The sequence below is a fragment of the Peromyscus californicus genome, unplaced genomic scaffold (genome assembly GCF_007827085.1).
Source record: "Peromyscus californicus insignis strain IS unplaced genomic scaffold, ASM782708v3 Scaffold_4__1_contigs__length_199733344, whole genome shotgun sequence".
Taxonomy (NCBI): domain Eukaryota; kingdom Metazoa; phylum Chordata; class Mammalia; order Rodentia; family Cricetidae; genus Peromyscus; species Peromyscus californicus.
The window spans coordinates 32,012,057-32,133,608 of NW_026294562.1; the positions used below are offsets into that span (position 1 = coordinate 32,012,057).

The 121,552-nt window shown below is 44.1% G+C and overlaps 1 protein-coding gene and 2 non-coding genes across 3 annotated transcripts; all 3 read left to right on the forward strand.

Moving 5' to 3' along the window:
* The first annotated feature begins 23,228 nt into the window (after nt 1-23,228).
* Gldc (glycine decarboxylase) lies at nt 23,229-114,230 on the forward strand. Its single transcript, XM_052763352.1, has 25 exons — nt 23,229-23,716; nt 24,227-24,305; nt 43,266-43,401; nt 51,364-51,528; nt 56,472-56,549; nt 58,036-58,183; nt 58,507-58,703; nt 60,370-60,466; nt 65,334-65,439; nt 68,258-68,397; nt 70,330-70,410; nt 73,993-74,090; nt 74,551-74,635; nt 74,810-74,851; nt 76,472-76,614; nt 86,250-86,325; nt 92,011-92,136; nt 94,269-94,418; nt 96,788-96,900; nt 98,218-98,359; nt 101,165-101,276; nt 107,547-107,642; nt 111,496-111,668; nt 112,805-112,885; nt 113,575-114,230. Exons 1-25 carry the CDS (start codon nt 23,450-23,452, stop codon nt 113,716-113,718), a joined length of 3,075 nt encoding a protein of 1,024 aa, XP_052619312.1. The 5' UTR covers nt 23,229-23,449; the 3' UTR covers nt 113,719-114,230.
* Nucleotides 48,172-48,275, forward strand: LOC128095777 (U6 spliceosomal RNA). The gene has a single exon (XR_008213381.1). It is a non-coding gene; the product is annotated as a U6 spliceosomal RNA (small nuclear RNA).
* On the forward strand, nt 85,057-85,129 carry Trnak-cuu (transfer RNA lysine (anticodon CUU)). Its single transcript has one exon. It is a non-coding gene; the product is annotated as a tRNA-Lys (tRNA).
* Nucleotides 114,231-121,552: the final 7,322 nt, after the last annotated feature.

Below are 121,552 nucleotides of genomic sequence, written 5' to 3' on the forward strand. Positions count from 1 at the left end.
CACAAACTCTCCGTTCATCTGGATTGCTTCATTTGAAACCTCGATTGAGGGAAAGTGTTTGTCAAGGCAATTACTAAATTACGTGAGAGATAAGGGTAAAAATGAAACTTTCTGACATTTGTTTGTGTCCAACTCTTACTGTTTTATGCACTTCTTTTTCAAAGAGCAAATAAGGGCTTTGGAGACCCAACAGGACCCAGATGGACATGTCTAAAAGTATCCTTATATAAATACTTACTTGTAAGAATATATTCTACTGATAAAAAATAAACATGAGGTGATTTTATCTTCACTGTAGTGAAAGGTCATGGAGTTTTAATCTCATTTCTGTTAATCTCATTCATGCTTTCAACAACTATTTCTTCTTTAATTTTCTCTTAGATTTATTTATATTATCTTATATTTATGAGTGTTTTGCCTGAATGTGTGTCTGTGAACTACCCATATGCCTGGTGCCCGCAAAGGCCAGCAGAGGATGTTGGATCCCTTGGAACTGGAGTTATAGATGGTTGTTAGCAAGCGTGTGGGGGCTGCAGATCAAACTCTGGTTCTTTGCAAGAGTAGCCAGTGTTCTAAACTGCCAAGCCACCTCCCTCGCTCCTCCACAACTATTTCTTAAGTACACTGTGGTCAAGGTATTAAGTGTGAGCCACCCTGTGTCAAAATCAAAACCCAGTTCCAGCCAGAATGACTAATCTCCCACATATTCTAAAAGCCCTTGCTGTAAAATCATTTGCAGCAAGGGCTGGTGAGGAAAGGGGCTTATCTCTGAGCCTGGGGACCTGAGTTTGATCCCCAGAATCCACATGATGAGAGGAGAGAACCAATTCCCACAAGCTGTCTTCAGACCTCCACATGCACACCCAAATATGTGCAGGTGGATCTCTCCACATTACAAGCATAGTGAGTCCCAGGCCAGCCAGCACTACATAGTGATCCCCTGTCTCAAACAAACAAAAAAAAAAGAAAGGAAGAAGAAAGGGAGGGAGAAGGAAAGAAGGAATGAAGGAAGGAAGAAAGGAAGGAAGGGAGGAAGGAAGGGAGGGTGGGAGGGAGGGAGGGAGGGAGGGAGGAAGGAAGGAAAAGAAAAGACAATACAGCTAGGCACTATGATGTGATAAGTGCCTGGAATTAATTCCAGATACTCTGAAGGTAAAGACAGGAAGACCATGAATTCAACACCAACCTGGGCAATGTAGGGAGACCTCATCTTTTCTCCCCCAATAAAACAGATTTATTCTCCAGACAGACAATATTATATGCACTTTACAGGATGGCAAAGTTTTGATAGCCAGGTGATGCAGAAAAGCATCTAGACATAGTATAACAAAGCACATAGAGTCCAGAGAGTGTGGGGCTGGATAACAAGTATTCAGTCTGGTGGGAATATGCATAAATAGAGCCCCATCCCCTTTTTAGACAGTGTATTGCTATATAGCCCAGGTCAAACTTGAACTCATGATTCTCCTGTCTTAGTGCCACAGCCTTCCAAATGCTGGGTTACAGTTATAGATCATATTAGGCTAACAGCCATTTTTAAAGTTTTTTGTATTTTGAGATTATAATATTATTATATAATTTCCCACCTTCTCTTTCCTCCCTCCAACCCCTCCAACTACTGTCTTTCAAATTCATGATTTTTTTCTTTAACTGTTGTTACATACATACATATATACATACACACAGAGAATTTCTAAATATATAAATACAACCTGCTTGTATAATGTTACTTGCATGTGTGGTATGGGCTGACCAATTAGTATTGAATAACCATCTTCCTTGGGAAAGCCTACTTCTCCTACTCTCAGGAATTCCTTAGTTGCCTGTAGTTCTTTGTCTAGGGTTGAGGTCTCATGAGTTCCCCCCCACCCCTTCCACTTTGGCATGCCTGTTGGTGTCCTCCTAGTTCAAGTCACGTTTAGGCAGCCATGTTGGTGAGACTTTGTAGGCATAGCATCTCTGGTATTTCTAGAAGACACAATCTCGCAGCAAATTCCCCATTTCTTTTTCTTTTCTTTTCTTTTCTTTTTTTGGGGGGGGCAAAGTTTCTCTGTGTAGTTTTGGTGCCTGTCCTGGATCTCGCTCTGTAGACCAGGCTGGCCTCGAACTCACAGACATCTGCCTGGCTCTGCCTCCTGAGTGCTGGGATTAAAGGTGTGTGTCACCATCACCAGGCTGAATTGCCCATTTCTTACGATCTTAAAATTGCTCTTACAGTCTTTCCACCTCCACGTCCAAAATGATCCGTGAGCCTTAGGTGCAGGAATTGTGTTGTAGATGTCTCATTAGGGACTGGGCTCCACAACTCTGCATTTTGATTGGCTGTGGTTCTCTGTAATGGTCTCCATCTGTTGCAGAGAGACGTTTCCTTTATGAGGGGTAAGAAGTACACTTACCTGTGGATACAGGAGGAATATTTAGAATATAGTTATGGATTATGCTGGTTTAGTTAAGTGACTGTCGTGGGTTCTCTCCCAAGATCCATGACTTAACAAGCCCTGGGTAGTTGGCGAGGTTTCCAGTACCAGGCATGACTTCCCTCATTTTGAGCAGGTCTGAAGTCCAATTAGAGAGCTGTTGGTTACCACCAAGGTATACATGCTACTACTGTAGCCTTAGGTTATCATGCCATGGCTGTGGTTCATATGCATCATAGCTGGGTAGGACTATTGGTTGCTTCCCTCTTTTGGAAGCTTGCATGACTAATAGCCATTTTTTTTTAAGCAGATGAAAATTTTTTTTTAAATATCCCCTGAGCCGGATGTGAAAGTACATGCCTGCAACTCCTGTGCTCTAGAGTTAATACAGAAATTGGCAGTTCAAGGCTAGCCTGGGCTATGTTAGAGAGACTATCTCTCACAAGCAAACAAATAACAAAGCGAAACTCCCCAGAGACAGGTGATGCCTACAAAGTACACCAAGCCTGGCTTTATATACACTCCTCTTAGTGTGTGTGTGTGTGTGTGTGTGTGTGTGTGTGTGTGTGTGTGTGTGTGTGTGTCTGTGTGTGTCTGTGTCTGTGTCTGTGTCTGTGTGTCTGTGTATGTTTTCCTTTAAATAGGCTAAGGTGGGAACCTGGGTGATTTGACTCATTAGAAGAGCATTATTTGACTCTGGTGCCCCATTATCTTGAGTGAAAGACTGTCAGCCAAGCCACCAGCAAGACTGTCCTCACACCTAGACTGGCTACTTTGAGCACTCCATAGACACCTCAAGGAAGCTACACAAAAATTACAGCTGCTTACGCTTGAAGAACAGCTTCAGTTCCAGTAGATACTGTGACTGTCTCAAAACAGCTTGCCTCACATTTTTTTTTTCCATCACAAGGCTCAGTGAACTAGATAACCTGCTAGTCACTTTCACTCAGACTAGAAGGAAAGTATTTGGTCTGATGAGCCAACAAAAGACCTGTGGTTGGCACAAGAATAACTTCTCTTACATGAAGAACTCTGCCAGGATTGATGCCAACAGTCCTTCTAAGGACTGCCGTGATGGGTGTATATGCCTAGCCACATCCCATCTGTCTATATCAATAAGCTGTTTGGCTCATTAGCCAGCTGGAAGCTGAGTGAGTTGGCACACATCTATAATACTAGGTCTTGAGTGATGGAGACCCCTAGCACCCAAGGCTTGAAGCTATATGCTGTTTTCTTAACTTCAAGTGTCTAGTCCTTTCTGTGAAGCTCCTGCTTGCTAGCCTGCTGTAACATAAAAAATAAAATTAAAAGACTGCCCTAGGGCAAGTGCCCAGTGCTGGCAGGGAAGAAAAATCTTTCCTGCCACACAGTAGATTCCACTAGCAACATCTCAGATTCCAACCCTCTGAAGGACCAACTCCACCCTTAAGTCACCCCTTGAGTTACAAACTGGCCCCATGGACCTCCCTACATGCCCCCCAACAGGCTATCCACAACTTTCTTCATCAGGAAGCCTCACTTTTCACCAGGAGCCAGGCTGGCCCTAACAAAGGCAGATGTTTGCATCTGTGCTGGAAATGCGCCAGAATATAATATGTCCCTTTGGCGTGCAGATTATTTTAAACTAAAGGTCACTGAGAGCAAGCCATCCTGAAACAGTGAGTCAGGCAAGCACAGGAAAAAGCTTATTAACCTAGGACTTACTTTGGTTTGGGTTATACACACACACCCCTCAATAATACACTTGACAGCCTACCTCCTTTACCTAAACACACCAATACCCACATACATCCCTCTCCAAAAAAAATGCACTAACCATACATGCCTCTCTGAATAATGGCACAAGTTTCTCCTCTAAGGGTGATCAAGCTAGATAGCTTCTATTCAAATATATTCCCATTGTATCTAATTATGAGGAATAGAAAGGCAGATCTGGCCTGAACCAATTTTGGATACATATGCAGTAAAGCAAATAGACCTCCAAGCAAACGTTCAGGCAGAATTCCCTGTTCATCATCTGCTACCTGTGTGCAATCAGGCATGCATATGATTAAAATCAGATGCATTATAGGAAGGGACATGTGCCACAGAAAAAAATGGTTATATGGCTAAATCTGTCCATCAAAACAGAGACCCACCCTCATGATGCCCCTTAGTAACCAAACTCCTCCTCCTCCTCCTCCTCCTCCTCCTCCTCCTCTCGAATCCCATAAAAGGAAACCCCAAATAATAATAGAGCCCTTGCATATCCTCCTTATGTGGCCAGTTGTCAATCTGGAAAGCAAGTCCTCTAATTGGTACTGTTGTTTCTTTTCCAATCTGTGTGAGCCTTTGTTTTCAATCCTTTGGATAAGAGGACAAGAATCTGAAAACACTCCCCTGAGCACTGGTGACAATAGGCTGAGGGTTTCCTTTTGTTATAAAATTTATCTTTATAAATGAGATGAGCGTTTATAGAGAGTATCTCAGGGTCCCTTTTTTTGTTCTTTTGGTTTTTCAAGACAGGGTTTAGTTTTTTTGGTGCCTGTCCTGGATCTTGCTCTGTAGACCAGGCTGGCCTCGAACTCACAGAGATCTGTCTGGCTCTGCCTCCCGAGTGCTGGGATTAAAGGTGTGTGCCACCACTGCCCGGCCCTCAGGGTCCCTCTTAAGGCCCATCAATAGGGAGGGCTGCAACTTAAATCTGCACCACAAACTTTTCTGAACAATCTTGCTCACGATACTTTCCCTTGTCAACTTCCCAGTTGCTTGCTTCCCCGGACCCCTGAGTGTAGCACGGGATACGTTAGAAACCCAGATTTCTAACCACATTTTTGCATTACATCTGGGTATGCCCATGTGTCCCGGGGAGATGCTGATGCTAATAAACCGGTTTGGTATTGCTGTCTTACGTGGCTCCAGCTGGAGAACCTGAAACTGAGGGAGGGAAGGTTGATTTTCCTACAGTTGTCCTCAGTCTTGGCTGTACCTAGCTCCCCCTCACTAACTTGAAGGCTATCTGGGCTCCGTGCCCACATGTGCCTGAACTGTTCATCATCTTACAAAGAATTTAAATCCACACCAGTGAGATGGCTCAGCAGGTAAAGGCACTGGCCACCAAGGCTGCATTCCGAGCCCCAGGATCCATGTGGGGAAAGGAAAGAACTGACTTACACATTGTCCCCTGACTTCTCAAATCAAACTATAGTGCGCAAGCACACAGACACAGACACACACACACACACACACACACACACACACACACACACACACACACCAAGGCAACATCATTTTATTTGTATTCTTTATAAAAACTAAGATAAAGTTTCTAAATCCAATGTGCCTGGATTCTAAAACATGCAGAGGAGACCTGTGTGCTCTTCCAGAGGTCATTTATGTAGAGATCATGGGCCACCCATTCACCCATGTTTTATTTGCTTTTTTCACAAGCTGGCCACAGAGTGACCTTTGAAGTTGACTCCCTGGGACCTGTTGGTGTAAAGCTCTGACCATCGAGTACTGAATTACACCACAGGCCAGCAGCAGCTGGGACACCTTATGTGGAGCTGAGATGGGACAGAGAGAAGTTAGGGGACATGGGAAGGAGACCCTAACTCCAGAGCTCTGTTGAAGCCTCTCCAGCTGAGAATCAAGAATTCCGGCACAATTAACAAAACTTGCTGTGAAGAGACAGTATCTCTTTTACATAAAGATTTATTTATTTATTTTTTATTTCTAATAGCTCTTTTTTTAAAAAAAGATTTATTTATTATGTATACAATGTTCTGCCTGCATGTATGCCTGCAAGCCGGAAGAGGGCACCAGATCTCATTACAGATGGTTGTGAGCCACCATGTGGTTGCTGGGAATTAAACTCAGGACCTCTGGAAGAACAGCCAATGCTCTTAACCACTGAGCCATCCCTCCAGCCCCTAAAGAGTTTTTTAAATAGGAAAAGGAAAATAGGAACGAATCCTTTCCCACATTTAAACTAGCAATTTTCTGGGAGTTCCACAAATAAACCTATAAAAATGTCTTAATTGCCTTTAGCATCTATTGTGGCCTCAGTTTTAGCTTATCAGCTGTAATCTTACCCAACACAACTAAGGGACCACTCTATGATCTTTTTATAGGACTCAGGGTCACAGGTTATGACCCAATAAGCCAGGTTCAACCATCTGTCCTGGATAAGCCAACTAAAAGAGCCAAATTAAGCTGGGCCGTGGTGGCACACGCCTTTAATTCCAGCACTCGGGAGGCAGAGGCAGGCAGATCTCTGTGAGTTCGAGGCCAGCCTGGTCTGCAGAGCGAGCTTCAGGACGGGCTCCAAAGCTACACAGAGAAACCCTGTCTCGAAAAAAAAAAAACAAAATAAACAAATGGCCATATTGGAAAGGAAGACAAAGACCCAATGACCCCCACAAGTCCATCTTCAGGGTCCTAACCTGAGAGTAAGGTTTAAATAGAAGCTGAGAGATATGCAGACTAAGCAGTCCAGCCAAGGGGTGGTCCCACCCATCACTGTCTCAGCTCCAACTCTTTCCCGCATGGTCATCTGACAAGTTGTAAATCTCCAAGAGGCAAATTACTCCTCGGGCTGCCCTCCAATGCTTTCTTCTTCCAGTTAGTGGGTCTGTTGTTTGAATAGTCTGACAGCCAAAGAAAGGGGCACACCTGTTTAAAAATCAATGTGCAGAGAGTGAGAGACCATGGAGCACTCTGTCCTAAATGGTATGTCTTCATCAAACTCCTCTTCTCAGGGCTCGGGGAACTGTGTGGAAGAAGAGGTAGAAAGATTGTAGAAAGACCCAGAGGGGACGGGGGATATCAAGGAAAGAGTGTCTTCCAGACACAACAGGACTTACAGAGACTGTGGCAGCGTGCACAAGGCCAGATGGGGTCCCAGCACTGAGAAGGGAATCAGACACAAGCTCCCATCCTTAACCAAGAAGCTCTCTCCAATGGATAACACAGGAAAAATTCGTTTCTTCAAGGGAGTCTCACTGGGTGTGCAAACCACACTTAAGGTAACCATGCTAACCATGCCCGGCAGCAGATGGCCAACATAAGATGAACTCAAAGGTATTTTTGGAGATTTTTTTCATCTCATTTTATTTTGCTTAGGTATTTTTTATTTTACTGGTCTTTTGCTTATACATTATGGTTTCCAATTTGTGTTTTTATGGGTGTGTGTGTGTATATGTGTGTGATGTGTATGTGTCTGCGTGTGTGTGTGTTTCTCAGGCTCCTTCTTTGTTTTGTTTTACTCTTGTTTACTTGTGTGTTAGTTTTCTTAAGAGTGTTATAGTTGGAAGGGTGGAGAGGTGGGGGCGATCTGGGAGGAGATAAGGGAGGGGACACCATGGTCAGAATGTAATATATAAAAAGTTTTAATAAAAATGTTTTAATTTATTTTTGTGTATGTATGTGTCTGAGTATATGCATGGATGTTTACCACCTGAGTGCAGGAGCTCACAGAGGTCTGAAGAGATGCCAGATCCCCTGGAGCTGGAGTTACAGAGGGTTGTGAGCTACCATGTAAGTGCTAGGAACTGAACCCAGATCCTCTCCAAGAGCAGTAAGTGCTCTTAACCCCTGAGCTATCCTCCAACCTAAAGAGACAATATGTGTTTCTTTAGAATATCTTAGTTTCTTCCAGGAAGACTGGTTATTTTACCAAAAAAGAAAGGGAAAAAGTTCCCTAGCAAGTGTTTGTTGTTTTACATTTTTTCTTTAGTTACATTTATTTATGTGTTTGTGTGTGAAGCTCCAATTCTTTTTTTTTTAATGTGACTTATGTGTATGAATGTTTTGCCTGTGTGTATATATGTCTGTTCTCCATGTCCATGACCGGTGTCTGGATCCTGTGGAACTAAAGTTACAGACAGTTGAACATCACCACACGGATGCTTCAAGTCGAATCTGTGTTCTCTGAAAGAGCAGCAAGTGTTCTTTACTGCCGAACCATCTCTCCAACCATTGAAGCTGGGATTCTTGACTCTGCTACAGAAAAGAATTTCAGGAAGAGCCAGGAGGGAACAGAATTGAAGTTCGTTAAGAAGGGATTGTAAAATAGCTCAAGCATGGAGGTTGAAAGAAAAAGAGGCAATTAGGGGAAGGTTAGCACACCCCCAAGTGTGGGCAGGGCTTCTCAAAAGAAAACCTAGCTAAAAAGTCTTTGCAATATCCATGTATATGATTTTGGTGGCTTCTAGAGTTATACCTGAAAAGATTGGTTAAGACAGGAAATGATGTCTCACACCTGTAATCTAAGCACTGGGAAAGCTGAGACAGGAGGATTACTATGGATTCAAAGCCAATACTGGGGCCATGTAAAGAGTTCCAGAACAGCCTGGGCCACAGACTATAACCCCTAATCCTGGAAATTTTTCTGACTCAATGGAGACAGTTAGGTACATAAGAGAAAACAACACTTGGAACATTAACCATGTCTCACAGTTCTGGAAAGGAGAGCAGGGCATGCTTACACAGACTAGGGAAAAAAAAAACCTCAGGGATACACATGGTGCTGACTGTTGAGAGAAAGTTCCCTGGACACCAAGCATAGAATCGTTGATAGGATCTGGCACGCTGCACGAGGAAAAAATACAATACAAAATGTGGGATGGATAGATCCATCTTTACCATACACAGGAGCTTGTATAGGTGGAAGAAACATGGATGGGAAAAGAGTGCTTTGTCAAGGTCTGCCTTTTACAGAGAGAGTGAGACATGGGACCCTCTTGTAGAAAAAGGGAACTGTATAAAAGTATATCTTGCAGAAATGAAAGAATTGCCTAAGTTTGAATATTGTTGTCCTTAAAGCACTGTGCCCATGTCTATTACATTTTAACTTTGTAACCACTGGTAGCTTCCAGCTGACATAAGTGTTGCAGAGCAGGATGAGTCTGGCTCGATATTTAGTTAAGCCTGAAAAATGCTGGACTCTACGTGTAGAGTAAGGTTATGCAGGGGGTGGGGAGGTGTATTTGGGAAAGCATAAAGAGGAACAATGGGGGCTTTCAAAATGATCGTGATGTATTCCTTAAATTAGGATGTATTTCTTGAAGGAAAAAAAAAGAAGCCAATAATAAAGTTGTTCATGTAACCCTGGTTAAAACAACAACAACAAAAACCCCTCTGTTTAGGTATAAGTAAAGACAGCCTGAGCTATTTGGGACCACTTGAGTGCAAGCCACTTGGTGGTCAAAAGTTTTCCTTGAGCCAATGCTCCTTCCCAACCTCAGGACCTGAACCCCAGCCAAGGCTGGACCCCAGCATCCATAGAAGATATAAAATATCCGAGGGAAGGAGGTAGTCTTGATGGAAACGAAAGCTCACATGTATGTATCTTTTTAGTCATTAAAATAGGATTCCCAGATAATGTTCTGGTTTATGTAGTTCTGAAAAGGAATATCAGAAAGCCACTCAGGTAAATGACTTCAGGGACCACTTGTGTTTATTTACGCCATCAGGCACTGTTGACACCCTTGAATCATTGTAAAGGTTCTGAACTATTCCTCAGCCTCTAAGGTCAGGATCACTTCCTTTCAACAAAAAACTTTTTTGTTTGTTTGTTTGTTTATCAGGGTTTCTTTGTGTAGCCCTGGCTGTCCTGGAACTCACTCTGTAGACCAGGCTGGCCTCGAACTCAGAGATCCACCTGCCTTTGCCTCCTGAGTGCTGGGACTAAAAGTGTGTGCTAACACACCTTGTTGAAAAGACCATTTTTCAACAAGTCTCTCCATGCCAAAAGGGAGGTCCAGACTGAGCTGGAATATGTCTTTTCTACCCACAGCTGGCCCAGCCTGGAACCTTAATCTCTGTGACCTGACATTTCCAGAGCTCAGACATGCAGCAGAGCCTGCTGGAGACACAGAATCCACGTAAGTTAACACACTGGACTTGTTCTCATCTTTGCCTGTTTTTTGTTCGATTCTTAAGTGGGGTTAGCACTCTGGCTGGTTCTTTTGCGCTCCTATGGAGAGAGTAAAGCAAATTGAGTTCAGGCTAATGTTTAAGTGCCTATTTATTTAGTGAAATAGGGGGAAGGGGGCTTTGCTGCTGGATCATCCTGACGGCTCAAGTCCTAGGATTGTTCTCAGGGCAGAATGACAGTAATCCACTCCCCATTTGGATATTACAAGATGAGTTTGGGGAGATTTTTACATCTTGTTTAATACTGAAACGACTAGCCATCAGATCCTCACTACATACAGCTCCCTTTCATGTTAGCTAATAATGAAGATATGCATTGGGGTTTAGAGGTAAGAAAAATATCCGAGGGTCCTGCCCTGTCTCCCTGGCATCCATTATCCTATACCTGACATTACTCAGGTTTCCCATAGGCCCAGATCTTTGGAATGATACAGCTTCTGCCAATCTGCATCCTGTGGTACTTATGACAAGATTTGAGCCCAGCAAATGACCCAAAAGGTCTTGTTCTCATTGCATCATGTTGAGTCACCCAAGTTAGGAAAGCGTGCTGAAAGCAAATAGGAAGAGTGGCCTGTTCAAATATTTGGCAGCGTGAAGCCTAACACATTGGGAATATAAGAAAAAGAAGAGTAATGAAAATGTATTTGTACCTCAATGCTATTATTCTCTTAGCATATATTAATTATACACAGTAATAGGTTCATTTGGACATTTTAATAAGTGGATATAATGCATTTTCATAATACTCACCCTCATTACTTCTTGTCCCGCTCCTACTCAATTATCCAACAAGTCTGTCTTCCACTTTCATGTGTCTTCTTTTTATTATTTATTTTGTGTTCGTATTTATTAGTAGTATTTGTGTGTGTGTGTGTGTGTGTGTGTGTGTGTGTGTGTGTGTGTGTGTGTGTGTGTCCAGGGGTGGCACACATGTCACAGCTGCACATGGAGGTCAGAGGACTTTGTGGGGTCAGTTCTTTCCATTCACCTTTGTGTGAGATCCAGGGATTGAACTCATCCCTGAGGCTTTTGTGGCAAGGGTTGTTACCCACTGAGTCAGCCTGCTGGCCCTTCACTTCCCTTTTTAAAGATCCACCGGGTTTTTAAAATGAGCATGGGTGAGGGAACATGGGTTAGCTACACCACTGAAGAAATTTTCTCCCTCTCCTCTCAGTAGGCATTACCTGCTAACGGGGCTGCAGGGAGGAGCGGGGCCTCAGAAGCCCTTCTCTCATCTGTGATATGATGTGATTGTCTCGACCTTGTAGAAGTAATCACAGCCCCTGCGAGTTTCTGGGTGCAATGGAAGAAAGTGTTCCACACCATTCCACCGCTTCCTCTGGCTCTTACGCTTATTTATTCTGTCCCCTCCTCAACAATGTTCTCGTGGTGTAGAGTATACTCCATAGAAGACAATTAGGATAGTGGTTTAAGCCAATAGAAAGTCTTTGTTAGCCGGGCAGTGGTGGTGCATGCCTTTAATCCTAGCACTCAGGAGGCAGAGGCAAATCTCTGTGAGTTCGAGGACAGCCTGGACTACAGAGAGAGTTCCAGGACAGTCAGGACTGTTATATAGCAAAATCTTGTCTCAGAAAACCAAAGAAAGAAGGAAAGAAAGAAAGAAAGAAAGAAAGAAAGAAAGAAAGAAAGAAAGAAAGAAAGAAAAGAAAATCTTTATTAGTGGGCCAGAGACTACACTGGGTGTTTAGGATCCCAGTGTAGCCCCAAGTTTTTCTCAGGGTGAGCTTTTAAGAACAAAAACCATGTTCTGGGTTTACACACTTCAGTTAACAAGAACAGTTAACCAGAAGCAGAACTACAAAAGCCAAAAAAACCAGATGAGTGCGTTTAGAGACTTTCCCAGAACTCTGGACTTTGCTGGATTAGGTCCTTGTTTTGCTTTGGCAGGTGGTGCTGTCTACATGCTGAATTGTATAGCCCGAATGGCACTTCTGTCATGGCATCAGCTGTGCTAAGGTCTGGGGGCCTGTTACACTCTGAGGCTTGGAGGGAGTGGCCTAGATGTCCCATTTAAAGCTGAATATTCAGCATTCATGTTTTCTTATCATTTTGACCAGCTATGAAGTCTCTGCAGTAACCACTGTCCACTGCAAAGAGAGCGAACATATGCAGTGATAAGATACCTGGATGTGCACAAACATTTCCCCTTAACACAGCAACAGTAATAGCTCAAAATTATTGTATTTTACAAATGAGGGTCAGAGATATAGCAAGGTTAAACAATTTGCTGCAATGTATGCTTTCAGAAAGCAGAAGAGATGGGCAAGACTCAGCCACGGAGACTGAGAGCTGAGCTGCAGAGATCGTTGCTTAGAGCAGCGCCCTCACTCGGGCAAGAGGAGGAACATCATCTGTGTGATACCATTTCCATTACAAAAAAACCCACTGCATTTTATTAAAAAAAAGCTTCTTTTTTCCACACATAAAACTTTGGTCAACTGTGGTAGCATACACTTATAATTTCAGTGCATGGGGAATGAAGACAGAAAAATCAGGAGTTCAGAGTCATCATCAAACACAGAGTGAGTTTGAGGCCAACCTGAGCTACATAAAACCCTGCCTCAAAAATCTAAAATAACAGCCGGGCGGTGGTGGCGCACGCCTTTAATCCCAGCACTCGGGAGGCAGAGCCAGGCGGATCTCTGTGAGTTCGAGGCCAGCCTGGACTACCAAGTGAGTTCCAGGAAAGGCGCAAAGCTACACAGAGAAACCCCGTCTCGAAAAAAAAAAAAAAATCTAAAATAACAACAATAAAAATAGAAACAATGTTTTGAGGCTAACCTGGTCTACATAGAGAGTTCCAGGACAACCAGGGCTCTATACAGAGGCCCTGCCTCAAATTTAATTAATTGATTAATTAAAATAAAACCAATGCAAATTCAACAATAACAACAACATAATACAAAAGAAAAAAAGGAATAATACAAGAAAAAAATCAAATTTTTTTCCTTTTGTGTGCACGTGTGGGATTTGGTGTACATGTGCGGGTTTTGGTGTACATGTGTGGGTTTTGGTGTACATGTGTGGGTTTGGGTGTGCATGTGTGGGTTTTGGTGTGCATGTGTGGGATTTGGTGTGCATGTGTGGGTTTTGGTGTGCATGTGTGGGTTTGGGTGTGCATGTGTGGGATTTGGTGTGCATGTGTGGGTTTTGGTGTGCATGTGTGGGTTTGGGTGTGCATGTGTGGGTTTGGATGTGCATGTGTGGGTTTTGGTGTACATGTGTGGGTTTTGGCGTGCATGTGTGGGTTTGGGCGTGCATGTGTGGGTTTGGTATGCATGTGTGGGTTTGGGTGTGCATGTGTGGGTTTGGGTGTGCATGTGTGGGGGTTGTGTGCATGTGTGGGTTTTGGTGTGCATGTGCGGGTTTGGGTGTGCATGTGTGGGATTTGGTGTGCATGTGTGGGATTTGGTGTGCATGTGTGGGTTTGGGTGTGCATGTGTGGGTTTTGGTGTGCATGTGTGGATTTTGGTGTACATGTGTGGGTTTTGGTGTGCATGTGTGGGTTTTGGTGTGCATGTGTGGGTTTGAGTGTACATATGTGGGATTTGGTATCCATGTGTGAGTTTTGGTGTGCATGTGTGGGATTTGGTGTGCATGTGTGGGTTTGGGTGTGCATGTGTGGGTGTGTGTACACATGTACCACAGCACACTTGTGGAAATCAGAGAACAGTTTGCAGGAGTCACTTCTCTTCTGCTACCATGTGGGTCCATGGGATCACACTCAGGTTGGCAGATTGGCAGTAGACCCCTAATCCCTGGGCCATGTCACAGGCCGCAGGTAGAATCAGTTTCCCACTGGCTCTACAGATGGAGCACTGTTTTTGTGGACTGGATGAGAATGTACCACATATGTCCACATGTTTGAATAGCTGGTCTGCAGTTGGTGGCTGTCTGTACTTGTAGGAGGAACCTCAGTGGAGGAAGTGGGTGACTAGCGGTAAGATTTGAAGTTCTCTACTCTAGCCCATTTCCTGACTGTTCTGTGCTTGCCAAATGCAGACACATCACCAGCCACCTCACCCTTCTGCTAACATGCTTTCTCCACTACGATGGACTGCATCCTCTCCAACCATAAGCCAAAATAAGCACTTCCTCCCTTAGATGTTTTTCATCAGGTGTTTGGTCACAAGAAAAGTAATTGATACAGATTGGGGCTGAAAGTGGGACCATCGCAATGGTAAAACTGAACATGTGGTTCTTAGGCCTTTGGAACTGTTTGTGAGAGGAATGTGTGTTATAATGTATTTAAAAATGGTGGTAGGCGACCATGGCAGGTTGGAGTCAAGGGGCCCCAGAAAGTCACACCACGTAACAGAACTCACGTGGAGGGTTTATTGGGGAGACAAGAGCTGAGGAAAGAAGAGGAAAAAGAGAAAGGGCAGAGAAGGGAGCAGAGAAGTGGGCAGAGACCAGTCTTTGGCGATAAAGGCAGTGGAAGAAAAAGAGACAGGAAGTGGGCAAAGCATGCCTTTTATAAGGAAACATAGCTAATGAACACAGGAGGTATGAAGGCAATACAAACCCCATGTAAGGGTAGGGCCACCATCTTATATCTCCTGCTGTGCTCACTTCCAGAAGGGACCTCAGGAATGTGCCATGACAACTGGAACAGATACAGGGCAGTATGCTCCTGCAGACATTCTGTCTACAGTTTATGGCCCTTGAAGATATCCAGATAATCCCGTTGAGCAGTCCAGATAATCTTGCTGAGCAAGTCGTGATTCCCCACCAAAAGTACAACCCAAGTTTCTTTTTCTTTCTTTCTCTCTTTCTTTCTTTTTTTTTTTTTTTGTTTTTTTTTTTGTTTGTTTGTTTGTTTCCCAACAGGGTTTCTCCGTGTAGCTTTGGCGCCTTTCCTGGAACTCACTCTGTAGCCCAGGCTGGCCTCGAACTCACAGAGTCCACCTGGCTCTGCCTCCCGAGTGCTGGGATTAAAAGCGTGTGCCACCACCTCCCAGCCTAAAAATATATATATATATATATATATATATATTTTTTTTTTTTTTTTTGGTTTTTCGAGACAGGGTTTCTCTGTGTAGCTTTGCGCCTTTTCCTGGAACTCACTTGGTAGCCCAGGCTGGCCTCGAACTCACAGAGATCCGCCTGGCTCTGCCTCCCGAGTGCTGGGATTAAAGGCATGCGCCACCACCGCCCGGCAAAAATATATTTTTTAAAAAAAGTACCTATTTATAATATATATGTATATAATTAATATATTATGTATCATATATACACATATGCTATATATGTGTTATTGCTTCCTGAGTCCTGGGACCAAATGATGACACAAGAGATAGAAATTAGCTACTTAGTTCAGGGTAAAAAGACTACAAAGAAGAGTAACCAGTTTATTTCTAAACTAAAGCCAGGTATATCTTTGGACCTCTTATTCCCTTGTATGCTTAATATATACACAATGCCATATGCATATGCATGTGTGTGTGTGTGTATGCACACGTCATGTATATGATATTATGCAAAATCAGGTTAAGGATTCATTTTAATGTTGCTGGGAAGTTAGGCTGTGTTTAGTTTTCTATGGCCGGGCGGCGGCGGTGGCGCACGCCTTTAATCCCAGCACTCGGGAGGCAGAGCCAGGTGGATCTCTGTGAGTTCGAGGCCAGCCTGGACTACCAAGTGAGTTCCAGGAAAGGCGCAAAGCTACACAGAGAAACCCTGTCTCGAAAAACCAAAAAAAATAAAATTAAATAAATAAATAAATAAATAAATAAAGTTTTCTACGGGTAAAGATGACAAGTGCTTCCATTTCTTCTAGTGACCTTGTTTGTGTATCTCCTTTGATATTCTGAAAGGTTTTCTGCATCAGCTGCCATTATGGGAGCCTCACTGAACTTGAGGTAATTTGCGGGGACAGTGAGAGTTCTGTGGTGTTCTGATCACATTAGTGCCTTCACAGGCCTTGGTCTTGGGCTGTGACGTTTCTCCGCGTTTCTGTGTGATACAACATTTCTACTCTCCGCCTCCTCTTTCCCTAGCTGTAGAGTTCCAGTTGATTTTTCCTCAAGTACTTAGCCCTGTGGATCACATCCTTTTATTCTGCTATGCCTGGGGAAGGTTAGAAAGGGGAATTCCATTCCCCCATTTGAATAAAATTCTGGCGATGTCCTTTCTTTGGGAGAGCAGGCTTTTGTTATGAAGGAAGTTCTCAGCACACTGGGTGTGGTGATGCAGGACTGTGATTCCAGTGTTGGGCTGGTGGAGGCAGGAAGATCAGGAGTTCAAGGCCGGTCTTGGGTACACCCAGAACTGGGAAGCCAACTGGGAATATGACACCCTATTCAAAAAGGAAAAAAAAAAAGAGGAGGAGGAGGGAAGAGAGAGGAAGGAAGAGGAGAGAAGGAAGAATAGGAGGAAATAAAAAGAAGAGGGAAAAGACGAGGAAGAAGATAAGAAAAAGAGGGGAGGAGAAGAGAGAAGGGAAGAGAGGAGAGAAAAGGAGAGGAAGGGGAGAGGGAGGGGAGGAGAGGAGAAAAGGAAGAAAAGAGAGGGAAATGGAGCAGACGTTCCATGCATGCTTCACCTTGGGTCTCTTAATTTGTTCCTGTTAACAGAGAGATATTTCTCCAATCTTCAACCTGAAACCTGGTGTGGCCCCTGGAAGTTAAGCCCTTGTAAGTGTGGGAGTCTCCTCACCCTCACCCCAAGACCACACTCCCTTCAAATCAGACCAGCAACTCACCAAAAGTATCTTTTATACATTCGTACACGTTTGTAGCTCCAAAAGTTTCTATTTTGTTTAAGTGGATCTTGCTGAATTTCTTTGGATTGGCCTAGTCTTTGTAAAAAATTGAAGTGTATTTTTCTCTGGGATCTCAGTTTTCGGAGATCTATCTATCTCTATCTATCTATCTATCTATCTATCTATCTATCTATCTATCTATCTATCTATCTAATCTATCTATCTAATAGTAATTGGTTTTTCTGGCCACCAAGATGGCTCATCCAGTAAGGACACTTGCTATACAAGCCTGACAACTCATGTTCCATCCCTGGAAGATGGAAGGAGACAATTGTCTCCATAAGGTCGCCCTCTGATCTCCCCACATGTGCTGTGACATATGAGCACACAAATAATAAATTGTCTTTTGAGGCAGGGCATCATCACTATGTAGCCCTGGTTGGCTTGAAATTCACCATGGAGACTAGGGTGGCCTGGAACTCACAGAGGTCCCCCTGCCTCCGCCTCCCGAGTGCTGGGACTAAACGATGACAGCAGGAGATAGAAATTGGCTACTAGCCAGGCGGTGGTGGCACACGCCTTTAATCCCAGCACTCGGGAGGCAGAGCCAGGCGGAACTCTGTGAGTTTGAAGCCAGCCTGGTCTACAGAGCGAGATCCAAGACAGGAACCAAAACTACTCAGAGAAACCCTGTCTCGAAAAACAACAACAAAAAACAAAAACAAAAAAGAAAGAAATTGGCTACTCAGAGTAAAAAGACTCCAAAGAAAAGTAACCGTTTTTTTTCTAAGCTAATGTCAGAAATATCTTTGAACCTCTAGGCAGACTTATCTTTTCCAGAAGCCAACAACACCAAAAATATTTGGGGGTCCTGACCTCTTACCTGATTCCTAAATGATTTTAGGGGGGAAGCTTAGAGTAGAAAAACTGGTCAGAAGAATGGAATGTCTGGCCTGGGTGGAGACCTGCCATTCCAGCTGGTTCACTTTGGCTAAGGACCCCCTCAGGGAAGGTGTACTCACCCTAAGCCGTGCTGAAGAGATAGGCAGAACAATTGGTCCTTGAATGAGATACTGGACTTTGCTTCCCCAGAATCCCTACGGGCTCTTTGTAGTAGCTTGTGGGCCGCAGCCATGTAAAGTTGTAACTTTGCCTTTTCTTCTTTCCCTGCTGTAAGCAAGCTTTCTCTGACATCTTGAGCTTCCTTACTCTCTAAAGCTTCCTCCCTGCCAAGTGGATGCTTGTCAGTCCTCTATCTGAGCTCCACACCACCTTAGGCTGGGTGGCTTTTTCCCTCCTCCTCTCCATCCTCCCCCAAAGCAGCTGCTGAGGTTTTACAGCTTGCCTGACTTAAGGTTTCAAACTCTAATAATACTGCCTGCGCTTCCACTTGACTCCATTCTTAAATTCTTTTACTAAGTGTTGCTATTGTTTCTGGGATTGCTATTTTATAATTGGTTACTACAGCTAGCACAATGGAGACCCTGGCAGCAAAAGTAGCTACCACAGTTAGTTAATCTTTTATTTTATTGGGCATGATAAATTTAATTTAACAGTTATATATATTTGAATTAGCTTTGTAAGCTGTAAAATTTAAAACTCAAGTTCCATTTGTTTTTGGGATACCATCTTACGAGGACTCCAATTTGCATAAGGCTTGAAGGGAGGGAATGGCTCAATTGCCTTTAGCCTCCTGGCTATGGGTAGGACTTCTGTTGGTCTTTTCTGTGTCACACAGATTGCAAGCCCAGCACCACTTTGAGATCTTTGGCAACAGTTTACTCTACAGCTCTCGTGGTTGAGCCTGTATGATAATGAGTATTCAGAGACAGGTAATGCTTGTGGGGCGCTCACCAACCTAAGACAGAGCACTTGTGTGGCCTGGGCAGGTGTCTCTATGACGGGTAAGGTGACCTGCTGACGTCCCACGCAACCTAAGTCAGAAGCTCATTTTTTAGTAAAAAGGGGGGACCTGTAGGGCCCTGGTCTCCTCCCATATTGAGTAAAGCCGTTGCCTGCTTGCCAACCTTGACCAGAAGTCCTCCCTATGCTAATTCCCTGCCGGTATCCACCCTCCTGAACACTTAAGAGAAGTTCCTTGTTTGTGTATCCTGCGTATTGGGCGTTAAGAGCTTAGATGCAAGAATGTAAACATCAATAGCGAACTTCTGCCCTCTGGGGTTCTCCCATTGTGCTGTAAGCCTGTATTTAAGGTTTCCTCCCTCTTTCAATAAATGGCATTCGGCATTCTGCTGGGGAAAATGACCCGCTGTCTTTGTCTCTATTTTTTAATCCACAGCCCCTCGCTCGGACATGGTGAACGGGTGGTGGTAACGCGGGCGTTATCACTACAACTAAGGACACTAAGAACCCCAAGCGGGGGCACGAATTTCCCTCATATTGTAAAGATATGTGCCACCACACCAGGCAATTTTTTTTTAATTTATTTTTAGCCTGGCGGTGGTGGCGCACGCCTTTAATCCCAGCACTCGGGAGGCAGAGCCAGGCGGATCTCTGTGAGTTCAAGGCCAGCCTGGGCTACCAAGTGAGTTCCAGGAAAGGCGCAAAGCTACACAGAGAAACCCTGTCTCAAAAAAACCAAGAAAAAAAGAAAAAAAAATTATTTTTATTTTATGTGTATGGATATTTGCCTGCATGTATGTCTGTGTACCATGTGCATGCCTGGTGCTGTGTGAGGCCAGAAAAGAGCACCAGATCCCCTGTAACTGGAGTTATAGAGGTTTTCATAGCCTATGTGCAAGGATGACATGTAAATTCACGAAGCATTCCATATTTTGGGACCCATAAGTACTCTGACATCACAGGGTCTATGATGCTGTCCTATACTGTCACCTTGGGGTCAGCAGTTACATCTGCTGCTGTCATTTCACAAAAATTAATTAATTAACTGATTAAAAAAAACATTCCTGGCCTTTTCTTATGGCAAGGATGGATGTAATAACCTCATGCCCCGTATAAACTGGAATTACAACTAAGCACCGGTCTCCATTGGTAAGCTGTCTTTCAAAGCTCATTGTGGACTATGGTCTGTTTCTGTAGATCTGTAGGGCTTAGCGTTCTCATAGAACCAGGTAATAATAATCCACCCAGAGTCTGGATACTTTCTGTTTCTTTGGTAAGTGGCTACAGGTCTGCTGGTGGAGAACAGAAGCAAAGTGTATAGTATATATGTAGCAGGATCCTTTTACAAGATCTCTTCACCTAAGAGGCACCTAAGTACTGAGTCATAGTTTAAGTGAGGGCTCTGTTTTAGTGACTTTTCCAGTTTTAGTTTATCAGATCAAGTAAGCTGTTAGTAGGCTGGACAACTCTATAGATCATCGGGGTCACTGCCTGTTAGGCTGAAATTCCCACCTTTCTGTTGGCTAGTGTTGTCACTGGCTTCTGCCACTCTGGGATTCCACTGTTCTACTGTATAATACAGGAACCTACTTCCTCAGTGCCGTCTCACACTATGAGCACCCCTGCAGGGGACAGCAAGTACCTTCCAACACCACTGGCGTTCCTCTTACCAAAGGACTTCCCGAAGCTTTGGTGACAGGACTGTCTTCTGAAAGATTGAGTTGTACATGAAATTTCTACTCCTATGTTCCTTTCCATCAATGTTTAGGATCCTCCCTTCTCAACTACACCAAGGATCAGGGTATGTTAGCCCAGTTTATAGGAGAAATCATTGTGTTGGATATCACCAACCAACCTTGCAGACGGAGGGCCGTTCCTGCTTGAGCTTTTGTACTGCCTTATCCCCCCCTTTTCCTCCCCCCCCCCCCTTTTCTTGTTGCTGTGAAGAAGTACTCTGATAGAAGAAACATAAAGGAGAAAGGGTTTCTTTGGCTCACAGTTCCAGGTTACAACACATCGTGATGGGAAAGTTATCAAGAGCTTGAAGCAGCTGGTCACACTATGTCTACAGTCAGAAGAGCAATGAGACACACGCATGCTTGTGCTCCGCTTTTACATCACTTGCTCCATTTTATACAGTCCAGGATACCAGCCCTGGGAATAGGAGCCACTCACAGTATAAGGATCTTTACATCTCAAGATACCCTATCCACAACAGGCATGCCCAGAGGCTCTTTTTCCAAGTGATTCTAGATTCGGTTAAGTTGAAAATTAATAGTAATTATCACATAACAGTACATAAACTCTGGTGCTGCAAACTATATCAGCAATTTCCATATTTCCTCGATTTTCACTTCCTCTAGAATTCAATGTCAGATTTCAAGCAGAAATCCTGTCATGATAATGCAGATGAGCAACACCTTGTGATTTGCTCCCTGTAGAAGCTTCTCGTCTGGCATTAGGTGTCTTGCTCACCTTCCTGGAGTATGCTAAGACCTGACTTAGGTTATGGGTCTGGAAGCTAAGAGATGTAGACAGGTCCTTGCAGCGTTAATGTCTTTATGATGAACGAAATATTGACCTTCAAGGAAGGTATGGCTGGCCAATTTGCCAACAAAAGAGGAACTGGTTCAGCAAGCAAGGGAGACTCGGGGAAGAAAAAAAATTAGGTTGTGGGTGAAGCAAGGCCTCATACAGGCTAGGATGTACACACATTCCCTATGTATTTAAGGATGACCTTGAAGTCCTGAGCTCTTGTCTCCACCTCTCAAGTACTATAGAATTTCCTGTTCAGAATAATCGCTTACATCCCAAACTACTAAAATGTCCTCATTCCAATGTTCAGATAAAAGACCAAATAAAGTTACGAAGTCAGCTTGTGTGGAAATTTGGCAATCCACAGGGTCAAATGTTGGGTCTAAATGATTTATTAAACATTTTCCATAGCAACAGGAATGAAGAGATTCCTTCAGAGCATTGAAGTCTCCAGTTTTCTGACTATCATTTTAATCTACAAAGTCTTCTTAACCCTCCCTAACCTCTCCTTCCCAATGGAAAGACCTAACTTAGCAACTATCTGGTCTACCAAAGACCTGGCCATAACAGGCACTTTAGTCACCCCTGAGAGTTTAGACTCTTTCTTGTCTCTTTCCCAAGACCCACCATTTTCTCTTTGCCCTGTGACTATAAAGTCATTGTCAAGTTTATGTATAAAGGTCAGGTAGCCAGTACCGGGTTTCCGTCTTTGGGAGTCAGTTTCCTGAAGATGTTTTCACTGGAGTTACAATATCTGTTTAGTTTTATTCAGGGAAACAAAAATATATTCAATATACCAACAGCATACTCAAGTACTTCAAGTAAGGGAAGATTTAATTCAAGAATAGGTGCATATCAAGCCATTGCAGAGAGGAGGGGGAATGGAGGGAGAGAGGTCCATTTACCTAATAAAGACGGCTGCTGGGGTGTAGTTCAGGGCTAGAACCCTTGCCAGTACATTGGAGGCCCAGGGTTTGATCCCCATCCTATCGTATCTGAAAGGGGGGTGGGCAGGAGAGATGGCTCAGTCGTTGAGCGCACTCGCTCCTCTTACAGAAGCTCTGAGTTGAGTTATCGGCACCCGCATGATAACTCACAATAGCCTGCAACTCTACTTGGAGGGGATCCGATGCCCACTTGTAACTTCTGAAAGCACAAGCATATGATGCGCATACATACAAACATATGTGGGGTTGAGAACGCGCGTGTGTGCGCGCACACACAAGCACACACACAAATAAGTAAAAGTAAGATAAATCTTTAAGAAAAAGATTAAAACGAGTCAGTAAGAGGTTTAGAGGCTGTGCTCTTTGCCCAGAATTTCATAACTATTAAAGAACCTTCATTTGCCTATAATGCTTCTCAGGAGATGTGACCCTAAAATCAACCCGTGGAGACCAACTAACTATTGGAGTCTTCCTTCTGTCTCAGTGGATTGGTCCAGGAACTTCACGGATTTTAGGGTTGCCCACACGGACGGTGCCACAACGGGCCCTACACCTTGCCAGCGAGCGAGCCCATGGAGCATCCTGAATCCCACATCAGCATCCGGAACCCCCTGTAAGAAGCCGAGACTGGGGACCTCGGACCCCCTGCTATCAGACAGGGGACTCCACCCAGCTGCTGAAGAGCGGACAGAAGCGGGAGGAGGTGGAGTAGAGGAGAGAGAAAGGGAGGGGCCTGCCTCGCCCCCGCCCCGCAATCCACTCTCATTGGCTAAAGGCTTCCTGGCCCCATCCTACCGCCCGCCTTCGGGCGACGCTTAAAGTGTGCGGAGCAGGTGCCTCCAGGGGAGGACGAACTTTGCCAGAGTTAGTGCCGTTCGCTGCACTCATTCATTGCCTGCAAGCCTCCATCCTCCCGTCCTGCCCGCAGTCGTCGGGAAGGGGACCCGAGGACTTCAGCAGCCACTTGCGGGGGGCACTGGGGCCAGAGGAGGGCCGGAGAGCGCTGCTGACCCTCGTGGGCTGGGGAGGTGACGGCGGCGGCGTCCATGCAGCTGTGTGCCAGGGCATGGGGGCTGCGCCTGGGCCGCGGAGTCGGGGGCGGCCACCGCCTGGCCCGGGGCGCGGGCTTGAGTTGGGCGCCGCAGGGCCGGGACAGCAGCGGCGGCGGCGGCGGCGGTGGCGGGGACCGCGGCGCGGCTGGGGCCTCGCGCCTCCTGGAGCGCCTCCTGCCCAGACACGATGACTTCGCTCGGAGACACATCGGCCCGGGAGACAAAGACCAGAGGGAGATGCTGCAGGCGCTGGGGCTGGCGGTAAGGCCCTCCACCCTCCACCCCGCGGAGCTCAGCCCGCGGGGCCTCCGGACTCCCACCTTGCCTTCCTATGGCGTCCCGGGCCCCAGCTCGGTGCGAGCTCGCTCTTAATCTTGGTGCCTCCTCCTCCCACCTTAACTTTTCGGCTGTTCCCGCTCTTCAAAAGTGCATTTTAAAAATGTCCCCAACTCCAGACGAACCCTAATTTTGCAGGAGGAAGACCCCCTGCTTAGAGCGCATTAATCCGGGCCAGCTTTCAGTTGCAGACTAAAATCGAACCCGGAGTGGCGGATTTACCACCCGGCTCCATCATTTTTTTTCTTTGCCTCCAAAAGATTTCTGTTGCCTGAAGTTTTACTTTAAAAGAAATCCTAATTAGACGATTTAGATGAGGTTCCTACCAGCCTCTGAAGATGAAAAACAGAGGTGGCTCTCTTAATTCAGGCATTATACCTCTGCCTGTCCTGCTCACCAGCTGGCTTTTTTTTTTTTTTTTTTTTTAAATTTTAGAGCATTGATGAACTCATCGAGAAGACGGTCCCCGCCAGCATCCGCTTGAAAAGACCACTGAAAATGGAAGACTCTGTTTGTAAGTGGCCGGAGGACTCCCTGGGGCTCCACTTGCTCTGGCTTATTTGCCTTCTAGAATCCCTGAGGGTCCAGTTTTGGGGTAGGATTGCTCCAGACTGAAAATATGCAGTACTTTACAGGCCCTAAAACGGTGGGATTTTTCTTCCCGGGAAGAATCTATGCAGCCCCTTTCCTGGTCTTCATCCCTGGGCTGCGGGGGAAGGTACCTACCTATAAGCTTCTCAAGGAAGGCCATGCAAAACTCATGTAGAGGACTCTCCATTCACCCCCACCGGAAGGGCTTTGAGGTCTTTTGAGCTGGGAGCGTTCTTATCTCTATAGATCAGGTGAGACTCAGAAAGGAAAAAAAGGAATCACCTGAGGCCTGAGGTCGTGCATTCAGAAGGAGGCTTAGACTTCTCAAAGTTCTTAGCACCAGAGTTTCAAACTGTTGTCTCACATTCCCTCACCCTGCCCCCCCCACCCCCCCACCTCCCGTCCCAGACACACACACACACACACACACACACACACACACACACACACACACCCCTACTGAAAGGCAGCAGTGCTTTGCAAAGTTCAAATGATTTTTCTAGAAAAGCACACAAATAAGGTTTATAGCTTGATTAAGAGATCTCGGGCTATTTATAGACCTTAATTATTTAAAGATTTGCCTGCATTTATCCATGTGCACCACGTGGGGTGTTGGAGTTCCAGACAGTTGTGGGGCCCGATGTAGGTGCTGGGGGCCAAACCTGGGTCCTCTGCAAGAGCAGCACATGCTTTTAACTGCTGAGCCATCTCTCCAGCCCATCTCAGTAGAAATGTTTTTAATGGTCTAAGTATTGTTTTGGGGGGTATTTTTTATATGGTATTGACTTCTACTAGTGAGGGAAGAATCTAGACGTCAAGAGTAGGGTCAGGCAAAAAAAAAAAAAGAGTAGGGTCAGAGTTGAAGAACTCTTTAAGATTAAAAAGCCCATTAAGCTCTCTCACCCTGTTACTCATATAGAGATATTTCTCTTTTACTAGGGCAATTTGTTTTGTTTGTTTGTTTGCTGTTGCTTGTTTGGTTTGGTTTCTGTATGAGGGAACTTTAGATCAAACCTGATTTTGTTTAAAAGATGATGTGAGCCTGTTTTGGCTGCCGCTGGGGAATGCTGCCCAGAACTGCTGTCCTTGTTGCTGTCAGGTTCTGATGGCGGGGAGCTTGCTCACAAAGAAAACCACCTGCCTGAGACCTAGAAATAGCCACAAGCTGCATCTATCTCAATTTCAGGAAACCAGAATTCTGAGACATCAAATGTGGCAAAAGCAGAGAGGTCGGCTTATTTTTTTTGGAACAAGGACTTTCTTGCAGCTCAGGCTAGCTTCAAACTTGTGGTTCCCTGGTCTTTACTCATATGTACACCACAGTGTGGAACATTTGTATATATTTGTTTATTTTTGAGCAAGCTGTTTTGTGGGCATGATTCTTTTCTGTCTTTCTTTTTTAAAGCTAGGGTCTCGGCCGGGCGGTGGTGGCGCACGCCTTTAATCCCAGCACTCGGGAGGCAGAGGCAGGCGGATCTCTGCGAGTTCGAGGCCAGCCTGGGCTACAGAGTGAGTTCCAGGAAAGGCGCAAAGCTACACAGAGAAACTCTGTCTCGAAAAACCTAAAAAAAAAAAAAAGATAGGGTCTCACTATGTTGCCCTGGCTGGCCCAGCTGTGTAGACCAGCTGGGATGAAAGGAGTGTACCACCACATCTGGCCCTAGTTGTGTATTTTTAAAGGAAGCCATTGGTGGATATTTGTGCAAATAAATGCCCTCTGAGGCTTTGAAAGTCTGAATGTCTAGATAGTACAATATGCTCCAAAGTTAAGACATTCTTTTCAGAGCTGGGAAATTAATCAGCATCGTCTCTTTTTCTTTCTTTTTTGAGATAGGGTCTCCCTCCCTATCTCTGGAGCTGGCCTAGAACTCTGTAAACCAGGCTTATCTCAAATGCGGAGATCCACCTGCCTCTGACTCCTGAGTGCTGGGAGTGCTGGGATTAAAGATCAACTGGTTTTGTTGTTGTTTAGTTCAGATGACTAATGTTTCCATCAAGAGTTGTCCCCTCCACCCCCAATCCCTTGGAACAGGTTCCCAAGACTTTGCAACTTGAGTGTAGACCTTAAACCTAGTGGCTTCTGCAAGATTTTAGGTTGGTTCCATTTGCTTAGTCTGAAGCAACCTGGAGAAAATATTGTACAGTCAAAATCCCACCTGCCCTTTTCTGCAAAGCTTGCATATTGGAATAAGGAGCAAGGGTGATGTGAGGGGTAGGGATGCCGAATTCACAAGACTTGGGGGTTTTACTGTTCTGTGCCATGGATAGAGAATGGTCTCTGAGGAAAGCCGGTCGGTTCTTGCTGTCTCCAGTGGGAGCATTTTGGAGTAGAGCAGCCTTACCCAAACCTAGCTTCCTATGAGTACTGATGCTCTTCTGTACTGGGGAGGAATTCTGCAGCAGGGTTTGTCGGCTGTGGTGGCTACAGGAGCAGGTTGCTGTCTTTAATAGCCTCTGTCTTTAATAGGGAGACACTTGGTTAATTCATTAGCATAACTAAATAATCTTAAACATTTATACAGTGCTCCCCATGGGCACTTTTGAAAGTGCTTTCTTTGTATTGTTTATTCAATCCTCATTACAACCTCACAAACCAAGTTGATCTTTCTCCCTTTCTCCTCTCTTTTGGAGACAAGAATCTCAACTGTGTTGCCCAGGCTGGTCACAAATTTTGGGCTCAAGTGGTTCTAGCTTCCCTTCCCAGGTACCTAGGAACGGAGCCCCTCAGTATCATGCAGTCACTATCCCCTTTAAAAGGGAAGAAGCCATGCTATACAGAGGCCCTTTAACTTGCCAAGATCACAGCTAGTGACCTTTCCAGGGGAGCAGGATGCAAACTCAGGCCATCTGCCTCCATGCCCGCCCCTCCTCCAGTCATCATGACATTGCTCTCTCCAGGCAAAGTGGAGAACTCTTGTCCTGACTCTTCGAAGGGCCACAAAGCCAGTCCTGCTACTGGAGTCACTCTTGCCCCAGTGGAAATGAGACACCATGCTGAGGGTGAGCGTATACGTGGGGGCGCTCTCAGGTCCACCACCAGGGTGAGGAGGTGTAGTTAGTATTGAGGGCCAGCGCTTGCCTAGACGAGAAATAACCCCTTGCTAACAAGCCTAGAGGATGATCCTGCAGGCAGAAGGACCAGCAAGTAATGGACAGAGCACCAAGGGTTCCATCAGTCTGGGAAGAGAGCCTTCCTCTCAGACACTTCAGAAAGTGCCTTGAAAAATACCTTCATCAGGCTCTCAGTAAGTCATTATTCAAAGAAGCAAGCAGTGCCACTCAGTTCAAAATCCTGTCAGCTTAGTTCCTCTCAGGTGAGTTTCCCTCCCCCATCCACAACCTTGCACCGAAATAATAATAAATAAATTAGTTTAAGAAATGTATTTTAGTGGGAACGTTGGTTTCTCTGAACGGTACAAGCTGTCTTTTAATTATTTTGTATTTTCTGTAGTACTATCTTATTAATGTTCTAATTAATTAAAAAAGTGCATCAGAAACCAAACTGATGACTTTAGTCATGCTCTGTTTTGCTGTGTAATCTTTCCAGTCGTCCTCTCCAAGGAGCCAGATTAAACTAGCCTGAACTAACCGGACTAATGGCCCAGAGATTAAAGTTTACACAAAATCTCACCCTGCTTTTCCTGGGCATGCTGTGGGAGAGAGGAGAAGCGAACCCTCTAATGCTCAACTTATTCAACTGGAGCTGAGCTGCCAGAATGAGAGTCCTGATGGGCTCGTGGGAACTCAGTGTTCTAAGGTGTGTCGTCAGAATGAATTTTTAAACAAATGTTTAATGGAGGGCAGTGGTCAAGGGAGGGGCATTGTGCAATGTGGATGAAAGTGATGACTATCACCCGGAGGGCTATGTCGTCCCTGAGCTGCTCTGAGCTCTTAGAATGGAGCAGCTATCCTTCCCAAATCAGACCTGCCTGCAGCAGGGTCCTCATTCTATCCCAAGGCTCTCAGCTATTTCTGCCTCCTCCCATTCCCAACTGAGATAAATATACCTCATTTATAACCAGGATCATTTCAGTGCTGGTTTTTTGTTTTTAATCTAATACCTGGGGACATAAAGACCAAATGACAAAGTCAAGGTTATTTATTCTGAACTTGTAGCAAGAATTAGACTTGAGTTTTGGGAAATTAAAAAAATATATATATTTAGAGTGTGGAGCTGAGGGAGCTCCAGTAGGAGGCTGAGGATGTTCCAGTCGGAGGCTGTTGGCTTCCAGGACACTATAGAAGGGCTCATGAGAGGCATAGATTCAAGGCACAGCTTCGGCAGAGATGAGTTTAGCCTGTATGTACGTCTTCCTTTGATTGTTCCTGAGCTGCAAGTGGTCAGTTCAATGCTAGGAATTGAACCCAGAGCCTCTGGACTGCTAGGCAGCCCAGAAATCCCAGTCTTTATACTATTTATTTTTAACATTAAAGTATTTGAAGTTTTCTTAGGTTCTGATATGTAAAAGCATGTTAGCCACATTGTTGAAAGAAATACCTAAATATAATTTTTTCTTTTTAAAAAAAGTTTAGGTGTGGGAGTAGGGTGTGCACATGAGTTTAGGTGCCCTTGGAGTATGAAGAGGGGTGTTGGATTCCCTGGAACCGGAGTTAGGAATGGTTATGAGATGCTTGACTGGGTACTGAGAGATGTCTCAGCCATCTCTCCAGCCTCCAGCCTCTTCTTAAAGGATCCCAGAACCCCTCCAGCATCAACGAAGATGTATCTAATTTTTATTTTATTATTATTTTGTGGGTTGGTGAGCTGGTTCAGTGTGTAAGGGCACTTGCAGCCAAGTCTGAGCAATCCCCTACAGGACCTGCAGGCTGAAGGAGAGAATGAGCTGCACAGATTGTTCTCTGATATGACATTCTCATGCTCTCTGAGCACACACTAAGTGCAAACTAGTCTTTCAATGATTATATTTTGCATAAGTAACGTTCCTTAGCATTGTTTTTTAAAGTGGATTGTTTGAGACAAAGTATAGGTGATCTATCGTTAGTTAGAAATTATTGCCAAATTCAATGGTTTCTCTAAAAGAATAACAAGCTGCAGTCCCTGTGAGCTGCCGTGAGGTTCTATTGGGCCTGCTCACCTTAACTTTTTCTCTTGCTTAGTTTTCACTCGATGAAGGGAGTGTAGAGAGACTAGAAAGATGGCTCAGTGGTTATGGGCACTTGCTGTTTTGGGAGAGAAACAGGGTTTGGGTCCCAGCACCCACATGGCAGCTTGCAACCACTAGAACTCTGAATCCCAGGGACTTAGCTGATGTCCCCTTCTGGCCTCTGGGCACCAGGCATGCAGATGGTACATGGGCATATGTGCAGGCAAAACCACTAACACAAATACATTTTTAAAAAGGATTTTAAAGATATTTGCAGATAGAGTTTTTGACACAGATTTTCCTGGGTATCTCCTGCCCTCACCTCCCACCACTTGGTCAGTTTGTCATAATTAATGGACCCCTTTCTCCTTTCTTCCTCCTCTTCATTCTGTGTATCCCATGATGGCCTCATTCTTGTGATTGTCATTCCCTAGCCTCTTGTATGCTAGAATTGATGTGCACCACCATGGATGGATCTATATTAATGTTTACCCGTGGAGCACAGTTAACATGGGGCTTAGCAGAATTTCTTATGGAGCAGTGGATAATGAATGATATTGTATGTTCTGGGAGTTTGGAACTGTACAGTGACCTGTATTGATCACAGTATTAGACAGAATAGTTCCACTGCCTTAAAATCTTCTATAGACACAATCCTAAAACTGCTTCATTTATCCCACTTTGTACATATTTCCTACATAATATTAACTTAGGGTGAATTTTATAAAGCATCAAAAATATTCAGTGCTATCAAAATCACTTATTATGATTTTATAACATTGTAGATACAGTGTTATCCTTGAAGATCACTAAGGTATGATGGACCCTTTGTCCATACATGAAATTCCCTGGACTATGCAGGTTTTTGGGTTTTGAATTGGTGTTTCCTATGACCTTTGTCATCAGTAAATGGTTGACTGCAATTACCAGATTTATTTCCATAGTTTCCTCCCTCAACTTTCTTTCCTCATTTATTGAAAGGCTTCTATGGAAGGTACTACTCAGGCACCAGATATACTAGAGTCAAGTGATAGTAAAGATGAGGTCCCTAGCAGGGTGAGAAATACTGAATATTCTGCAAATAGGATGGATCCCGAGATTATGGTGTGGGCAGAGGTGAAAGTGTAAAAACACGTGGCCATTGGAGGAATGGTGGATAAACTGTAAGTAGGCTAGTGGCTGGGAAGTGTGGAAAACAAGAAATGAGATGCCGCTCTGGAGGATTCAGAGCATATGTTAAATAGTTCAGTTTACTTGGAAACAGACACCGAGATGATGTAAATACACACAGATGGAAGCGGGGGATGACAGGAGCCTGCAGGCTGCTGAGGGTCTGACCCTGGTAGAGTGGAACAGAAGTGATAGGAAGACTGAACAAAGAGACTCTTGGATGGCTGTGCAAATCTGGAAAAGGAAGGAGTTGAAAGGCAGAGACTCTTGGATGGCTGTGCAAATCTGGAAAAGGAAGGAGTTGAAAGGCATATAGCGCTCAAGAGAAAGATGGGAGGTACCATCCTAGACTTAAGAGTCTGCAGTGACTTTGTGGGAATGAGTGACTTCCCCGGTGGAATGCAGAGAAGAAAGAGGCAGAATGTGTGGAAGTAGAGCGTGGAGAGGGGGAACAGAACAGTTAAGTAGTGTCAGCAGCGTCAGGAAGACAATTTTCCACAAGTCTTGTGGTCCCTGTGTTGAATGCTGGACCTTCTTAGGTCCAAGAAGGAAGAATGCCACAGAATCAAGAGCGCCCCCTAGGGTAGTAGGAGTTTGGAAGCTGCCTGTCCCGGGGTTCTCTTTGCATGGTAAGCAGGAAGAATAAGACTAAATTAGGCAAAAGTGGAGTTTCCAAAGAGTCAGCATGTCTGTCTAGGAGGTAAAAATGGAGGTCACCCCTCACAGAGAGCCTGCTGAGGTCAAATGGCGTTGGTTCTGCCAGGCATCATTTAGTGATCCTGGAACAAGAACCAAGAAATGTGGTCATTGAGTTCAAATGAGGCTGAGCACCAGCATCATCGAGTGCCAAATACTTCAAGGTCTACCAGTCAGCTCAGGTCACTGTGTTCGGAGAGAGATGGAAAGGCTCATCCACCTTGCACCTAGAGGTTCAATGGCCAACTTCATGAAACAGGGGTCGAGGGCGTGAGCGGCACACTAATTCTGAATTAGAGGCTCCAGAGCAAGCGCTAGATCGCGAGGTTGTGCACTGCTCTCAGTATCGGTGTTGTGACTTCCGTGGGTCTTTGGTAAACCACCTGCCTGGTAGCTTTATGTATGTTGTATGGTGGGTGAAGACTTAGATCTCCCTTTTTAAGATTTATTTATAAGTTATGGCCAGACATAGTGACTCATGGCTTTAATCCCAGCACTTGGGAGGCAGAGGCAGGTAAATCTCAGTAAGTTCAAGGCCAGCCTGATCTACACAGTGGGTTCTTGTCTCAAACAAACCACCAACAAAAAAAAAATATTGTTATTTTTTATTTATGTGTATGTGCACTTGTGTGTGCACTTAGAGGCCAGAAGAAGGCATTAGAGTCCCTGGAACTGGAGCCATAGATGGTTGTAAGCTGCCCAGTGTGGGTGCTGGAAATTAATCTCTCATCCTCTGCGAGAGCAGCAAGTCCTCATAACTGCTGAGCCATCTCTAGCCCCTCAGATTTCATTTTCACTGCATGGGCCTGTTTTGCTTATAATTCCAGGAAATGTTTATAGTACATTCCACTATATACATATAGTATATTCTAGGAAATGTTTATAGTAAGGATTCTCCATGCTGATTAAACTATGAAAAAATGAAATCTCTGACAATCTAAAGTTATAGGCACTGATAGAACTTTGCCAATAGTGTCAAGTTTCCATTTATGAATATTTCTCCAAAGCTTTAGCTTATAGAAATATAAGCTAAAATACTGTAGTAGCCTACTATGGATTCTGTAATAGGTCAGTTATTAGGTGTGCTGAACTACCTGCATGGGAGGGCTTAGGTGATTTTCACTGCAGCATGCTGTTCTCAATCAGGCCATGCTCCTGTCTGCGAAGAGATTACAGTTCGTTCCTTGGTGAGATTATAAATTAAACCACAGACCTCTCTCCATAGACTGTTCCTTTGATCTGTAAAAAGTTGTCATTTGCCTTTCCCTCGGGCAGGATTAGTTGTTTGAGTTAAGCTCTTAGAACGTACACTTCCCTTGTGCTCTCGCTCTGCAGGGCATAACGATGTGCCCAGGGGGTAGAGAAGAGGGAAAACAAACACTCCACGGATTCCCATTTCAATCTCACCATCTGGCCTGAATAGGAATACATAGGTCATCTGGTGTTCTAGATAAATATTATGAATTGCAATGTTTCTCTATGTTTGCTTTTCTTAAAAAAAAAAAAAAAAAAAAAAAAAGCTAAATAGAGAGGCCATGATGGTGAACTCTGTCCTTTGCAGATGTAAAGGAAAGAGCCATCAGACACAGACACCCTGGTGGTGGCGCAGTGAGGAGTTATGGAAGACTAAGTCAGGGGCTTTGCTGATTGGAAGAGTCTGACCAGATCAGGATAGTGGAAGTTGGAGGGGAGGTCAGACCAATGTGGTACTCCCGTTGCTTGGCCTCATAGTGACTGATTTTTCATGTTAATTATCAGTTTGACATTGTCTGGAATCACCTAAGAAAAGAATATCTAAGGGGAAAGGATAGGTTGGCCCACGGGTGTGTCTAGGGGCAGAGATCATCTTGATTACATTAATGGGAAGCAGGAAGACCCATCCTCGATTGGTGGCACCATTCCTCGGCAGAGGATCCTGTATTGTTTAAGAGTGGGAATGGCCGGGCGGTGGTGGCGCACGCCTTTAATCCCAGCACTCGGGAGGCAGAGCCAGGCGGATCTCTGTGAGTTCGAGGCCAGCCTGGTCTCCAAAGCGAGTTCCAGGGGCGCAAAGCTACATAGAGAAACCCTGTCTCGAAAAACCAAAAAAAAAAAAAAAAAAAAAAAAGAGTGGGAATGATGGAGCACTGGCATGCAGGTTTTCATTTAATGGTTCTCTGTTCTTGACTGTTGACTTAAGAGTGAATGTCCCAAGTGCCTGCTGCCTTGACTTCCCCACGGTGACTGCCACTGGAACTGTGGGCCAGATTTACGCTTTCTTTTTAAAGCTGTGTTTATAAAGTGCAGGTATTTTTATCCATGTACCAAGAAGTGGAACTAAGACATCAATCCTCTGCCTGTATCTTAGGGCCTGCCCTTTGAGTTCCCATTCTACAGTGGCCAGAGAAACTAGTGTGGTTTGGCTTCCTGCGATGAAAAAAATTCTGTAATTGAACAGACCTTGGGCATGAAATCCTCCACTGCCCAGGGAGGAAACTTGACATCAACAGGTTCATGGACTGGTTGTGTGGGCTTAAGCCATGTGGTTACAGGCAGGATAAAAAGGATGTTATAAATGACTAGGTGATATGAGAAAAAGGCTACGTTTTTAGGCAGAATTTGAATATTAATTCTAACTTTTACTCAGAAAATCCTAATACACACTATTGATCATGAAATGATCATGAAATATTTATCATGTTGATACCGGCCCTCCCCACCCAACCCCCACCCTCCGTGGTTTCCACACAGCTTTGGAGCCGAGGGATATGCATGCTGGCAAGAAAAATCTGCCAAGGCAATCTCCACCCTCACAGTCTGTCCCCAGCTTTTCCCTTCAGCCTCTGGCAAAGAAAGACCTTTCTCAAACTGGTGAATTGTCTGGGCAAACTCAAATATGAGTGTGTTGGTTTTCAGCACTGACGATTCCCTCCGAGCCTTTCTTAGCAGCGTCTTGCCAAGTGGAGGCGGGTGTGACAATGGGGGGGGGGGGGCGGACGGATGGACGGACACGACAACTGTGACACTGCTTGCTGCCTGCTCTGTGCGGAGGCTGCTGACCCCTCACTCATAGAGCTCTGCACTGCTCTGCTTTCCAAAGACTACTGCATTCCAGGCATGATGCCATCACTTAATCTTTGTCAGAAGCACAAGATTTTCAAGGGAAAGTGAGACCCCACTCTCCCTCCAACCTCAACTTTCTGTGCATCATCTCAGAGATGCCCCCCACCCCAGTTCAAGCACGTGCATGGTTATTTTCTGTTGTTATTACGTTGATCTATTTACTTCCTTTGTGTGTATATGAGATTATGTGTGGAGGTTTGAGGACAGTTTGCAGGGGTGGATGGGACTTGGGTCTCTCCTTCTTCCATGTGGGTGGGTCCCACGGTTTGAACTCAACAAGCAGACTATCAGACTTGGCGGCAAGCACCTTTACTGGCTGAGATCTATTGTTGTGTTTCCACGAGCCTAGTTAGTTCAGGTTGGCCTTGAACTCAGGGCAATCTTCTTGGCTCAGCTTCTTAAGCGCTGGGATTATAGGCATGTATTACCACACTCGTGTATTTATTCTTTAAAAATAGGAATGATAAAAATTTAGACTTAGCTCAGGGTAGAATGCTTGCTTAGCATAAACAAGGACATTAAGTTTAATCCCTCATACCACACACACACACACACACACACACACACACACAAAGAGAGAGAGAAAGAAAGCATGATCATGATCTGAGTAGTATATATGAACACTGTATAGGACCACAGGAATGCCATCTTCAGATTATGGGGGCAAAGCAAAGCATGAATGTATCTGCCTATATAATTAAGATAAAAAAAAATAGGGTTTTGTCACGAGTTCCATGGAGAGCATATGTTCAAGTAGGCATGTGTTTAGGCAACAATACACATGTTGACTCATAGCCTGCCTGTCCATTTCAAGGCGTTTCTTGTACAGATTCATTTATCTGAAAAATCTCAACAGCCATAGCAATGGGTCAAGTGTATAAGACTTAACATTTAGCCGGGCAGTGGTGGCCCACGCCTTTAATCCCAGCACTCAGGAGGTAGAGCCAGGCGGATCTCTGTGAGTTCGAGGCCAGCCTGGGCTACAGAGTGAGTTCAAGGACAGGCGCAAAGCTACACAGAGGAACCCTGTCTCGAAAAACCAAAAAAAAAAAAAAAAAAAAAAAAGACCTACCATTTATTTGAACCAGGTGCGGTGACACATATCTTTAATTTCAGCACTAGAAGACATAAGCAGGCATATCTCAGAATTGAGGCCAGCCTGGTCTATTTAGCAAGAGTCCCAGGTCAGCCAGAGCTCTGTATGTAGTGAGACCCTCTCTCAAAATGAAAAGAAAATTCATTTGGCACAAAGTTCTGGGTATTTCAGGCACACACAGCAAGGAAGCTGCCATTAGGAAGTCTTTCTCTGGGGAATTATGTAAGGAGGAGGAAGGTGTACTCAGTGAATTCCAAGAAAACGCTGCAGGCCCCACCTGGAGGCTCCTAGGAAGCAGAGCGAGCCCAGAGGGCACTGAACTCTGCCCTCTGGCCATCAGGACCAGGGCATTACGCAATGCTCTGAGGCAGAGGTATAAACAGGTCAGAAGTAGGGGTTTGTTCCACAAGTAGAAAACTTGCTGCTTAGATGTGAGAAGGATTGTTTGAGCTCTTGCACGGTTGGAAGTACACAGTTGGGAGCTCACACTGTCCAGCAGCCCTGCAGGGCTGAAGGCAAAAGAAAGTGACAGCTTTGCCTCCAAGTGGTTCTTTTTGTGTGTGTGTGAGTCAGAATCTCACTGTGCAGCTCAGTCTGGCCTCTTGCTCACTGTGTATCCCAAGTTGGCCTTGAACTCATGGCAATCCTCCTGTCTCAGTCTCCCAAGTGCTAGGATTAAGGGCATGAAGCACAGCGCCTGGCCTCCTCCTGGCTTTTAATAGATGTCTCCTTCCTCATTCTAGCTCGTTTCTCTCCTAGTTAGTGTAACTGTAGCTCACACTCAAGAGTCGTCAATTCCTGGGCCTAGGAACGTGATCTTTGCGCTAAGTTAGGAGGAAAAGTGTGAGAAATGTGCACCTTCTTGAGTGGGCTCTGGTGTGAGAGCAAGGGATCTGGGTTTTTCCCTCTTTCTTTTGTCCACACAGCATCCTGGGGATGAGCTGCTCAGGGATTGGATGGCACAATCTCCTGGGGGGGGGGGGGTTCTCTTACTAGGCTGGAGGCAAACGCTGCCACTTTGGGATTAGAGATCTATTTTCTGGAGAAAGGGAGGCGCTTTTCAAGGCAGATGAGAAGTGACAGTGATGGGCACTGTGTTCTTCCAATGGAAATTGTATTTAGATTTGATTATGGTCCAAATCTTAGACTTTGAGACATGGTTCTGCTCAGTTCCATCTCAACTGGTCTGGACTCAGCATATACATCTCTATGATATATACATACATATACAACATGAAGTTGATAGGTTTGGCTTTTCCTGTAGGTAGGTGGGAGGATGCAGAAGGAAGAGAGATGAAAACTAGACTCTGTCAACTGGAGTTTAGTGTTCCCCATCATTTACTTCCTGTTGAAAGCAAAGGGAGGTAATAGAATGACTTATGTTCTATACATCAAGATAATACATTTGTGCCATGTCTATACTCAGCATATACATCTCCTTTTCTCTCATTTTCTTTCCTTCTATTACTATGTGGACATGTCACAATGACTCAAGGGACATTTTTCTGAATGGCTATGAGAAATAACAGCCAGTGAGCAAACACGTGAAACTCTTCACACACTAAGCTCTGTGTTCAGAGAATGGTTTTTCTTATGTGTGGGTGAGGATGCCTGAGGTCTTAGATTTTTATTATAGCGATGTCCTGGCTTCTAGTTGGAAAGTTTCAGTTATGGTAAGCAATGGATGAGTGAATGGGAACAGCTCCTCACAACACTCACACTTTAGGAAGCGTAACCAAGAACTTGTTCTATTTTAGTTTCCAGTTGCTGTGATAAATCCTCTGACCAAATAACTCAAAGGAAGAAGGCATTTATTTGGCTCAAAACTCTAGTTTACAGTCCATCATTGCGCACAAGCCAAGGTAGCAGGAACATGAAGAAGCCCAGCCACATTATTACATCAGCAGTCAAGAGCAGAGAGTGGTGTATAGTGAATGCCTCATTAATGCTCCCTTCCCAGAGGATTCAAGATTGGGTCAAGTACCAATACCCTGTCCTGGGGATAGAACCCAGGGCCTGTACATTGCTGTACTACTGAGCTACAACCCCAGCCCTTTGCTTTTTAAAGACAGGGTCTTGCCCTATAGCCTAGTTGGCCTCAGAGTTAAGAACCTCCTGCCTCTGCCTTTTGAGAGCTAGCAATCACAAGCTACACCATGGCTGGCTTACCATACTAACCATGGCACAAATGTCTATTATCTTGATGTACAGAGCATAACTCATTGTATTACCTCCCTTTGCTTTCAACAGAAAGGAAATGAGAGCATAAAGATCAGGCTACAATAAGTTTGTATAGGGAAGAATTCATATTGACCCTAGCGAGGTAGGAGCAGAATGAACTTGGTAGGTTTGGCTTTTCCTGTAGGTAGGTGGGAGGATACAGAAGGAAGAGAGATGAGAACTAGACTCTGTCAACTGGAGTTTAGTGTTCCCCATCATATCTTGAAGTAGTAAAGATTTGATTTTCTTGTACAAGGAACATTCAGGCTCCTTCACTATTCTAGTTAAGAGTCCAGGATTTCCAGAAATGTCAGCATTTCCCATGGTAGTATTCATGCCTTCCCACTTGAATGTTCCACTTGAGATTTTTTTTTTTCTAAATGTGTGTGTGTGTTTGTTTTGTGTTGATCTCTCTATGTAGCCTTTGCTGGCCTGGAACTTGCTTTGTAAACCAGGCTGCCCTTGAATTTACAGAGATCTGCCTGCCTCTGCCTCCTGAATGCTGAGATTAAAGACATGCACCACCATACCCAGCTCAAAAAGCATTTTTATGCTTCTGAGTATAATTACTTTGTTCCTCGTTTATGCTGAATTGCCTTTTAAAAATCACACTTTATGAGCTTTTTCACATTTAGGTTTCTGCTCCATTTTAAGTGTCAAGTACCATCTTAGTTCCTATGTCAAGTGAAAAGATGGTCCTACCACCTTATCTCCTGTAAGACTGTCATTGGATTTAGTCTCTTAACTGGTCTTGAGAGTTGGGTCTTGTTGGACTACTTTTAGGGAGTGCAGGTAATACCTTCTTCCAGGGTTCCTAGGATACTCTCCTTGGGGAAACTGGCCCACCTTTCTTACTGCTCCTCTGGAGGGTCCTCTACTGCAGATCTGTAATAGAAACTGTCTTTGATATCATTGAGAATGAGCACACACAGCTGTAGCTAGAGTTTTCCTGCTTGCCCACAGTCAGGACAAATCTCTCTCACCTGCCAGTCCCACAGCCGCTGAGACCCGACCAAGTAAACACAGAGACTTATATTGGTTACAAACTGTATGGCCATGGCAGGCTTCTTGCTAACTGTTCTTACAGCTTAAATTAATCCATTTCCATTAATCTATACCTTGCCACATGGCTCGTGGCTTTCCGCCATCTTCACATGCTGTTTGTCATCGTGGCGGCTGGCAGTGTCTCTCTGACTCAGCCTTCCACTTCCCAGCTTTATTCTCCTCCTTGTCCCGCCTACACTTCCTGCCTAGCCAATGGCCAATCAGTGTTTTATTTATTGACTAATTAGCAACACACTTGACAAACAGACCATCCCACAGCACACAGCAGATCATCATAGGACTAGAAAATGAAACCTTATGAAAATTAAAATGTAAAATGAAAGAATAAAGAGAAAATTACTGCTGGTCTGATGGCAAAAATCCAAACAGCACAGCTGGAGCTTCTTCTACCAGGAAGAGCAGTAGCTTTCTGCTAAAGAAAACAGTCCAGTGGTGACCAGGCTGTGTCTACTCTTCCAGGAGAAGAGGTTGATGGGTTGACTGTTCGGCAGTCTTCTTGGATTCTCGCACTGAGCTCCAGGGCTCCTGTCACTTTCCTGACCTGCTTCTGAGACTTTGAGTTTTAAAAGCACATTTTTGGGGGGACAGCAAGATGGCCTAGTGAGTAAGGGTGCTTGCCCTGTAAGCCTGGAGACCTGGATTTGCTCCCAAGAAGCCATGTGAAGACAGAAAGGGGGGACTCGAGTCCTTGAAGATGTCCTCTAACCTCCACACATGAGTTGTGGCACACACACACACACACACACACACACACACACACACACACACACACGAGAGAGAGAGAGAGAGAGAGAGAGAGAGAGAGAGAGAGAGAGAGCGCACATTTTTCAGATAATTTAACTTAATGAAAAAGGTGGGTCCATGATCGTGGATCTTGGCACAGTAACCATTTCCCTAGCTGTGAGGCTCACCACATTTCCACACCCCTTTTCTGCTCCACTTCTTTCAAGACTCTCCAGAGAAAACTAAAACGTGGGGTTTCCCCAGTTCTTTGATTGTGTTAAAACCTAATTCATCGGGGGAAAAAACCAAGAAGGATCACTTGGCCAGCATCTTGTTTGTGTTGAAGGTATATGCGTGCTGAGGCACACGAGTGATGGTCAAAGGACACCTTTCCACCAATCAGTTCCCTCCTTCTACTGTGGAGTCTGGGGATCCAACTCAGGTATTCGGGCTTGTGTGGCGAGCATGTCTACCTGCTGAGCTACCTTGTCCATCTCACCATAGTTATTTCCAACCAAGTCAGTTAACGTTCTATTATTCTTGCCAGGCATGGAGTCAGTTAGAATTGAATTGCTTATCCCAGTTCAGCTGTTTGTAGAACAGACTTCAAGATTCTCCTGCCTCCCCAGCATTATACTGTGAGGAAGAATGAGCAATGCCCAGGGCAGATCTTCTTGTTTATTTGTCTTGAGACAGGGTCTCCTCTGTAGCCTTGGTTATACTGAAACTTGTATGTAGACCAGGCTGGCCTCAAACTCAGAGGTCTTCCTGCCCTTACCTCCAGAGTGTTGAGACTCAGGGCAGATCTTTGGGCTGAATAATTGACTGTGGCATTTGTCCAGGTCACCTTGAGGTGATGTAGGAAGTACTGCACATCTGCATTGACTGGATTTTTCTTGGTTTTCTTTTCTGTTGATACAGTGTCTCCCTATGTCGCCTAGGTCGGCTTCAAAATCTGATGCTCTTGTCTTAGCCTCCCCAAGTGTGTGCTGCCTGGCTTTTGATTTTCAGTACATTCAGAAACGTAGTACCAACCATAGATAGTGCCAGTGGATAAACATCCTTTAAACCATCTGGGTTGATTACTTTGGGTGGTAGAGTCTTCATAATGTATGAACATTTTTTTGTCTGGTGAAGACCTGGAGACCACCCTGGCCTGTGGGTGTGGTTTATGTGTCCAGAAGGGCCCAACTATGCCACAGCGTCTCTAGAAAACATCTGATCAGATGCCTACATTGTTCTGCTAAGGTTGCTGAAGTGTCACACTGCAATCTGGATGGCTCAAGCAAAAGGAATTTGTTCTCTCTTCAGCTGAGTTCAAGTTCAAGGTGTTGGCAGGTTGGTTCCATGTCGGAGCTCTGAGGAAGAATCTCTTCCATTTCTCTCTCTAGCTTCTAGTCATTGCTGGAATTCCTTGACTTATAGATTCTGTCTTACCATAGTCTCTACGTAAGATGGCATTATCTTTGAGTGACGGTCAAATGTGCTCAAACTGCCATGTTCTTATAAGAAGACCAGTTATTGGATGAAAGATGATGGTGATCCAGTATGACCTTGTTTTAATTTGATTATATCTATGAACTCTCAATTTCCAAGCAAGGTTACATTCAAAGATACCAAGGATTATGATTTCAATGTGTTGTTGTTGGTGGTGGTGGTGGTTTTTCAAGACAGGGTTTCTCTGTGTAGTTTTGGTGCCTGTCCTGGATCTCGATCTGTAGACCAGGCAGGCTGGTCTTGAACTCAGAGATCCGCCTGGCTCTGCTTCCCGAGTGCTGGGATTCAAGGCATGCGCCACCACCGCTGGGCTCAGTGTATTTTTTAGGAGACACAATTCAATTGACAAGACTCCTCTCATCCATCTCCCTCCTGGACTGTGGTGCCAACTTCTAACCATGTTCTCCCATGACCAGAATCTTCTCTCTGTGGACTCTCCATACCTTATGTAGAATAATCTTCCCATATTACAGGGTCACATTCTCCCAATAAAAAAAATACTCTATAACATCTAAACTCCTGATTTGACCAGCAAATCCTTTCAGACTGTTCTCATTTGAGAGCCAGCCCTTTGTCCAGATGGTATAATGTGGAGCAGGGACCTGTCCATCTTGCACAGGATCTTAATTGAAGCTGGGCTGGCCTGCCAGCCACTGCTAATTAATCTCCTCTCCTACTGGGCTTTTGAATCAATCACTCTGTCCCTAGGAAGATTGTTTGGGAAGTGATTGGATTTCCTGCATTCAAGAATTTTCTAACTAGGTCCCTTCAGGGGAACACTAGTTGAGAGTTCATGTGAGTTTTTCATTATGATTGTTCTTTTATGTTTTAGGGTACTAGGTTTGGTTTTGTTTTTATTTGCTCGTCAAATGGCAAAGAAAGGGAAGATATTCAGTTCAATAGAACAATTACAAACAAAATTTAAGCCATGTATTATATAAGGCTGTATGACCTTGCCTGCTTCCAGAGACTATAAGGTAACTAAAAAAAAAAAAAAGAAAAGAAAAAAAGGAAGGAAGGAAGAAAGAAGGAACAAGAGAGGTGACTCAGTAGTTAGGAGCTCTTACTGTAGTTGCCACAGTAAGAGACTAAAGTTGGATCCTGACACCCACAATGGGCAGCTCACAACTGCTTGCAGCTGCAGATCAAACAGCTGCTTCTGGCTTCTGAGGGTACCTTTACACACACACACACACACACACACACACACACACACACACACACATACACATACACACACACTAACACACACACATATACATACACACACACTCACATACACACACACTAACACACACACACATACACACACATACACACATACACACACACATACACATAAAACGCACACACAAATAAAATATAATAGTAAAATTTATAACAGAAGAAATACAATATTACTGTGAGAAGACACTTTTTATTTAGAGGAAATAGAGCAGAAATTAAAAAGAGACCGAAGAAACATGGAATTAGGCAACTGTTAAGAGCTGACTAGAGATGCTGTGTGTGATGGTACATACACCTTCAACCCCAGCACCTCGGAGGTAGGTGGATGGCCTACGTAGTTCCAAGCCAGTGAAGACTACATAGTGAGGTGTTGTCTCAGAGGGACAGAGAACGGCATGAAGGGGGAGGAAGAGAGAGAAAGAGAGAACTAAAAGAAAAAGAGTTAAAAGGAATCCTGAGGACCTGGGAATGGCTCAGTAGGTAAAGTGCTTGCCACAGAGGTGTGAGGACCTGTGATTGGTCCCTGGCGCCCACATAAAAGCTGAGCATGACAGCGCATGCCTGTAGTTCCAGTACCCTGGAGCCTGAGACAGGCAGATCCCTGGGGCTTGCTGGCCAGGAAGTCTAGCTGAATCTGTGAGCTCTGGTTCAGTAAGAGACCCTGTCTCCAAAGTAAGCTGCAGGATGATCAAGGAAAACATCAGCCTCTGGCTTCCATTCACACAAGCAAGCATGTGTACCTACACACATGTGTGCACATATAAATGATGAAGGACTAAAGCTGAGAAACCACGTGCCATTAGGGGACCCTCCCACCAGGTTTCTGTATACACTATTTAATGATGGTTGGCTGGGTGACTATTTTCTGTATAGCTGTTCTCCTGATGTGAACACCCAAACAACATGAGGCTTTTAAATGGTAGGTGGAGCTCCCTGTTGGGGCATTTTCTCTAGTAACCTGTCTCCTTTCCCCCACAATCAGGTGAGAATGAAATCCTTGCAACTCTGCATGCCATCGCAAGCAAAAACCAAATCTGGAGATCGTATATTGGCATGGGCTATTATAACTGCTCAGTGCCCCAGACCATTTTGCGGAACTTACTGGAGAATTCTGGATGGTAATGTATCGCCTCATTAGAGAACAGGACTACTAGACTTGTGGTCCTTGTATCTCAGAAATCACACACTGATACCTGCCCCCTGCTGCTCTCTAAGCTCCCAGAGAACCCACTTGGCTTCTCTGGCTGGGAAATTCTTTACAGGGTGTTGTAATAGATTCTCATCCCTTTCATTTCCAAAAGTCCAGGTCTGATGATCTCTTCCTGATTCTCTATACTGCTTTTGGGCAAGGCATCATTCCTCTTTGGTGAGATCCTGGGGCATTTTAGACGGTGTCTGAATTTAGTCACTCAGTATTACAGCCTGGGAAAGAATCTTGGGCTTTTGTCTTTGGCCAGGATTTTCAAAGGACCATACTCATGTTCCCCTTCTCCCCACATTTCTTGGTCCATGACCAATAGAAATGAAGTGACCTAGTGTCAGAAGAACGGAGACAGTAACATCAGCTTTATTGGCACCACTTATGGAGAACGGGAACGGATGTCTGTGGACAGGTCTGCGCTTGCGCGGCCCGCTTCTTCTTCTCATCTCACCTTGCCAATCAGATAATTTGCTCTTGCCCCGGGGGTTATGTATGTCAGAAGACCTTCAGGAGTCAGCTCTCTTCCACCACGGGGTCTGGGGATGGAACTGATGTGGCCAAGTCTGTCTGGCCATCCTGCTGCTTTTGTCCCATCTTTACAGGAACCAGGTCTGCTGGCACCCTCTTGCCTGCACTCCACCCCTGTGTGGAGATTTTCACGGCAAAATACTCTACTTCCTTACTAATAAGAGCACAGGAAAGCAGGCCCATCCAGAGAGCGAGCGTTGCAGTTTTTCAGCGCACGAATGTGCTTTGCTGTGTGTTTGCATTGCCGAGGGCTTGTTTTTCACTGTGGCTCAAGTTTACATGGTAAACTCGAAGGGTGATTTCAAAAGCAAATAGCCTTTCCCTCTTCCCCCTTAGAAATCAAAGTCTGCTGCTGCCTGTGAATGGACCGCAGCATTCTCTGCCTGAGCTCTGGCCTGTGGCCTTTGCTTTTAGTGACCATACAGAATATCTGCCATATTTCTCTCTGGCTGTGAGCTAGTATGCTAATTAATTTGGGGGTAGCCAGTGTTTTGAGAGGGAGACAACACTCTGTTTTTCCGTCTCTGGCTTTGGGTGCATTTTAAATATTGCTGCTTTGCATTACCCAAAAGCTGGTCTGCACCCTAGAGGGCTACTGAACCCTGCCATGCTGATAGGGAGGGCTGTGAGCACGTGGGTGGTAGACTTCACATTATACTTCTGAATGGTTTCCATAGCGATGGAACCAACAAATTCCGGTGACGTGAGGTGAAAATAAATGGGTCACATAGACTCGAAAGAATACGAACATTTGGGCTCTTAAAAGAAACTGTACGCTGGATCTAGAATTTTTTTCATGTGGTCCACAATCCCAAAGTATCAGTTGCTGATAACATCATTAACAAATACCAACATTTGCCTTTTCCCTGTGGCTTTCTGGTTTTTATGATCTTGGCAGTAAGATTAAAACAAGCCTTTTATGAGTTTTATGAGTCCTTCTGAAAGCCCCCTACTTTTTCCCAATTCTGAAAGAAAGACAACCAAAATGATAGAAAATTGATTATTTTGGAATAAATGCCAATATATATCATGTTGAATATATTACCAAATAACCTATTTCAGAACTATAAGCCTTCTTAGATATGGAGATACTTTTAAAATACATATATTAAAATGCATCTAGAAAAAGAAACTATTTGAATTAATGTCAATTAAGACATACTCATGGATCACAGACATCATTTTTTCCCTTTTTAATTCTTCCAGGTACCTGAGATTGAACACATGTCACTGTTAGGGACCACTGAGCAACCTCTGCAGTTCTTCAGACAATTGTTTTTAAGCACATTTTTCCCTGTGTGTTTGATAGCAACACTTGGGTGACATCTTTTAAAATCTTTTTTAATATGTAAAAAAAAAAATTTTTATTTCAGTTGTGTATGGGTGCTTGCCTGAATGTGCCTCTCTGCTCCACATGCATGTGTGGCTGGGGTCCACAGAAGAGAGCATCAGGTCCTTCTGGAACTGGAGTTACAAATGTTTGTGAGATACCATATGGGTGTTGGGACTTAAACCCTGGTCCTCTGGAAGAGTAGCCAGTGAATACTCCTAACTGCTGAACTGTCTGTCTCTCCAGGCACCCTTTGATAGCTTTTTGTTTTGTTTTGTTTCTTGCTTCTTTTGAGACAGGGTCTCACTATAACCCTGACCATCCTGAAGTTTGCTTTGTAGACCAGACTGGCCTGGAGCTCTCAGAGATCCACCTACCTGTGCCTCCCAAGTGTTGGGAGTGCCACCATGGCTGGCTTGGTAGCATTTTCTAACCATGAAATGTGGGTTATTCTTTACTTCCCTTCACATTGCCATTGCTAAGAAGAGCATTTATGCCTGTTATATTTCCTCAGCGTAAAAAAAAAAAAAATCCCGTAACTATTTTAAAAGTTCGAAGTAAAAGAGTAGTGGCAGCAGTAGTGCTTACATTAACTCAACCTCGGATTATAAAAAGGGTTAACAGGAAGGCTGGTCATGAAAACGGAAATTACTAAAGCCCACTGGCAGAGATCATGGGGTCCTTGCAATCTGAGATATGAACAACTGTGGCTTTTTCCTGTGGGTAGCGGGAAGCCATCAGAGATACTTGGGTTTTGTTTGTTTTATTCACTCTGTGCATGTGTGTTTGGATCATGAATGTGCTTTGGTGCAAATGTGGAGCTCAGAGGACAGCCATGTTGGTTCTGGGGACCCAACTTAGGTCTTTAGGCTTCACGGCGAGTGTCTCTACCCGGTGAGCCATCTTGTCAGCCTTGCCGTAGATTTGAATGGGGAGTCAAAAGATGTACATTTGCACCTCAAATGTTTCATAGTTAAACATTGGCAGATTAATAAGGCAGTGACGAAGGGCTGGACAGGTGCAGAAGCCACTGGAAGATTGATGGTCCTTATTTGGATCTAAATGATTTTATGTGATTTCATTTTAGGCTTTTTTGAAACAGGGTCTCAGGCCGTCCAGGCTAACCTCAAACTCACTGTGTAGAGGAGAGGGACTTTGAGCTTTTGTCCTCCTCCTCCCCAAGCCCCAGCTGGGGTTAAAGGCATGCACCACCATACCTGATCCTTTTTTCTTTTGAAGTTAATGTGACATTTAAGGTTCTACTGTCTTCATTTTGTGTGTATGTGTGGCTAGTGTATGCGTGTACCACACGGAGACCAAAGGCTGTGAGATCCTCTGGACTGGCAGTTACAAATGGTCATCTCATGTCCTGCTTCCTTTAGATTTTTTTTAAGTCCCAAACACACTCTCTGTCTGTCTGTCTGTCTCCCACTCTGTTTCTGTGTGTGTGTGTGTGTGTGTGTGTGTGTGTGTGTGTGTGTGTGTTTGTGTGTGTGTGTGTGAAGAGGGTTTCATTTTTTCTTTCCTTTTCCTTCCTTCCTTCCTTCCTTCCTTCCTTCCTTCCTTCCTTCCTTCCTTCCTTCCTTCCTTCCTCTCTCTCTTTTGAGATGGGGTTCTTGCCGTCTAGTCGAGGTAGCCTCTAATTTTTAATCCTCCTGCCTCAGCCTCCCAAGTGTTGTGATTACAGCATGTGCCGTCACACCTGGTCTTTCTGGCATCTCATTCTTTAGCCCTAGCTGGCCTGGAACTTTCTATGGAAGTGGCAGCTGCTGCCCCCTGCTGTTCAAGAACAGCAGCTGTAAGGAGGACTGCACATGCTTCTAAATTAAAAACATTTGGGGCCGGGCGGTGGTGGCGCACGCCTTTAATCCCAGCACTCGGGAGGCAGAGCCAGGCGGATCTCTGTGAGTTCAAGGCCAGCCTGGGCTACCAAGTGAGTTCCAGAAAAGGCGCAAAGCTACACAGAGAAAATCTGCCTCGAAAAACCAAAAAAAAACCCAACCAAACAAAAAAACATTTTGGTAGCTGTTTTTTTTTTTTTTAACTTAAAAGTTTGCATGTGTTTATGCTTGTTTGTGTACCTCATATAACCTGCCACTAATCTTGACAGTGTGTCCCCCTTGACAAGGTATCCCCCATCCCCCTCATACATCTGTTCTAGATAACAACTGTCTTGCCTCTTTAAAAAGAATTAGGCTGGGCAGTGGTGGTACACACCTTTAATCCCAGCACTCGGGAGGTGGAGGCAGGCTGATCTCTGTGAGTCCAAGGCCAACCTGGTCTACAGAATGAGTTTCAGGACAGCCAGGGCTACACAGAGAAACCCTGTCTCAGAAAAAGAAAAAAAAAAATGGGTGCAGCTGGGTGTGGTGGAACATGCCTTTAATCTTAGCTCTTTGAATTTAATCTCTGAGTTGGAAGCCAGCCTAGTCCACAATAGACAGCTCAGGGCCAGCCAGAACTACACAGTGAGACCCTTTCTAAAAACAAAAGAAAACCCAAACAGAAAGACATTGTCCATGGAATGTTAACTGAAGAAAAAAATAAGACCTCACATAGACTGTAATTCTGCTTCTTACAAGTGTAAATATTATGTGGAAAAGAAACTTCAAACAACACCTAATGCTGACTGAGTTATCTTGAAGTCTGGGGATTTGGGGCGCTTTTGCTTTTCCAACCCATTATAATGAACATGCTTAACACGCTCACACAAAAAAAGGTAATACAGAATTCCTACACAGAGAAGTTGGTTAATAAATCATAGCCCTTGTCTCTGACATTTGGGGTATGCAATAATAAATTAAATATCGGTTTTAGTATCACCACACAGCCCTCACCTCTGCAGCACAGATACTAACACTGGAATTACAGAGAAGACTTGCATGTCGCCTGTGCAAAGACGACACACAAATTGGGAAGCGTCTCATATTTTTAAATGACATGGGCTTTGGGCTTTTTGGCTAAACCACTTTTGTTAACGTTCAATACAAAGCTCAATGGCTCTTGGTCTGATAGGTTGGGGAAAGAAAAAGATTCCCGAGGAAAATCACTGTTTACATTTTGGTTCATTTGCTTGCTTTTATAAGCGTATAAGGATGAGGTATTTTATACTTCGCTTTTTAGGGTCTTTTATTCCTGTTGTTTGTTTGAGTTAATGCTCTCCCTCTTAAAATTAATATTTTATGAGCATCGTCTCAATGTTAGGAACGTTTATAGCATCGTTTTCAATGACTGCTAGCAATATGTACATGGGGTGGAATTCGCCTCACCCGCAATTCCCCTTTTAACAGTCACACCGTTTGTTACTCATTTTTTCCTACAGTATTTATTCCATGCTGAATTCTTTGGGAATACTTCTCTCTCCTAGTATATTCTATTCCTGAGAATATACTCAGTCTTTCCTGTTCATCAGTTGGGGTAGCTGGTACATGCATACATTCCTCTGGGGGTGTGCATATGTCTGACGACCTGTCTACATCTCAAATGATGGCTCTGAACACAATGAAAGTGTCCTGTTGGGCAGTCAGTCTAAGCATATGGCGGGAACAGTGTCACATCTGTCTTCCTAATATCGAGCTGTGTGTGCTGGTCTTGTCTGGTCGGACATCACCAGTGCCCATTGTCTATGCTTTTGTGTGACCTTGTTTCTCTCGCTCCCTTTCAATGGCTTGCCCTGTGTGTTCATTGTATGAGTCATCCATTCCAGTTCACCAGTCATGTAGAATTTGCCTTTACAATGGTGAATCCAGGCTGTTCAGGGAATTAACAATGTGTTCTGCTGTACACACACACACACACACACACACACACACACACACACTCAGTTACACCAGTGAAAGATGGAGAAAATTATTTCAAAGTGCTGATACAATACTGTGGCCTAAGACTGTCTTCAAACATAAACCATGTTAAATAAAGCCAACGTAACAATGCTTTCAAAGCCTGTGTGTAATTACCAGAACAGGAGGAAAAAAAAGGATATAAAAATCAAAGCCATTAATAAATCACTTAAAACTCTTTGGCTTGGTGTCTTAGTTAATTTTTTTTTATTGCTGTGATAAGACACCATGACCAGGGCGACTTAGAGAAGAGTTTATGTGGGGTCTTACAGTTCAGAGGGAGCATAGCAGGCAGGCATGGATTTTAGAGCCTGCTTATAATAAAACACATGGATGCCCCGAGGAAAAGGCTCCGTCAAGTGTTTGCTGAGGACCTGAGTTCAGGTCCTTGGCACCCATGTAAAAGCTGAGGGCCACTGCACTTATCTGCAATTCCTGTGCTGAGGAAGAGGAGGTAGATGGATCCCTGGAGCTCATGGGTCTGAGCTGGCTTGATGGACTCCAGTTTCAGTGAGAGTTCATGTCTCAAAAAATAAGCAGGAGAGAAACTGAGGAAGACACCCAGCATTGACCCCTGCCCCCCACATTCACATACAGCACATATATAAAATACATGTGCATGTTAAATAATTATAATTAGAAAATAAAGATAATTAAAATAGTAATGTAACAAAAAAAATGTAGAAAGCTGGGCATGGTGGTCTATGCCTATAATCCTAGAACTTGAGAGGCTGAGGAAGGAGAACCAGGGCCAACCTGATCTACCGAGTGAGTGACAGGTAGCCTGAGCTACATAGCAAGATTATGTGTTTAAAAATAATAACAAAATGTCAAGGGACTGAAGAGGTGGCTCCGTGGTTAAGAGCACTGTTGCTCTTGCAGAGGAACCAGATTTTGTTACCAGTACCTACATAGCGGCTCACAATTATCTGTAACTCCAGTTCCAAGGGATTTGATAACCTCTTCTGACCTCCATGGGCACTCATGTAGTACACACACACACACGCAGGCAAAGCATTCAGACATGTAAAATGAAGTAGGTAAATAAAAAAAGTGCAGAGGGAAAAAATGTACTGGTTGTGCCCAAAGAATATTGTTTCTATGACAGTTCTGTTCTTCCCCATAAAAACCCAAAGAAAACATGTCATTAATTTGGCTTTTTATTGCTGTGACCTGTAGTGCAAATTTTAATTGGTCTTAATAATAAAAACATAGTCAGATATAGGGGTAAATGCTGAAAGATCAGAGAGACAAAGGAGCAAGCCACAGCCATGTCTTACCTTACCTCCCCAACTCCTCAGCCTGAAAGGGGGGGGGGGGAGTGAGTTCCTGTCTCCTCCCACCTTATATTCCTCTCTTTGCCCAGCCATATCACTTCCTGTCTCCACCTCCCTAGTGCTGGGATTAAAGGTATGAGATGCTGGGATTAAAAGTGTGTGCCACCACTGCCTGGCCTCTATGGTTAAGTAGTGGCTAGCTCCACACTCTGATCTCCAGGCAAGCTTTATTTGTTAGAACACAAAATATCACCACAGTGACCAAATACTCAGCATAAGTAATTTAGGGGTGAATGGTTTATTTTGGCTCAGGGATTATTTGTGTATTCAGTGTGCTGGGAGGCGGGGGCTGTGCTCCCTGGAGACCTGTGTCAGAGCATGCACATGGAGATAGGAGGACTGCTTGCCAAGTCAGTTAACTCCTACCATTTGGGTCTCAAGGATTGAACTCGGGTTGTCAGGTTTAGTGGCAAACACTTTGCCTGCTGAGCTATTAACTTGGTTCGTCACAGAAGTCAGTCTGTCATCAGTGAGGGAACAGAGAAGTTTGTGTCCTGGCAGCTAGGAACCCACCCGCCTTCTTTTTCAATCCAATAAGCTTCCAACCTATTGGATGGTGCTGTCCACATCCCGGGTGAGACTTTGCCCACATTCTGGCTGGGTCTTCTACCTCAGTGTATCCTTCCTGGAAACTTCCATACAGACACACTCAGATGTGTACGTCATCGATTTTCTAAGCGATTTTAAGTCTAATCCAATTGATTGTCCCAATCTTGCTGATCAATGTGTTATGTAATTCTCAAGAGATTTCGGCGTTGAATTTGAAAACAAAGGAGCTTTCATTTCGTGAGCTTTTCTGGATAGGAGAGGCACAGTTTGGACGCGGTCTTCTGTTTTCCTCTCAGGGTCACCCAGTACACTCCGTATCAGCCAGAGGTGTCTCAGGGGAGGTTGGAGAGTTTACTCAACTACCAGACCATGGTGTCTGACATCACAGGTTTGGACATGGCCAACGCCTCGCTGCTGGATGAGGCAACCGCGGCTGCAGAGGCGATGCAACTGTGCCACAGGTGAGAGGCTCAGCGGGAGAGCCCCTCCAGGAGAGGGGTAACCCCTAGTCCCCAGCATCTTAAACTGTGGTTTCCAACCTCAGGTGGGGTTTCATAGATGAATGTAGAGTTTGTCAAAAAAAAAAAAAAACAAACCCAAATTGACAACAATAAAAAGTTTTTTTTTTTTTTCTGAATGTGGGGCAACCCAAAATTAATTTAAAACACAACACTAATGAGTCTGAGGTATTTCTGGCAGAACTTGCATCATCTGACTTCATTGCAGCCTTGGTCCTCAATACACAGGACACATGTACACTTTGCACCTCACGTGCCTTCAAGTCACACACCAACAAATGCTACCTGAAACATCTCGGCTCAGATTCAAGATTATTGCATGATATGAATTATAGGAGTGGGGGTTTTGTTTTTGGTTTTGTCTGATTTTTGGTTTTGGTCATGCCTCTGGCACCCCAGGCTGGCTGTATAGCTGAGGATGACCTTGAACTCCTGATTCCCCTCCCTTCATCTTCTGAGTCCCAAGTTTAGGATTATGGGTAGGAGCCACCATGTCCAGCTGGACTATGGGTCCTTTTAACCGTACATCAGAAGTCTTCTGCTCTCATAGAAACATGACAGTTTCATTACAAAAGACAAAGTCTTAATACTTTCCTGCCATAATTTCTCACCATGTAATGGCAAATTAGCATATCTTTGGGTTACACTATGTTAGAATGCTTGGTTTCAGAAATTTGCTGTTTCATTTGCTGATGAATTTCATAAAGACATTAGATGGATGTTGGCTTGGGGTAAAGACAGAATTTGAAACAATTTCTAAGCGGCTCTAGAGGTGCTTCCGCCATATTGTGCTATATGTCAAGAGGTATCTTAGTATTGACAATCATAAAGTCAAAATGGCCATCAACTTGAGGAACACTGAAGATACTCTACATTTTCTGTGATCAAACATTCAACTAAGATTTAATTCTATAAGTAAAAATAAGCACATCTACCTCATTAATATGCAGATTTGCTTTAGCAGCTGGGCCAAGCATCCCAACAGAAATAATTAGATACATTTGCTTTTATCAGTTGACATCTATATCTATCTATCTATCTATCTATCTATCTATCTATCTATCTATCTATCTCCATCCATCCATCCATCCATCCATCCATCCACCTACCTACCTACCTACCTTTCTATCTAGGTATTAGGGTTGTTTCAAAATAAATTTCTTTATGCTTATTTGTCACCAAATGTTTGATTGGGATGTATATTTTCTATACCTATACACCTTCTCTCATGGAAAGATTTATCTGACAAAAATGAGTCATGAGTTGAAAAGTCTTAAGAATAAGAAGCCCTGGTTGCAGGGGCTTACCAATTCTCTCTTTCTCTCCTTCTTTCTCTCCCTCTCTTTTACACACATATATACGTGCATGGGCACTTGTGTGCACACACACACACACACACACACACACACACACACACACACACATATATATATATATATATATATACATGAAAGATAATATTATCAGTTAATAAAAGAAGTGTTACAATAGGTTTTTTCCCCCCAAGCTTCTAATTGCTTGACAGAAAAACATTGTTTTTCTTACATAAGTCCGAAGGTGACTTATTGATCAACCCTGAGGTGTTATCACGGACAGGTGTCCCTGTCTGCCTGCCATCTTTAGCATAACATTTCAACAGTAGGTAACTGTTAGACCTCTAGCCATGACGTCGAGATCTGCCGTCAGGAAGAAGCAAAGGGTGGAGACCTAGAGGGACTTCTAGCCAATCAGAGGCCTCTCTACAGAGCTGTCACTCAACAGCTTTCACTTATATTTCCCTGACCACCCTTCCTTCATGTGACCTGAAGAAAGAAGCTCAGTATGGGCCTATTCCTGCCCTTGTTACTTGAAGTACTGGGAGGAGTGGATAGTGGGAGGGACTGACATTGTGCGATGGAGTGCAATCAGCAACACTTCTTCAGAAGACTTTATGTTTGAAATTTACTTTGTTTTCCTTTGTTGTTGTTTTTTTTTAATGCCCCTCCCACACCCATTCCCTACTTGTTGTAATAATAAACCCAGGGCCTTGGGTATGCTCTGACACTCAGCTGTACTCTTAGTCCTTGGCTTTTTGAGGCCATAAGGACTTGAACTCGAGATGTTCCTGCCCTTCTCAGTGCTGTCCTCTCAGGCATGTGCATCTCCACCTGCCGTTGTTTCCTATTTTACAATGTATTTTGAACACCTCATTCTTTCTTAGCTGTCTAGAATTGGGCTTTGGGGTTTTTGTTTGTTTTGCACGCACATGTTTGTGCATGTGTGTGTGTGCATTTGTGTGCACGTATGTGGTGTGTACCACTTGTGTGCAGGTGCCTATAGAAGTCAGAAAATGTCAGATCCCCTCAGAGTCACCCAAAGTGGTTTTGGAAACTGAACTTGGGTCCTCTGGAAGAGCAGCAAGTGCTCTTAATCACGGAGCCCTCTCTCCAGCCCCTAGAATAGGACTTTTGTGTCTGTGGCATGAAAGTGCCATGGTTATTTAACCTCACATCTGCTGCTACACATTCAATTTGTTTTCACCATATTCTGTTACTAAAAACATATCATGTGCATCCCTGAAATAAAACTGTCCCAGAAATTCTAATTCTTTGCTGAGGATCCATTTCCAGAAGTTACTGGGTCACAGGGCACAGTTAACAATCACTCTGCAGTTCCCCTTCCTCCACGCTCTGCCTTGGAAGACTATTGGAACACATCTTCCTGGAAGAATTCTCATGTAGGTTGGGAGATCTGCCCACATTCATGGTGTCATCTAAGACTTGGTGCCTCTCCGTGAGTGCCCATATGAGTTTATTACTTGGCTCCCACATATGTGGGACCACCAGGGTGCAGGCAGGTATAGACTCACTCAAGGTATGAAGATCCTTGTGGTGAAGCCCATCTGGGACCCTTCTGCTTCTTCAGCAGCATTGAGGGTAAGTTCAGGTTCTTCATGGGATACACACAGGCACATAGGGTAGTCATTTACATATCTTCTTAGTTACTATTCTCAGCTTTTTATTGATTTTTAATAATTTTTGTTCACTCCTTTCAAATCTTAGAATTATTTTTATTGTTTCAGGCAGGATCTCATAGCCCAGGCTGGCCTGGAACTCACTGGGTGGCTGAGGATGACCTTAAACTTCTGATGTTTTTGTTTTCATATTCCAAGTGGTAGAGTTACAGACACACACCATCACACCCAGTTTATGTCATGCTGAGGATCGAACCCAGGGTCTCATACATGCTAGGCAAGCACTCTACCAACTAAGCCACATCCCAGCCCCCAGTGGTAACCACCAAAGTGAAGGTGTTTGTTCTTTGCTTACTTGATTGTTTGGACTGAGGGTTTCCTACCTGCCCTGCATGGCTTACCTCTAGCTGAGGTGATGGGCTGCTCCCCCTCAGTAAATGCTTGCTTCTTCTCTCCTTTCTCCTTGGGGCTGCTCCTAGATTGGCTTTGGTACGTGCATTTGCTTTTCACCTGTAGAAGTCATTGTAAAGTAGAGTTGACTCAGGTCATTGAGTCCCTACTAACATTTTCTCCAATTTGTTTCTATTCAAACTGTGGGAAGTATTTCCCACTAGGTAATTTTTGTTCTAATCACCCCAACTTGACATATTCCCTCATTAAGTTGATAGCTATGCCAAATGTAATTGTATATGCTATAATCCTAGCACTCAGGAGGCTACAGCAAGAAGCTTGCTTGTGAGTTCAAGGCCAGTCTAGGCTGAGATCCTATCTCAAAACAGAAACAAAACAAACAATAAAACAAATTATATGTAATGCAAAAGTAATACCTGTATTTAATGAAAAAAATCTATCAAACTGAGTGGACTATAATTCAAAGTAAAACATGCTATTTTCTAGGGTAAGCCTCCAAAGGAACCATTGTGTATCTACTGGGAAATTAATAGCGTAGCGTGACACACAAGTGCATACACTCTGTGCCCTTTTTTCTTTGTCCACATACGCACTTGGTACCTGAATTGTTATATAGTCACCTTGGTCTTGTTTCCTGAAACCACAGAAAGGGAAAGTCTCCCAGCACCTGCACCCGAGAGCCCACCCAGCTCAGCTCAAGGTCTTCCTGTGTGCATCTCACCTCGGTTCTTTCCCAGGGTGCTGGTGAGGACACTTGGCTTAGATCATCTCTAAGTGTTCCTGTTTCTTAAACTCTTTGGTACTTCTGTTTACTTTTGTATGTGTGTGTGCACATGTGTGTGTGTGCACATGTGTGTGTGCATGCTGAGAGGCTAGGAAGCCATCTCTGGGAGTCAGTTCTCCTTGCATCTGTTGAGCAGAGTCTGTTGAGCAGAGTCTGCCTTGTTTTGCCCAACTAAGACTCTAAGCTGAAGTACCCCATGTGACAACAGAATTCTAATTTGTGTTACTCTAGAAGAGTTGTTTTTTTTTTGGTAGTGGTTTCAATTTCCTCTTATACTTAATATTTACCCTTTTCTTTTTATCATGATATAGATTTTTTTTAATTGGATTGATTTTAAATTATGTTAGAACAGGGTTGAATTTCAGAGGCTCGCAGTCAGGAACTACCAGTCCTTAAACACTCAGTTCTTTTCACACTGTGCTTCGTTTTCCCCTCACTGCTTTGGCGTCTTAGAAACTCTGATTTTAGTGCCGGGGAAGAGGCTCAGTTGATTGAGAACTTGCTCTGGGTTAAGCCCCAGCACCACCTCTGCAAGTCTTAGTGACACACACCTGCGATCTCATCTCAGCGCTGTGGAGGCAAGAGGACCAGAAGTTTAGTTAGAGGCCAGGCTGGCACACCCGAGACCCTGTCTCAACAAAGAAAAAGAAAACAAAAACAAACAAACAAACGAACGAAAACTTGATATTTCAAAGTCTTTTGGGAATGTTCAAGTTTTGTGCTTTTTCTTTCCAACAGACACAACAAGAGGAAGAAGTTTTTGGTGGATCCGCGCTGCCACCCACAGACAATAGCTGTTGTCCAGACTCGAGCCAAGTAATTGATTTAATTTGTGTTTTGAACCAAGGGTAATATCATATTACCTCTGCCTCATCTCTCTTTCCCACTTCCAGTCTGATTGGAAGTGAACCTGCTTTATGCCGAGTTTGCTGAGTTTCCTCCCCCCCCCCCTACTTTCTTCCATGGATGCCTCTGCTAAGTCCCTTGTGAGCACTGAGGGACAAGTACATGGTGAGCTTAGTTGCCTTTGCCCTGTAGCAAGTTACCATGCTACTGTAATCTTCTAGTAAAACTTAAAATATTAAAATCGGTTTGAGGCAGGAGGATTTCAAGTCTGAGGCAAGAATGAGCCAGGTGGTATAAACCTGTCCCAAACAGACAATAGGGCTATTGTGCCAAGTTGGTGAGGCTCTGGGTTCGATCCCTGGTGCCATGAAGGAAACAAGTCAGAGGACTTGTGTCCCAGTGGATAAATACATAAACAAAAATGAAATAAAGTAACCTCAGCAGTGTTTTGGACGGTTGGGAAAACAGAACTCACACACAACGGCTAGGGTCTTGTGTGTGCCTCCTGCAGATGGAGTTTCTCAGGAATCCACACAACACCTAGAGGAGCGCTGTGAGTAGCTCTAAGTGCCTTCGCCTCTGTGTAGACCATTAAGCAACTGAAACATCCCCAGCTTAGCCGGCACCGGATTGGCTGTCTGCCTTGGAAATGTGGGGCACGCTTCTGCCTCGTACCACCCTTCGGAAGGGATTTTGAGTCATTGTTAGAGGGTTTTGAGAACCCAAGGACGTCCTTCCTGTCATTGGGGTGTTTTTCATTTACCATAGCTGACCTGGAGTAAATGTCACAGTGATGACTCTGTTGCTGTAGGTGTTGGGTCTTTAGCTCTCCGAGGTGATATCCCTCTCAGGAGTAGGTTGGGGAGTTGAGGGGAGGGGAGTGGGAAGGACAGAAGAAAGAGCAGAAGGAGGCATGCATATGAGTTGGTATGGAGGAAAGGTCAAGTATGAGAGGAGGTGGGGCTGGAAGGACACTGAGGGAACGCCCAAGAAATGAATACAGTCTGACTGGAAATAAACTGGTGCTAGTTACATTTTCTGAGCAGGCATGGTGGCTGGAGAGATGGCTCACCTGACAGGCTGAGCTCTGTCACCAGAAGCCTTGGTAGAAAGAGAAAGCTCACTCGCCAAAGTTGCCCTCTGACCTCTATACATGTACTTTGGCATGTAAGCATCTGCACTCACAAACACATCACACACACACACACACACACACACACACACACACACACACACGCACCCCCTCCACACTCACAAAAATGTCATACACACACACTCACACACGCATGCACATACACACGCACTCACACACACATACACACTCACACACGCGCACTCACACACACGCATACACACGCGCGCACGCGCACACACATGCACCCCCTCCACACTCACAAAAATGTCATGCACACACACAATAATAATAAAGAAAACAAATTTTCCCTTGTACTTACAGATATAGGGGGGTGCTTGTCGAGCTGAAGTTACCCCATGAAATGGATTTCAGTGGCAGAGATGTCAGTGGGGTGCTGTTCCAGTACCCAGACACTGAGGGGAAGGTGGAGGACTTCACAGAACTTGTAGAAAGAGCCCATGAGACTGGGGTAGGTAAGCCCCTTGTTGCAGCCCAGGAAGGTATGTCCCAGTTCTCATATATGTCTGCCTTTTGGTGTATTTCAATTTCTTTATAATTACCACATGGAATGGTGAAATTCTCTTGCCCTGCTCCTTCCTCCTTGTTAATGTCAATCACTAATTTGCGGTGCTCAGTGGCATCCAGTAAACAGTTGTTGCATGAATGCACAAGCAAATGGAATTCCCAGAAATGCACCCTCCCTGCCAGTGTGTCTATAATAGAGACAGCTCCTGCAGCCTCACAACTCAGGAGAAGGTAATAACCTTGACCTCCTCTCCATTTCCTCTCCAGAGCCTGACCTGCTGTGCCACCGACCTTTTAGCTCTGTGTATTTTGAGGCCACCTGGAGAGTTTGGAGTGGACATTGCCCTGGGCAACTCCCAGAGATTTGGAGTGCCACTGGGCTATGGGGGACCACATGCAGCCTTTTTTGCTGTCAAAGAAAACCTGGTGAGGATGATGCCCGGAAGGATGGTGGGGGTGACAAGGTAAGGTTTCACACCCCCTTATTGTGATTATGACCTTCCCTATTTTTTTCCTTTCCTTTTTATTAAAGATTCATTTTCATTTTGTACGTGTGTGTGTCTGTATGTGTGTGTGTGTGATTGTAAGCCATGTGTGTCTAGGTGCCCAAGGAGACCAGAAGAGGGCATCGGATCCCCTGAAGCTGGAGCTATAGGCAGTTGTGAGTTGCCCAGTGTGGGTGTGTGGAAACAAATCGGGTCCTCTAGAAGAGCATCAAGTGCTCAGCAGCTGAGCCACCTCTCCAGCCCTCCCTCCCTGCCCCTCTCCGTTCTTTCCTCTGATTTCTCTCCAAATTTAATTGGCCCATGTCAAGTGATTAAAGACAAGTACAACACAAATTAAGAAGAGAGAGTCCATCTGGGGTGTGCACCGGTACTTCTGCACACTGTAATTCAGACAGAATGAAAAAGTATTTGCATCCTATGTAAGACACGAGTGTAGTCATGTACGGGCAATCTCGGTAGATGGAGGCCTGGGGAGACCTGTGTATTTTAAGTGCTTTGTGCCTAACCAGTTTCTTTCTTAAGTATCCCATTGTGGGAGGAAGAACTCACTTACGCAAGTTGTCCTTCACACACACACACACACACACACACACACACACACACACACACCCCATACCCCAAAAACAAGTGCAGAGAGGAAGTAAAAGCACAAACTGGCTGTGCACATGCCTTTAATCCCAGCACTCAAGAGGCAGAGGCAGGCAGATCTCTGTGAGTTCGAGGCCAGCCTGTTTTACAGAGCAAGATCCAGGAAAGTCACAAAGCTGCACAGAGAAACCCTGTCTCGAAAAACCTAAAAAAAAAAAAAAAAAAGCACAAACTGAGTGTGATCCAATGTCCAATGGGTATCTGGAGGTTCCTGCCATGTGGCTTTGAGTCTTAATAGCTTCTTTTTGATGGTGCTTCCTTCTTAGGTCAAGATTTGTATTGGGGAAATCTCCATTTTATGCTCATCCCAAAAAACTATCTATCTATCTGTCTTTCTGTCTATCATCTATCTATCTATCTATCTATCTATCTATCTATCTATCTATTTATCTATCTATAATCTATATCTATCATCTAATATCTGTATCTATAATCATCTCTCTATCATCTACCTATATCTATCATCTATTTACCTATTATCTCTCTCTCTCTCTCTCTCTCTCTCATCTATCTATCTATCTATCTATCTATCTATCTATCTATCTATCTATCTATTACATTAAACAGGGAAAATGTGAGGTAAGTAGTGAGACTTAGCATTCCTTTTTGTTTTCTTAGTAAGCATTCAGTCTCTTCAAACCTAGAGAAGAAATTCTGTTTTCTCAGTTTATCTCCCTTTTCCGTCCATCAGTCATGGAGATTGAGGGACAGATGCTCCTTTGTCCCATCACCCTGTTAGACAGAAGAATTCCTGGGAAATTCCCTTTCACTGTTCCAGGCTTTAGTATATATGTCTCAGGGCCTCAAAGTTCAAATTAAAAACCTATATATAGTCGTATTTAGAAAAGGGACATTTGGAAGTCGGATTTTTATGAACTTGCCCTACTGAATTCCCTTCAGCTGGGAAGCAAGTGCATCTAAGAGAATCCTGGTGCTGTGATCATCTGTGCTGACTGGATGCGTTGTCTCTATCCAGGGATGCCACAGGGAAAGAAGTGTATCGCCTTGCTCTTCAGACCAGAGAACAACACATTCGGAGAGACAAAGCCACCAGCAACATCTGCACCGCTCAGGTACGTGCCACATCCCACCTGACTGCTGAATAATGGGAGGATCTCACTGGTTCTCTCTTCTTTTCTCATTCATTCACCACTGTGGCTGGAAGTTTCTCCTGTCCTGCCTGGCCCCACAATCCAGAGGAATCTCTCTACCCATAGTCCCACAGCTGCCTCTAAAATAATCACTCAGCGGCTTAATATTAATTACAAAGTGTATGGTCTGTGGCTCAAGCTTCTTGCTAGCTAGCTCTTATAACTTAGCTCAACCCATTTCTATTCATCTATGTATCATCATGTGTTCTGTGGCTTTACCTGCGTCCCATTACATGTCACTCCTTGGACGGCAGGCTGGTGTCTTCCCCAACTCTGCCCTTCTCTCTGTATCTCTGCTTGAATTTCCTGCCTGCCACTAAGCTGCCTTGCCATAGGCCAAAGCTGCTTTATTTATTAACCAATGGGAGCAACACATATATTCACAGCATACAGAAAGACATCCCATAGGCCTTGGTGGGACACAGAAAATTTTCTGACTACACCCCACCTGCTGAACTGTGTGTACACTAGAGATGGCAGATCTTACTGACAGAAAAGCCTGGTCTTGTGTCTTACTGCTATTCTAGGTCACACACTTTGCCTTTACATTCATTTCATTGATGGCTCAGTGGTGAAGAGTGCTTGCTGTTCCTCTAGAGGATCCAAGTTGGGTTCCCAGAACCATGTTGGGAGATTCATAGCTGCCTGAAATACTAGCTCCAGTGGATCCAAAGCCCTCTTCTGATCTCTGAGCACACCCAGACACATGTAATATGCATACACACATGCATACAACCACACCTACAGGTAAATCAAAATAAATCTTAAAAAAAGACGTCATTGAGCTGGGCGGTGGTGGCGCACACCTTTAATCCCAGCATTCGGGAGGCAGAGCCAGGCGGATCTCTGTGAGTTCGAGGCCAACCTGGTCTACAGAGTGAGATCCAGGACAGGCACCAAAACTACACTGAGAAACCCTATCTCGAAGAAAAAAAAAAAAAGACATCATTGTGTTTATTTTGCCTAAAATCACACCTTCAACATCTTAAACTGATTAAGTTCAGGGAAAGGATAAAGGGATACCCTTTAATTTCCATGTACTTTGAGTATATTTATTATTAAGTACTGGGTTCATGGTCTCTCGAATTCTTAACCATGGGCAGTCTATATGGGTGGGAATGTGGCCCCATCTCTTTGAGCTACAGTGGAAGATCTCTAAGAAGGAGGCCAGGGGGCAGAGGTGACGTGATGGAAGGGAAGATCCAGACTGGTATCTTCTGGTAGTCATTCTTTTGGGGGTCATAAAAGGGTTCCTGAAACTGACAGAATAAAGGTAGTGATTTGGGGGCTTCTGTCCTTGAAGTTGCTTCAGGGATGGAGTCAGACTTTAGAGACTCAGCCAAGTCCCAGCATGAGCAGTGTACACACACACACACACACACACACACACACACACACACACACACACCACCAAAAATAGGCACAGCCAGGTGTGGTGGTACATGCCTTTATACAGCACTAAGGAGGCAGGAGCAGGCAGGTCTCTATGATCTTCTAGAAGAGCACCCAGTGCTCTTAACTGCTGAGCCATCTCTCCAGCACCTATTCTTTCTTTTTTCTTCAAATATGCAAGCATTTGTGATATTAGATGCATTTGTGTCCTGGCACATTTGTGGAGGTCAGAGGACAACTTGCATGGATCACTTCTCCTGTTCTGCTGTAGAATCTGGAGATCAAACTCAGGTCATTAGGTTTGCGATTTCCTTACCCACTGATCCATCTCATTTTCCAAATGTACTGGCCTGTCTATAATGAACAAAGTTATGTGGTTGCTTCATCTGCAATTCCTTTAGTTTGTGTAAAGCTCATGTTATCATTTTTCTGTATATTTTCAGCAGTTATGAAAATGGTATATAGATAAAGAAAATCAGGGGCTGGAGAGACGGCTCAGAGGTTAAGAGCACTGCTTGCTCTTCCAGAGGTCCTGAGAGTTCAATTCCCAGCAACCACATGGTGGCTCACAACCATCTGTCCTGAGATCTGGTGCCCTCTTCTGGCCTGCAGTCATACATGCTGTATACATAATAAATAAATAAATCTTAAAAAAAAGAAAGAAAGAAAATCATGTTTGCCCTGGGGATGGCCATAGTCTGTCTTCCTGGTTTTTATCTTTTCATTTTGCTGACTATCTAGTTTTTCATTTCATTGTTCCTTTTCCCGACTTGTTCTGGGGTTGCTCACAGTACTCCAGTGTCTTTGCAAGCAGGCAGTTGCTCTTCTGCTAAGACATGGCTGACCGTTCCTGAGCTTCCCCCTCTGTGCTATCTTTGAGTGTCCTCTGCTGCTGCGTCTGTCAACTGTTGCTAGTTCTCAGTCCTGCATCTTCCCAAGTGGCATCATGCAGTCCACACTGAAGTTCTCTTAGATTCGCATCATTGATGGAGCATGGCTATTTTTTTTTTAAATCTCTGAAAGTCTTTTTTTTTTTTTTTTTTTTTTGGTTTTTCGAGACAGGGTTTCTCTGTGTAGCTTTGCGCCTTTCCTGGAACTCACTTTGGTGACCAGACTGGCCTCGAACTCACAGAGATCCGCCTGGCTCTGCCTCCCGAGTGCTGGGATTAAAGGCGTGCGCCACCACCGCCCGGCAGAATCTCTGAAAGTCTCTTAATGGATTATATTTTAAATCTTTCTATAAACTTGTGGCCTAACCAGTATAAAAAATTCTCCCCATGTTCTGTGCCCCCCCCCCCTTTTTCTTACTTTTCTTTGAATTGGTCTCATGTATCCCAGGGGAGCCTCAAAATGACTATGTAACTAAAAATACTCTTAAATTTCTGATTCTTCCAGCCTCTAGAACTTGCAATATTAAAGGCAGGAAATCATGATTTCAAGACCACCCTAGGCAGCATAATAAGACCACTTTTCCCAAAGAAAGATAATACAGATTTAGTTTCAATATATAAAATGATGTATATGCTTTATAAGAGGCAGAAGAATGTCTAGGCAAAGCATAGACAAAGAAAATCAGAGGTCAGAGGGGATCTGGAACCAAGAGTATTCAGTCTGATCAGAATGTGTTTGTATAAGCAAAGCTTTTTGTTTATTTGTTTAGTTTAGTTTTTTTGAGACAGGATCTCTCTGTGTAACAGCACTGACTGTCCTGGATCTTGCTCTGTAGACCAGGCTGGCCTCAAACTCACAGAGATCCACCTGCCTCTGCCTCCCAAGTGCTGGGATTAAAGGTGTGCACCACTACCGCCCAGCTAGCACAGCTTTTAAAAAGGGAAATGGAAAACAGATTCTAAAAAGTCTCCCAGAAAGCCAGGTAGGGGGTACATGCCGGAAATCTCTGCAGTAGGGAAACTGAGGCAGGAGGATTCTGAATTCAAGGCCAACCTGAGTCAGACGGCAAGATCCTGTTAACAATAAAATAGTAGAAGATAGCAGATATGAGGTGGTTCAGTGAGTAGTGGTCCTTGCACATGGGCCTCATGACCCAGGCTTCAACCACATTGCCCACAAAGTAGCAGGAGATGATTGGCTCCCAAGAATTGACATCTTGCTTCTATGTGCTGTTCTCTCTCTCTCTCTCTCTCTCTCTCTCTCTCTCTCTCTCTCTCACACACACACACACACACACACAAATGGTGTATGAGATAAATATAAAGGTGTGCAGGTCAATACACACACACACACACACACACACACACACACACACACACACACACACGTATTACTTTTAAAAAATTTTAGAGCCTGCAAGGTGTGGTGGCACATGCTTTTAATTCCAGGGTTCAGAAGGCAGAAGATGGCAGATTTTTGTGAGTTTGAAGCCAGCCTGGTCTATATACTGAGTTCTAGGACAGCCAGGGTTACATAGAGAGACCCTGTCTCAAACAAAACAAAACAAAAAACCAAATAATTATAGGGCCTGGAATGATGACTCTATGTTAAGATTATCCTTATTGCTTTTGAAGAGGTCCTGGGTTCAGTTCTCAGCATCTATGTGGTGGCTCACAACTGTCTGGAACTGCAGTCCCAGAGGATCCAATTCCTCTTTTAATCTCCATAGGTTCCTGAATACATGTGGTGCACATACGTACACTCAGGCACACACATACATGTAATATTAAATGAACGAATATTTTAAAATAACATTTACTTCCTTAATGTATCTGTATGAGTCTGGGCACACACATTAACGAGTGTGGGCACACACATACCATGACACTTGTGTAGCGGTCAGGAAACAGCCCCTGGTGTCAGGTGTTACACTTCTGTGTCTGTCTTTATGTGGGTTCTGGGAGATCTGAACACAGGCCCTTTCACTTTGGGGTAAATGCTTTACCCTTGAGCCCTCTCCCCCAGGCCTCACTGAAGTCTCTTGTGGTTTAGCTTCAGAGGAAATGTTTTCTTGGAGTTTTCGAGTGTTTGAAAATTGCTTGTTGTTTTGATTCTTGAAGAAATGTTTAATTGTGCATAAAATCCCCAGATCTCCCCTGTTCCTCATTGAGGTCTTTATTGCTCCACTGTCTTCACAGTAGCTATTGCTGGATGCTGATAGCAGTCTGCTTTCAGCCTGCTTTCAGCCTGCTTTCCTCTTAGGACTGACATGATCCTGTTGTACTGGTGAGACCCCTTCATAAGGCTTAGTATGATGGCTTTAGTGCTGTTTTCCTCAGGCTCTATCAATGGTCTTCGACTGTCACAGAGAATGTCATTTTGGCTCATTTTTCTTCATTTTGGGCATCCTAAGACTAAGAGGAATGATTATTCCTCCCTCCCACCACCTGTCTTCCAATATGTTGTTGCACGTTGTTGATTCCATAAATGCTCTTTCTTGTTTCAGGCACTCTTAGCCAACATGGCTGCCATGTTTGCCATTTATCATGGTTCCCATGGGCTGAAGCATATCGCCAAAAGGGTTCATAATGCCACTCTGATTTTGTCTGAAGGTGAGTCGGTTATGTTCCCAGCATAACAAGATTTATACATGTGACCAAGCATGAAGACTTGGGGTGTGTCCAACACTGAATACAAATAGAGGTCAGATAAAAAAGAGGACAATATTTTCAACATCTATGACAGTATGACAGACTGTTATTTTTTTCTCTTTCTTTTCTTTTGTTTAGACAGGGTCTCACTATGTAGCCCTGGCTGGTCTGCAACTCACCATGTAAACCAAACAGGCCTTGAACTCACAGTGATACCTCTGTCTCTGCCTCCTGAGTACTAGGACAAAAGGTGTGTGTCACCACACTCAGTGAGTGTTGGTATTTGTAATAGATGACAATTTAGAAATAGATAAATATACAAATAAATGACCAGTGAACCCCTATAATGTAGCATGAATTTTAAAAGTTCTTATTAATAAAATCAAACCTGGAGCCAGGTATTGGAGTGAACTGGAAGATCAGAGAGACAGAACAAGCCACAGCTAACCTCACCTGGCCAACTTCTCAGCTGGTCTTGTTTCCTCAGACTGGAAGCTTCTGTGTCCTCATCCCAATGGCTCTCAGCTGAACTGTGCTGCTAGAAGCATGAATGCTTAACCAACCAAATGCTTCTAGTTCCTGGTCCTCACACCTTATATATCTTTCTGCCTTCTACCACCACTCCCTGGGATTAAAGGCTCGCTTTCTGGGATTAAAGGCATGTGTCACCATGCCTGGCCATTTCCACTGTGGCCTTGAACTCACAGAGATCCGGAGGGATTTCTACCTCTGGAGTGCTAGGATTAAAGGTGTGAGTGTCACCATTTTCTAGCCATTGTATCTAGTGGCTGTTCTGTCTCTGACCCCAGGTAAGTTTATTAGGGTGCACAATATTTTGGGGAACATAATACCACCACACTATAATTTCAACCTCATTATTAATCCAGGACCTATTTTATCTTTTTGTTGTGTTCTTGACAAAGTCTTGTGTAGTTCAGACAGCCTCAAGCTTATGATGTAGCTGAAGATAACCTTGAACTCGTGATCCTCTGTCTGTGCCTTCCAAATGATGAGGTCACAGACATGTGCCACCCATGCACACTGTTTTATTATTTTTAACTTTTAGTTTTCGTATGGTCCTGGGGATGAAGCTCAGGACGCTGTGCGTTCTCTACCACTGAGTTAGGCGCTCAGCCCCTTTCCCTAGGTGAAGATTCAGAAATGTCAATACCCAATTGGTGTAGCTTTTTATGCATGACACTTAAATATTGTGTATCAAAAGTTCTTAAATTGATGTGGGGAAGATGGTATCACAAACACAGGCCTTGAATTTGCAGAAAAACTCGAGGTTGGCTCAAGACATCCCCCAAGATGAGGTTCTCAGACCAGTTCTCAGCACAGAGGAGATTTATTTGGCCCAGAAGGACAGAAGGCAGAGATGAGGGACAAAGACAGGAGATAGAGGAAGAGGGAGAAAGGAAGGGAACAGGGAGAGGGGGCAGTTGTCCCAGAGGACAAAGGACCGCCTCTGGATGGGAAGGAGACAGACGTGGCACATAGGAAAATGGCGGTTTATAAAGGTAAAGGGGAAGCAGCACATTAGGATGAGGTACTCAATTTTTTTTTTTTTTTTTTTTTTTGGTTTTTTCGAGACAGGCTTTCTCTGTGTAGCTTTGTGCCTTTTCCTGGAACTCATTTGGTAGCCCAGGCTGGCCTCGAACTCACAGAGATCCGCCTGGCTCTGCCTCCCGAGTGCTGGGATTAAAGGCGTGCGCCACCACCGCCTGGCTGAGGTACTCAATTTTAATTGGGCATGTTAATTAGGTGAGCCAAAGGGGACTTTCGATTGCTGGACTTCAATACGTTGATAGCTGGACCTTGGTAGTCAGCCTTAGGAGAAGGAGGTAGCCAAATAAGGGAATAGAGCATGGGGGCTGTCTTTAGAAATGTAATCTAAGGGTTTTTAGCAGGCAGAGGGAACTGAGAAGGGCAAGGCCTGCCAGAGCCACATGCCCGAGTGGACTAGTGTCCCTTCATAATTCAGGTGCTCAGACCCGTCTTTAAAAGCTGGGGTGTGGTTCAGGTTACATGGCTGTGATCCCAGCTGTGGAGAAGCATTGACTAACGGTCCTTGGTATTCACTAGCCGGCTAGTTTAGCCGAGGTGGTGTGCTTCAGATGCAGTTCCACCCTGTGTCAAACAACAAGAGATGATGGGATGGGGTTGGAGAAGACACTCAGTGTTGACTTTTGGCCTCCACACGCACCTATTGCACACGTAGAGACGTGAAGAGACTAACAACTTCCAGTTGCCAAAACAGTAACAAAAACCAACTGAAAAAGTGCGTCTGCAATTTGATCCAGCTACACCGCTGTTAGGAATTTATCTAAGGGAAGTAATCAGATAAGTGTGCAAGGACTGTCCCTTGAAACCTTGTTACAATAAATAGCCCAGTCTTGGAAGCAGGTTGAATGCTCGACAACACATAATCACATAACGATGCCTCCATACATTTGACTACTACATAGTTATTAGAAATAATTATGTGATAACTGATCTATAGATAAGTAAACACACACGTATTACAGCTATTTCTAATATGTACATCAAAATTTATTTCTGGTTGATCTGGTGGTTTTTTTCTTCCCTTGTTTGATAAGTGTTTCCTAATTTTCTATAACATAGTAATAAAATCACTTAATACCCTTTTAAAACAGCCACCGACATACTGGCCAGGGGAGGAACAACCTCTAGTAGGGGTCACCTCTTGATGTCTGTGACGGTAGCGACTGTCGCGCAGAGCTCTGTCAGAGACAACTGTGTCCCCTGTCTTGTCTAGGTCTCAGACGAGCGGGACACCAGCTGCAGCATGACCTGTTCTTTGACACTTTGAAGGTTCAGTGTGGCTGTTCAGGGAAGGAGGTGTTGGGCAGAGCGGCCCAGAGGCAAATCAACTTTCGACTCTTCGAAGATGGCACAGTAAGTCACATGCTTAGTACTTTTGACCCGTTCTTTGAGCTTTCCTGGATTCTCTCATGAAACGCCTTCCATTTTGTTTAACAACCATAGGGATTTGGAGTCTATTTTTTTGTAAAGTTTTTAACTTCTGACTTGTACTGTGACTTTTTCAAAGACTTTTTCAAATAAGTTATCCTCAGCTTTTCCCAAGACTTTTTACGTTTTTCGAGACAGGGTTTCTCTGTGTAGCTTTGTGCCTTTCCTGGAACTCACTCTGTAGCCCAGGCTGGCCTCGAACTCACAGAGATCCGCCTGGCTGTGCCTCCCGAGTGCTGGGATTAAAGGCGTGCGCCACCACCGCCCGGCCCCAAGACTGTTTTTTATGTGGGGACTGTTCATGATTAAGGCTCTAAGTTAGATAACAAAGTGAATTAAATGATGAAAAAGCTTACCACTTTTAGTTCCTAGGGGAGCATCCTGAAGTCATGAGACTGCTGGGAGCCTTGATCCTGACGGGTCCGATGACCTGGGACAGATGTGTGAAGTCCGTGAAATGAACAGAACTCTGACCACCTGTTTTAAACAAGTGGCCCTGGATAGCCTGAGCCGTTTTCATTTATACAGGTTCAATGGTTTGCATGAACAGTTTTACAATCAGATCTGTTTCCTTCAGTTTCTAATAATAATCACAACAGCTTCCAGTTTGTTCCCTCAGCTCATTCCCCTTCCGCCCCCAACTTTCCCTCCGGGAATCATTAGCTACTTGATTCGTAGCTTCCAGATCAGAAGTATAAGCAGCACAGCCAGCAACAAAGGATGTTTTCTAACCAGGCCCACCCACAGGCGGAAGGAACAGTGTGCTCAGCGGGCAGCCTGTGCGATTCCAGCGGCATGCAAAGGGAAAGAGACTTTTGCTTCTAGTGGTTAATATTTACCTCTAGTCAAATCTAAGCTCCCACAATTAACTCATCTGCCAAAGCTGAATCAATTCATTCTTCATTCTATACTATTCTATCTCCTATGGGGGAATATACCATGTTTTCTCCTATCATCCTGTAAACTACATAACTTAAAAGCTTACTCTGAATAGTTGGCATTGTTTATCTCTTGTTTTTATGCCCCTTCCTCTCAGCTACCAGGAAAGAGGGCACTATGGTTTCCTATGATTCTGCTTCGTTCCCTGTTCTCAGACTGTTCCCATTAACTCTCTATCACCTATTCATTTGCGTTTCTCCTCGACTCTTGTGGTTAGAATCATTTTCTCCAGAACAGTTACGCAAATTTGTAATGTCATGAACTACTGTCACTCTTTCAGATTAGTCACAAGGTGCATTAGAAGGCACCATCCTGTTCTTAAGAATCCCAAATTCATGGTCACACTTGAAACTTCAAAGCCTTTTAGGAGCTGAATCAGGTCCACTGTATGTTTTTAACAACATCCCTTCTGACTTACCCAGGGGAGATTCACCAGGGAGAAGTTTTTCTAATGCAGTAGCCATTTCATCCATAGCTCTGAGAAAGTAAAACTAGAGGCAGCCAGCAATATGATTTGTATACGGAAAGCAAGGAGAGCGGGTAGCACGTGTGCTCCTGGGGTCATGAGCAGATTTATGCAGCAAACTATCCATCGGCCTTGCCAAAAAGGGGTTAAATTCCCCAGGCCTTGCCTCCAGGAGAACCTGTTCATGCTACTCTCAGGCCATGTCCCCCGAAGAAGTTACAAGGCTTCTGGTAGTGTCCACAGGTGGCTTGCCCAACTCTAAAGCTTGTCAAGTTGGAGACTGATCTAGTCACTTTCCCTTAGAGATCAATATGGTCCTAACGATACTCTTGTGTTCTAGAGTGGATGAGGACTTGGACCAGAACCTTCTCCCAATTTGGCATTTTGTATAGTTACCCTTGGTGGTCTGGAGTTTGGAGCTGATGATTTCCTTTTGGTTTTTGTTTCTGTAGCTTGGCATTTCTTTGGATGAAACAGTCACTGAGAAGGATCTGGATGATTTGCTGTGGATCTTTGGTTGTGAGTCCTCCGCAGTAAGTAAAGACTGTATAGTCTTCATAATGATTTTTAGATGTGGTGTCCAGGATGGCTCTGCTCTGCCTTTTGTGGGCTGAATGTGAGTGAGAACAGGGTCAAGTGTGGCAATGGACAGCCCACTGTTCAAATTATGACACTGCCTGTCCCTTTCTTCCTGTGACTGTTGATAGCTAAAAGTCACTGTTAACAGACCCTGTTGAGGCCAGTACATCCAGGCTAGGTGGATTATTAGTGATGCGGCACCCTGACTTCAATACAAAGTTTGTGACATTGTATTCTGGGAAATTTATTACACTCACTCATTTAATGAGTAATTTTCAAGGATGTAATATATGCCGGGTATTACGCTATGCCCTGAGGTTATGATGGCAAATAGGACACGATCCCTCCCTCCACTAAGTGTATAGACCAGTGAGGAGCCAGACACAGAATTCCAGCCTGGTCTGTGAGGAAACTGTGAGCAGAATAGATCAGTTTCTCACTGGGGCTCGGATCAATTTCCTACACTGAGATCTGAAATTTGAGGGTGAGTTATTGTACATTAAGATAGTGTGATAGAAGAGGAGGGTGGGTTCAGATGTCCTCGCTGTCCTGGGGAAACAGCCAAAAAGGCCAGGAGGAGAGATAATCCTGCGACACTGACGCAGTTCTGCATGACTGAGTGGCTTTCCACAGCAGTGACCTATTAGGGATGAGCAAGGCATGGGTTACCCTTCCATAGGATTGAAGTGAGAGAAGCCAGTGGCTCCCTAGACCTCTGGGAAGACCCAGAACACTACACACTTTCTCCATGGCTTGTTGCATGGATATGACTTTATGGAATACTTATTGAGTGAGCCAATGAAAGAAAGCTTTTACTACAGAAGCTGAAATACCTTCCAGGGTGCTGGGTGGTGATCTGTGGTTGTCTGGACTCTTTTGAGAACATTATTCAGCTCCAGATACCAATCATAAACTACTAAGAAGCTTCACAATGTTCCCCCAATGTCAGATTTTATTAATGAAATAGGACCAAGTAAACTCCCTCCCCCCCCCCCCCCCCCCCCATAGAATGAACACTGGACTGAGGGTTCCCTGAGATTATTGACCTGTATGCACTTGAGGGATGTTTCTGGAGTCATTAATACAAGACTCAAACTGTGTATTTCCATTTGTTTTCTCTTGCTATGATGGTACACTCTGACCAAAAGCAACTTAGGGGCAGGAAGGCACATTACATCACTGAGGGAAGTCTGGGTAGGAACACAGATGGAGACCGTGAAGGAAGGCTGCTTACTGGCTTGCTTTCTCTCACAATCCAGGCCCTCTTGCCCAGTGTGGTAACATTCACAGTGGGCCAGACCCTCCTTCATCAATTCTCACTGAAGAAAGTGCCCCATAGACTTGCCTCCAGGCCAATCTGATGGAGGCAATTCCTCAGTTGAGATTCTCTGTTCCCAGGTGACTTTAGTTTGGGTCAAGTTAACTAAAACAAACCTGCACACGATGCTATTAGCAAAGAGAGGGAAGAGGAGCAGCCATGAATTTAATTGGATCTTCTAGATAGAAAATCCTTAAGATTCCCATACCTTTTCTCCCTTTCTTTGAGCAGCTTCTTGGCTCTCTAGATAATATCACTGATAAACAAATGTTTTTATTTTTGCTTATTTATTTCTCTTATGCTAGTGATTGAACTCAGAACCTCACACACACTGGACAAGTAAGGACTTGACTACTGAGGTATATATAGCCTTTCATTTACAGCTCTTGGTTGCTGCTCTTCAGGTGGAGTGTACTAGGTTTTTAACTTGAGCCTTGCTTATTATGCAAGGCAAGTGATCTGAGCTACACCCACAACTCAAATGTTCTGATTTTAATTTGGTGTTGTTGTTGTTGTTGTTGTTGAGACAAAGTCTAGTGTAACCAACAATTGAACAACTTTTTTTAGATTTTATTTATTTTTATTTTACATGTATGAGAAGCTTGCCTGTATGAATATATGTGGTCAGAAGAGGGTGTCAGATTCCCTGGAACTGGAGTCACAGAGAGTTGTGAGCTGCCATGTGGGTGCTGGGAACTGGACCTTGGTCCTCTGGAAAAGCAACTAGTGCTCTTAACCATTGAGCCATCTCTCCCTCTTCGTAAAGCCTGAACTGTTCATCTTCTTGCCTCTACCTCGCTAGCACTAGGATTATAGGTGTGTGCCACACATCCAGTTTGTGCTGTTCTGTGGACAGAATGCAGATCTCCTGCATGCTTCAGAAGCGTTCTGCCAAAGGAACTACGAACTCAGCCCCTCAAATGTTTATAATGTTAGTGAAATACAAGTCTGCAACGATCTCTGTGACCCTCGCAGCAGCAGAGAGATGAGCCGAGGGAGGCAAGAAGGCACGTTGACTCAACGCACCTCAGCTACTGCCACTTTGGTTCACACTTTGGGAGTCTGACCCCAAGTGGTTTATTTTAGGCGTATTTAAGCACAGCACAATATGGTGATTATTATTATTCTGGTGATGAGTAACTCAATCCTGAGTATACAACAAAGCATACATAAATCTCCTTGAGGAGCAAATTAAGCTAAATATAGATCCTATGTAACTACATCGAAACTCTTTGTAAAGTCCATAAAGAGAGTTTCTAGAATTTAACTGAGAACAACAGATTTGCTTATGATTTATTGAGAAAAACAAATTCACAATAAGGATCTGGAAGAGGGTCCAGTGCTGGAAAAGTCCCCAGCCATGAAGATATTGAGGATAGCACACGAAAGTCACCAGGCTAGAAAGTCCATCTGCTTCAACCTTCCTAGCAGAAAACAGGTTTTACATTCCTTCCCTTGAAGGAACAGCCCTATGTGCTTGACATTTCAGGTTCCTCTAGTACATGGCTGTGAGCCCGAAGACCTACGTGCCCCCTACCCAGGTCATCTTTTTTTTTTTTTCTTTTGCTGCTCATGCTTTTGTTATAGTATTTAAGAAATCATTGTTAATGCTGGACATAGTGACACAATGCATATCTTTCACCTCAGCACTTGGGAGACAGAAGCAGGTGGACCTCTGTGAGTTCAGAGATAGCCTATCTACATAGCAAGTTCCAAGCCAGCCAGGACTACATAGTGAAGCCCTGTCTCAAACAAGAAATAACAAAGAACAAGAAACCATTGTTAAATCATAGGTTCTGTATATCTGTCCCTTTATTTTCTTCTAAATGTTTAATTAGTTTGGCATTTATTTATTTATTTATTTATATATTTATTTATTTATTTATTCTTTCTTTCTTTATTTATTTATTTTCGTTTTTTCGAGACAGGGTTTCTCTGTATAGCTTTGCGCCTTTTCTGGAACTCACTTGGTGGCCCAGGCTGGCCTCGAACTCACAGAGATCTGCCTGGCTCTGCCTCCCTTCCAAGTGCTGGGATTAAAGGCATGTGCCGCTGCCGCCGCCGCCGCCGCTGCCGCCGCCGCCACCACCACCACCACCACCACCTGGCTAGTTTGGCTTTTAAATGAATGTCTTGATACATTATTTTTGGATTTTTAATCTAGCCTAGAAGCTTCTAGCCATGCCATGTCCTTCAGTTTCCATGGTCTCTCTTGTAGGAGTTGGTAGCTGAGAGCATGGGAGAGGAAAGGAGAGGTATTCTGGGGTCTTCATTCAAGAGAAGCAGCCCATTTCTCACACATCAGGTGTTCAACAGGTTTGTGTGGCTTCAGTGAATTCTGCATTTTGTGTCATGGCAATGAACCAGGGAGCCTGGGAGGGTGTTGCTTCTGATGCTGAACATTAGGTCCTGGGTTATTGCCACTCAGCCAGGCTCACTAATTATATCCATGTCAGATAGAAACCATCCCTGATGTGAGCCAAGCATACCTTGTCTTGTGGCCGCTCCACTGTGCTGGGGCTTTGATGGGGAGGGGAATTTGCAGATGTATTTTCTAGGCTGAAGTTGGTCTCAGGAACTCTAGCCTCTTCCCAGGGTTCTCTCCTTCTTAAAGGTAGCTTCTTGCATCAGGTGTGCTCTGAGGTCCACTAGAGTCTCTGCCCTTCCCTATGACATACAATTAACGTGACTTTGGGGTACGACTCCTTCCTTATTTTGTATGAGGATCAGCCTGACTCTAATTCAATGGCTCTGACCTTATGTTTTATGTTCACAGCTATCACTCAGAAACCAACCTTGTCCGGTATATGAAGAAACTAGAAAACAAAGACATTTCCCTTGTTCACAGCATGATTCCATTGGTAGCTGTTTGTGGCCTTTCTTTTCACTAGCCCCATCCCGAGTCCTTCTGTGCATCGTATCTAAATACAATGCAAGGGGAAAGAAGCAGTGCCTTGTGGGGAGGTGGGAGGGTTGAGAGATGGGCTGTAGATGATCATTAATGTGATGATGCTTCTTGGATCTGTTTCTTCAAGGGATCCTGCACCATGAAGCTCAATAGTGCCTCCGAACTCACAGTAAGTAGGTCTTGTCTGCGAAGCGGGTACTTAGGGGCAGATTTCCAGTTTGTACAGAAGTGAATGAAAAAAACCTCCCTGGACTGTGACTATATGCTTTAATGATCCTTTACTTTGCATCCATTCTGCAGTCATGGCAGGGACTCTGATATTTCTCACAACTTAATCAGTTAAATTTAAGGATAAAGCAGGTGTGGTGCTACATGCACTTAATCCCAGCACTCAGGCGGCAGAGGCAGGCAGATCTCTGAGTTGAGGACTAATCTGGTGTAAAAAATTGAGTTTCAGGACAGAGAAACTCTGCCTCAAAAACCAAACCAAAACAACAACAAAATTTATGGCTAAAACTTATTCTTCTTACCGTCAAAGTTTTACCTCATGATAGTTTTAAAGCTATCGATATAAGTGATCATCCCAGCTTAGGGTCCCAAATGGCCAGGTCTACAAGCATGTCTACCATGCCCAGTTATGTAAGATTATTATTACTGTTCTATCTTTTACGGTTTTGTGTAGTGTGTTTGTGGTGTGTGTGTGTGTGTGTGTGTGTGTGTGTGTGTGTGTGTGTGTGTTGTGTGTGTGTGCACATGCATGCCACAATGCACAATGGTTCTCTCGTTCCACTGTGTGGGTCCCAGGGATCAAGTCAGGCCATCAGGCAACTGCATCACTGACTCATCATGTCAACTCCGTAAAATTAATTTTTTTTTTAAATTAAAACAGGTAACTAGTTTTTATTTTTTGTTTTCTAAATCTGGGCTTTTAAAAAACTTCTATTTTTACCAGTTTGTAGTTAGCCTCCAAGGCAGACTTAAGAACGCTAAGCATGGGCTGGAGGTTGGCTCTGTGGTAGAACACTTGCCAGGAATCCATGGTTTGCCTCTTAGTTACAACAACAGAGAAAAAAAATTAAAGGGCTAAAGTAAACTTCTGACAGTCACATGCCTGTAATCCCAGCACTTGGAAGGCAAAGGCCGTACCTTGAGTTCTCATGTCAAAACCCAAACAGACAAAAAATATATACCTCTTTCTGTAAATCCAGTCACAGTGTCAGAAGGGTGAGATTTGAGGTTTAAATTTATTATCTACATCAACAGGAATTTACATGGTGTTGTGAGAGGTGCTCATCTCTACAAGGCCAAGATCATTTCAGCAGAGCTAACGTATTCCTTTTATCTCTTGGGATTATTCTGAATTGTTTCAAGCAAGGAACTGATTTGGGACTGTGTTAGGAAGGATCTTTCCTATTGGCATTTCTGTTCATGGCTGGTTCTGCTCAGTGAAAAGAAAATAATGTATGCATGTGTGCACATGTAAGAGTTGGACTAAACTCACTGCTTCAGTAAGTCTGTTCTGGGACCTTTCTGCTCCCGGATAGATAGAATCGGATTTCTGTGTGAGTTTTCTTCTTCGCTTTTGTGTTCCACTTGTACAATGTAGATAGTAATAGTTCCTATTTCCTTAGGTTGTGCAGAGAAACTGAATGCATATTCTAAGTGCCTTGACAGCCCCTGGCTCCTTGGTGCCGTTCTTGGTGTTGGTATATTGTCGTTACCATCATCATTAAAACCGTTGTTACTTTTACAGCGTACATGTGCTTATGTTCCTCTTCTTGCTCTTCAGCCCATCACATGGAAAGAATTTGCTAACATCCACCCCTTTGTACCTCTGGATCAAGCCCAGGGTTACCAGCAGCTTTTCCAAGAGCTGGAGAAGGATCTATGTGAGCTCACAGGTTATGACCAAGTCTCTTTCCAGCCTAACAGGTAAGGGACTTTGTTTCTTCTTGTTAGGAGCTATCTAACACCCACCTCCAAAGAGCAAATTGTCATTTCTTTTTTTCTTCCTCTTTTTTTTTTTTTTTTTTTTGGTTTTTCGAGACAGGGTTTCTCTGTGTAGCTTTGGTGCCTGTCCTGGATCTCACTCTGTAAACCAGGCTGGAACTCACAGAGATCCGCCTGGCTCTGCCTCCCAAGTGCTGGGATTAAAGGCGTGCGCCACCACTGCCCAGCTCGAAAACTGTCATTTCTAGGTATCATTTTTTTTTTTATCATTTATCACTACGTATTATTCTAAGTTAACTGGGCACTTAGACTCTACTGGAGGGGTATGGCCAGAAGTCCAAGGTGGTCTCATTTACATAGTGGAAAATTTGGTGATCATTTGTTGTCTGGAAGAGAAATTGGGAATGTTGAATAGGGCCTTGGTTTTTTTCACCATATGGACCTCTCCCTGATGTTCTTTGGGCTTCCTTAGAAAGGAGTGCCTCTCTTGAACTCAGGTTTCTGAGTTCAAAGGAGAATGTTCCAGGTGAAACCATGCAAAATTACAGATGTTTCAGGCCCAGCCTCCCAAGTCACACAGGATGCTCTGAAAGTGAAACATGGTACATCAACTTAGATGTTTTTATTTTGTATCAGAACTATCCACACAGAAGCTATGAGTGAGCATAATAACCATAAATTTTGACTTTGTGTAATACTAACAAAGTCATCACTGGTCTTTCTACTTCCTTGGGATATTTAGATGCTAAATGCAAAAATGTCAAGTTTATCCTTGCTGGGCATGGTGGCACACACCTGTAACCATAGCATTCAAGAGGCAGAGGAAGGGGGAGCTCTGTGAGTTCAAGGCCAGCATGGCTCTACACAGTGAATTACAGGCCAAACAAGGCTACAAAGTGTTTTTCTTTTTAATCTTGTTTGTTTGTTTAATCCCTGCTTTTCCATTTATTTCCTTAAATCATAAACCCAGGGGACATTTATATCCTGGCCGAGAAAAGTCTAATAATATTTAATTGCCTTTCCATTTCCCATTGAGCCCAGCATGGCTTACTTCGACTTGTTCCCAGAACTCTTTTTGCCATTCTTAAAAATCACTCAATAGCACACAACAAATTCACTCTAGAAACCTTTGGTTCCGAATTATGATACAATGTCTAAGGCAAACAGAGACAAGAAGTATGTCTCTCAGGGACACAAGGTGAAACAAGCTGAAATTATTGTTAGTGTATTTGACTCCTAAAGCTGAGAAAGTTGCTGTGCTGGCTACTTTTATGTCAACTTGATCTAAGGCATAGTCATCAACAGAGGAGGGAGCCTCTGCTGAGAAATTGCCTCCATAAGATCAAGCTATAGACAAGCTGGTAAGGCATTTTCTTAATTAGTGATTGATGGGGGAAGGCTCAGCTCATTCTGGGTGGGGGTCACTGCTGGGTTTGATTAGTCCTGGCTTCTATAAGAAAGCAGGCTGAGCAAGCCGTGAGGAACAAGCCAGTAAGCAGCACCCCTCCATGGCCTCTGCATCAGCTCCTGCCTCCAGGTTCCTGCCCTGTTTGAGTGCCTGTCCTGATTTCCTCCAGTGATGAACAGTGGTAGGGAAGTGCAAGCCAAACAAATCCTTTCCTCCCCAATTTGTTTTTGGTCAGGGTATTTCATCACAGCCATAGTAACCCTGACTAAGACAGTTGCTTTTGAAAAAAGAAAGTGCAAATGGGTTGGGAAGATGGTTCGATGAATTCAAGGGCCTATTGAGCAATCATGAGGATGTGGTAGCAACCCAGGGCTCCTATAGTCAGATGGAGGCAGATTCCCCAGAATCTATTACTGTTTTTTTTGTTGGTGGTGTTTTTGTTTTGCTTTGGATTTTTTGGTCTGTTTGTTTTTAAATCTAGACAAGGTCTTGCTGGCCTCAAATTCATAGCAATTCTCTTAACTCAATCTCCCAAATGCTGGAATTTTAGGCCTGAGCCACCAGGCCAGGTTCAGTTTTTTAACTGTTATAGTCCATAATATAACCTTTTCTTCAGGGAATATTTTAAACTCTTTAATTAGTTAATTAATTGGGATAAGATCTCACTATGTAGTTCTTGGCTGGCCTGGAGATTCAATATGTAGACCAAGCTGGCCTCAAACTCATAAAGATCTTTCTGCCTCTGCCTCCTGAGTGTTGGGATTAAAGCTGTACAATACCATACCTGTCTTTTTTGTCATTTTTGGTGTTGGGTTTGACTGAAGGCCCCATGTATTCTAAGTCTGCAGTCTACCACTGCAGTATTTGCTAACTCCTAATACCTTTTGACTCATAAAAAACGCAATATCTTGAGTTGGACATGGTGGTGCACTCCCATGGTCCCAGCATTGGGAGATGAAGTAGGAGGAGCAGAAGTTCAAAGCCAGTCTGGGCAACATGAGATCCAGTGGGAGATCTGGGGACAGCTGCGGCTTAGTGTGTTCTCTGCTCCTGAGTTCTATGTTGCGTTTTGTGTGTGTGTGGATAATATGTAGAAATATTTTTCATAAAAATACTGGCCAAAGTGTCACCTTTCTCCAAATATTCCAAAGCAGCTTTCATTTGAGAAATTTCTATAGTGTCCATGAAATTAAGCATCATCTTCTTCTTTAAACACAAGGAAGGACTAAATGTACAAACCTAGATGTGGCAGCTACTTCTAAATCTCAGGCTTTTCACCCAGAATTCCTGACAAGGGGGCTCTAATAAAAAAAAAAATCATTGAGCTTTATATAGTCTTACGTTTTTGTTCCACTCTTAGGAAAAGCCATTTTAGCTGTTATGAACTGCCTCCCTGTCTCTGTATACAATTTGTTATTTTTTATTTGAGGTTTTCCTCACACACTGACTGTCTGTACTTGTACACCAGCGTCCATACACCTGGGTAGGGAGGCTTTAGTTAGCTGAAGAACAGTGGGGTCTCTTCAACTCCAGCCTCTTGCCAGCTCTCTGGTTCTTGATCAGTTTTTCTGGTTTTATCTAGCATACTGAATTTTCTTAGGGATTCTTGGAAGAATAAGTACTAGTTTTAGATGAAGCTTTCCACTGGTCTCCCTTCATTTTGCTTTAAACAGGGGAATACATAGCCACTCCTCCCCCTGCCTGAGTGGCCACAGAGGCGGCTCAAGCCACTGCTCACTCAGCACCAGTGGGTCGGAGGCTTGCCACCCCTAAGTGTTGCCTCCTGCGGCCTGCCATGCAGCTGCAGGCCCTCAGCTTTTCATTTCAAGTAGACGTTAAATCCACGGTCTGAAGCTCCCTTCTACATGAGATACTTTCTGATGGCCTCTGCCTGGTTTATACAGATGAGCATTTTTCATAATACTTTCTCACCAAAAGGTGGCACTCCTGGCTGTGTTTAATGATTCCTCTGTAGTTAAGGTTCACATGGCATTCAAACCTACTTGCGATATTTAGATGAGACAGCTGATACTAAGAACATCTAAGGCAAAAACCGTTCAGCATTTCCAGCCTTTCACATAGTGCTCTCCTATTGGATTACTGGCTCTTAGGTCCAAACAATGTCATCTTTAAAAAAAAAAAATTATACTTATTTATTGATTTGTGTGTGAGAAAGTTTATGTGTGTGGACACATGTAACACAGCATTCATGTGGTTGGAGAACAATCCACACGAGTCGATTCTCTTTATCTTCCCACCATGTGGGCCTGGGGCTCACATTCAGGTCATCAAGCTTGGTGGCAAGCTCCTCTTTAACTCATGGGCCCCTCCCCCCATCTCCCATTCTCTTCTTTCCACTCTCATCCATACCTTGGCTGACTCTGCCCCAAAAAAGACGAGTGGATGATACGAGAAAAGGCTGGGGGTAAATATAAAATACATTTTTAAGAATTTTGCTTTCTTAATATAGCTACATTGTCCCCTCCACTTTTCCTCCTTCCAACTCCTTTCATGCTTTCTTGACCCCTTTCAAATTCATGTCCTCTTTTTTCTTTGTTACACACACACACACACACACACACACACACACACACGCACGCACGCATGCCATCTATTGAGTCTGTTTAGTGTGGTTGGTGTGTATATGACTTCAAGACTGACTTCTTTCTGTTACATAACTAACGAGGGAGCTTATCCCTAGGGAAGACTAGTTGCTTGTAGTTCTCTGTCTAGGAGAGGAGTCCCATGAGAAATTTCCCCTTCCGTGTTAGCATGTCTGTTGGTGTTGTCTTTGTTCATCCCGTGTTTAGGCAGCCATATTGTTGAGGTCTTGTGGGTGTGGCTTCCCTGTCATTTCTAGGAGACACAAGTTTTCTTGCTCCTCATCAGGGCTTTCTGCCCTTCTTCCTCAGCGTTCCCCAGCTTTCGGTTGTAGATGTGCTCACTGAGGCTGGGCACCCGTGATCTCTTGTTCTCTGTATGTTGACAAGTTGTGGTTTTCTTCAGTGATCTTCATCTGCCATAAAGAGAAGCTTCTTTGATGAGAGGCAAAAGCTACATGTATCTGGGGTGTAAGGATGAGTGTTTTGAATGTAGTGAGGGATTATGCTGGTTTAGTCACGTGGCAGCTATAGACTCTCCAAAATCCATGACTTCACTAGCCCTGTGTAGTTACCCAGGTTTCTAGTATCACACATGATTTCCTTCCTGTTGGGCAGGTCTTAAGTTCAATTACACAGCCGTTGATTACCTCCAGGATACGAGGGTCACTATACATTTTTTAAAGTCCTTTTCTACAGGGGAAAGTGTTAATCCCACCGATCAAGAATAAGATCACTACCACAGTTTAAAGCCAAATTTGAAGCAAGCTTTAATTAAATACTGGCCTGGTGGATGGGCTTTGGCCAGGTCCATACCCGGGTTCCCAGGAAATTGTCCAGAATCACAGCTTGTAGCCACTTACGAAGGGAAACCCATAATTCATTGCATTTGCCATCATGTCCAATCAGTGGCAAGCATACATCCTGACATAACTCCATCCTGCAAACCTCCCACCCATATGTGATCAAGCACATCAATGCACATGAATCAAACAAGCTTGTTTAGTAGAATGAAAAACATGTGGTTTCTTGTCTCCCACAAACAGTAGCCTCCAGCATTTCAGGAACTGTCTGTCATTGGTCAAGGGGCTTGCAGATCAAAGGCATATTTGTTTCATGGATCTCTTAGGCACAGTAATTAAAACTTAAAATGTAACTTTGGCTCTCACAAAAGGATGACTTGCATGTTGACTTGCCTGGGCTGAAGGATAGAATTCTATTTGGAACAAATCTCCTGAGCATTTATTACAGAGCCACCTCATAAAGATAGAATTCTTTAGATTCTTTGTAGGGGAATGCACAGAACTCCAAACCCAGATCCTGCTGGCAAGGGTCTGGGTTAGCTGAGATAGGGCAGGCACACCCATGTGAGCACTACAGTGACTCTCCATGTGCAGTAGGTGTGCAGGTTGACCTTAGGTCTACGAGCATGTGAAGTAAGATGAAATGAGGTGTGTGTGTGTGTGTGTGTGTGTGTGTGTGTGTGTGTGTGTGTGTACCCAAGGAAGTGAGAAGAAGGTATCAGAACCCCGAGAGCTGGTGTGTTTCAGGCAATTAGAAGTTATTCAACGTGGGTGCTGGGAACTGAACCATCCCCTGGAAAGAGCAGAAATGCTCTTAACTGCTGAACTCTCTCTCTCTAGCCCCTGCAATACGAGTTTGCTGAATGAAGGGGATTAGTCATTCATCAGTCAGTGTTTTTTATCAGCATACTTGGCACAGAAAATAAAGTTAAGAACAAAGTGGACAAGAACTTTGCTTTTGGGGATAGCCTTTGGGGGGGGCTATATAATGAAAAGAAGTCAATCATTAGCATCTGGAGACACTGTCCAGCACAAGGACCTTGTGCTGAAAGCTCCAGCAGGAGAATTGGCTTGATATAATTTGAGGGTAGCCTAGGCAGCTCGAGGCTAGTAGAAGAAATTGATATAAAAGGCACAGGACTGGGGCTGGGATGGCCTTGATGAAGAGTTGGACTAGTGGCTTTGGGAAGGCTTGTAAAGTTGGACAAGTTGAAGAATGGGTAGATTGGATGATACACTCTTTGTGTGATTTCCTCACCACTCAATAATATCTGCTTGGTTTTTAATCCCCATTGAGGAGATGACAGAGCAGCACAGGGGAACCATGTAACGAGTGATGATGTTGATTTTCATAGTGAGATGTTCATTTCCTTGTTCTGGAAATAAAAGGCATCAGCCAGGCAATGGTGGCACATGCCTTTAATCCTAGCACTTAGGAGGCAGAGGCAGGCAGATCTCTCTGAGTTCAAGGCCAGCCTGGTCTACAGAGTGAGTTTCAGGACAGCCAAGGCTACACAGAGAAACTCAAGTCTTGAAAAACAAAAAACAAATAACAACAACAATAATAAAAGGTGTTGTGTGCTAGTACTTTGGTTTCAGAAGTCAGTAAAGCCAATGAATAGCCTTTTCCCAGGGAAAAGCAGAGGGGGTAAAGCTGACTCAGTGTTGGGGGACAGCTGCTAGGTGTCTTGGCTCTTGGCAGACATGTTGTTTTGTTTCATTGCATTTAACTAAAGCTCCCAGTTTAGCCAGTCACTGTCTGTCTTCCCTGCATGCCTCCACCCCCCACAGGTGATTGAACACAGGGCCTCGAACTTGCCAGGTGAGCACTCTACCCCAGTCCATGCCCCCGTCCCAGAGTTTGCTCTTTTGACTTTTAGCCCTCGGGACACTAACATGCTCAAAGAGCAGGCAGTTCTGTTTGCAAAGGAAACCTGTGTCTCCTTGACATGGGCTGATACCATTCTAAACTGTCCATCAGTCACTGTTAGCCCATGGGTGACCCTCTAAGCTCAGCTTTGGCTGTAAAATGAGGGCGTGGTGGGCTATATCTCAGGGAGTTAGGGTGGAGGACAGAGCGATGTGAGTGAAACAGAGAGACTTACTGCTCATTTTCCACGCCTTGCTTCATGGCGGACCAGGACATTGACCTGTTGCTAGAGTTTTCCTGCCTGGCCCACAGTCAGGACAAATCTCTCTCACCCGCCAGTCCCAAGCCGCTCAAACCCGATCAAGTAAACACAGACACTTATATTGATTTCAAACTGTATGGCCGTGGCAGGCTTCTTGCTAGCTGTTCTTACAGCTTAAATTAATCCATTTCTATTAATCTATACCTTGCCACGTGGCTTGTGGCTTACCGGTACTTTACATCTTCCTTATCCTGATGGCGGCTGGCAGTGTCTCCCTCTCCAGCTTCCTGTTCTCTCAATTTTCCTCTCTGTTAGTCCCGCCTATACTTCCTGCCTGGCCACTGCCAATCAGTGATTTATTCATTGACCAATCAGCAACACATTTGACATACAGACCATCCCACAGCACCTCCCCTTTTCTTTTCTTAAAAAGGAAGGTTTTAACCTTTACACATCTCCAAAGTCAGCTTGGTATATTTGGGAATTTGGGCGTAGCTTCTCTTACTACTTCCTGCTGGAGGGGGGCGCTGTATCTTCTGGGGAAACAAAGAAAATTTTAGGATCATGGAGTAGTCCGTGAGGCTGTATCATCTGAGCCAGTTGTCTTGAAACGGTTCTGGATGTTGGATCATCTGGGCCATGGTGTCATCGGAGACCTTTCAGGGGGTCTTGGCTGGTCAAACCTGATGTATCTTACTCTGGAACAAATCCATAGCCTCTTGCTTTCTGTGGAAACAAAAGAGACTCTTTTCCAAAGCAACATATCCTTACATCCAAATTTTGAAGTCAAAGTATCTTTAAAATATACGTACTGGTTTAACTCAGCTTCCTTTACAATCAAACATCTCTCTGTAGTTAAGAATCCCAAAGACAACACAATCCAGACTCTCTGTGTAATAGTCATCTCTACGTGGCTTATTTTTTATATTAATTTTACTGTCTCTTTAAAGACTTTATTTTTTAAAACCATGTATTTGTTTCTATACTGTATATATCACCTTTTTTTGTCTCTTTCAAGCCTACGTATATTTTACACACATTTTAAACTATTACATCTGAATCTGTCTTATTGTAAACCTGTTGCTTTAAATTGAAGCAGCTGTGGCTGCTGGCTCCACCCACCTCAGCTTCCCAACATGGCGGCGGTATGCTTACCGCCAGCTCTGGGAGCCATCGTGGGTCTATGCTTTTATCCAAGCAGCATGTAGCCCAGAAACCTCTTTTTTTGTTTTGTACTAGCAAAGGCTAAATCCAACATGCAGCTTAATGTGCCACTTGCAGAGGCCTCGTTCCCGCCATATGGTGGCAGGTCGAGCGCACACGCTAGGAACCCGCCAGTAGCTCAAACCGGCAGCTGCCGCTCATTTGAGAGAGACAATTAGGAAGCTGTTTTTAGCTCCGTTTTAGAATCTTTTTTCTCAGGTTTTAGGTGGAAACTCTTGCCACCACGTTGGACGCCATTTGTAAAGTGGGCGGAACCAGCCCGGCTAGCTCAGTCGGTAGAGCATGAGACTCTTAATCTCAGGGTCGTGGGTTCGTGCCCCACGTTGGGCGCCATTTGTTGCTAGAGTTTTCCTGCCTGGCCCACAGTCAGGACAAATCTCTCTCACCCGCCAGTCCCAAGCCGCTCAAACCCGATCAAGTAAACACAGACACTTATATTGATTTCAAACTGTATGGCCGTGGCAGGCTTCTTGCTAGCTGTTCTTACAGCTTAAATTAATCCATTTCCATTAATCTATACCTTGCCACGTGGCTTGTGGCTTACCGGTACTTTACATCTTCCTTATCCTGATGGCGGCTGGCAGTGTCTCCCTCTCCAGCTTCCTGTTCTCTCAATTTTCCTCTCTGTTAGTCCCGCCTATACTTCCTGCCTGGCCACTGCCAATCAGTGATTTATTCATTGACCAATCAGCAACACATTTGACATACAGACCATCCCACAGCATTGACCCGTTTGCGGCTGACTCAACATTGCTCACAGGAACATTAGTCATTAAGAATGCTCTCTAAGTGGTGCCTACGAGATAATGTTCGAGCTTCTAGTAGCTATGTAGATTCAAGGATGATACCATGGCAACAGCAGAAAGTTGCTGTGGAGATAGTGTGGCCTTTGTCTGACTCAGTATCCATTAATATTAGAAAAATTTTTGTTATTCTAGGTGTGATCATTTTATTGCAGTTATGATTTTAAAATATCTTTCCTTTGAATCATACATATTGGTTTGATCTAATGAAACATGAGCCTGAGCTTTGTTTTGTAATTGCTTAGTTCAGCATAAAAGGGTTTAGTTAAGCATGTGTTTAAAAATGAGATTCACCATAAACTAATCCTTATATTTTCTTATAATTTCCAAATTTCCCTCTTGTTAAAGCTGGGTAATGGGTTCCTTATATTTCCTTATATTTTACCAGTCAAATTCCCTTAGTAAAACCAGGTCTGTCTGATGGTCCTGAGCTGATAAGCAAGGCCCTCCTTTGGTTAGTGCTAAGCTGCTACTTTTGTTCCTGTAGAGAGCCTAGATGAACTAGGACCATGACTGCTTAATGCATGGTTAGTGTCTGGTAAATTCTCAATGAACCTAGGACCATGACTGCTTAGCGTGTAGTTGGTATCTGGTAAATACTGAAAGAACAAGTGAGATCACAGCCCTGACTCTTCTTGTCTTTGCAGTGGAGCCCAAGGGGAGTATGCTGGACTGGCCACTATCAGAGCATACTTAGACCAGAAAGGAGAGAGGCACAGAACGGTGAGCATGGGCAGGTGGCGCTTTGCTCCCTGTGGGTGGCCACAGGCTCAGATCCCAGGGTCCCTTTTGTTCTGTGGGATCTGCCTTTCCAGTCTTCTTGGAAGTGAACAGGGAAGCAAATATCAAGAAACACATGAACTGACCATCATGATCCTTGACTCCAAGACATCCCACGTAATTCATTGCAACGGAAAACATCCAGACATAAAAGGCTTTTGTGCAAACCCAGCATATGGAGTCATTCAGCTGGCCATGGGAGTGCTCTCTAGGGAGCAGAGGGAGGCGGGCAGCAGGATCATTACCAGTGCTGTCTGCCTCCTTGGCTCAGCCCTAGCTCTGGGCCTAAGACCGTAGCAATTTTGAGCCTAAGCACGCGCTGGGTCGTATGTATCCTCAAAAGATACCCATTGAATGAATATGTTCCCCATGGGATTGTTCTCAGCTCTAAACAACCATGATGGGGAGCAGATGCATTTCTGCTACACTGTTTGCTTAGGGCATGGGATCGAGTGTGCAGAAATGACTCCTCTCAGATTTCCTGGGGACCAGCTGGTGCTACCAGGCACCACTAGGTTCTCAGAAAGATGTGCTGTGATCTAACCAAAGCCTCTAGTTATGGCCAAAGGAGGCCTCTGTTCCTGGTCCCTCCATTTTGGAGGCCAGCTCTGTGCTAGGGTTTCTACTCAACTGTGAGGTAGGTGTCAGGAGCAGGACAAAGGCCCTGACCGTTCCAGGAGAGTTCCAGAAGGTTCTTGCCTAAGTAGGTAATGTCAGTGAGTGGTAGTCCAAGATCGGGTCCTTTCTGAGTTTATTGAAATTGAAAGGATTTTCTGGCTAGTCTGGATTTTGCAATGAAGAATTTTGAAACTTTCACTTCCTCCTTGGAAAAAAATGGAGAAGGAACATTGTCTCACTGTGTCTTCCCATTGGGAATAGAATATTTTTTTTTCCCTGTGGTGCTGGTGATTGAACTCAGGCCTTTCCCACACTGGGGCAATAGTGTACACCTGAGCTACATCATCAACAATTTTTGTTTTGTTTACTATCATTATCACAGACATATATATAGCCCAGGCTGGCCTCATACTCTGTCCCACTGAGAATGCCTTGAACTCCTCCCTCGATCACCTGCCTCCACCTCCAGGTGCTGAGAGTATCTCTCTGAGCCCGTGCCTGGCTCGTTTTGATATTGTGATTTGTCTGCATGTGAGTTCAGGTAGGGTCTCAGAACCTAGCTGAGGCTGGCCTTGTTTTGATATTGTGATTGGTTTGCATGTGAGTTCAGGTAGGGTCTCAGAACCTAGCTGAGGCTGGCCTTGTTTTGATATTGTGATTTGTCTGCATGTGAGTTCAGGGAGGGTCTCAGAACCTAGCTGAGGCTGGCCTTGTTTTGATATTGTGATTGGTTTGCATGTGAGTTCAGGTAGGGTCTCAGAACCTAGCTGAGGCTGGCCTTGCACTTGTAACTGTTTTGTCTCAGTATCCTAAGCGCTGGGTTCACAAGTGTGTTCTACCATACCTGTCATTGAACTGACTTTTAACAGTTGTTGAAACAAGCCGTTGATGAGTTCAGAAGGTCCTGGACCCTGGGCATGCACAGGGGGACAGTGTGGTGGCCTGAAATCTGATGATACAGTAGACAGATATTCGAATTTGGATTTGGTCACTCAGTTTTCTTGAGATTTTCATCTCTTAACTATGAGGAAAAAGTGGGACCTAGGAATGTTGTTAGACCTCAGAGCCTTAGAGAATGAGAAAGGGAACTATGGAGCTGAGATGTCCAGTGACAGAATACCAGATAACCCACTCCTGGTTCCTTCATGGTTCCCAAATACCCATCATCAGCTTTGGAGCTCCTTGTCATTGACTCTTTCACTGTTGTGTGTCTGGGTCTCAAGTCTTACTGTGAGACCATCCACACCGCTTGAGACCAAGAGCCATTGCTTGACAGAAACCATCAAACCAGTGGGTCCCAACCTTCCTAATACTGAGATCCTTTAACAGTTCCTCACGCTGTGCTGACCCACAACCATAAAGTTGTTTGTGACTACTTCATAACTGGAATTATGTAACTGTTGTGAATCATAATATAAATATTTTTCAGAGATAGAGGTTTGCCAAAGGGGTCTTGACCCACAGGTTAAGAACCATTGTACCAAACCCACTCCAACGGTGTCTGTGGAAGGCCCATGACTAAGCACTGATAAAGGGCCAGCTAGATTTCAGATTCTTTCCACTCTCTGGTACTTTCCAAATCTCAAATTTACCTATTTCTGAGTTCTGACACCTGGAAATAGTTGCTTTGATATAGGAGTTGGGGGCCACGCCAGAAACTCCAAATGAGGGATCTTCTGAATTGGGCAGACCTCCATCTTCGGTAACTGGCTCTCTGTGGCTGTCACTCCCTGTCTGAGCATCCCAGTCCTTCATCTGTCCTCCCCATGTCCTGGATGTGACATCTTCCCTGGCACCATTTTGCACACTGGAAAGTAGGAGGAGAAAGGCAGGGAAGCCCCCACTGGCATCCTTCTTAGACAAACAGTTTTAATTTAAGCCCCCTTTTAGAGAAGAAAAGAATAACTTATTTTTCAAAGAGCCAGAGAAGATTTTCCACATTAGTGATGTCTAAGGCAGCTGCTCTCACACAATAGGCTCTGATGGAGCTCAGTTGAATGTATCCTTCTCTCTTGAAAAAGGAGTTGGAGATGTTACGTGCTATAAAACTGCCCAGCTTCCCGGTGGCTCTCTGCCTTCAAGCTGCCTTTGGAAGTTATTTCACATTTGTTCTTTGGTCAAGTCTAGGAGGCTCCTGAAATAGAATGCCCAAGCTCATGATTCATGGTTTAATTTAGGAAAAATAAATTATTTAGTAAACATATTTAACAGTCATCTTGTGCCAGGCACAAAGCACTTTACAGCTAATCTCTTACTTTGCTGGTCAAACCTCAACTCAACTGTTTTGACCAGAGACTAAGTTTTTTGTAGAAAGGGGTTGTTTTTGTTTTTTGAGACAGGGTTTCTCTGTGTAACAGCCCTGGCTGTCCTGGAACCTGCTTTGTAGACCAGACTGCCTCGAACTCACAAAGATCCGCCTGCCTCTGCCTCCCAAGTGCTGGGATTAAAGGCGTGCGCCACCATCACCTGGTAAAACACAGAAGTTTTAACTTGTCATATATTCAGCAGTTCTTTGGGGATGAAATCTGTGGTCTACACCAGGCTTCCTGGAAGTTAGGACAAGCATCCTCCTAAAAGATATAAGCGTACCATAGTTAGGTTCACCTTAGAGTCTTGGAGAAAACATCAAACCTGGGCCCTAATATTTCTGTGTCCAGCATAACACTGTGATTTTAAAGTGAGGGAAAGTAACTCGAGGTCATTAGACTCCACAGAACACAAGCGTATCTACAGTACCTCTCTCCATTGTTCCAGGGTAGGATTGGTTTTCCATGGCTGATCCAGCAAATGATTGTAAACTCAGTGTCTGTGGCAGCATTTGGGGACTGTCCTACAGCTAGAGGCCAGAGTCAGAAACTGTCTTCATGGTGTTGGCAGAGTGCTTTCCTTAAGCCAAGCAAGGGAGGACCTGTTGCCTTCCCTCCTGGGCTCATGGCCTCTTCTTGCTTTGTCCCTCTCAGCTCCTCCCTCTAGAGCCAGCTCGCTATGATGGACACCTGTGAGTACCCTTAGGAACAGCTCAAAGTCCAAATTCAGAGTAATCCCCTCACTTCCGGGTCTTTCAGTCTCTTATACCATAGAAGCTAACCCCAGGTGTTCCCAGACCTTGGGCATGAAAAACTTGGGAGAATGTTACTCGCCTACACACAGGACAGTTGGCATTTTTAGCTCTTATTTTTGTTTCGGCAAACCCTTTGTATGAATTCTTAATTTTGGCCCACTAAGGAATATTTTATATTCATTTTAAACATCCTCCTTTCCCATTCTTTATTAATATTCTGTCCTAAAGTGTTACTTTCATCCTCGGATGTAGAATAAAAATAACTTGTGAGAAAGGATAATGCCTCCAGCCTTGGTCCTGATAAATGAAGGAAAAAAAAAAGTTTAACCACATAAAAGAAGTGTTTAAACAAAGAAAAGGACTGAGGAAAATTCGGCTTACACAGTATATGACTTATAGCAATTTAAAAGGAGCTTAGTCAGTTAGCAGGAGAGTGGAAACTAATTCCATTTGCCCTTTGCTTAAAGTTCTGATGGGGATGGTGTGTGTGTGTGTGTGTGTGTGTGTGTGTGTGTGTGTGTGTGTGTGTGTGTGTGCATGTTTGTGCATGCAGGTACCAACAGAGTTGAGCTATCTGATCCTTGGAGCTAGGAAGGGGATTGGAATTCAGGCTGCCTTCAAGAGCTGTACACACTCTTAACTGCTGAGCCATTTATCCAGGCCTCTTCTCCATTTTGTGTGAGTGTATTTGTGTATTTGAGTGTATGTTTGTGTATTTGAGTATATCTGTGTGTCTGTATATGGGTTGGTGTGTGTGTTTGCACACATGTTTTTCTTAAGTTGACCGCTGTTTTGGAGGAATCAGCTGGAAGCCACATTTTTCCTTCTGAAGCCCATTTTTATAACCCCTCTCCAGAGGAGTTGTCATACTGGTTCTGTGATTTTCAAAGTAGGCTGGCTTCTTCACTTGAGTTCTATTGGGGAACTTGTGCCCTGGCCTGATTTGTTATGGTTCTCCCTGAGATCTGCAAACTGCAGGTTTCCTGTACTCACACCATGACGTAGAGGAAGGGAGATAGGAACCCAGGCTTGCAGCCCTGTACCTACCATCTACCCACCCCCCATCAAAATCCTTTGTGGGGCTGCAGTTCAGTGGTAGAGTGCTTGGCTTGCCTGGCATGCATAAGACCCTAGGTTCAATGCTCTACCTACTCCTCCTGCTCCAGGAAAAACATTCAATCAAGGGACTAGGGATGCAGTTCAGTGGTAGAGCAGCTGCAAAATATGCTCATCCCAGCACTGAAAGCCAAGACCAAAATCCACCAGGTCTTTTGGTTTAGTGTCATCTGTAGCCTTGAGACACTGTCATTTCGTCCACTGACACCATGTCCCATTTTGTAGTTACCTACTGTACTGTGGCTCATAGGCATTTATTTCTCTGTGTGCTAGTGTCATTAATGAGTGAGTCATGTGAGCATAGGACAGGTGTTGGTCATTTTCCATCCAGAGTTTCTGATCCTCACACAAATCATTCACAGCAGAGTGATCCCAGTAAGTGTTGACACAGTTGTGTTGACCTAGGGAGACCCTGGGGTATGTCTGTCATTGTCATCTATCTGTCTGTCCTGGTTCAGCCAAGAGCACCACTGAAGCTGTGATGTGGCATTGGAGTCCTAGAGTTCAACTTCTGATCTTGATTCCTAGAGATGCTTTCCATACATTACATCCAAGAGAAGGTTAGAAAAGGCACAGGCTCTCTTTAGTGGTCTGGATAGGGGAAGGCATTCTGACATCTCTAGGAAAGTATTTGGGGATTCAAATGGAAACTCCTCTTGGGGACACTGTTTTGCAATAACAGCACTGATGACAGCAGATTTCAAGGCACTAGTGGCCAGCTTTAGTGAAAACACATGGCGCCTAATTTGTGTCTTAGGCATGTTAGGAGACTTCCTCTAACTTGAAACACCCTGATGATTTTTCTCTCTTTCTCTCTTCCTTGTGTTCCCAAGGTTTGTCTCATTCCTAAGTCAGCCCATGGAACGAATCCAGCAAGTGCCTACATGGCAGGCATGAAGATCCAGCCTGTGGAGGTGGACAGATACGGGAACATTGATGCTGCTCACCTCAAGGCCATGGTACTCACTCCCCCCTCTACAGATTGAAGAGGTCTGGGCTGGGAAGGCGCAGGTGATGGTGATGGGGGAGGGGAAGTAGATGGATGGCGTAAAGATGGTCTTCTCTTGTATTCTAATGAAAGACAACAATTCCTCCTCTGAATGGGTCTGTGGGGAAAGAGTACAAAGTCCAAAAAAGCCCAACAGTCTTTAAGGGAAAGAGAAAAATAAAAAGCAATTGTATTTTTGGTCCCCAATTAAAACTGGCCATGTCTGCTATCCCCCTCCTTCCCTCGCAGATAGAAGGGCCTTTTCACAGACCCCTCCACACCCTGATTCTTCCACTTGAACTACAGTAAATGAAGTATTCACTGTGATATCATAGGAAGAAGACCGCAGGGGCCGCTTCCCTGTCCTCATATTCCTCCTTCACAGGCAGACAGTCACAGTTGCGTGGAGAATGAAAGTACGCATGACGCATGCGGATTTTGTAACTGTCCCAGCCATGCTGCGCTGGATTCCAGGCAACATTCTACCCTGTTTCCTCCAACACCAACCCCCACTCCCAGTCTCTCAACCTCCAGGAAGAGGTTGCCTAGCAACTGTATCTGTTTTCCACCAGTGGGCTGGAGTCTGCATCTTAAGTGGAAGGGAAATTGGTGGAATAACGATGTGATTCTGTCAGGGTTATTAGGCATGGGTACTGAGAACCTACGCAAAAGCCTTTAAAAGGACACTGAAAATACACAGCCGTGTTCATCTTTTCCATCCTCCCCTTCCATTGCCTTTTTCTTTTGGCCACAAATACTTTGGGTCACTAACTATAGTTATTAAGTTTATCTAATATAGAGTATATGGAATATGACTTTATTTTCCTCCCACATTACCCTGGACTAGAAATTATCCTTTGTTTATACAATTGCTTTCTGGGAAGAAAAAAAGTGAGAGCAGTAGGTATAGGACAGTAGTTCTCAACCTGTGGGTCACGACCCCAGAGAAAGGGTCAGACAACCCTTTCACAGGGGTCGCCTGAGGTCCCCGGGACACAGATATTTGCATTGTGTCGTTAAGAGTAGCAAAATTACAGTTACGAAGTAGCAATGAAAATAATTTTATGGTGGGGGGGGGTCACCACAACATGAGGAACTGTATTAAAGGGTCACACAGCATTAGGAAGGTTGAAAACCGCTGGTCTAGTGGCACATACTTGTAACACCAACACTTCAAAGGAGAGTGAGAAGTTGAAGGCTATCCTTGGCTACACAGAAGGCCGGAAGCCAGTCTGAGCTGTATAAGAACCAGTCTCCAAAACACAACAGTGTAGGGGAGATTTTTATCAAAACTGTAAGACCTCTCAAGAGTCTGTGGGAAGAAAGGCAGGAAAATGTACCCCCCCAAAAAATAGAAAGGCTAACTGGGAGATTAGCCATGTGCAGAGAGAGACACCTTCCCCGCCCTCCCAATAGCCTGGGATGATGAGGCGGCTTGACCAAAGCAGAACCATATTACAGAACTGGACCCCAAATACCCAAAAATCTGAGCAGTCTCTCAAAATTAATTTTTTATTTAATTTTGTTGAGACACAATCTGTATCCCATGCTACTCTCAGAGTTGCTGTGTAGCCAAGGATACCCCAGCTTTCTGGATGTCATGGTTATGGAAGTGTTCCACTATGCCTAGTTTTTTATTTGGTACAAGGAGCAAGCCTAGGGCTTTGTGCATAATAGGCAAAGTAGCCAGGCCACATCCAAAGCTTGGTGTCTTTATCTGGACCACAGATAAAATCCTGAGAAGAGCCGGGCGGTGGTGGCACACGCCTTTAATCCCAGCACTCGGGAGGCAGAGCCAGGCGGATCTCTGTGAGTTCGAGGCCAGTCTGGGCTACCAAGTGAGTTCCAGGAGAGGCGCAAAGCTACACAGAGAAACCCTGTCTCGAAAAACTAAAAAAAAAAAAAAAAAATCCTGAGAAGCCTTGCTGCTGCTTTGGGATGGTTTATGAAGGAGCAATTGACTGTCATTTTATCCACTGTTGTAGATGGGGATGTTGTCAAGAGTTCAACCACCAAGACTTTGCCTTCCCCAATCCTTTAAAATAAAAAGCAAAGTCTTGGCTGAGAAAGGACCACTTCCTCTCATCACTCTTCTCTCCACAGGTGGATAAACACAAGGAGAACCTGGCCGCCATCATGATCACATATCCATCTACCAATGGTGTGTTTGAAGAGACTATCAGTGATGTGTGCACCCTTATTCACCAACACGGAGGACAGGTCTACCTCGACGGGGCAAATATGAATGCCCAGGTGCAGACACTTAGTGTGCACTGAGAAAATGGATAATGACATTTTATTTATTTATTTTAATTTTCTAAAGATTGATTAATTTTATGAGTATGAATGTTTTGCCTGAATGTATGTATGTGCACCAGTGTGCTTGGAGCTTATGGAAATCAAAAGAAGACATCAGATCCCCCGGAACTGGAGTTTACACATGGTGGTGAAACATCATGTGAGTGCTTAGACCTGAACTCAGGTCCTCTGCAAGAGCAGTATGTGTTCTTGACTGCTGAGCCAGCATTCTAGGCCAGTTTTGTCTTGATTTTTTTGTTTGTTTGTTTGTTTGTTTGTGTTTTTCGAGGCAGGGTTTCTCTGTGTAGCTTTGCGCCTTTCCTGGAACTCACTTGGTAGCCCAGGCTGGCCTCGAACTCACAGAGATCCACCTGGCTCTGCCTCCCAAGTGCTGGGATTAAAGGCGTGCGCCACCACCGCCCAGCTTTGTCTTGATTTTTAAAGTAAGGCCCTAAACTGATCCCCAGCAAGGAAAACCATTCTCTCTGGCTTCTTGAGAGTCCCCTTTAATACATGAGACTGAATTCAGACCCATGATTCTGTTCGTTCCCTTTTCTTCCTCTGTTGTGATGCTGGGAATTAAACCCAGAGTTGTAAGTGATGCCATGAGGCTGCTCAAGCTGACCACTCAAGTTGCCAGCTTCCCACAGACCACTGCAATTCCACCAGGATTATAGGTTCTCGAGGAGGTGATGGGGTGGACAAGGTACAAAGGCTGAACCAAAGCAGCACTAGGGATGAATGTGCTTATTGTCAGGAGTGCTGTTCCTCTGGGGACGTTACTGGGCAGGGTCTCCTGATTCCCTAGCTGATGGAGTTTAGAGCCAAGTTCTGGCCATGGGAGATGCCAGACTCCCATGGGCCTTGGAAAAGCCACTTTACCTGAAGTTTTGACTTCACCAGGACCCCAAGGGGTTCAATCCTGCCTACCTGGGTTGCAGGAGTAACTGAGGGTCCATGTAATGTGAACACCTGTCCCCTTACCTCTCTCCTCTCCTTCTTTCTTTAGTCTAATTTCATTCCTAAGTGTCATCCAGGGATAGCCTCCTGCTTCAGCAGCCTAAAGCAAAGGTATCTGTCCATAGTCAAAGTGGCAGGATTACCAGTTTAATATTGTAGCTGGATATCTGAATTGTCTCAGGAAAACTGGCAGCCTTACTCCCACTTCCTCAGCTCAGCAGCCTCTAGACCAGTGGTTCTCAACCTGTGGGTCATGAACTTTTGGGGTTGAATAACCCTTTCACTGGGATCGCAAATCAGATATTTACATTACAATTAATAACAGTAGCACAATTACAGTTACGAAGTAGCAATGAAAATAATTTTATGGTTGGGGTCACCACAGCATGAGGAACTGTATTCAAGGGTCTCCACATTAGGAAGGTTGAGAACCACTGCTCTAGGCCATCTAGCTATGCACATAATAAATACCCAGCCTTGAATTGGCCAGAGAATGTGTGGGAGCCCACAGAGGTTTCCTAGTGAGCTCTGAGGTTGTTTTACCCAGCAGGGCTGCATAAGGGGATTGCTTGACCACGTGCATGGTTACCAAGTGTTTGGAAGGATCTGCACTTGGATGTGCTAGGGGGAGGTCTTTTGCTTCATCCCTTGGCATTCCTTTTGAAAGCCCTTTAGAAGAGACAGAAGGGGCCGGTGGATAAGGATCCAGGCTCTCCTGAGGTTATCCTCTGTTTCTATCTGTCTCTCCCCTCTATATTTCTATCTAAATCACTTATCCCTCTCTCCTGAAGAGAACTCTGGGGAAAAAAATGGGAATGGGTCCCTCACAGTCCTGACACTGTAAAAACTGCCTGTTCAGTAGAATGAACATGCTCTAACTTCAGGCCTAGTGACTGCCTCTCCTCCCTCTTAAGGTAGACATTTAGGTACAGTCTGCCCAAGTATGTATCTTAAATCTGAATGGGGCTAAATGGTCAGTTGCTGTTTCCATAGAAACCACAGTCACTTTGCCTGTGAGAGACCAGGTTGACAGCAGAACTTTTAGGAATCCTTTTCTTGTTGATATATTAGAGTTATTTTTTGTGTGCGCACATGTGGAGGCCAAAAGGACAGCTTGTAGGAGTCAGTTCTCTTCCGATTGTTGATTACGTGTGTCCTATGGATCAAACTCAGGTTGTCAAACACCTTTTTATCCACTGAGCCATCTCACTCTCCCTAGGAAGCCTTTTCTGGGAACATTGTGGATGTGGCTCTGCCTTTCCTTTCCTGGGGAGACAAACAGCACAGAACAGCGTGCCCTTCCCTCACCGGGAGGAGCCTTGCCAAGCTCTGCCATTTACTTCTGCTCTTTCCCTTCGGGATAGGTGGGAATCTGCCGTCCTGGAGACTTTGGGTCTGATGTCTCTCACCTAAATCTTCACAAGACCTTCTGCATTCCCCATGGAGGAGGTGGCCCTGGCATGGGGCCCATCGGAGTGTGAGTTGTGGGCTTGCTGGCTTCAGGATCGTTTTTTGGAAGCGGGATGGCCCCAAACCTGTTATTCTTCCCACCCAAGCCTTCAAATATCAAGACTACCTTCATATCCAGTGCACTTCCAGCAGCTGGATGCAGAGCTGGGCAAGAGTGTTTTTTAAGAGTGTGTCCAAAGAAAAGTGTTAACTTGTCTTCGGATTCACCGTGTTCACCCGGCCTCACTGAGCTCTTGAGCAAGTTTATTAACAGTCACGAGCAGGGGACTTTTCTAAAGTATGATGGGTCAGAACTGGAATGTGAGTTCCTGTAGCTGTCACAGAGGGTTGCACCTAGATTTCCAAGAGCTTTTTTATTTATTTATTTATTTATTTATTTCGTTCCCTTTATATATGTATATATGTACACATACATATATTTTATCTTTATATATATACATATATATAGCCAATAATATTGAGAGTGAATTGGATGAAAGGCACTTAAACTTACAGCTTTAATTTTTATTACATCTGTGATAAGTAAGGAGGAAACAAACTTTATTATTAGAGATAATTGGATGAAGTCACTGTTTACTAAAGAAATATTTCTTAGCAGTTGATAGCTTCCTCTCTGTAGTAAGAACAGCCTTATCCAGAGCTTCTGGAGTTTTCTTTCTTTTTTATTGATTTATTTAGGTTTTTCCAGACAGGATTTGTCTGTTTAACAACCCTGGCTGTCCTGGAACTCATTCTGTAGACCAGGTTGGCCTCAAACTCACAGAGCTTTACCTACCTCTGCCTCTCAGGTGCTGGGATTAAAGATGTGTGCCACCACCGCCCGGCTCTTCTGGAGTTTTCAGAATGTGTAGTGGTGGTCCGGGAAGGGCAGTGTTCAGGGTTGCTGGGAACCTGGTTTTCTTGCCTTTCCTTTTGATTTGTATTATGTATAGTGAATGAGTGTCCTGGGTGGTTCAGAGGAAGTGAAATGGGGCAATGTTCATGTGTTAGCCTCCAAGTAGAGTGCCCAGGGCATCTCTTCAGCAACCTTCCATACTCAGTAGACAGCTTAGAAAGATGTGGGGTTTGCTATGAGGGACCTCTGTGGGCCCACCTCTGCCCTGTCCTCCACCACAGTTCTTGGAAGCTGTTAGGTAGTAGAAAAAGAAGGAAGAAATGGAGAGATCTCACCTTAGCTGCTAACTTCTTGTCTGTCCCTAGAAGGGTCAGGTCCCTACCACCATCAGTGTGCCCCTACTAAGAACAGAGTTCCTGGAGAACCTGACCCTTCAGTTCAATTGTATCTTTGTGCATCATTTCAATGTGGACTTTAAAACCAACACAGGAAGAAGCATCTTGCTCCCTTCCTGCCCAGTCATCCCATTGTTTCCATAAAACCAAATGAAGACGCCTGGCCAGTGGGGACTGTAAGCGCGGCTCCGTGGGGCTCCAGTTCCATCTTGCCCATTTCATGGGCTTATATTAAGGTGAGGCCTGTGAACACGTGTTGCTATGGAGAAGTGGGACCTTTCTCAGAGGGGTTAAAAATGTGAAGGAATCTGTGACCTGGGAGTGGGATCCAGTGAACACTGCTGGTGACCGGGGTCACTGCCAATGTTGAGGTGGAAGAAATCCTGTAGAAGGCCATCTAAAATTGTTTCATCTGTTCCTTTGGGTTCTCATGATGGGTTTACATTTTTCCAGACACAACTAAGCCCCATGAGTCATGTGAATGTTCTGGCCGCATCATGTGGTTTCCTGTCAGATTCAGACAGCGCTACCAGCAAAAAGCAGTGCACATAGTTGTTAGGACACTTTGCTGAAATCCTGGGGTACATGTAAGGGTGCATTTCACTTCACATTGTATTTCTTGTTGGCTTGGAGGATGAGATGAAAAGTAGGGGAAATCTTGAGGGGAGGGCACTCTGGGGCCTGGGGAACTGTGTTGTCAGGGGTAATTGGGCTTTGTTAGAGAAAGGGCTTACGCCCCACCCCCTTGTCTTTCTCCACGGAAACACTCAAAGCAGAATTGATTTGATGCAGCTTGTTAAGACTGGTCTGCCCACCTCCTAGAATGTCAAGTCTGTGGATGGGCACTCTTGCTCAGTCGCTAATTAGAGCAGCTTTTTCAAGCCAATGGCCTTTGTTAAAGGAAGGGTGGACGCCGATGAGACAAAACCCAAACCCGGCTATACAAATTGTGCTGGGTAACTATGAGCTAGCTGGCTGTTAGTGAATGCTGTGGCATTTATGATTCTTCTTTTTTTAAAGCTTATTTTCTATTTTGAGACATAGTCTCCTTATACAGTCCAATCTGGACACAAGCTTGTAGTCCTGCATCAGCCTCCTAAGTATGGCACTATAGGCATGAATGGGTCACCATGGCTGGCTGGTATTTATTGATTCCTTTAAAAATAATATTTTGAGACGTTGTGTCTTGTCTTGTGTGGGTGTTTTGTCTGCATGTATGTCTGTGCACCATATCTATGCCATGTCTGTTGGCTGCATCAGATCCCCTGGGGCTGGAATTACAGGTAGGCATTAGCTACCATGTGGGTCCTAGAAATTGAACTAGGGTCCTTTGGAAGAGTGGCCAATGTTCTTAGCTGCTGAACCATCTCTCCAGCCCTATGATTCTTTTTTTTTTCCCTTCTTGGTTTTGTTTTCTTTTTGAGACAGGGTCAAATGTATAAAGGCTGTCTTTGAGCACCTAATCCAGCTGTCTATATTGCCCAAGTGCTGGCTTTACAGGCATGTGTCTCCATGCATGGCCAGCTTCATTTATGATTCTTAATGAAAAGTTTCTTGGAAGCAAGAGCAACAGTTCTGTACCTTTAAAGCTGCCTTTAAAACATCATGCAAGTTGTTTGCAAACTAGAGGAACGAAAGAAAAGAGAAAGAAAATCTGCTTCTTTGCAAATAACCAAATTCCCAGTTCCCTTTGATCCTTGGGTTCTGTAAATATGCGTGATTTGTGCAAACATATTTGGGCTGGAAATGGCTTCTTACATATAGAAAATACAGGCCCCTAAGGCTGTTTTGGCCATACGCCTAGAATATTAGACAGAGCATGAGTTTCAAAAAGAAGTAAGTAGTTAGTGTTTCAGGCTGTTATTTCTCCCCTCAACACAAGCTGGGGTTTTCTTCCCCTCCCGCTCTGCAATCCACTGTGGGTACTCTTTAAGGATAGTCTCTCCCTGATGCCCCACATGCCCCTCCTGGCTTCCTACTACCTTCACTACCTGGTCTCACCAGCATGTGCCTTGGCCCCATCTCACTGCAAACGAATGAAAACCAACCGATGTGGACTTGTGCTTAGAACCACCAGCGTTTCCAGAATGGTGTTGGGTACCTCTGACATGTAGCACAACAGACAGCAGTTGGCTAGACCAAGTCCATGTCAAAGCAAAGGCTTAGAACATGAGGTCCCAATCCATGTTGCTGTGGGGACTTCCAGATGACAGTCACTTGCCTTTCCCACACTTGGGCTATTGTTGGTCTTCTCATTTGGCATGTTTCCCCTTTATAGATCCAACCTCCACTCATGTACTCATTTTTTCAAGTTTATGGTAAAGTTCAGCTTTCTCTTTAGAAAGCCTACTTTGACTAACCTGGGCCCACATTCTTCTCTCTTCACTTTGGACTTTGTACCAATTGTTTTATTCCGTTATGTACTTGGATGTGAGGTCCCTCAGTCATGAACATTGGTGTAATCTAGATTTTTAAACCCTTTGCTCTTGGTGACTTTTATCCTGTATGACAGCAGGGACTCAACCACCAGAATAAGAAAAGATTGAATCTGGCAGTTGGCAAACATGAACACGAATATTGTTTATGTTCCCCACTGTGGACAATGGAAAGGCAAACCACACAAAACTGACGTGATGGATTTTGACCAAGATCTCATCAGATTCCTCAGAATTGTCATTATATTGTCAAATTCATAGTAAACAAAAAATAAACATTGCAACACTTCCAACCTAAAGAAAAGTTCATTTTCCTCTTTAGATAGCAATGGTGTGTAGTCAACTATGCCCTGCTTTGTTATTATGACCTCCCCACCAAAAAAACAACCAAGTAAAATTAGTGCTGAAAGAACAAAACTTATTTTATCATAGAGTAGGCTGACAGATCTCCTTCCTGGAATTTTTCCATTCATTTTCAATCTGCAGTGGTGGTGAGCTGGTGAATTCTTTTGGATGAATTTAACTGGGGTATCTGCATAGTATCTTGACCATTCACTTTACCATTAAATTCAGTGGTTGATGGCCCTTTTTTTCTCTTTGTTGCAGATGATGGGAGGAAAGGGCCTCAAAGAAGCCACAGAAATTGCTATTTTAAATGCCAACTACATGGCCAAGCGATTAGAAAAACACTACAGAGTCCTTTTTAGGGGTGCAAGAGGCAAGTATCAACTCTTTGATTTTATTTTTTCTTTCTTTTCTATTTTTGTCCCTATAAGCAAACTATGCTTGATGTAGATGTGATTTTGTAAGGTAGATGTGATTTTGTAAGGTGGGAGGGAGGCTTCTATTTCTTAGTGTATACAAAGGAAAGTGTAGAATTCTTGGAAATATAGCCAACTTACTCATTACTCTGTGCAAGGCTATCCCAGCCTAGTCTACAGAGCCTCATTCAGCAAGGGGCCTACATCACACAAAGAGATGTTCACATGAACGACATGAGCCGATCGTTCACAGTGTTGTAAAGGTGTCTCAAAGAGTCAAGCCACTTAGTCTGGGCAGAGCCAGGGTGGAGCAGTTTGATAAAGGACAGCTATTTAATATGTGCAAACACACAGGAACTAGCCAGGTAAAGAGGAGTTCCTGTCGGGTGTGCTTGATTTGAAGTGAGATAGGAGGAGAGTGGACCAATGACATGAAGTCGAAAAGACAGCTTGGTGCCTTGAAGGTCTCAGAAGAATCTAGACTTAGAACTCCTGAGTCATACCATAGCCATTAAAGGCTTCCCAGCTTGAGGAGTGACGTGATGAGATTCATTAAAAGGCTGGAAATTGTCAAGGCAGTGAGAGTAATGGGTTCTTGGAAGTATAATCAGTTGGACGTAGTTACTCATTAGTGCAATGTGTTGGGTAAACATCTAGGCTTACATTAGAGGTACTAAGAGGTAGGAGAACAAAGCCAAAATAGAAGTGATAGGTGATGGAAGTAGGAACCAGGTAGGGGGCTAGAGAGATGGCTTAGCTGTTATGAGCACTTACTGTTATTCTAGAGGACCTGAGCCAAATTTCCAGCACCTCGGTTAGGCAACTCACAACCACCTGTTCCAGTTCCAGGTGTTCCAATGCTCTCTTGTGACCTCTGAGGACGCCTGTATAGATGTGGCATACACACACACACACACACACACACACACACACACACACACACACACTTACTTATATAAATCTAAAAGGTGGATGTTTAGAGGTGTGGCTGCTCTAGTTGGGGAAGGGGGAACCAGGAGAGAAGATTGAGTCAGGAGAGCAAAGCATCTCCAGCAGACAGTGGCGTTAAGGATGGTTGGTGGTGCCTCCTGGGGCTCTTGGCTCCTCCAGCCCGGTCAGAGGGGACATCTACATTGCTTACCATCTCTAACGGCTCTTCTGGACCCAAAGGAGGACTTTAAGAGTTGGAAAATCAAAAGAAGTGAATAACCAGAAGCCCTGGGTAGGTGCTCTCCAGAGAGTAGAGAGGAAGGGTGCGAGGAATATGTCTCTAAGCAACACAATAAAATGCATCCTCTGTTACTAATTAATTCAAATATAGCTCCTGTGTTGTGGAATCTAGCCTGATGTTTTTGTATATTTTGTATATTTGTCTATTGCTTTAATGATTAGTTTAAGTATTTATCTTGATGGTTATATAAGTGACAAATATTGTTTAATTCACAAGTTTTGGGAAATAAAAAAGCATGAGAGAAAATTTAAATACTTGCATCCACCCGGCAGATAAAGCTACCATTTAATGCTTGGCTATATCCCTTCCTCATTACTCTTACACAATTAAGCTAACATCACAAGGGTCTGGTGAGAATAGACTGAAAAACAACAAAACTTAAAAAAAAAAAAAAACTTTGCCAATTTCATGAGTGAAAGATAATATTGTTTTAATTTACAATACTTTAGCTTTTCTTTGATTTCTCTATTAATTATTGGTGGCAGTACTAGGTTTTGAACCCAGGGCTTCATGGTTGCTAGGCATGCACTCTACCAATGAGCTATCCCAGCCTTTAATTTTTTTTTTTATATTATGTTTAACTTTGGCAGCATTACTGAGATAGAATTTATATAACTTTTCAGATAGTTTACTCATTTAAGCTACATAATTCAGCAATTTTTAATATGTTCGCTGATTGCAAAGTCTAGTTTTAAAAGCAGGAATTAATGTGAATTAAACTGAATGGGGGTGGTTAGCTCCCATGAGAGAAGGTCAGATGTCACCATACACTTAGCATTTATGTAGTGGCTTTGGGCAGAGCCTCACCCAATCCTGTGGGATTTAAAGTATGAAAAGATGGATGAAATTTCCATTTGTTTTGACATTTTACCCCAGAATTAAATTGCAAGTATCATTTCTCATCCCACACTGAAATGAATCGGTGATTATAGACTTGATTTCTCAATCCCAAAGTTTGTCAAACCAAACATTGGCTCATGTTGGTTCGCTAAACACATTTGTTATACAATTTGGAATCTCATATTTTGGAGCCTGAGAAACCAGCACCATTGTGCCTTCTGGGGACTCAAAATAGCCATGTTTTCAATAATCACATTGTATTCTAACGTGCCCAGCGGCCCTATTAGAAGACCAATGTTCGTCTTAATCATATTTACTAGCCCTAAATCAGACGTTGGAATTACAGATGCCTGTGAGGCAATCCTTTTAATGAACTCCAGGCTTGCCAGCATGAGCTGGTTCTCTGAAATTGGAATGGTAACTAAATGATCTAGGCCTGTGGCTTTTGAAGCAAGCAAGGATATGACAGGCAAGGGTTAGGGAGAGAAGCTGCAGAAGTAGTTATTCTGCTACAATGAAGAGAAAAAGGAATTGCTTTAGGTAGGGTTATTGTTTTGTGGGTGGTGTTGGTCAGTCTCTTTTGTTGGATGTTTTGGAGGGTTTTTTTTGTTGGTTGGTTGGTTTTGTTGCTTTGCTTTTGATGTGGGGTCTCACTGTGTAGCTCCTGCAGGCTTGACCTTGTGATTGATCTGTCTTAACGTTTGCTGGTGCTGGGATTACAGATACCTGCCACCAACTGCACCCCAAAAAGATGGTATTTAAGAGAAAGAATTATCACACTTAACAGGCACCTTGTCTTTTGGGCTGAGTTCACAATGTGTTCTGAAGGGCCTTCCCATCAGTAGAGACTTTGACAACATATCAGCATTTTACTAATGTTTCTATCTGCTTTTCATCTTGGGCAAACCAAGGGCTGTGGATTCCTGTCCCCGAAGGTTTTCAGGTAGTACTTCCTTTGAAAGTGAGCAGTGGCCTCACTGGCTGGCTGGTGCATGCTGTGACCAGGGGCCCAGAGTGCCTGACCTCATTCCCAAGAAAAAGTGGGGAGGTTTTTATTTTTGTCTCAGGTTACCACCGAAGAACTAGGAGGTTCTTTGATTGCCCACCAAGGCTTTCCAAAAGTTCCTTAGTTCCAGCATCTTGAGGCAGTCTCTGAGACTATTGTGGAAGTCGCCCAGGCTGTATTCTCAAGAGGAGCATGGAGAATCTTACCCTCCGCAGTGCATCCCCATGTTGTTCTGAAGACAGTCACCACAGGAGCCAGACCACGACATTTTACTTTTGCCATTGTCTCACCCTTTTTATTATAATGTAATTTAATATTTTCATTAATTCTAAGAGAATTTCATACATGTATGTACAATGTATTTTGACCATATTCACTCCCAACTCCTCTCCTTCCCCAAATTTACCCTCATCTTCCTACCTCCTCCCAAGTTTGGGTCGTTTTATTCTCTCTGACTCCCATCCCTCACCCCACCACCAACTCAACAAGTCCAGTTTATGCATAGGTACCCCCTACCAGGGGCACATCCTCAGACTCCCTCCCAGAAGCACTGGACTGAGAGGAGCTCCTGAGCTAGGCACGTTGGCTGCTTTGTTTTTCTGCAGGTCTTATGCAAGCATCCACAGCCGCTGTGAGTTCATGCTGGTCCTGTCATGTTCAGAAGATGCCATTGTTCCACTCCTCAGTGACTAGTGGCTCTTCCAATCTTCCCATCCCCGTCCTCTTCCCGTTTCATGCTCCTCTGACGTGGTGTCTGTCACACTCTTAGCTACCGTCCTGGTTAGGCCTAGAGGAGACAGCCGCTATCTTAAATTGCCCCAACTTACCATATGCCACAGTAGGTCTGGACATCTTTCTCTGAAGTCTGCAAAGAAAGAAGGGCATCTTGGGGTCCAGCCTCTGAGAGTCCCCAAGCTTAAATGTTATGTCTTAGAGGCTTCTTAAAAGAGAGGGATGCTCTTTGGATGAGAGTGTGCATTTAGAAAATAGCATCTGAACCTCATTTTTGGAACAGAGCTCTCCCCAAACCACTTGTCTGTGGTGGTGGCCCTGAAGGTACGAGTCTTGGGTTTAGCTATGCTGGGCAGGGTTGACTTGGTCAGATAGACTTTCAGCTATTGCCACTGAATCTCTGCTTGCAAGAGTCTCCTCTGGGCCTGCCAACAAATGACTCCTTGGCTGCTGACGTATGTTCCCAGCCTCAGGCTAGCCACATGCCCTTCAGAACAGTAAACATCACTAGCCATCTTCCTGCTGGTGTTGTAGTGCCCAGGGTAGCAGGCAGAAGAGAAATGGCAGAGACTAACACTGGACACTATGAATCCTGAAATTAGGAGTTGATAAGCTCTCAGGGATTTTTGTGATTTTTTTTTTCCCCTCCTCAAACCGCCATCTAATGGTTATTCTGTTGGGCACATTTTTCTAAGTTTACTCACCCACAAATATACCTTTCTGGTTTTGAGTCTCATTGTTAACCAAGTTCTTTCTTATTGTTAGAAACCGTATTTTAAAAATAGGGAGCTTTCGTGTATGTAGTCGCACACTCTCATCCTCTTGTTTTCTAGACTAAAGTTTAACGACTAAATTCATGTATTTATCCATTATTAAAAAAAAAAAAAACAAACCAGAGTGATTCAGCCCGCCTTCAGGGGCTGTTAGCGACTGGAGTTAGTGTTGAAGGCTGGAGTATGTCAATAGGTTCACTGTTGGCTGAGAGCCGGTAAAGCAGGTTATTTGGTTTGGGTTGATGTGCATGTTTCTGGGGCTGTATATGTACCCTGTGTGCATGTGAGTGTGTGGGTGGCATACACATACACAGGGAGGCCTCAGGAGGATGTTGGCTACCTTTCTTTGTCGCTCTCTGCCTTATTGCCTTGAGATGGTGTCTCATTGCTGGGCTGGCTGGCCTGTAAGTTCTTGGATACTACCCATCTCTACCCCCCTCACTTCCCCTCAACCCACCGCCCCTGATGGAGGTACAGGCATACATTGCTGTGCCCAGATTTTACATGGGTGCTGGGGATTTGAACCCAGAGCCTCGTATAGTAAGTGTTCTTACCCACTGGCCTGTCTTCCTAGGCTGATAAAACCAACTAAGGAAACTTTCCAACAGGTGGGTTGTAGAATTTGGGAAGCTCCCAAGAATGATGATTTGTTATTAAAGATGACTTATTTTCACTGTTTATTCTCTTAAAGATTTTATTTATAGTATTTTAAATTATGTATATGTGTGTATGCCTGAGTGTAGGGTTTGCAGAATGCAGTTCCTTCAGAGGCCAGAAAAAGGTAATAGATTATCTGGAGCTGGAGTTAAAGACAGTTGTGAGCTGCCTGGCATGGGTGCTGAGAACCAAACCCAGGTCCTCTGGAACAACTGGAAATGCTCGTAACAGCTTAGCTGTCTCTCCAGTGCCATCACTAGTTTATTCTTGATGGTTGGGTCCTCAGTAGCTCCTGACGGATCTAGAAGAACAAACAGTCTGTTTGTAAACCAGGTCGAAGGGAACTGACCCCCATAGAGTTCGGTCTCATTGATGCTTGTTGATTGATTGACAGTGTCCTCACCCCTTCTCCCTCTTGCTTTTCTTTCTCTTGTTTCTATTCTTTCTTTTTGGGTTTTGTCTTAAGACAGTCTTGATCTACATCTGGCTAGCAGCGCTTATTTCTAATTCTTGGTCTGTAGCCTGCCATCAAAACCTTTGACACTCTGAAGAATCACATAAAACAATGCATGTATCCTGTGAATATATGTACTTACTGATGAAGTTGTTGAACCTTGAAAGTAAAGCTGCTGCATTCATCCATGAATCTTAGCTCTAGAAAGAATCTGTATGAAAAGGATCAGGATTGTGTTTAACTGTTTCAAGTAGATTTTAGGTCTTCAGAATAGAAATTTCAGATATCTCCTGCTGAGTATTCTAGTAATACCCCTTAACTCCATCCATCGCCAGGCTCGCTGGTGTGTGGTGAACTAAAATCAGACACACGTGTGGTAGAGTAAATGAAGTCTTTATTGCCAACTATAACCATCTCAAGTTCTCTTAGACTCTTGGTCCCCATGGACCTCCATAAAGAGCTGAATTGTTTAGTTGTTCACTTGAGTGAAACAAGTCGATATGGAACTTCAACTGACATCGTGTTCTTCAACAGGGTATGTGGCTCATGAATTTATTTTGGACACAAGACCCTTCAAAAAGTCTGCCAATATTGAGGCTGTAGATGTTGCCAAGAGGCTCCAGGATTATGGTAAGTGGCTTTTGACATTTACACAATTGTTCCTATAGACCATTTCCTGGAAGCACAAATGGAGGTCCAGACACCTGGTAAATTAACCCCTGGTGTAAGTGGGGAGTTTGGACTTACTGACTCCCTTCAAAAATCACAATGAAAAACTGACTCCCCCTGTGGTTACACACTCCTGCCCTTCAAAGGGTGTCCATGTGCATCTTGTGGAACCTCAAACAGTCAAGATGTCTTGTTAAAATTTAAATCCCAGCCAGGCAGTGGTGGCACATGCCTTTAATCCCAGCACTGGGGAGGCAGAGATAGGCGGATCTCTGAGTTCAAGGCCAGCCTGGTCTACAGAGTGAGTTCCAGGACAGCCAGAGCTACAGAGAGAAACCCTGTCTCAAAAAAAAAAAAAAAGTTTAAATCTCAAAGAAAATGATTGCTGTTGCCCTTTGTCTAATAACTCCTCACTTCTCTCCTCGGCCCAGGAAACAGTTTGTGAGAAGGTAAGCTGGTAGAGTGAGGCCGGTGGATCAGAACAGGTCACCTGCACAAGTGGAGAGCCAGGTGGCATGGGGTGGCCGTTTCAGCTGCTTCCAGAGATGAAATGCAGGCTTGTATTTTGCACAAAGAACGCCTCTTCTAGGTGTTATAGCATTCATTTATCAAGGTCCTCATCAAAGCAACTTGCATTGTAGATCCTTCTGCTGCTGTACACTGTGAATATGTGTTACTCTGATTGGTTGATAATAAAGCTGCATTGGCCTATGGCAGGGCAGGATAAGGTTAGGCGGTACATTCAAACTGAAGACAAGAGGAAGAAGGGTGGAGTCTGGAAGACATCAGCCTGCTGCCCAAGGAGCAACAAGATGCTGGCAGACCAGTAACGCCATAGCCACATGGTAACATATAGATTAATAGGAATGGGTTGAGAGTTGTAAGAGCTAGCTAGCAAGAAGCCTGACCAATAGGCCATACAGTTTGTAAATAACATAAGATAATATAATCCTCTGTGTGTTTACGTGGGACCAAGCAGATGCAGGATGTGAGTTGGAGAGATTCGTCCTGATCTCGGGGCTGGACAGGAGTGGAGAAACTTCCAGCTACCTTCAGCTCTCAGAAATGGGGAGGAGGGTGTCTTTAGCTTTCGTATGTGATTATAGTGTATGAATGAGTACAAGTTCTTATGTGCACATGGGTGTTTGTTTGCACATGTGTCCACATGCATGTGGAGGCCAGAACTTGGCATGGGGTGTCTTCCTCTGTTATTGTCCACTTGACTTTTGAGGTAGGCTCTCACTGGACCTGGAGCTCACTGATTTGGCTCGGGTAGTTGGCTAACAAGCTCTGGGGATCCGTTTTTCTGTGTTCTAGCTTTGAGGTTACAGATAAGTGCTACTGTGCCTGTCGGTCCTCGGGGTTGCACATTGAGTATTCTACTAATCAAACCATCTGTCTATGAATACATGTGAAGCGCTATCTGAAGTTAATGGCTTTTCCCCCCACGTGTTTGTGTTTTGTCTACACGTATATAAATGCAGCACATGTGTGCCCAGGCTAAAGTCAGAAAAGGGTATCAGATCACCTGGAACTGAAGTTAGAGGTGGTTGGTTGTAAGCCACCATGTGGGTACTGCATGCTGGGAATTGAACCCAGGTTCTCTGCAAGGGCAGAAAGTGCTTTTAACCACCGAGTCATCTTTCCAGCTCCTTAATGACTTGTTTTAAGAAGAAATGTGCATTGGGAAATTTTACACAGTTTTCCTGATGCATCTTAGAGGTCCACACATGACTCCCCATAAATGGATGATCCTATTGTGCAGAATTACACACAATAGACGGGAATATCAGAGAAAGTGGTTAGTACTGAAATTAACATCACTGTCTCTTCCTAGCACCCCTCTGAGCTGACAGCAGCAGTCCCCCTCCGTTCCTTTTGGCTCACCTCCTGGCCAGGGGCTGAGTAACGGCCAGTTGGGAGCAGCACATACAGTTCTTGGATATGTTGTCTAGACATGCAGCTAACTGCAGCACATGCACAGGGAGAGGAGGGGCTAAGAAGTGTGGCCGTTGAAGTTACTACCCATTGTTTTCAAGTCATACCATGTCTCTTGACCTTGACACAATTCTGATGTTTGATGGAAAGATTTCCATACTTGTCCAAAACCCAGAATTGTCCAGGTTCCTAGCACATAGCATGTAGTCCTAAGTGACATTGAATAAAACAGCCATGTATACTGAGACACTGACAACTCGGATTCTCGGGGAGGCTTAGGAACTACACTATGCAGTCACCTTCACAGCCTTTGGGGCACCCTAGTTTGGGACCAACATTTCAAAATTATCCCAATCTGCCAGGAGTTTTTAAGGTTCAGGCTTCACCTTGGGCACCTCCCTTCCTGGGTTAGGGTCAAGACCCAGGAATCTGTTTCTAGAATAGTACATGGATGGTTCCAGGTAGGTATGAATGGTTCCAGGTGTGGCAATCACTAAAGTAGACTATGGATTAAATTTGCCCACATAAGGAATTGAGGACAGATTTTCATGGGTAATGGAATCAGTTTATGCTTTAAAGGACAAAACAACTTCTTGCTGGTTAGGTGACACAGATGTATGCTTTTGTCAAAGCCCATTAAATGGTTTAGCTAAGATCTGTATATTTCACTGTGAGGTGTATTACAGAATGCATGAATACTGATTTTTGAGTTTCTGATGGACATTCTGAATTGCTTACAAAATGAAGTGTTCTGATAGGTGCAGTGTTCTTTGAACTATATAAAAAAATAAGATGGTACTGGCAATATGGCTCAGTGGGTAGAGACTCATGCTGCTAAGCCTGGTGTCCTAAGTTCCATCCCTGGGACCTACATGGTGGAATGAGAGCAAATTCCCAAAAGGCTGGCATGTGCGCGCACACACACACACATATGCACACGCACACGCGCAGGCACATGCTAAGTACACATAAACAGATTTTAAAAATAAGATGGATGGATGTGTGATAAAGCAGACATCATTGAAGAATCTATAGGGGCTATGTGGTTACCTCGATACAAAATACCTGTGTACTTGAATATTTCTATTAAAAGAATATCGGGAAGCTAGTCGATTAAGGCATGGAGGCATGACAATAGCATCCCGTGTAAAGATAAGACCTGTCAGAACTTGGGAACTTCTGTTCTCTGGAGTGAGATCCTCTGAGAGGTGCATCAACAGGGTCATGTTTCATCTTGAAGTCAGTTCAGAGATGGGATGGGAAATCGACGTGAGCATGAACAAGGCCCTGGGTTCAATCTCTAGTACTATACACCAAAACAGGGCCCACAGATTTGTCTGTGAAATGAGGGAAAGCTGTGTTCTTTTGTCCAGGAAAATCTTTTTTTGACTCTTACTTACTTCATCTTATAAACGAAAACTTACACAGAAACTTCAGGTGTGTTTATACTATGTTCAGAAAACCGCAAATGTTTTACACATCCTGACTAAGTCTTAGTTTCTTCACATGTCAATGGGGACAGTGATATTTGATTGCCTTCTCATTACTCGATAGGTTGTTTCTCTTCATTGTAGCACACTATCATTAAAGGGTGCTTTTCTTCTTCCTCCTCCTCCTCCTCTTCTCCCTCCTCCTCCTTCTGAGGTACTGTGGTTTGAACCTAAGACCTGGGGTATTCCAAGCATATGCTCTGCAGCTGAGTGTCAACTTCAGTCTAGAAAGATTCTAAAACACCAAGTGAAATGAAAATCCCACTCAATTTTCTCATGATGGCCTGTTAACACTTCAATATTTGTCCTTGTAAAATGCCATATTAAAAAAAATGATAATTTTTTGTCTTTTGACTTATACACATTCCTCTGGTCTCCTTTTGCAGGATTTCATGCCCCTACCATGTCCTGGCCTGTGGCAGGGACTCTCATGATTGAGCCCACTGAGTCAGAAGACAAGGCAGAGCTGGACAGATTCTGTGACGCTATGATCAGCATCCGGCAAGAAATCGCCGACATAGAGGAGGGCCGCATTGACCCTAGGGTCAACCCCCTGAAGGTACATGAGTGCTAGTGATTCATTCAAAGCATCCCACAGAACTGAAAGTGGTACCTGAAGAGTGTGCTGACCCTTCCCGAACTCTCTGTGAAGATTAGATTCTTGCCTAGCATGAGACAATTACAAGCAACACAGTTAGCTGTTTCTATCTTCTTGAATGGCACAGTGGTAGTTAGTCAGGTGGATTTTGGTTGTAGGAGCTGTGGACTCCACCTGTACCCAACTGATTGTGAAAGGAGCGGGTGGAGGAAGGAGGCTACCTGGTTGGAGAGTTATCATTGTTTGGTACAGTGTAGTCAAGAGTGTGTCACAGTACCATTTGTTCACTTCCTTCCTGAGCGCTCTATAGAAGTAGTTTTTGTGTTGGCATAGCAACCTGAGAACAAACTAATTGGTATTTGATTCATCCTGGGAGTTTTACAGTGCTTATGGCCCATGTGGAAGAAAGTTGAACATTTCCCCAACCTCTTCCAAAACACATTACTTCTCATGTCCCATGTTTCTGGTTCAGTGTAAACATTAATCAGGAGGAGACAGCTTGGGAACATATGGTGGACAGCAGTGGCATCTTTATGGCTGTAAGCCAGAGAATGAGATGCTGGGGCATATTCAGAACTACCTGGCTGGAGGTGTATTGTGGAGATGCTAGAAGGCAAGGACCTTGCTTGAAATACTGCACCAAAGGGAGAATACTCCTCATAGGATGATGCTACATCATCAAGTGTGCCAGCTTACACTCTGTGCCTGATATAAGAACAGTGGGAATGGTAGTCACCAGGTTCAGGATTAGTGCGCATCATGGGTGGAGATGGGGATGGAGAGGCAAAGTGAGTATGTGGACAGCATCAGCTTTGCCTGCTATTTTACTTTAAAAGGTGAAGCAAATGTGATTCTTAGGGGGGAAAAGTGCTGATTTGCTCTTACTGGGTGGTAGATATGCTCAGTAGGTTATCCAACTTTTCTATTTGACATATTTCTTCATAAAAATTTTACTAACACCTCCACCCACTCCCCAGATCAACCAAAACAGGAGCTTCCTCTCTGTGGGCTTCCATCAGCTCTGTGCTTGGGGTGAGGTGTGGGAGAAGGTGGCACATTGTTCTGACCTGACCCTCTGCCACCATTTCTCTGTCCAGATGTCTCCACACTCCTTGACTTGTGTCACATCCTCCCACTGGGATCGGCCCTATTCTAGAGAGGTGGCAGCATTTCCACTGGTAAGTTCTCCAAACCAAACTCTGCCATCCAGGGTGTTATTACAGCCCCCTTGCCCCGAGGGTCTCCCTCCTACAGTCTCATAATAAAAAGCGTATCTGCGACGGCAAGTGAAATGTGGACTGTGATGAGAAACAGGGGAAGACTTGGCCTTCGAGAGTCACCTGAGCTCCCTCGGGGCATCAGTCACAGGCCTGGGAACCCACAGGAGCAGGGGATTAGCAGCAATTCTGATTAGTGGAGCAGTGTACTCCCTACTGCATCCAGCAGAGAGGTGGACTTGTGTGATAGTTTTCTTTTAAAGGTGTGTATGTGTGTATACACTCTGTGCATGCAGAAGCTTGTGGAGGTGAGAAGGACATTTCAGATTCACTGGAACTTGAATTTCAGGATGTTGTAAGCTACCTGGGTACTGGGAACCGAACCCAAGTCCTCTTCAAGATCAGTAAATGCTCTTAACCAATGAGTCATCACTCCAGCCCCCTTCCTTTTTGATTCTTGTGTGGAAAAGGCATCTTCTAGTTCCAGAGGTATAGACACAAGACTCAAAAGTTGAAATTGTGAAAAATGTGGTTTTTAGCACTTGTTGGGCCAGTGGTGCCTTGGGCTGTGGGAACATCAACTGCTACATCCTCCTTTCCCCCAAAGGAAAACTCAGAACATCCCAGAACTTGCATCTTTTCCATTTCAGCCCTTCGTGAAACCAGAGAACAAATTCTGGCCAACCATTGCTCGGATCGATGACATCTATGGAGATCAGCACCTGGTTTGCACCTGCCCACCCATGGAGGTCTATGAGTCTCCATTTTCCGAACAGAAAAGGGCCTCCTCTTAGTCCTTCCTCCCTGAGTTCAAAGGACTGATTGATGCCTCCTAATGGAGCATTTGATAAGCAAGGATATTTCTTCTCCTGCCCACGGCTCAAGCAGGAGGTTTATATGCTGTATATTTTGGTAATCTTTCAAGGTAATATAAACACAGTTAGCATGGTGAGTGGTAGCTACCTGCTGTAAGGCAGTTGCTGTTCCTGTTGCCTTGATTGGGAACCATTTAGTTTTATAAATAGGAATTTTGGGGTGTGCTAGCAATTTTAACCTTTTAATTCAAGAAGTTTGCAGAGGTCAGAGCCTATGCTGGGAATTCGATAGACATTCTTTTTGTTCCAAATAAGTCCTTGTGGACTGTGCCCTCGGGAAATCCCAGGGCCAATGTTTACATTTTGTATACACTGAAGAATTCTTCCTCACTAATGTGCCTGATCTGTCATAGCATTTCTGAGTGTTTTCCTTTTGCTGTGTGGATTTTTTTTATCTGCTTTATTAGTGTTCTAATAAAACTGAATTTGAATATGCCTTCCCATTTTATTTTCATACCCATGATGCCCCAGACTCAGAGGAAACTGAAGGGTAGTGAGAGCACCCAATCCAACAGCTACATTTACATTGTTACCCTTGCTTTTGACTGGCTGAAGACAGTTTGGATGCCTGCTTACTAGAGAAGGCCATGCTGGCCCTTTTCATTATGGGCCATTTGTAACTTAACCTCAACTTGTAGAGTAAGTTCAAGTAGCTGTTTCTTTGACTCATTTGGTAGTAAGTCCAGAGACGATAAACCAAGGACTGGTGGTCCTTTGTGGAGGAAGCCTTGATTGAACATAGAAGGAATGGATGAAATCCTAAGTGAATGTGTGTTATTGACAAGGACCCTTGCCTCAGACTGACGGGAACTGACAAAGCCTTATCCATGCCAACAAAGCTCAGGAAATTAGCAGAGTTCCTTGTCCTTGTGCACATGTTGGTAGTGTGTGCAGAAACTAGAGATCACAGCTTCCTCTTCCTGGGTGACTGTAATCTGAGACTGTTAACTATACAGATCTCCTGTTTAAACAACTAACTCCTCATGCTGTGCATAGTAAATAAACTTGAAGTTCCAGGTTGTTATGTAGTTGGTGCCACTTCATCAGAACAAGCACGGCCCCGAGCTCAGCATGTCTGTCTGTATGTCTGTCCATTCCTTTGTCACCTCAATCAGGTTGCTAGGACCAAGCTATTCTGGATGCACCAACGCTTTAATCATGTTCTCCTGCATCTTTTGCATATAGTCCATACCTTATGACCTTAAGATGGCTGCTCTATATCCAGGTATCACATATGCCAGCCAGACGAAGAGAAAAACAAAAAGCAAAAGGCATATTCCATCTTTCCAAACAGTTCCACCGAGTAACTTCTGCTTACATTTTAACAAGAACCTCACTCCTTGCTACAAGGGAATATGGAGAGTTCTATTTGGGCATGCTGCTGCCTGAGATAAAATGTTTATCAAGAAAAGGGAAAGGATGAGTTTGCAGTGGGCAGCGAGCCTACCTGCCACAAATAAGTTGCCCTCTAAACAGCAATCATTTGTGATGCTCTTACCTGACAGCTACTGTGTTGCTGTGATGCTCTCTGCCTCCTTGTAGGTAGCTCACCTCAACAATTACTCAACCACTAAGCTTCATGCTAGCTAGTGATCTGAGCAGGTTTGTGTGCTCTTGTGAATTCTGTGCAAGAGTCCACATAATCTCCCACATAAAAAAGCGTACAAGGGCTGGAGAGATGGCTCAGCCGTTAAAGGCTAGGCTCACAACCAAAAAAGCGTATAGAACAACTTGTTTTAGCCTAACTAAAACAGGACCAAAGCAATGGAGTCCCTGGTTCCCTTCCCCCCCCCTCCATTAATAAATAAGAGCTATTGAGCATTTCTCAGGTACTAAGTACCTGAATGTCACATTTGGTCCTCACAAAATATGCCGAGATGCCGGAGGTCACACCTGGTGTAAGAGGGAAAGCCAGCATTTGAACCTAGTTCTGGTGCCTGTCAGCCAAGCAGGAGTCCACACTGCCATGGCAACGAGCAAACCTGAAGACTGCCTTTCCCAAGGAGGAAACCATTTTCTGAGCATAGGGGAGCATCCAAGCACAATGGTCCTTTCTCCGGAAGTACCAGCATGTGAAAATTAGATGGAGCCAAAAGCAGTATTCTATTTCGCTAAAGTGCTTGCGGTTGGTTGCTAAGGCCGTTTCTCCAGCTGGCCGTCTATTACTTGTTTTCAGAACGTAACACAGGTAACCACTTGTCCTGCAGTATCATGCCTCTTGTGCTTACCTCATGCTTTGCTGGTCCTCTCCCACCTCTGGGTCTTGGCCTGCAGGGGATTTTCCACCTAGAGCACTGGCCCCTCAAGTTCCAGCCCCCACACTTGGCTTGGTTCCTGTTCCCTCAGTACCTTGTGAAGGTTTTCCTCAAATCCCTGAGAAACAGGCAACTTTTCATTTTCTATCTCCGCAGTTTGTTCCCTCTTTTTAAAAAACTATTTTTGTTAATTATTCAGTTCTTTGTCTTTCTGCCTTATAGACTAAGTACCCTGAGAACAGCAGTCATCACTGGATTCTTAGCACTGAGGGCTTCCTATGTTGTGTTCAATTAGAACTAATATCTTGTGAATAAAGGAATGACCCTGAGTCATTGCATGGAAACCAGTACTTGCAATGGCTTCTGTGAACAGCTCTTTTAAGTTATGTGCAAAAACACCAAATCTTAAAGACAGCCTCAGGCTTCATGTAGAATGTGCCCCTAATTAAAAAGTTTTTGTTTATTCTGGTAAAACACATATCCTAAAGTTTAGTCCTCCAGCTATTCTTAGCTGTACAATAAAAGTAGAAAGCTGTGTAGAAGTGTCTTTGAGCAGTTTTAGACAGGTGTCTGTGAAAGGCCTGTGCCTGTGTCCTATGAACTGGCCATCCCTCTGTCTCATGGTCCTCATCTTAAAGGACACAAGGACCCAAGAGGGCCCTGGCTCTTAATGGAAACAATGTACTCCATATGCTTGGAAGCATATCTGATTCAGTGTTTAGCCCAATGCTCTCCAGACCACCCGAAGAGCTGATGTTTTAGTTTCCAAACTACTTATCTCGAGTGAATTTGCACCCAGAAAGGAACACTTTAAATTCTATATGTGGCCAAGAAAATATGTATTTTGCCATTGGATATACCATGCCCCTCTTCTGGGTAAGACTGCATTTCATCTTTCTTTGCTTATAGAGATCTTTCTAGAACATAGGTCTTCAATGGATGGGTCTTCAGAGGTTGGATTTTTGTCAATCTTATGCCAATTTGTGGTGTAGGGTGGAGTGGGCCAGGAAAATCCTGGGGATCTAGCTGAAGGCCTTCCTTGCCTTAGACAAGCCCTCTACTTCTGAGTAACATTCTCAGCCCTTTAAGGTGAATTATACTGCTTTAAGAGATCCAGAGGCTTCCATAGCTGCTTCCAAATAAGGTATTGACACTCACTGTGCACTTTGATCTATCTGCTAGGCTCAATCCTGCCTGAACCAAGTCAGGGAAACACCACCACCTGGTTCACTATCTCCAACCAAGTAATACAATTGGAAGGGCACTATGCATGAGCCCAAATCTGGGGACATGACTAAGGATGCTGGAGACAAGAATGAATGTCCCAAAGCCCTGACTTTAAAAACTAAATCCAGAAGGCAGTGATGTGAGAGCAGGGTTGGTGACAAGGGCCCCAGGATCATCAAAGAAACCCCAAGGGACTAAAGGACCAATTGTTCAATGCTAGCTAAGTGTAGGGTGCCCTAAGATTTATGATCATGTGACTTCCTTGCTGATGCCCCTTCCTTGTTAATCATGTGGTTTCTGACTTCACTAACTGCTTCATGTCACCTTTATTACTCTTTGTGATGGTTAATCTTGACTGGATCTAGAAATTAAGACACTGTCCCTGGGCAGGTCTTTGAGGGTATTTTCAGAAAGAAGTACGAGCAACACTAAAGACAGAAGTTTCTGTCCCACCAGCAACTCCCAAATACCCAGCAGCTACTTTCCAAATTACCACACAGAGGCTTATTAATTTTAAATGCTTGGCCAGTAGCTCAGGCTTATTGCTAACTAGCTCTTACACTTAAATTAACCCATAATTCTTATCTATATTTAGCCATGTGGCTTGGTACCTTTCTCAGAATTCTCATCTTGCTTCCTCTGCATCTGGCAGGTGACTTCTGACTCAGCTCTTCCCAGCATTCTTAGTTTGGTCACCCTGCCTATACTTTCTGCCTGGCTACTGGTCAATCAGTGTTTTATTAAACCAATTCCTGTGACAAATCCTTACAGTGTACAAGAGGATTAATCCACAGCACAACACCTTTGATCAGCAACCCAGATGTGAAGCAGTACCACTCTGCCTGCCCATGTATGTTCCTTGCCTGTGATTGCATCTACTCTGTGGCTTTGGCTGCAGCCATCCAGTATTTCTTTCAGCCTTCCACAAAACAGACTAAAGACCAGTGGTTCTCCAGGAATCCTACAGGCCTTCAGCAGCAGACTGCATTGAGTAGCTACAGATTCTTGGCCTCTCCAGTGTAGTCATTGTTGAGACTACCCAGCCTCTCCTGTGTAAGCTGATTTAATGAATCCCTTTTCATAATTCTGTCTGTTCTGTTCCTCCTGAGGACCCTGATACACTCTAGCCCCTATTCAAGTGTCTCCCAGCTGTTGCCTCATGCATCTTTAGAAGCATGTCCCCTGAAGCCTCTCCCACTTCTCAGGGAGGGCAAGAAATCTCTGCTATTTTAGAATTAGATTTCTCCTCTCTAATGACTCAAACAAAGGTATGCTCAGAAAATGTGGCAGGAGGCATAATCTGGTGCCAAGAACTGGCAAAGGTTTTCCATAAAAGCAGTGTTTTTTAAATGATAGTGGGTGACTTTGATAGGCAACCTGGTAGCCCAACCCTTTCCTCTACATCACTGTTGCCAAGGGGAATATTTGTACAAATCCATTAAACATTTCAATTTATTCCCCATCAAAGAAGATGCCTTGCTTCTCTGTTAAAAATTAACTTCTAAATTGTGAGATGTTGGGCTGGGCATGTAGCTCAGTGTCAGAGCCTTTACTGGCACATATGAGACTCTGGTTCCAATCTCTAGCACCACAAAGCAAAACATGCAAACATAAGTAAGCAAATTGGAATGAACATTAGAGAGAGCTTATAATTCTTCTTGAACAGAATCTGAAGTGGATAAGCCTTATTGTTATGGATTTTAGGAATGAACCGATATTCGTTCATCCATTGGAATCAACATACCACTAACAAAGTATTAAAAGCAGAGGGACTGGAGGGCATGGCAGGGAGCCAGCTGCAGAGCTCATCGAGTACTTTCTGCTCAGTTCTGCAAACCCGAAACTGCTCTGAAAGCTGAAGCCTATTTAAAGAGCAATCTGTGTATTAAGAATTTCATTTCCTTACTTTCTTACTTTCTGAGGTTCACATCAAGGAATCACAGACACATACAACACAGACATTACACACAGAGACACATATGTACACACACACACATTTTGTGACACTGACCATACAGTGTCAACAGTTACCTTGCTTGCCTAGCTCCACATATAATTTATGATTCCTGTAGTGAGTTTAATCCATACAAACTGCCCAGGTTAATCTGTTATGTCTGGGTAGCAAAGATCCAGATGAAATTGATAACAAATTACATTAACTAATAATATCCCACCAATAAAATGCCACCTTATATGCCCCTTGGTGTACATTCAACCTGTCACATAACTTAAAGACCTGTTTTCATAGCTTCTTGCATCACGTTTACTGTTTGTACTTGTAGATATGAGTGCAGGTATGTGCATGTGCAGAGGACAATGGCAGATGTCATGGATCTTTCCTTTATGGTTTTCCAGCTTTTATTTTTTGGAAGGGTTTCTCACTAATCTTAAAGTTCAGCAATTCAGTTTGGCTAGCCAGCCAGCCACCTGTTTCCTCCTCTCCCCAGGTCACAGGTGCATGCTGCCATTGTGGCCTTTTATATTGGTTCTAGAGGACTCAGGTCCTCATGCCTGCTTGTCAGGAACTTTACCAATTGAGCCACTGCCTCAGCCCCACAGGTCCTTATTCAATAGAGAGCAGTGTTATCACAAGCACCTCGGTCCATGTCTGACTCATCTGACCATTTGCCCTTTGTGGAAAATCTAGAGCTTCATTCTAGTAAACAAAATAAATAGAACTCAATGGTATGAGAGCACTGATGGGCACCCCTACTCAGGTCTATCAAAGAGGCTGGGCTTGGAAGTACTGGAGTGTGTTAATCCAGGACCCTTTCTAAGAGTAGGGAAGCTGCGCTGTGGGCCCATATAGGAGAAAACACTGGACCAAGTACAGAGAAACAATGGCAGGAACAGGAGAGTTCTGAGCAGACAAGGGAGAGAGTGGAGCGGAAAGGGGATCCATCAAAACCCCTGGATGGTATGGGGTGTCTTTCCATGGAAGCAAACAATCTTCAAATTTAAAGAGCTTTTTAATGGAACTGCATGAAAGGAATCAACTGGGTGCAATTAACAGGCCACATGCTTTCACAGCAGACATAAGAGAAACTTGAATGCGGCTTCAGTCTTGTGCACTGAACTTTCATTGCACTAGTAAAAGCATGTGTGTACATCTGAGTATGACAGTTTTCATTTTCTATAAAAGGTGCTTTGAAAGATCATTGGGAAAAACAAAAAACTTGGTGATGCTTTTATGTGACAACTGAATTCATGAACTCCTAGAGAACAGGGTGAAATGCAGAGGCCCAGAAGTGGTCAGTCATCCTTAGAAAAAGGCAGACTTCTCCCGTGGTGCTGCAGCTGAGCGTTTTACCCTACACTGATGCCAGCTTTCTGAGCAACCACAGGCCCAGATGCAAGCATTCTTTGTAAGTCTGGCATAAAGGATGGGGGTAATGGTAGAGTCGACATGCTTCTCAACACAGAAACTAAGAGGAATATTAAAGCTTCCCCAGACAGAAAAATCTAGATGCTTTAATTGATTAAAAGAGGCTATTTCAAAAGACAGTGAGAAAATACTCTCCATAAGAGACAGACGAACAAGCTATTCAATTTGCCAATAGAAAGGACAACAAGCTAGTGTCATTTTGGAAGAGGAAACCTCACTTGAGAAAATGCACCCCCCAACATGCAAGTGGGGCATCTTGATTGGGTATGCAATAATCATTCCTTTCTACTGGCAAATTTAACAGCTAATGATGACACTGTGTTCCCCAGAACCTTACTTTGAATTGAATGTAGTAAAGCAAAAAACAAAAGTTAGTTTTCCATTTATCCTGACGTGAGAGCCTACACAGGATGAAAGTACAGGTTAGGACTGCAGTTACCCCAGTCTACTGCACAAGCAAGGGTGGGCTTAATAATACCTGCCTCTTAATGGTTGGAAGGATTATGTTAATACCCACAAAAATATGTAAGTCCCAGCATGCAGGAGGCAGAGGCAGGCAGATGTCTGTGAGTTCCAGGTTAGCCTGATCTACTTAGTGAGTTCCAGGTTGGCCAGGGATACATAGGGAGACCTTGTCTCAAAAAAAAAAAAACCCAAGTGAATAATACAACTTTCAACATTCATACTGAATATTAAATAACAATATTCAATAATAAATATTTAATAAATTGTTGACAATAGATGTGTGTATACATCTGTGTATATTTGACCCACTTTCTGAAATAGTCTCACTTCTGAAATATGAAGTAGCACTCAAAATACTAAGAAAAAAACTGAAGACAAAAGCTGCATACACCAAAGGATGGAGCAACGGCCCAGCAAGGAA

Coding starts and splice junctions, on each gene's coding strand:
- Gldc (XM_052763352.1), top strand. CDS start 23,450: ATGCAGCTGTGTGCCAGGGCATGGGGGCTGCGCCTGGGCCGCGGAGTC. Junction 24,306..43,265: donor GAAAATGGAAGACTCTGTTT/GTAAGTGGCCGG, acceptor CCCCACAATCAG/GTGAGAATGAAATCCTTGCA. Junction 58,184..58,506: donor AAAGAGCCCATGAGACTGGG/GTAGGTAAGCCC, acceptor TTTCCTCTCCAG/AGCCTGACCTGCTGTGCCAC.